Below are 123,336 nucleotides of genomic sequence, written 5' to 3'. Positions count from 1 at the left end.
GGTGACCTGGTGGAGATCCTCAATTTATTCTGGTGCGGGGTAAATCTATTTATCTATCAATCCAACACATTGTCTGATGGTTTATTGTCAGAAAAGCAGAGGCCTTTTTGTTAACAGTTCAACCTCAGTTAAACTCATAATACCAATGAGTATTTCATCTCAGAGGAAAGGATTAAACACATTTTGGCTATTCTCTAGCTTTTAAAGAAGAAATAAATTGTTTACAACTTAATCTTTTCATCTGAGTTATAGTTATAGGCAAGGCAAGGCAACTTTATTTGTATAGCACTTTTCATACACAAGGCAGACTCGAAGTGCTTCACATATAAACATTGTCATACAATAAAATAAAATAATAGATAAGTAAAAGAAAACATATGCAAAGAAATGGGAGAAAGTTAAAAAGGCATTATAGTATTAAAATAGAAAATAAAGGCAAAGTTAAAAAAGCTTTTTAGAAAGTGCAATGTATTTAAGATTTAGCAGAAAGCTATAGCAAACATAAAAGTCGTCAGTCTTGTTTTAAAGGTGCTCAGAGTTGGGGCAAGTCTTAAATCCTCTGGGAGTTTATTCCAGCTATTTGTTGCATAGTAACTAAATCCTGCTTTCCCATGTTCTGTGTTTACTCTGGGGATAATTAACAGATTGGTCTCAGAGGATCTTAGTGGTCTAGAAGGCTTATGTAGTGGAAGCATATCAGTTAAATATTTTGGGCCTAAACCATAATAATAATAATAATACATTTCATTTAGAGGCGCCTTTCAAGACACCCAAGGTCACCTTACAGAGCATATAGTCATCATACATTTTTTAAAAAACAAGACATTGTGGAAAAAAATAAATAAATAAATAAATAAATAAACATAAGCAATAATAAATAAATAAAACAAAACAGTGATCAGTTAGACGTTGTGTGCGAGTTTGAACAGGTGAGTTTTGAGTTGTGACTTGAAGGTTGTAATGGTGTCTGACTGTTTTATGTGTGGGGGGAGGGAGTTCCAGAGCCTGGGTGCTGAACAGCTGAATGACCGGGCACCCATTAAGTGAGTCGTGATGTGGGGATACATAGTAGTCCAGCAGAGGTTGAGCGGAGGGAGCGGGAGGGAGTGTATTCTTGGAGGAGGTCGCAGAGATAACTGGGGGCTAGGTTGTGGAGAGCTTTGTAGGTGAGGAGTAGGGTTTTGTATTGGATACGGTAGTGTACTGGGAGCCAGTGAAGTTGAATGAGGACAGGGGTGATGTGGTCAGATGATTTGGTGCGGGTGATGATCCGGGCGGCTGAGTTCTGAATGATCTGCAGTCTGTTGATGAGTTTGGTGGGCAGTCCGGTGAGGAGGGCGTTGCAGTAGTCTATGCGTGATGTGACAAATGAGTGAACTAGGATTTCAGTGCTGGATTGGGTCAGTGATGGGCGGAGTCTGGCGATGTTGCGGAGGTGGAAGAATGCAGTCCGGGTGATGTTGTGAATATGGGGTGCGAATGAGAGGGTGTTGTCCAGGATGACGCCGAGGCTCTTGATCGCCGAGGCTCCATCGATAATTATGAGTGGAGCTGGGGTGTGTTGTGATTTAGTGAGGGTGGATTTGGATCCGATGAGCAGGGCCTCAGTATTGTTTCCATTGAGTTTCAGGAAGTTCCTGCTGCATGTAGGGATTTATAGGTTATTAACATGATTTTAAAATCAATTCTCTGACCTACAGGAAGCCAATGTAACGATTTCAGAATTGGTGTAATATGATCAAATTATTTGGTCTTTGTTAGAACTCTAGCAGCAGCATTCTGAACATGCTGAAGCTTCCTCAGAGTTAGTTTTGGGAGACCTGTAAGGAGACCATTGCAGTAATCAAGCTTATAGTGATAAAGGCATGTACAAGTTTTTGTAATTCTTCGGTGGACATGAGCCCGCTAAGTCTTGCTGCATTTTTAAGGTGATAATATGCCGATTTTGTAACTGATTTGATGTGACTGTCGAAATGTAAATCTGAATCCATGATAACCAGGGCTGTAATAGAGGGTAAACGCACGTAAACGCCATTTACGCACCTCTGGAATTTAGGAAATAGCGTTTACGCACCTCTAAATAGCGTCTACGCACCTCTAAGTGGCGTTTACGCACCTCAAAGTTCCCTGTGCCTTGTATTCTGCCGTTGGAATAATCGGAAATAAATTTAGTATCATTTTAAAACACCTAAGACAAAGTTTCATATTGTTGAACAAATAAACGCTGTAATCTGAATCATTTTTGATTGATTGATTGATTGATTTCATTTATTTCAGACATATCAAAATACAAATCAAACATCGCAAATAACACCAAACAAAAATAAAAAACATGACACTACAATAAACAATTTTCATCTGCGCTGTAGGCCTATGCTATTATGGTCTGTGACCCTCCAATCAGTGCCTTGCGGCTGCGGCGGCGACACCAATCAGGATCCAGGAAAATATGTAAACAGGAAGTATGTAAACACATGGCCCTACGCGTTGTGGATTATCATGCCTGCCTACCTGTCATTAATTAGCCATGGATATCAGGCGATTTTTGAAAAGACCTTCGAGTGCTCCCACTCCAACAGATGCCCGAAAAAGGCCTCAAGTACAAAGTAAGAGTGAAGATGATCAATTCACATTAGTTGTTTTTGTGATTTATAAATCAATTTTACTTGACAAACTATTAAATGACTACGAGCATTCAGATTGGCCAATGCGTAGTCATGCTATCCGTGTACTGCCCATGTCAAAATGAGCGAAAGTCAGTCAGAGTTTTACTATCCATATCAAACTTCGGTTTTGGCGTATCAACTTCGCTATAGCTCGGTCGCTATGTTAAAGCCTCAATTTGGAGATGCGAGGTTGGCGGTTGCAGCCAGACTCCGCGGCTGAACCGTGGATCGGGCGGATGACGCGACAAAAAAATATATTTTAATTAAATTTGGGCGGTTGGCGGTTAAACCAATACAAATAAAAATATTTAGAAATATAATTATTTTATATATTATAAATATTTTTATTTTATTATTTATTTTCTTTAAAGTTATTTTCCCAGCAAACTGGCCTGTTCCCCTATAGGAACCGTATGGGGAATCCAAGTTGAAACAACTTGCCCAAAGGTTCAGACTCAGACCCCCTGAGATGCAGTCTGCACTTGGTCACAGTGTCGTCCTTGATGTTTATTCAACTGAATGCCCCACCACTCACAAAGTTCAATCCAACACGTATGTGAAGTCCTGGCTGGTGAAGCACAGGGGAGCCATGAACCCCAGAACACGCCCCTGCAAGGCAGGACCTGACGTGGTGGACAAGGAGGCCCTCTGGGCACTACTGTGAAAAGCATGCATACTAAAACACACACATGACACATGCCATAGATAGATAGTTCTTAATCTTTACTGTTGAAATTTTAATAACTTGAATAAACTACAAACACATTCATTGACTGTCATTGATTGATTTAATATGACTTTAATTGATAACATAATGGAATATAAAGCCAGGCTAGCCTGACAGAGTCGCAACACTTTGCGTTGCGTTGCGTTGTGTCGAGGTCGGTCTGATCACAAAATTCATAGTTTACCCACCTCTAATTTGACCACTACAGCCCTGATGATAACCCCTAGATTTCTGGCTTTGATTGAGGTTTTCAGGGACAGAGAGTGAAGGTGTTGGGTTACTTTAAGGCCTTTCCGTTTTAGAACCAAATGCAATTATCTCTGTTTTGTCCTCATTTAGTTGAAGGAAATTTTGGCACATCCATTCTTTCACTTGCTCAATGCACTGGCACAGCAGATCTATGGGCCGATAGTAATTTGGTGATAGCGATACATAGATTTGCGTGTCATCAGCATAGCAATGATGGTCAATATTGTTATTTTGCATGATTTGCCCTAGTGGGAGCATGTAGATGTTGAATAAAGAGGGTCCTAAGATCGAACCTTGTGGGACTCCACATGTCACGTTGGTTGATTCTGATACAAAGTCGCCAATGGAAACAAAGTAGTTCCTATTTTGTAGGTAGGACCTGAACCAATTTAAGACGGTGCCTGAAAGCCCCACCCAGTTTTCTAACCTGTCCAAAAGTAATGTTTGGTCTACAGCAGGGGTCTTCAATTACAATTGAACAAGGTCCAGTTACTAAAAATTCCTTCCAAGAAAGGTCCGAACCTACCACGTCCTAATAGCCTTCTTTTGTCAAATACAATCAACACGGCATATTACCTTATAATTTCAGATGTATTTATTTTCAATTCCCTTACTTTTAACCATGAAAAACTAGTAAGACAAAGTAACGCATTTTAACATTTCAAGTAAACAAAACAGGTACATTAGGCCTCCAATTTAAGTAAACATAAAAAGTGCATAAGGCCTACATGTGAAGTAAGCAGAACAGGAACACTAGGCCTACACTTCAAATAAAGACAAAGTGCATTAGGCCTACATTTCAAGTAAGCAAAACAGGTACACTAGACCTACATTTCAAATAAACACAAAAAGAGCATTAGGCCTTAATTTCAAGTAAGCAAAACAGTGTCTCAAGTGGTGTTAGACCCAACAGGTCCTCAAAGATCTCTTTATTGTCTTGATGAAACAATCGCACACAAACCAAAAGCTGGGCATTATCCGTTATATCTGAAGACTCATCAATGGCTAAGGATGGGGCACTCTGAACAGCCGCATGAAGCTGTGACAGTGCGTCATCTGTAGGGATGGGAATTGATAAGAATTTCACGATTCCGATTCTGCTTATCGATCCGATTCCTTATCGATTCTCTTATCGATTCTCATTGGTTGAGAAAATAAGTATAAATGTGTTTGTTTGTATTAAATCTCTTTAATATCTGATCAGAAGTGCTTCTAGGATTAGGAAATTGTACATTTTCAAATCAATTGGTCTAGACGAAAAAATATATGTGTGCCTTTTTAAGCCCAAATGCCATCATTATGTGCCATAAAACTAAAAACACAGACTGAAAACAGCCAAGTAAGAGCTTGTGCCTTTTGGAATGCTAACAGTGCTCATTTGCATTCAACTTGTAACAAAATTCAACTGACATAAACAAAATGAAGCATTGATTGGACAGAGATTTATTAGATGGGCCTACGTAATAAACGTTGGAACACACAAGACCGGAACCCATAGCAATGCCGGTAAACACACCCCGAGAAGCCCAATCCCTATGAGAGCTCCCCACGCTACAGCCATCAGGAGGCGACAGAGCTGTTGGCCGTGATATTATATATACAATTATAATATAATATATATGTAGCTCCGGGAGTCGCAAAGTGCAACAATCACTGTCTCCTCCATGCCGCAGTTCACCACGGAATGCACTGCACTGGGTTTGACGGCTGAACGCTGATTGGCCGTTACGTTACACATGTGTGTCACTCAGTTATCACGCTGTTGAACGCTGATTGGCTGTCATCACGACAAAAACTTGTCGCCGGTTTTCTCCCGTGAAAAATTTGCCCTCTACGTTCACTTTGTATGGGATCTTATCGCCCCATCGCGTTTGGTGTGAACGCACAATGCGATTCTTCCTCGGCGGCGACATGTTTGCTGCGTTCTGAACCAAATCAAAGCAGCGTGTGTGTGACGTCACGACGCATTTGCCGCGAATGGAACCGATAAGCCGAATCGTTAAGCAGGCTTGCTAATGATTCCAAGGAATCGGTTGACTCGGAACCGGTTCTCCACGGTTTCAACCCATAAAAGACACAACAAAGGTTTTGTACTGCCTTGCGGGAGAATAAACAAGTATTGGTCAGTCCATTCATCTTTAAAATGTCTGTTTTCGGGGTCAACTTTCCTTATTTTCGAGCAAGCCATTTTCTCATTCCAAATCGCTCTTCCGGTAAACAAAAAATTTGATTGGCTATTTTTTGAGTGACGCTATTACGCACATGCCGTCACAGATGGGGGGAGTTCGGTGAGTGTGTAGCAGGGTTAATGCTTCCCACTTGCCATTGCCAGCGAGATCCTTGCGCTGGCTGTGGTAGTGGGAGCCTTGGTTGGAGTGCTAGAGCTCCCCCTAGCGGAATGCGGGGGTTGTATTTTACGTTGCTGCCTCCTCTCCTCAGTCTACGTATAGCCCGGCTGAGAGAGGTAGGTAGTCAGAGCAGTTAAACATGAATCCACACTTTGGCGATGTATTACAGGAGTCTAAATGTACATAATACTGTCTTAATACTTGGTTGCTTGTACATATATATTGTGTTGCTTGGAATCGGTAATTACATTTAAATGGACTTCAGGCTTAGGATCGCTAGCTTGGCTACCATGTGCTTTGGTCGTAGCTACTTAGCTAGCGTGGACTTCGCCAAGAATGTGTACTTCAGCTTGTCTTTCTCTCATGTTAGGCTGCCATTGTGAGGGTTCTCAACAAGCATTTTCCTTGTTAAATATTCCACCAGGTATGTCACCAAACACCCATTCAACTATTCATTTATTTAATGTGATATTTATTTTCATGTAAATGTTCAGTCAACGTATACCCCGGCTGAGAGAGGCTGCCATTGTGAGGGTTCTCAACAAGCATTTTCCTTGTTAAATATTCCACCAGAATAAACGGCTGGCTGCCAATGGTTCCATCGTGGTCTCAATCACACAACGCAACGAGAGAGTACGCAACCGCTACAAGTGCATGTAGCGGTTTATGCTGTACTACAGACTATTCTGCCTTTCAGTTTGTATTTCAGTGAGAAATGATTTTACTAACATAATCATGCTTTGTATAGTGAAATCATCAAAAAATATATATATATTTTTTTATTATTATTTTAAATTGGTCATGGGTCCGGATAGGACCGTCACTTGGTCCGGACCCGGCCTATGTCCATGGAAGACGCTCGTGTTATCAGCTGTTTCTCAATTCCTAGCACGCGTACTACAGACTCGATGACTTGCAAGCACGTACTTGGCAAGTCCGTACTTCAAGCAAAGACTTGCGAGCACGCGAGTACGTACCTGCAATTGGAACAGCAGCGGACTCGATGACGTCACCACCTCTGCTAGTCCGTTAACTGTGCTACGGCCTCATTTAGGCATATACTACTACTGAACAATATAAACAAATGATATAAAACAAAATCCCAGCCTCTTTCATTTTCAAATAGTATGTAAATATTCTGAATGAATAAAAATGGAAAAGATATGCGTGTCCTGTCATGTGTATAAGCTATACACACACGACTTTATATATATGTATTTATATATTATTATTATTATATAAATATATATATAAGTTAAGAGTAACTTAAGCTACAGTTTGCGTCTTCTCCATATTGTCCGCCATCGTACTGCTGCGAGTGCGAAATGCATCCTGGGATTTATAGCGATTGCAAGCACACACGAGCCACCTCCGATGCATGCTCGGTGAAACGGCGAGATCGAGCACGCATCAAGAACACTTCCGGGTTTTACGACAGTACTCGCTTGATGCGTGCTTCGAATTGGAACAGTGCTCGGGCAACGACTGATGACGTTTCACGAGTCCACGAGCACACGAGCACGCACAAGTACGCGAATTGAGAAACGGCCAAACTGCTCAGTGGCGCAGGGTAACATAGTATTGTAGGTAACTGGTACTGTACCCCCCACTCTCAAGCTGGCTGCCATCACTCCCATCCTGAAAAAACCTGGTGCTGACCCAACTGACCTTAACCATTACCGGCCCATCTCCAATCTCCCTTTCATCTCCAAAACACTTGAAAGGGTGGTTGCCGCACAACTACAGTCCCACCTCGACACTAACAATCTCCACGAACCGTTCCAATCTGGCTTCCGTCCAAAACACAGCACTGAAACAGCCCTAGTCAAAATCACCAACGACCTCCTCCTTGCAGCCGACTCTGGTTTACTCACCATTCTCATCCTCCTCGATCTCAGCGCAGCATTCGACACCATCTCCCACCCTCTGCTCCTGGACCGCCTAGCTGGTATTGGGATCACTGGTGCTGCACTCTCCTGGTTTACATGTGTCTCACTGGGTGTCCCCCAGGGGTCAGTCTTGGGTCCACTCCTCTTCACCACTTACCTCCTCCCGCTGGGCACACTCCTCCGTCACCATGGGGTCCATTTTCACTGCTACGCTGACGACACACAGGTCTACATCTCCACCAAACCCACCGCTGCCATCCCCCCCACTTCCCTCATCACGTGCCTGGAAGAGATCCGGAGCTGGTTGAGCAGGAACTTCCTGAAACTCAATGGAAACAAGACGAGGCCCTGCTCATCGGATCCAAATCCACCCTCACTAAATCACAACACATCCCAGCTCCACTCATAATTATCGATGGATTCCCAGTACCCTTCTCCTCCAAAGTCAAGAGCCTCGGCGTCATCCTGGACAACACCCTCTCATTCGCACCCCATATTCACAACATCACCCGGACTGCATTCTTCCACCTCCGCAACATTGCCAGACTCCGCCCATCACTGACCCAATCCAGCACTGAAATCCTAGTTCACTCATTTGTCACATCACGCATAGACTACTGCAACGCCCTCCTCACCGGACTCCCCACCAAACTCATCAACAGACTGCAGATCATTCAGAACTCAGCCGCCCGGATCATCACCCGCACCAAATCATCTGACCACATCACCCCTGTCCTCATTCAACTTCACTGGCTCCCAGTACACTACCGCATCCAATACAAAACCCTACTCCTCACCTACAAAGCTCTCCACAACCTAGCCCCCAGTTATCTCTGCGACCTCCTCCAAGAATACACTCCCTCCCGCTCCCTCCGCTCAACCTCTGCTGGACTACTATGTATCCCCACATCACGACTCACTTCAATGGGTGCCCGGTCATTCAGCTGTTCAGCACCCAGGCTCTGGAACTCCCTCCCCCCACGCATAAAACAGTCAGACACCATTACAACCTTCAAGTCACAACTCAAAACTCACCTGTTCAAACTCGCACACAACGTCTAACTGATCACTGTTTTGATTGTTTTTTAGTTTTGTCCTGTTTTTGTTTTATTTATTTCTTATTGCTTATGTTTATTTATTTATTTATTTATCTTTTTCCACAATGCCTTGTTTTTTTAAAAAATTGTATGATGACTATATGCTCTGTAAGGTGACCTTGGGTGTTTTGAAAGGCGCCTCTAAATTAAATGTATTATTATTATTATAGGGACTCTCTAAATCGACGCCACTTCGACCTGGGCGGGACTTTACGTCCTACGTCACTCGCTATGGGTGTGCATGTGTGCGCATAGCCGTCACTCGCGATGGGTGTGCATGTGAGAAAGGTTTTGGCTTTAGTTTCTATGGGTTGGTAATAACTGTTCTGATGATTTTTCTGATGGAAAAGTGGTCTTTTATTTCCATAATCTTTGTTCAGTGAACGCATAAACCTGTTTGTTAGTTAGCAGTTAAACAAAATGCGATCTCTTTGTTTACAGTTACCAACGACCAACTGATGATTGGGGGTTCGATTCCCTAGTGATGCAAGGTCTTTTCTTTCATTTTGGACTGCACACACATCGCGAGTGACGGATACTCGCACAATGTACACACATCACTGTCTTTACAATTTCTAGGCAACCGAAGTTTAAAGATTGTCAAGTGGTTAACTCTTGAATCGCATGTACTAAGACCTGATGGGTTAGTGGTCAGAGAACAACTCATTAATGCGGGGATAAGGGGTTCGATTCCTTAATGAAGCTAGCTTTTTTCTTTCATATTGGACTGGATGTTTGTATGCCATTTTGCGTAACTTGTAGTTTATGATGAAGAAATGTTACTGGGGTTAAGGTTAGGGTAACGCTAAGGGTAAGACACAAAGTGTTTTTGCAACACAATATTTCTTACAATAACAAAGTCCAAAGTTTTGATGACTCCAGTAGGAAACTTAAGATACCTAGAGAAATGCGTGAGTGCTCACAAAACATCAACAAGTCAGCAGTGTGGTACAGGGTGATCATTTCTGATATACAGTACAAAAGCTGAAACTATTAGCCAGGAGTGGGAAAGACGCAGACGCAGAAAGCAATAAGACGCACCAACACACAGTTGCCTGTTGCAAAATGGTTCAGAGTTTAATAGAAATAGTTAGGGTTAGCTGGTATGGCGTTATCTGGTATGGCTATAGTCTAATGTTAGCTTAGTTCGTGTTGTTTCGTCATGTTAATCGCTAGTAATATTAAGTCATTTGTAGAAATATAGCCTATCATCACAGACTGTAGGAATGTCACCCACCCTCCATCGCGTACGACACTGACGCTCGTAATCTGTAGTGCAAGGGAGTTCGTGCACAGATCCCTGAGACAAACGGCTACGCGCACACATGCAAACCCATAGCGAGTGACGTAGGACGTAAAGTCCCGCCCAGGTCGAAGTGGCGTCGATTTAGAGAGTCCCGGGTAGCGAATTTTTTTTTTGCAGGGTGGTAGCGGGAAGCTCGTGAATATTCATGAGGGAACTGATCCCTGATTGGCTGGGACTTGTTGGCTGGGACTTGGCTCGCTGGGACTTTGTCAGAGGGCTTGTGTGAAAATCACGAACGCAAATGAATTAAACGTTGTTATAAATCCACACGAATAATGTGACACATGATACCCACCTACTACACGGCAACTCTATAGCTACCTTTCTGTAAGTACAAACGTTAGCTCACTCGTCTAAAAGCCCCTGTGAAACTGTTATTTGTCACGGGGGCTACTGTAGTAAATCCTTTTTGTATTTATTATATTTTATAACGTTAAGTATAGCGCATCGGCAAATGAATTAAACGTTGTTATAAATTAACACGAATCATTTTAGCAATAATGTGACACATGATACCCACCTACTATACGGCAACTCTATAGCTACCTTTCTGTAAGTAGGCCTACAAACGTTAGCTCACTCGTCTAAAAGACCCTGTGAAACTGTTATGTGTCACAGCCTGGGCTACTGTAGTAAATCATTTATTTATTATATTTTATAACGTTATGTATAGCGCATCGCAGTGCTTTCGGCAGCTGGTGATTGTTTCCAAGTTTTTTTTTTCTAATTGTTGTCCATCCATGTCTTGATATTTCCATTAAGATTCCATTCTGTTCTGTTTCTAGAAGTAGTGAGCATAATGGCAGGATTTATAAAAGCTTGCAACATTTGCCAGACCCATGTCAACTTTGAGGAGATGGAGCTGCTGTTAGGTGTCGATGGATAAGAATAAACCGTATGATTTCTGATATTTGTTCATAGTGGTTCTGCCACACCCCACAACCAATTACATTATAGAAAGAAGGGCCATACAATCTGTAGGCCTATCCATAGAATATTTTCGCGTAGGGCTAAATTAATTTTAATATTGATTTTCACCTATCAATCCACCTACTACACGGCAACTCTATAGCTACCTTTCTGTAAGTGCCAAAACAAACGTTAGCTCTTAATGCTAACTCGTCTAAAAACAACTACTGTATAACATGTGTCACACTATTGATACAATGATTTGTGTTGATTTATAACAACGTTTCATTTATTTGCGTTCGTGATTTTCACAAGCCCTCTGACAAAGTCCCAGCGAGCCAAGTCCCAGCCAATGAGGGATGAGTTCCCTCATGAATATTCACGAGCTTCCCGCTACCACCCTGCAAAAAATAAACTCGCTCCCGGGTAACATACAGGAGCGATTTGCTTCCGCGTTATGTGGCCAAGACACGTGACCTAGGCCGTTTCTTATGGCAAGCCATCCCCGCCAGAAAACGGCATCATTTAGACGCGTATCACCTTCATTACGCCGTAAAAAACGCCGTAAAATCTAGAAAAACGCCGTATTTTACGCCGTCATGCGCAAAAAAGCGCCGCTTTTTACGCCGCAATTGAGCCTTTCAAGAGCGCGCGTAAAAAGCGCCGTTTTGAACATCAAACCGCGCATAAAATACGGCGCTTTTGTGCACATCACAACGCCGTAAAATACGGCGTTTCTCTAGTATGCTAATAATCTCCGCCCTTCTTTTCTCTCAGCCAAGGCATTTGAAGTGTTTGCGCCCAATCGCTGAACAAGACAAGCAGACCAAATCAGTTCAACACAGATCTCCTCTCATTTGGCGTTAGTTGTAGCGTCATATTCATATAGATAGGCTATATATATTAGTAAATGCAGTTTCAACGTTGTGATAACCGTGGTCCAATCGATAGAGACGCTTGCTATGTAGGGAAGAGGTTGTCGGATCGAATCTATATATTGTCAGATTTGTGCTTTTGTCAGATGGTCACGCTTTTATGATCGCAATGCTTTTTAGTCCGCAAGCCAGACCTCCTGTGTTATAAGTTCCAAATTCAGTGCCTTTTTAGTCAGCCAGCCAGATCATCTAGGTGTCTTGTTACACGCTTTATAAGTTAATTATATTTAAATTATTACAGCCATGGAGCCTTTATTTTCGCGGAGTTATCGTAACATCCTCTCTTGTTCAATCGATATAAATACACAGTGGAAAGGAGTGAGAGGGAGCCATAGAGAGAGACGAACTGGGGAGCCATGCTCTAACAACGTTCAGAGGCTTGTAACAGTCTACTGAGTCTGACACAGTGCTTAAATGGGCTCTGGAGATGCAGGAATGTTGTTGGATTCAACTATTTGTGCATGGAAGCAAAAACAATAACTCCCCATCAAGGCCAACAGCAGAGTAGCCGAAAAGAATAAACTGATATGAATGCTTCAAATATTAAAACCCGATTGATTAGGCCTATGCCGACATAATATCAGTCCTAATCCTGAACGCACCGTGCGTACATTTTTCACGGCATTTTCCCCCAGACAGACAGACAGACAGACAGACAGACAGACAGACAGACAGACAGACACTTTATTTACCCCAAACTAACTTTCATAATCCAGCAGGTTACACAATACAAATAACTCTTACACAAATACAGACAGCCTATACAGTAGGCTAATACAGCGCCCACCTCAGCAAAAGGTAAAATGTAAAAAGAAGATATAAGCTACATTTAAAATACAGATGCTGTAGCCTACATAAAAATACAGATGCCACATGAAATATGAAAATAGGATGCACTGTATAAATATGCAAAACTAGGATATAACTAGGCTATAATGAGAATACTTGGTTAACTTACAATGACTAACTTACAATGACTATCCTCCTAAATTAAATTAGTTAGATGGAAAGATTTTTGTCTATGGAATGATCTTGTCACTTTACTGCCACACATTGTGTGTGTCAGTAAAGTGATGAGGTAGGAGAATCCGTGTATGGTTCGTTCTTTGAATATTCCGATTTATAACAAAATCAGAAAAAACTAATAACAGGATTGTTTTTTGGTTTTTCAGATTTGGTTTTGAAACTGAAAAAGGGCAAAAGGAATAAACAAATAAACGGCATTTGATTTTGTGTGTTGGTTTTTAAAACCCGAAACAGAAAAACAAATAGGGCCTACAAAAATAGATACATTTATATAGGCTACACCAGAAGGCAGAACGCAGCGAAGAAAAAAGAGCCAACCACCTAAACCAGCAATAGACTGTCTAATTATATTTAGCCTTAGTTATGGCCGCACTTGAACCTTATGGTGATTTTATTCCTGAACTATTTGACACTGGAAAGACACGATGCGATCAGTACCGCTCTAAAGCATTCTGGTGCCCCGAAGTACTCCGTTATGATGGTGAGGAGGTTCTGTGTGGAGCACAACCTTCGAAGAAGAAATCTAGTTTCGCCGGCTCCCATGGGAAACAATAAAGCTGCCCATTGTAGAATGCGAGAGACTCGATGGAACGTTTGAAACGTCTTTATATGTATTATTATTATTTATTTTTTAACAACCTCTTGCCTACAGAGCAAGCGTCTCTATCGATTGGGCCACGGCCACGGTGACCACACTGTAGGAACTGGATTTACTAATATATATCGATATGACGCTACAACTAACAACAAATGAGAGGAGAACTCCTCAAAGCAGATCTGTGCTAAACTGATTTGGTCTGCTTGTCTTGTTCAGCGATTGGGCGCAAACACTTCAAATGCATTGGCTGAGAGAAAAGAAGGGCGTAGGTTATTAGCATACTATAGAAACGCCGTATTTTACGGCGTTGTGATGTGCACAAAAGCGCTGTATTTTACGCGCGTTTTGATGTTCAAAACGGCGCTTTTTACGCGCGCTCTTGAAAGGCTCATTTGCGGGCGTAAAAAGCGGCGCTTTTTTGCGCATGACGGCGTAAAATACGCTGTTTTTCTGCATTTTACGGCGTATTTTACGGCGTAATGAAGGTGATACGCGTCTAAATGATGCCGCTTTCTGGCGGGGATGGCTTGCCATAGTTTCTCAATTCCTAGCACGCGTGCTACGGACTCGATGACTTGCAAGCACGTAGGCCTACTTGGCAAGTCTGTACTTCAAGCACAGACTTGCGAGCACGCGAGTACGTACCTGCGATTGGAACAGCAGCGGACTCGATGACGTCACCACCTCTGCTCGTCCGTTAACTGTGCTACGGCCTCATTTAGACATATAGGCTACTACTGAACAATATAAACAAATGATATCAAACAAAATCCCAGCCTCTTTCATTTTCAAATAGTATGTAAATATTCTGAATGAATAAAAATGTACAAGATATGCGTGTCCTGTCATGTGTATAAGCTATACACACACGACTTTATATATATATATATATATATATTTATATATGATCTTATATTATGATATTATATATTATATAAATATATATATAAGTTAAGAGTAACTTAAGCTACAGTTGTGCGTCTTCTCCATATTGTCCGCCATCATACTGCTGCGAGTGCGAAATGCATCCTGGGATTTATAGCGGTTGCAAGTACACACGGGCTGTTTCCCAAAGTGAAGGCTGCAGCCTTGCTAGGACGCGTCCTTGCTAGTCGCGTCCTATGGAGATGAGACTAGAGTGCTAGATCGAGTGCTTCCTAGCGTTTGTAACGTCGGACTTTGGGAACGACTTGGTAGTGTGGAAGCGCTTCCGCTTTTTAATACTGCGTGTCCGCTTGTAAACACATGTGCGCTTATGAATAAAACATGGCAGCAATCAAGCTGATCGATATTTATTTGACTTTTGTCTGTTATGAATGCGGTCATGTCTCCTTCGCATGGAGCCTCTTTGGGGAAGTCACAAAAGCTTTGTTGTGGTTGATCGAATTGTCTTTATTAAAAGGAAAATCCATTCAATTTTTATAAAACTAAGTGAAATTGTCTGAGAACTTAATTCATGCATCACATTTACAGTACGGTTGATTACTATTATGCAGGGGGGAAAAGACAAAGAAAGAGATGATAAACGTGTATTTATTTGGATATATTATTTAACTGATCTGATTCATTCATTCATATATGCCTACAATCTACCAGTGCTTTGAACACATAAGTATATCATATAAAATACAATTAAATACGTTCATTAAAAATTACAAACATTGCAAATGATCGGTTGTGCATTAATTGTACAACATTGGATAGTGGCACTATCCCTTCCACCGGTAAACAAATGTTTGTGCGCCACCCTAACGCCTCGTTTCCACATACGTATGTTTTTCGTGTCCGTGCTTCCGTAAATTTACGGAAGGAGTCGCAAGTGTTTTACGTACGGGCATGAATTTATTTACGGACAAAAGATGTTAGGAGAAATCAGCGGATTGCTTACTCCGGGTAGGAAATGAGTGCCCAAATGAAGGAGTTCAAGTACCTCGGGGTCTTGTTCGCGAGTGAGGGTACTATGGAGCGTGAGATTGGCCGGAGAATCGGAGCAGCGGGGGCAGTATTGCGTTCGCTTTACCGCACCGTTGTGACGAAAAGAGAGCTGAGCCGCAAGGCAAAGCTCTCGATCTACCGGTCGATCTTCGTTCCTATCCTCACCTATGGTCATGAGGGCTGGGTGATGACCGAAAGGACGAGATCGCAGGTACAAGCGGCCGAGATGAGTTTTCTCAGAAGGGTGGCAGGCGTCTCCCTAACTCGGATTAGAGCCGCTGCTCCTTTACTTAGAAAGGAGTCAGCTGAGGTGGTTCGGGTATCTGGTAAGGATGCCCACTGGGCGCCTTCCTTGGGAGGTGTTTCAGGCACGTCCAGTGGGGAGGAGACCTCGGGGAAGACCCAGGACTAGTTGGAGAGATTATATCTCAACACTGGCCTGGGAACGCCTCGGGATCCCCCCGTCAGAGTTGGTCAATGTGGCCCGGGAAAGGGAAGTCTGGGGCCCCCTGCATGAGCTGCTCCCCCCGCGACCCGACCCCGGATAAGCGGATAGGAGACCGGTACTTTGGAACATGAGAGATCGACATATACAGAGATAAAAACAAAACCAACAGGCTTGGAAAGAGATCGCTGAGGAGTTTGGCCTGCAAGGTACTTAGCCTACAAGTATGAAAAACATAAAAACTTTCATACGGTATCTCCGTAAAACGACGGCGAAAGTTAAATTTTTTGAACGTATATTACGGACATACCGGACAGAAATTTTACGGAGGGGAGGAGTCTCGGAGGAAAAACGGACATTACGGAGAATCACATAGGAATGAATGGACTTTCGGTCGGAGACGGTTGGATCGCATACGAGAATGTACGTATGTGGAAACGAGGCGTAAGGCGCACAAAAGCCTCAGTTTGCTGGGCTGACCCTAAAAAAAAACGATTCAACACAAACATAAATAGGTATACATAAATAATGTAATCTTGTGAGCGAGTAAATTTACATTGGTGACAGTGGTGTTTAACACCAGCTACGTCCATGCAAAATATAGCAACGTATCATTAAGTTGCAAAAACGTTTGAAAAGTGGCACAGGTCTTTAGGCTTGATTATTTGCATTAACATGATGAATCTATAAAAAGCAATACGGCACAAAATATTTCTGAAAACTAATATAACTTCACTTCGTTTGAACGTGTAGGGGAGAGCCGGGTCGATTGAAACACTTTTCAGTTAAACGTCTTTTTCAAAGACGACGTTACGTATACAAATAATTTCAACATGTGATCAACAACTCACATGTGTGTTATCTTAGTTTCAAGTGTAATTTAATACATATGTTGGATGATCGAGCTGTTTTTTAACTTTGAAAGTAAGTTGACATCTGTTTCAAATGCCCCGCCTAGTCGGGACGTTTCAAACACACATGCGGGACGAATGAAACAGCATATTTTAAAAAGAAACTATTGAACTTACTCTTGTTTTTATGCAATATACCGGACAACATAGTAGTGTATTCGTCATTGCTAAAATTTCACATAATTCCGCATAATATAAATAGGTTAAAATATATTTTTGGCCCGTGCGTAATTGTGCGTAATTGTCAATATGCACATTTCGATTAAAACTCACCTTTCTTCTTTTGGACGACTAAATTTGCATTAAATTTACTTATTACCCTGTCCTAAGTCATGTTTAAGGATACACAGTTGGACATCCTTTTATTTATTTAAACAAAAACTACCACGTCAACCGGATAACATGACTCCTGTTGCGTTTGAAACAAGTGTTTCAATCGTCCCGACAGCGACTACTGACACTTAAACCTTTTTTACCTCTAAACTTCAAAACTCTGACATCGCACACTTTAACACAGGTTTAAGTACTAATTCATTTGTTGTATAGTCATATTATTATGGCATGAGACAAAAAACACAACTATTTATTACAAAAAAACTACCGCAGGAAGGATTTTAGTTAGCGGTCTCTAAAACAGGTTTGGGGGATAACATTTGAACGGTGGGACGTCATTACATGAAATTTCGTGGGGTTGGTCAGTCTTGCGTGCTGAACGTAGTGACGAAATTTGACGTGAAAGCCTTGCGTGGTTCTCGAGGAAATCGCTGTGTTTCAATCGTCCCGTGTTTCAATCGACCCGGCTCTCCCCTACTGCTCTGCCCCACTGCTCTGCCATTTTCAAGAACCCGCCCAGTGAACGCAGAGGATTATGGGTAGTTTTGGCTCGTCTAGGATGCAGCGATGCATCCTTGAAAAATCTCGGAATTCTCAAAAACAAAGGACGCAAAAATGGCGCGGCTTTCGAGTGTCCTCAACATTGGAACAGTGCTTGTCGGCGTTCTATGACGTAGCGTCCTTAAAAGGGCGGCCGTTGAGCATGCTTCCTTGACATTGGGAAACAGCCACGAGCCACCTCCGATGCATGCTCGGTGAAACGGCGCGATCAAGCACGCATCAAGAACACTTCCGGGTTTTACGACAGTACTCGCTTGATGCGTAGGCTACTTCGAATTGGAACAGTGCTCGGGCAACGACTGATGACGTTTCATGAGTCCACGAGCACACGAGCACGCACAAGTACGCGAATTGAGAAACGGCTCTAGTCCGTGACGTACCGGATGCAGAGATCTTCTTCTTCTTCTAGTTTAGTGGCGGATCATAGTTTTTCCCCATATACTGCCACCTACTGGACTACTACACAGGAGTTTGTGACAAGGACGTTGGCAAATGATACTTTAAATCATAAAAGAAAAAAACAAACTAACGAAACAAAATAAACAAAATAAAACAAACTAACAAAAGAAATGAATAAATAAAAATAAAAAATATATATACTTAAGGTTAAATTCTTCTAATTAGGTTAGTATCTTTTAGCTAATTTATCAGCAATTTCATTGCCATATATTCCATGGTGGGCTGGAATCCAACAGAACTGAATAACTAAACCAAGGCTTATAATATTTAAAAGAAGATGCTTTACCTCTATCACCAAATCTTCACGCATTGAATTATCTGTTATAAAACATAGTATCTACAACCCATCTAAGAGCGGTTATATTGTGGCCATCTCGATTGAGTATACTGATAAAGTCACCCACTCTATATCCATATCCTTTTTCAAATTCTGGAATATATATGCCAATACCACATTGTCACCAACTTAGTATCTACAACCGATCTAAGAGCGGTTATTATTGTGGCCATCTCGATTGAGTATACTGATAAAGTCACCCACTCTATATCCATATCCTTTTTCAAATTCTGGAATGTATATGCCAATACCACATTGACACCATTCTATTATAGCTGATAACCAAGGTACACACTGTAATACTATAATCAAGAGGACATACAGGCAGTTCAAATAAAAAGAGATAGAACTTTATTGATCTGGAAACTTCATAAATATGTAAGATTGCTCCATATAATACCATAGTAACATAGTAAACGTATGTAGGCCTAAAAAATTCAGTTCAATGTTATTCCTTAAGAAACAGATTCTATTTACGATATAACTATTTACGAAAAATGCAATCAATTATTTATATAAAAGTAAATGTTTACATATCGACCAGCAACGAAGTTGGAGTAGCCTACCCAAATAATGAATTGTAATACACCAACATTGTCAACTGTCATACATAGCTAACCATAACCCTGTCATACATAGCTAAACAAGCAAATGAAAATGAAATACCTACCAACGCAACTGAAATGTTAATATTAGACAATTAACAATATTATGAAAATTACGTAGGTCTCCCATAATCATTCAGGTAATCAATACGTCCGTGCCTGTTACAGCTATTTCAATGATATGTGTGTTATATATCCGTGTTCAACGCCATTCATGTTAAGTAAAAGGACAAATCTCAGACTTTGGAATTTAATGGAGTTAATGGAAGTTAATTCGGAATTAAATTTAATTCGGATGTTAATGGAGCCGTGCACTTCAAAATAGGACCATAGCAAGGCGCCGTTTGTTTCAGTACGGCTCCTTTCAGCTGCCCACCCAACATAAACTGCTAATAAAACGCTTGAGGAGGCGTTTTGAAAAGAAAAAACTTACATTTTTTTTGAACAGGGTTGAAATATAATTATGAGCCTTTGATTGATATCCAGACATTTTTTGCGGAGACACAATCCTGTTCCCCACTTGTATTGGAGTGGACGGCGATATCTACTTCTGGGGCACATGAAATGACGGACCCCCTCCTCAAGCGTTTTATTAGCAGTTTACGTTGGGTACGCAGCTGAAAGGAGCCGTACTGAAACAAACGGCTCCATGCTATGGACATATTTTGAAGTGCACGGCTCCATTAACTTCCGAATTAAATTAAATGTGTTGTCTGGAGCCTTGTGCTCCTGGTAGGGTCTCTCATGGCAGAGTGGTCTCAGGTGAGGGGCCAGACTAAGAATGGTTCACAAAACTCCAATGAATAACGAAAAAAGAGGAGATGTGACCCGGCCCGGAGGAAGCCCGGGGCCCCCGTCTGAAGCCAGGCCCAGACGGAGGGCTCGATGGCGAGCGCCTGGTGGCCGGGTTTGCCACGGAGCCCGGTCGGGCACAGCCCGAACAAACTACGTGGCACCCCCCCTCTCTTCATCCCATGGGCCCACCACCTGTGGGAAGAACCGTTGGGGTCGGGTGCGCAGCCACATGGGTGGCAGCGAAGGTCAGGGGTCTCGACGGACCAGACCCGGGCGGCAGAAGCTGGCTCTGGGGACGTGGAACGTCACCTCGCTGTGGGGAAAGGAACCGGAGCTTGTGAGGGAGGTGGAGCGCTATCAGTTAGATCTGGTGGGGCTTACCTCCACGCACAGTCTCAGCTCTGGTACCGTACTCCTGGATAAGGGTTGGACTCTATTCTTCTCCGGAGTTGCCAAGGGCGTGAGGCGCCGGGCGGGTGTGGGGATACTCATAAATCCCCGGCTGAGCGCCGCGGTGTTGGAGTTTACCCCGGTAGACGAGAGGGTCGCCTCCCTGCGCCTAAGGGTTGTAGGGGGGAAAACTCTGACTGTTGTTTGTGCGTATGCACCAAACAGCAGCTCAGAGTACTCAGCCTTCTTGGAGACCCTGAATGGAGTCCTGTATGGGGCTCCAGTAGGGGACTCCGTAGTTCTGCTGGGAGACTTCAACGCCCACGTGGGCAACGATGGAGACACCTGGAGAGGCGTGGTGGGGAGGAACGGCCTCCCTGATCTAAACCCGAGCGGTCGTTTGTTATTGGACTTCTGTGCTAGTCATGGATTATCCATAACAAACACCATGTTCGAACATAAGGGTGCTCATAAGTGTACCTGGTACCAGAGTACCCTAGGCCGAAGATCGATGATCGATTTCGTGATCGTGTCATCTGATCTGAGGCCGCATGTTTTGGACACTCGGGTAAAGAGAGGGGCGGAACTGTCAACCGACCACCATCTGGTTGTGAGTTGGATCAGGGAATGGGGGAAATTTCCGGATAGACCTGGTAAGCCCAAACGAGTAGTGCGGGTGAACTGGGAACGTCTGGAGGAGGCCCCCGCCCTAGGTATCTTCGACTCACACCTCCGGCGGAGCTTTTCTGGCATTCCTGTGGAGGTTGGGGGCATTGAGCCGGAGTGGGCGGTGTTCGAAGCCTCCATTGCTGAAGCTGCGGTGGCTAGCTGTGGCCTCAGGGTCTTAGGCTCCTCAAGGGGCGGTAACCCTCGGACACCGTGGTGGACTACGGTGGTCAGGGAAGCCGTCCGACTGAAGAAGGAGGCCTTCCGGGATATGATATCCTGGAGGACTCCTGACTCGGTTGCAGGGTACCGACAGGCTCGAAGGGCTGCAGCGGCTGCCGTGTCGGTGGCTAAGCAGCGGGTGTGGGAGAAGTTCGGAGAGGCCATGGAGAAGGACTTTCGGTCGGCACCAAAGTGTTTCTGGAAGACTATCCGGCACCTCAGGAGGGGGAAACGGGGAACCATCCAAGCTGTGTACAGTAAGGATGGGACTCTGTTGACCTCAACTGAGGAGGTCGTCGGACGTTGGAAGGAACACTTTGAGGAACTCCTGAATCCGAATAACACGCCCTCTATGTTGGAGGCAGAGCTCGAGGTTGATGGTGTTTCGTCGTCAATTTCCCTGGTGGAGGTCACTGAGGTAGTCAAACATCTCCGCAGTGGCAAAGCCCCAGGGATTGATGAGATCCAGCCAGAAATGCTAAAGGCTCTGGGTGTTGAGGGGCTGTCATGGTTGACACGCCTATTCAACATCGCGTGGGAGTCGGGTACAGTGCCAAAGGAGTGGCAAACCGGGGTGGTGGTTCCCCTGTTCAAAAAGGGGGACCAGAGAGTGTGTGCCAATTACCGGGGTATCACACTTCTCAGCCTCCCTGGTAAAGTCTACTCCAAGGTGCTGCAAAGGAGGGTTCGGCCGATCGTCGAACCTCAGATTGAAGAGGAACAATGCGGTTTTCGCCCCGGACGTGGAACTACGGACCAGCTCTTCACTCTCGCAAGGATCCTGGAGGGGGCCTGGGAGTATTCCCATCCGGTCTACATGTGTTTTGTGGATCTGGAGAAGGCGTATGACCGGGTCCCCCGGGAGAAACTGTGGGAGGTGCTGCGGGAGTATGGGGTAAGGGGGTCTATCCTCAGGGCCATCCAATCTTTGTACTCCCAAAGCGAGAGCTGTGTTCGTGTTCTCGGCAGCCAGTCAGTTTCGTTCTCAGTGGGTGCTGGTCTCCGCCAGGGCTGCGCCTTGTCAACAATCCTGTTTGTGATATACATGGACAGGATATCGAGGCGTAGTCATGGTGGGGAGGGGTTGCAGTTCGGTGGTCTGAGGATCTCGTCACTGCTTTTTGCAGATGATGTGGTCCTCATTGGATCATCGGCCTGTGACCTTCAGCACTCACTTCATCGGCTGGCGGCCGAGTGTGAATCGGCTGGGATGAGGATCAGCACCGCTAAATCTGAGGCCATGACTCTTAGCAGGAAACCGGTGGATTGCTTACTCCGGGTAGGAAATGAGTCCTTAGCCCAAGTGAAGGAGTTCAAGTACCTCGGGGTCTTGTTCGCGAGTGAGGGTACTATGGAGCGTGAGATTGGCCAGAGAATCGGAGCAGCGGGGGCGGTATTGCGTTCGCTTTACCGCACCGTTGTAACGAAAAGAGAGCTGAGCCGCAAGGCAAAGCTCTCGATCTACCGGTCGATCTTCGTTCCTATCCTCACCTATGGTCATGAGGGCTGGGTGATGACCGAAAGGACGAGATCGCGGGTACAAGCGGCCGAGATGAGTTTTCTCAGAAGGGTGGCTGGCGTCTCCCTTAGGGATAGGGTGAGAAGCTCAGCCATCCGTGAGGAACTCGGATTAGAGCCGCTGCTCCTTTACTTAGAAAGGAGTCAGCTGAGGTGGTTCGGGCATCTGGTAAGGATGCCCACTGGGCGCCTTCCTTGGGAGGTGTTTCAGGCACGTCCAGTGGGGAGGAGACCTCGGGGAAGACCCAGGGCTAGGTGGAGAGATTATATCTCAACACTGGCCTGGGAACGCCTCGGGATCCCCCCGTCAGAGCTGGTCAATGTGGCCCGGGAAAGGGAAGTCTGGGGCCCCCTGCTTGAGCTGCTCCCCCCGCGACCCAACCCCGGATAAGCGGATGAGGATGAGGATGAGGATTAAATTAAATTCCGAATTAACTTCCATTAACTCCATTAACTTCCAAAGTCTGAGATTTGTCCTTTACTTGACATGAATGGCGTTGAACACGGATATATAACACACATATCATTGAAATAGCTGGAACAGGCACGCAGGTATTGATTACCTGAATGATTATGGGAGACCTACGTAATTTTCATAATATTGTAAATTGTCTGATATTAACATTTCAGTTGCGTTGGTAGGTATTTCATTTTCATTTGCTTGTTTAGCTATGTATGACAGGGTTATGGTTAGCTATGTATGACAGTTGACAATGTTGGTGTATTACAATTCAATATCTGGGTAGGCTACTCCAACTTCGTTGCTGGTCGATATGTAAACATTTACTTTTATATAAATTATTGATTGCATTCTTCTCACATGTTTCATGTATTCATATGTTTTTTACATGTTGTGACTGTCTGAGTTTGTGATGTGAGTCTATGGTCTTGTATATACATGTTTCATGTATTTATATGTTTTTTACATGTTGTGACTGAGTTTGTGATGTGAGTCTTTGGTCTCGTATTTATATGCATGTTTCATGTATTTATGTTTTTTACATGTTGTGACTGTCTGAGTTTGTGATGTGAGTCTTTGTTCTATTGTGTCTCGTATTCATATACATGTTTTGACTGTCTGAGTTTGTGATGTGAGTCTATGGTCTTGTATATACATGTTTCATGTATTCATATGTTTTTTTTACATGTGACTGTCTGAGTTTGTGATGTGAGTCTTTGGTCTCGTATTTATATGCATGTTTCATGTATTTATGTTTTTTAAATGTTGTGACTGTCTGAGTTTGTGATGTGAGTCTTTGTTCTATGTTCCCACTCTTGGCCTGCACCTTGACGTGGTGAGTGGGCTTTAAACTAAGCCAGGCCTTTTATATTTTTTCGTTTGTTATTCACAGTCTATCTTATTAATGATACAAAGCCTTAATTAAACCCCTTCTCTTCTGTTTGCAGAAAATGGAAACTTCAGAGTATATTTTATCTTAAGTTAGATAATCTTTCTTTGTTTCCTCATCAGATCCCAGTCCATCATGCTCCTCTACTTGTCTGCCGTGCCACCATCATGCCTCATGCATCACCTCTCAGCGCCTACCCAGCTGCATCTTATTCCATTTCGAAAAAGCGAGCATCTCACCAAGCAAAGTTTTGCTAATGCCTGCTCAAGTTATTTAAATACTTCATTCTATGGATATCTGAAAATATTTACAGATGGTTCTAAAGATCCCAAAGGACAATGTGGTATTGGCATATATATTCCAGAATTTGAAAAAGGATATGGATATAGAGTGGGTGACTTTATCAATATACTCAATCGAGATGGCCACAACAATAACCGCTCTTAGATGGGTTGTAGATACTAAGTTTTATAACAAATAATTCAATACGTGAAGATTTGGTGATAGAGGTAAAGCATCTTCTTTTAAATATTATAAGCCTTGGTTTAGTTATTCAGTTCTGTTGGATTCCAGCCCACCATGGAATATATGGCAATGAAATTGCTGATAAATTAGCTAAAAGATACTAACCTAATTAGAAGAATTTAACCTTAAGTATATATATTTTTTATTTTTATTTATTCATTTATTTTGTTAGTTTGTTTTATTTTGTTTATTTTGTTTCGTTAGTTTGGTTTTTTCTTTGAATTTATTTGTATGATTTAAAGTATGATTTGCCAACGTCCTTGTCCTTGTCAACGTCCTTGTCACAAACTCCTGTGTAGTAGTCCAGTAGGTCGCGGTATATGGGGAAAAACTATGATCCGCCACTAAACTAGAAGAAGAAGAAGATCTCTGCATCCGGTACGTAATGGACTAGGTCACGTGTCCTGGCCACATACCGCGGAAGCAAATCGCTCCTGTATGTTACCATGCGCCACTGAGCAGTTTGCATAGGAATGAATGGGCGGCCATTTTCCAGTCCGTGGTCCATCCTTTATTATGTCCATGGTCCGACTGCGTCCTGCAAGACGGGGGCGTGTATTTTGAGGAGGCGTGTCTTGTAAGGAGGGCGTGTATTTAGTCGGCCCTGATTGGTCTGATTCACGACGGCGTCTGGCGTCACACATAGCCTCGTGCAGAGCCATAATCTATTCTATTTGACATTTGCGGATCTCTTCTCTTGTATTTACTTTTTTATTTACTTTAAATGCTTTGTGTAATGACCTTCCCTTTCTCTATAATAAAAAAATGTAGCCTACCCTTATGGCCTGAGTCATGTTTCCCTTACTAAGAATTCCCTATCGTATGCAAAAGTATTGTCTGTAAACAATACAAGTGGAATAGGGGCGAAAATGTACAATTCTAAGGCTTGTATCCTTTAAGTAACTTTACTTTGTACCTCTGTAAAGCCAAGTATATGCATTTGACATCACAGTTATCAGTAAATGCAAATTCGGTTTCTCTTCATTACTCTTTTTGGTCAGCCTGACATTTTCAGAGTAAATTCCAATCAATATTTTTGTGAATATTAAGAGCCAGAATTTAAATGACACCGCCCATGAGCAAAATATTACACTAACTTTTTAACTCCACTGTTACAGTAAATTGACTCCCTCCCGTAGCCTACAAACACCAGGCAATATCTGGACTTACAGAAGTTAACTGAAATATTGAAACCCCATTTTGTGTACCTATGGTGTGGCAGGCTGTGTAGCTGTATGGCAAAGATAACTACGTTTTGTAGGTTTTGACAAAAACGGAACAGCTTCGTAACAGAAGAGTTAACGATGTTGTTGCTCAACAAGACAACTGCTGGAGCTCCAATAAAGTTGCTCACAAATAAACTCCAACATCAGAGTAAGGAAGGACGGGGGAAACTTCAGTGGAAATCCCATTGTCATTGTGACACCGTACTCGACAGTACAAGGAAAAATATTTCGCTATTTTTTACCCGTCTCTGTGCTACATTGGAAAATTACTCCCCGATTTCAGTAGGAAATCACAATCCTACGTATTACGTCATCACGCTGAGATTGGTCAGTCACAATCCTACGTATTCTTACGTCATCACGCTGAGATTGGTCAGTCGTTGTATAGGCGTGTATTTCACACGAGGGGCGTGTCTTTGTACACGGGGCGTGTCTTGGCAGGAGGACGCAGGACGCAGTCGGACCCTGGCTGTTTCCCAAAGTGAAGGCTGCAGCCTTGCTAGGACGCGTCCTTGCTAGTCGCGTCCTATGGAGATGAGACTAGAGTGCTAGATCGAGTGCTTCCTAGCGTTTGTAACGTCGGACTTTGGGAACGACTTGGTAGTGTGGAAGCGCTTCCGCTTCCGCTTTTTAATACTGCGTGTCCGCTTGTAAACACATGTGCGCTTATGAATAAAACATGGCAGCAATCAAGCTGATCGATATTTATTTGACTTTTGTCTGTTATGAATGCGGTCATGTCTCCTTCGCATGGAGCCTCTTTGGGGAAGTCACAAAAGCTTTGTTGTGGTTGATCGAATTGTCTTTATTAAAAGGAAAATCCATTCAATTTTTATAAAACTAAGTGAAATTATCTGAGAACTTAATTCATGCATCACATTTACAGTACGGTTGATTACTATTATGCAGGGAGAAAAAGACAAAGAAAGAGATGATAAACGTGTATTTATTTGGATATATTATTTAACTGATCTGATTCATTCATATATGCCTACAATCTACCAGTGCTTTGAACACATAAGTATATCATATAAAATACAATTAAATACGTTCATTAAAAATTACAAACATTGCAAATGATCGGTTGTGCAGTAATTGTACAACATTGGATAGTGGCACTATCCCTTCCACCGGTAAACAAATGTTTGTGCGCCACCCTAAGGCGCACAAAAGCCTCCGTTTGCTGGGCTGACCCTAAAAAAAAACGATTCAACACAAACATGAACAGGTATACATAAATAATTTAATCTTGTGAGCGAGTAAATTTACATTGGTGACAGTGGTGTTTAACACCAGCTACGTCCATGCGAAATATAGCAACGTATCATTAAGTTGCAAAAACGTTAGAAAAGTGGCACAGGTCTTTAGGCTTGATTATTTGCATTAACATGATGAATCTATAAAAAGCAATACGGCACAAAATATTTCTGAAAACTAATATAACTTCACTTCGTTTGAACGTGTACTGCTCTGCCATTTTCAAGAACCCGCCCAGTGAACGCAGAGGATTGTGGGTAGTTTTGGCTCGTCTAGGATGCAGCGATGCATCCTTGAAAAATCTCGGAATTCTCAAAAACAAAGGACGCAAAAATGGCGCGGCTTTCGAGTGTCCTCAACATTGGAACAGTGCTTGTCGGCGTTCTATGACGTAGCGTCCTTAAAAGGGCGGCCGTTGAGCATGCTTCCTTGACATTGGGAAACAGCCCGTTTCTCAATTCGCGTACTTGTGCGTGCTCGTGTGCTCGTGGACTCGTGAAACGTCATCAGTCGTTGCCCGAGCACTGTTCCAATAGAGTGGCGAAGTCACGCCTCTTCCGGTAGGGCTCATGGGACCTATGAGATCGAAAAATATGAATGGGTGTCAATGGAGAGAAAATAATTATTTTCTGGTCCCAGTCTTTATATGCCCTGGATTACACATATGTTGTTTGTGGATTTAAATGATAATTTTTCATGCAAAGAAAACTAAAAATGTTTGTGAAGAAGTTTGATAATTTTAGGTTTTATGTGAGGCCGCTTTGTGAACTACAGCTCTTCGCTGCTCTCGACGCATATGATATACGTCACCACACCCGCCCTTGGAACTCGGCACAGAGTTTTAGCCCTTTTAAGGACGCTACGTCATAGAACGCCGACAAGCACTGTTCCAATGTTGAGGACACTCGAAAGCCGCGCCATTTTTGCGTCCTTTGTTTTTGAGAATTCCGAGATTTTTCAAGGATGCATCGCTGCATCCTAGACGAGCCAAAACTACCCACAATCCTCTGCGTTCACTGGGCGGGTTCTTGAAAATGGCAGAGCAGTACACGTTCAAACGAAGTGAAGTTATATTAGTTTTCAGAAATATTTTGTGCCGTATTGCTTTTTATAGATTCATCATGTTAATGCAAATAATCAAGCCTAAAGACCTGTGCCACTTTTCAAACGTTTTTGCAACTTAATGATACGTTGCTATATTTTGCATGGACGTAGCTGGTGTTAAACACCACTGTCACCAATGTAAATTTACTCGCTCACAAGATTACATTATTTATGTATACCTATTTATGTTTGTGTTGAATCGTTTTTTTTTAGGGTCAGCCCAGCAAACGGAGGCTTTTGTGCGCCTTAGGGTGGCGCACAAACATTTGTTTACCGGTGGAAGGGATACTGCCACTATCCAATGTTGTACAATTAATGCACAACCGATCATTTGCAATGTTTGTAATTTTTAATGAACGTATTTAATTGTATTTTATATGATATACTTATGTGTTCAAAGCACTGGTAGATTGTAGGCATATATGAATGAATGAAGCAGATCAGTTAAATAATATATCCAAATAAATACACGTTTATCATCTCTTTCTTTGTCTTTTCCCCCCTGCATAATAGTAATCAACCGTACTGTAAATGTGATGCATGAATTAAGTTCTCAGACAATTTCACTTAGTTTTATAAAAATTGAATGGATTTTCCTTTTAATAAAGACAATTCGATCAACCACAACAAAGCTTTTGTGACTTCCCCAAAGAGGCTCCATGCGAAGGAGACATGACCGCATTCATAACAGACAAAAGTCAAATAAATATCGATCAGCTTGATTGCTGCCATGTTTTATTCATAAGCGCACATGTGTTTACAAGCGGACACGCAGTATTAAAAAGCGGAAGCGGAAGCGCTTCCACACTACCAAGTCGTTCCCAAAGTCCGACGTTACAAACGCTAGGAAGCACTCGATCTAGCACTAGTCTCATCTCCATAGGACGCGACTAGCAAGGACGCGTCCTAGCAAGGCTGCAGCCTTCACTTTGGGAAACAGCCAGGGCCTGAGAAACGGCCATCGTTGTTGTTGATTCTGATTGGCTTGCCTGGCTTTATCCTTCTCCCTACACTTCCACCCATAGGTTTTGGCATAGGGGGGGGGGGGGGGGGGGGGGGGGGATATTCGTTTCTATAAATACCCTGCTACGTATAAATGTGGCCTTAGTGAAGTTAATCTGTTAAGGACGCTGGGACACACACACACACACACACACACACACACACACACACACACACACACACACACACACACACACACACACACACACACACACACACACACACACACACACACACACACACACACAAGAAGAGAGAGAGGTAGAAGTGTATCAATATGTCATTGTATTAACATATTAGCTGTCCGTGAATCCTGCTAGTTTGTAAACATGGATAATTCATCAATACATGGACACCGAGTGGCTCGGTAATTAACTTAGAAAAAGTAACACGAGAAATAAAGGAAAACTAAGTAAAGAATGTGTGTGTGTGTGTGTGTGTGTGTGTGAGAGAGGTATCTGGTGTCCTATAGGGTGTCAGGTTGTATTTGTTAAGAGCCAGGACACTGTGTTAACATTTCCCGACCCCTCCCTTGACTACAGCAGAATGTTTTCGCTGGAAACTGACGGCCTGACACAACAGCAGACTCCAGATTGGTGGATGAAATATTAAATATATTTTAATATTCAATGCGTTTGATCTGAAAGTCATTCTAAATGTATATATAATAATAAGAAGTATTAGTAATAATAATATATAATTGAGCAAAGTTGAACAGCCTTGTGCAATGGCGGTTCTACATGGGGGCCTACAGGGGCCAGTGCCCCTGTAGACATGTCCCTGGTCCCCCCTGTGGCCCCCCCATGCTGACCAATAAAACAATTATGATTTTACTAATTTTACGGAACTAATGCGATGCATCATTCTACACCGGTAAATTACAGCGGCGCACCCAAACAACGTGCTGCTGCTGCTCGCTCGGTAAATGAGAGCTCAGCAACTACTCTTGGAGGAAGGAGCCATGATTTCCCCTGTTGCAAGAGTCAAAGCTAAACAAAACGATTTAATTTCGTAAGTGAATTTTTGTTCTTGCACATAACCGGGTTACTGTAGTTCCTCACACTGATGATGAAATTAAGTTTGTAAATGTCTGGTCTCGATATATTTAGAAACGTAATCATATCTATGCAAACTCATCGAAGCAGAAGCGAGTATCCAAATATCAGTGTCCTTGCTAGGTCTAGGCTACACAATGTTGTGATGTTAAACACGTATTTTCATCCGTTTTGGCTGCTGCATTGGGATTACAAATATACATTTGAGTACAGAGTAGTAGGCTATCTGCCTACTAGTTTTTTTTCTTCTAATAGCAGCTATCATTAAATGAGGGAAGAACTGTAGAACAGGGAAGTTTCCTTTGAGCTCTTTAGACTGTGCAAGATTGCTGTAACCCTTCCTGTAAGCTCAGCTTCTTGGGAACACAGTTTCTCCACACTGAAACTGATAAAATAAATGGGAAATGGCACATTGTTTTGCACTTCGGTGTACCCTGGAGTTTTTTTTCACATTGACACGTTGTATCTTGTACCCTTTACTGTATTTTTTATTTGTCATTTTTTATGGCCCTACCTTTCTTGCACGCTTGTACAAAACAAATGATTATATGATTTTGATGATTTAGGATTTTAGGGCATGAGCTCCATTAATTTAAGATAGTTTGAAAGAAAAATACTGACTGTTGAAGTTATAAACTCTTATTCAAATTAAATGTTTGATTTTAAAGTAAAATAAAGTTTATAATCTTAAATATATATTTTTGGCTTTTTTTGAGCCCCTCTGGTTGAACACTGGTCCCTCCTTGGCCCCCCTATTAAAATGTGTCTAGAACCGACACTGGCCTTGTGTTTTGTCGGTCAACAGAGTAAGGGCTGTTTTTATTCAGGAGGCTGTTGTAGTGGTCGTTAGTGCATCGACGCTCGTGTGTACCGCTGGTGGTGGGGGTCGGTAGTTGCTAGGATACAAAGCTTGTACCCGCCGTTACCAGGCTGTTGGTTGCTAGGGGGTCGGAGCCCTCTGCAGCTCGTGCAGCGTGTGTCAGTTCCGTCGGTGAGCTCGTGGTGCTGCGGTCCTCCTCTTAATTCAACGGGAAGCCTCGTCCTGACAGGTAAAACACTCACACAAACAAACACGCACACACGCACACACGCACACATACGCACACACGGCGGGCTCTGCTGTGTTGTGGTGTTATTGAGTGTCGGTGTGTTGAAGTGGAGCTAACACTAGCTACACTGCTAGTGTGGAGCGGCGTGGGTAGCTTAGCATGTAGCATGTCCCAGTGGGGTAAACTATGGTCTTGGACATCTAGCTTTGTGTTTTAAAAGAATGTACCTGGTGTAACGATGCAACATTGAGGGATATATGAAGGACTCTGACTAAAGAAGTGACTATTGCGCTGTGTTGAGATTCTGGAAGATTCGTTAATCTGTTTGTTGTCATGGACACCGAGGAGTTGAGGATAACCTTTCATCTCTGATATCATAGCTCATCATACCCTCCGTCCAGACCCTTTATCCCGTCAGAGCACCCACACCAATACACTCCCTACTGATTGCGGTTTGTACATTGTTATTACCTTGACATACTTTAGTGTTTCATATGTTTGTAAATTAATGTATGTAATGTAAACCAATTGCTCAAATTGATCGACCATGGATCAAAGTAATTTAAATGTAAATCTGGTTTACCTGACAGGCCAGCGAACAATATCTGACAGCCCATTGGTGGGTATCTGATGAGGCTGGCAGCTCAGAAGATTCCGGTCGGCTCTCCGGTTGCGTACTGTGGAGCTTCTGAGCCACTGCACATCACTGGGTCTCCCTACGGGTGGTCCTGTGTTCAACCCCCCTAGACTCCAGAACCCGGGCCCCCGGCGCATCCAATGACGAGAGCCCCTACCCAAGCCAGCCCATCTGCAATCTCTATCTACAGACCATAGTTTAGCCACTGAAACTAGCAGTCCTGCGAGCCGTCGCCTCCTAGCTGCCGCTAGCAGCTAACTACTGCTAGCAGCATGCTGTGGGATACTTCCAGAGTTGCAGGAAGAAGCTACAGCGTATGTTTAGCGCTAGATATCCGGAGCTGACCACACCGGGGACCCCCTCACTGACCGTGCAATCGCTGACCATCGGATCGCTGACAACCAATCTCTTGACGGTGGAGTGCGCAGGTGAGATGGATTGATTTCTGGGAGAAGCCCTTCGTATATCCTACTGCAAAGACATTGGCCTGCTCTCTCACTTGTCCCTCTTCAGATCCCCAGGTCATTAAGAACAGCCCCTAGACGCATCATGCCCACCAACCAGTCTTCTCCCTGGGGCAGTGGGAGGCTGCGGACCCCCTCAAAGCCAGACTCCCCTACCACCATGACCACTGCTGCTAAGGTGCCTCCCCCAACACACTGTCCCAGGAAGTTGTCACTCATGCATTCTGGGAGTAAAAACGGGCCCAGTGGGGACAGGATTAACAATAATGCCGCGTTTCCACTGCAGGGTGCGGTACGGTTCGGTTCGCCTCAGTCCGGTAGGGGGGGGGGGCGGTATAGCCCAGGGGCCTGTACCACGAAGCTCGCTTAGAGGGGTTAGCGAGGTATTTTGAGCTCAAAGCCTGGGTTAGTTGTACCACGAAAGTCGATCTCTTTTAGCGTCGCTGTATCACTATGGTGACTTATGCTCGCAACAAAACTGGTCGGGAGCAGTTTTTCGGCTTAGTCTAGCCGGAGATCGGCTACTTAAATCGGCGTGCGCAGCTTCCTAGCCCCTCCTCTGACAATGGCGTCACCATTTGTGGGTGTTCCCGTGGACCTCGGCGCACTTCTCGCACAGGCGTCTCTCCGGAGACAGAGGGTTTTACGGGACAGAACCGATCCCTTGGCATTGTCTGACGATATTCAGATTTCAGACTTTATTGTCATTGTGCAAACAACGAAATTGGGGTTCTTTCAGGGCTCCAGACTAACTTTTTCCTTGGGTGCACTGGTGCGCCTACATTTTTCATTTGGGTGCACCAGCACGTATTTATGGTGCACCCAAGTTATGAGTTGTTGAGAGGGGGGGGGGGCGTTGGACCGTGCCTGCCGCTGAGTTGTTGAGGGGGGGGGAGAGAGTGGTGGGAGACTGGTGGGAGAGAGTGGTCTCTCTAAGTTAAGAAGTATTTTAACGTTCAGCCTGCAAATGTACTAGTAGTAGCCTACTCATTTACAGTTATCTCGGACGCGTGCGGACACTACGATACGCGAACACGTCATTAATAAACACCCATGTCCCATCGCTTCGCAACCGGACACGTTTACCGGACTACTTGCGAACAAAGACGTGAATCAGGCAATAAATCCACTTTCCTTGACAGCGGTCAAGTTCGGTGTGCATAAAAGTACCAACGGAGCTCAGTGGACCAATTGCGAACTACTGCAGCTGCTCTAAGTTAAACCCCAATCTGTTCGGAATAAGTGTATACGTGTCGATTAAAACAGACTACACCACCTCTTCTATTCGGCATAGAATTCTATGCCGAACAGATAATTGTATTCCGAATGAGGCGTAGGCTATATGATTATCTTCTATTCCGCATAGAAATCTATGCAGATCAGATGTGTCCATGTAAACGCGGCTAGTAAGTGCACTGCTTCTTTGTGTAGCATTGACTTGACATACGGTCCAACAAGGAAGATCAAATAACGAATACCCTCTGATGAGAATCTGTATCTCTCATAGAGAATATCGTCAGACAATGCCAAGGGATCGGTTCTGTCCCGAAAAACCCTCTGTCTCCGGAGAGACGCCTGTACGATAAGTGCGCCGTGGTCCAGGGGAACACCCACAAATGGTGACGCCATTATCGGAGGAGGGGCTAGAAAGCTGCGCACGCCGATATAAGTAGCCGATCTCCGGGTAGACTAATGCTGCGTTCGAGTATTCTCTGCGAACCGACTCGGATCTCGGATCTGACGCCACGCCCACACTTCAAGCGTTTTATTATTTCGCTCGGTCGTTGGAGGAAAACATGGACGGCACTAGGGCTGAGACGACGCGTCGACGTTATCTATGACGTCGACGCATAAATTACGTCAACGCGAAAAATGCGCGTCGATTAAAAAAAAAAAGAAAAAAAAAGAAAAAGAAAAAAAAAGTGGCTCCTCAGACTTTCATAAGTGCAAGGCGCCACCCACTCGTTCCTCTAAAGTATGGGAATTCTTTAATGTGAAAGGAAACGATTCCGTGATATGTCGTCTTTGCAAAATGGAGATGACTTTCCATTCTAGCACCATGGCAATTCACCAGCACCTGAAGAGGCGCCACCCGGTAGCAGCTGCAGATGACCGAGCACCGTTGAATTCTAAGAATGCATTACTTTGCACTTTTATTTTGGAATTTAAAGGCAATAAACATGTATTGAAATGTTAAGGAATTCATATTGTTTTCATTCAGATATGTAAATCAACATGTATAAATTGCTATTAGTCAATTAATGGGGAGATAATCGAGAATCGAATCGAATCGAAATCGAATCGGACTCAAAAAATGAATCGTTAGATGAATCGATGCATCTAAAAAATAATCACTAGATTAATCGTTTAAAAAATAATCGTTTATCCCAGCCCTAGAGGCCACCCGGAAAGCTGTTGTCGCGGTAGCATTGGCAGAGGACCAGGCGCTCCAAAATAAGTAGGCTATAGGCCATAGGCAGAGATACGGACGCAGTAAGGTATTGCAGTAATTCGAGTGATTGAAATTGCCATTTAAACCACCAAAGTGGTCCAAGCACAATGAAAACAGTTCATACTTCAAGTCACAATGGGCGCAGCCATCTTGAATTCTGTCTCGCAATTTTGCTCGGTCACCACTGAGTTCAACCGAGATGGCGAGTTCGACGTCCGAGGAAAAGGGGCGTGTTTGTGCGTGTCGCTAGGCAACGTCCTCGGACCTCCGAGACGGATGGATATTAAAACGCAGCATAAGCTGAAAAGCTGCTCCCGACCAGGTTTGGTTGCGAGCGTAAGTCACAATGGTGATCCAGCGACGCTTAAAGAGATCGACTTTCGTGGTACAGCTAACCCAGGCTTTCAGCTCAACATACCTCGCTAACCTTCTAATCGAGCTTCGTAGTACAGGCCCCTGGATTGGGCTTTGCGGGTTTGTTTACCGGCGTTGCTATGGTTACCGGTCTTGCGTGTTCCAACGGTTTATTAGGTATCTAATAAATCGCTGTCTAATCAATACTTCATTCACTGCCTCTTCCGTGGTCATTACAATATTATGAATAGACTGCTCTGTAAAAAAAAATATATAAAAATTATACCAGATACATTTTCAGTCGCACCGGTGCGCCCAAATAAAATATTTGGGCGCCCAAATAAAATATTTGGTCGCACTACCCCGAATTCTAGGCACATGTGTGTCCAAATTAGGCGCACTCTGGAGCCCTGGGTTCTTCATGAGAGATACAGATTCTCATCAGAGGGTGTTCGTTATTTGATCGTCCTTTTGGACCTTATGTAGACAATGCTTACTGTTGCGCATTGTGTCTCCGTGACAGAGTGATAGAGTGGAGGTAGCGCGTCAGTCTTGAATTTCTGCGCGACTCCCAAGTGACGCGAATTTAAGTGAAGCTTAAAAAGTCCCAGTTCTCATGCATATGGAATACTTATTCACTAAAGCTTATGGAATTATATTTTTGTGCTTATTTCGAACTTGAACCCATATTTTCAAGGCCTTGCTGGCACCACATCTATGGGGGTAAAATGCATGATGATAGACCGGCGAATTTGAACCCCGGTCGCTGGCGTTCGGGTCTTATACTAATCCACTATGCTACAGCCGCTACCTCTCAGCGGTTGAAAACATGCGATACATTTCTTACATAGGGTGTATTTAAAGTGAATTCCCTAAATGATAGAATAAGGCAGGCCAGACTTTGCTTATGCATTTTTAAATCATCATCATTCTATTTGGATTAATGGCGAACAATTCTGCATTTGGCATAGTTATTTTATAGACAATATGCAGAATCTTTTCACTTATACGCATATAAACTGCTTGATCTATCGAAAAGGTGAGAAAAATGACGCAAAAAACGCCCCTTTCAAGTGAACGCGCACTGAACCTAGAGCGGAAAACCTGGTTCATCTAATTGAATCTAAAGTGAGCTTCGTGGTACCATTTAACTCTGATTGTGAGTTGCGGCTCTGTCGAGCCAGGTTTTCCCAAGAAAGCCTAGGTATGTTCAGCGAGGTTTGTGGTATACCCCCCAGCTCAGTTCTGAGGTCGCGTTTTCACTGCCGACAGTACCCAAATGGTAGGCCGGATGATGATCGCCGCGGCAGCTACGTAAACATCGGAAAAGTTTTATGTTTTTGTCGCGTTTTACATGTCGCGTTTTACGCAACATCTTCATTGTAAAGAATAATACCTCGAGGCTACTGTCCTCACTTCGCCCGGAAGTGACGATTCTGTCGACCAATCAACGGAAGGGGTGTGTAGCTCGAATTTTCCGGCACCCTTTCAGGAGTCTCAGTACCCCAACGGATGAGTACTGAAGACGAGGGAAAAACGACTACGGCTCAGTCCGAGTCACGCCCACTTTTGGCAGTGGAAACGCAATCCGTACCGCACCTTTGTGAACCGTACCGCACCCTGCAGTGGAAACGCGCCATAATACTCCACAGGCCCCTGCCACTATGTCCCAATGCCAGGAAGAGACCCCCCATTTAGTACTGCCTAGGGTCACAAAGCCCCAGGGAACTGAGAAAATCAGGTGTAGTGGTCACCTGACTGGGCCCTGGGTCTTTTGTCCTAGTTAGAATAATGTTCTGTCTCTTTATATACTTATCGTACTCATTTAGCAACCTCATATCAGTCCCTCCAGAAAAATGCAGCGTTTGTTTGTGATTCATGCGGCCAAAAATCCTTGATTATGCGGCACGTTTTCTTAAAAAATGCGATGAAATATTCAGCATATTTATGCAATTTTATGCGATGAAATTGCGGGAACTCACTCACTACCTTAATGTAAAGAGTCATTTCTTATTACTTTCTATGATAAACAAGCATACTACATCACAGAAAGTGCTGGGAATATTTTCCGCCTGACTTCCGTTGACTTCCGCCTGTGGTCCAACATGCTTTGCAAACTGCTTTGCACGGTCTTTTGCACTTATCTTTGTTGGCAAATGAGACCGCTTCATCTTGCCTTCGTCGCGGGGTTTGCGATGATGTTCACGTTGCGTAATTACGTCACTCCATAACGTTCCCATGGCAACAGGGGGAAATCGCTGCTTTTTTCGTGGAAATTGGCCATTTATGCGGTAAAAGTGTGGCATATTTGAAAAAATGCCGCCCCCTGCATGAATATGCAGACTTAGGCTGATTATGCGTTGAATTATGCGATCGCATAATCGCGTTTTTCTGGAGGGACTGTCATATATATCCTAACCCCATGCTGAGGCTGGAAGTTTATGTAGTCTACTTTGTGCCACTCAATGTACCATTATACACCATGCTAAATACCTACATTAATTTATAGACTACCATAGTATACCTACACAATAAGTTTTTGGTCTGTCCCCGCCTTGATTTCTCTCCTTGTTGGTCTCCTTGTTGGTCTGTCCTCTCCTTGTGTCCTCTCGTTGTTGGTCTGTCCTCTCCTTTGGTCCTCTCCTGGTTGGTCTGTCCTCTCCTTGTTGGTCTGTCCTCTCCTTGTGTGCCAAAATAAGACGATGACAAATACATAGGCGTCGGGGACGCTGGGGACGCGTCCCCACCAGATTTCGTCAAGATTAATTTTGTACCCACCACCTGTAAAAAATAATAACCTACCGGGTAGTTTAATTATTATGGATTATTACACGGGTCTTCTCAATGCCGTGGAATTCTCAGTTTACTTGTATGGGCTCTTCACAACTTCCGGCGGTGTGTTATATTTGATAATTCACCGTTGCTAAGTATAATTGACTGCTGTCAAGGAAAACAAAGAACTTTTTGCCTCTAATGACGTCTTTGGTATCACTCCTCAAGTAGTCCGGTAAATTTTCAACCCCAGCGTCTTCAGTTGCTAGGCGACGTCAACGTCTTTGGCAGACTATTTCTCTTCTGATCAACACTATGAATGCTGGTAACAAATAAATTGTAAAAAGACACACCATGTGAAGTTATTTTTTTTTTTTTTCAAGTGGTCGGCTGTTTTAACTTGTAATTGATAGTCGGTGGAGTCAGTCTCTTGACACAAAGTGACTTTTGGTCATTCTTGCTTCACTTGAATTCTGGAATAATTGTGGGGGGGGGGAGTGCATGAGTTTTGGTTAGAATGCCTGATGTAGGCTAGATTGGATGAAATGCGTGTTGTGAATTGAGAACAGCCAGCCCATGATGTGATACAGCGTTCTGTGCAACAAATATTTTTTTCTTTTTCAATCTTGACGAGTGTGTAGCCACACGTTCGGCCCTTCTGAACTTAAACGTGCAGTTAATTTCCATTCCTAGCCCTTCTTGTTTATGTTGTTAGCTTAGCCATGTCATGTCACGTTGTCAACATTGGATACATGGAGCAGAACTGGGTCATATGTCCGATGCTTTTTTGGAAACGTTTTCTTCATAAAACGTGCCAGACAGATTTTGTATACATTTTATTCCTTAGTAATTAGCTACATGGGTATGCCGTCTTTCAGAACCTTTCATTACCGGCACTAAAGAGAGAAAAAAGAGTGCTTCCTCATTGTAGCCAGCACTTCTGAAAATGCACTTCCGAATGCGTCTCTGTCCCCAAATAAGAAAATGATACAAAGACAAAGTCAAAATGACAGAAATGGTGAAAACAATTGGGGGAGGGGGGAGGGTTTGGGAGGGGCGGGGGTTTAGGGTGTGATGGAGGCCAAAGCTCTTGGGAAAAAGCTGTGTGTCCAGGGTGTGTTTCAGGCATGCAAATGACGGGCGATCGGTGCGCGAGTAATCTAATTGAGTACTCTTCCAATCCTTATAACACCGTTACCGTTACTTCCAAAAAAGTCGGCGCGTTACTACAATTGAAGCTGTTTTTTCATCAGACCAACTAGATTTCGCTCTCTCTCTTTACTGTTCATCCTTGGTTAGTCGGCACGAGACAATCGCATTAGTGATAACAATTGGCTGAGGTAGAGTATTATGTCACGGTGAGCCAATCAGAGGTAGAGTTGGGCGGGTGTTTACACAAAGTCGAAACTTAAGCACGGACACACAACGACACAAGTGAGTCAACAAGAAACAGGAATGGCGAGCCCAAGTAATCCAAAAACAGCCTTCTTTAAATGGAAGTGGATTGAATTACTTTTCCCTCAAAGCAATTAAATGAAAGGGTGAAATCGTGAAATGCACATTATGCGCTGGACAAAGTGCCTCTCCACGTCGGTGTCAAGTAATTCAAACATCTTTCAACATTGCATGCTTCCGTGCATGAACATTGACATGTATTTTGAGTTCCATTAAAGAGGGGTGGAGTGGGGGTCCAAATTATTTGATCATTTGATCACAATGTACTTGAAGTAACACAATAGTCACTTTCCACAGTAACTAGTTAAGTCTGGTTTATACTACTCCGTAAAGTGCTGTAGCCTACGTAGACACGGAGAGCCCTCTCCGTCATCTGAGACCCTCTCCGTAGATCTCTCCGTAGATCTACGTGTGTATCCCATATTTTTTAACTATCCCTCGACGCAACGAAGACGGCGGAGACGGAAAGGGCTGTGATTGGTCCAACACATTTTTTTTTTCCCAAATCACTTTTTCCGGTTGCGTATAGACCTCTGAAGAATGAGTCCCGCCTCCGAGGCTCTTGGTTCCATCGATCAAATGTCTATGGGAAATACCATGGGGTTTTTGAATGATCGTACATAACAAACTCTGTAGGTGGTGAAGAAGTAAAAGCTGCTCACGTTTTGCACCACACACTTTTTCCATCTAGATTCCACTTGGGTTTTGGATTGTTGGTGCCGTTAAAGTAGTAAACAATTATAAATGCTCCTCTAACAGCACCGACAATTTACGAATCCTACTATGGTCACGCGAAGACCCACCATACTCTGTCTGTGATTGGCCGGGATACATGCAACTCAACTGGACGCTTTAGACCTCTACGGTACCCTCGCTGTGAGCATTCGAGAGCGTCACAAAATAAACCTAACCCCTCACCCCTAACTAGGGTTGAGCACCGAAACTCGGTTCCAGTAGGGAACCGGTTCCGACGTAAACGGTTGTAACGAGATCGAATAAGAACGCACATTTCGGTTCCTCATAACGGTGCCTGGCGTTTTTTAACGCCCCCTGCCCCGCCCCCATGGTGTTGCGGCGTCAACTTGCGTTAGTGCTGGGCGCTATACCGGTTCACACTGAATAACGGTGTGTATTTTCGTTAGGATATGATTTTTTTATATACCGCCATACCGGTGTGTTTGATTACACAACGTTCGGAACGCAGCGCTGCGCGACACTGTTTCAGACGGGACCCTTTTCAATGTTGCGCTAAACACGCATGGTACGACTACGACTTTCTTTATAGGTCCATGACTGCGAGGCGTGGTATTTCAGGCCAACTGGTAAAAGAGTGTGTCACGGGTTTCAAACGTATAAACCATAAAGCCTATGGGCGCCTAGAGACTCGGGACGGACTTGTCAACGCGCTGCGGCATCGCTTACTTGATGTTGTTTTGATTGAAGATCGTCAGGTTGTAGTGGGTGAATGTGAATGAAAAGTGTGTGTGGGTGTGAATGTAATTTTAAAGTAACAAACAAACAAACTCAAAGCCGATGCATGCATCCAAAACTTTCTGTTCAAAACCAAATAAACAAATCAAAAACAGAGTCGTTATTCGCTTCAAATACTTTTTCTTTTCAAAACTTGGGAATTAATACAGCGCGGTACCGAGTGGTTGAAAACAATGTTGGCGTCTCCTCCTGTGGCTGCCTTGCGCACCCGAGTTATATTACTTAATATGACTTTGGCAGTAATGTTGCGCCATGATGCGTGCTTGCCTGGTTTCAGCGAGTAATTAATATTATTAGTAATTATTTTTTTTACAGATATTTATCAGTAATATAATAATTGTTGTTATAAATTAAATTACTTATATTAATTATTAGAAATAATTAATATAAGTAATTTAATGCCAACCGTAAATCTTGCATATCAAGTAGGCTAGCAAACATCGTTGCCATTCAACTCAGTGTCCGCTGACTTTCTGCTTAATGTGAAACCCATAACAAGTCGTGCATGTATGCAAGTGTGTGCGGTTTCGTTTTTTTAAGTGCCGGTTCGAGAACCGTTTTAGCACCGGAACCGTTTGAAAAGTACAGAGTAGGCACCGGTATAGGATAAAACCCAAACGATACCCAACCCTACCCCTAACCCTAACCATAGCATCTAATATCAAGCCAGTAAAAGTGCGGTAGTCGAATCCATAGAAGGTAGAATCAAAGATGGGGGTGATGTGTGTGACGGACCAATCAGTAATTGAGGCTGGCGTGTCTTTTCAGGTTATTGGCGTGGACATAGTAGGATTCGCAATTTCGCTTCCCGGTTTGACTTTAAACCTTATTTACTTTGTACCTTAAGGACCAATAAAACACCAAATAAGATTTGAAAAGCTTTTGAAGTTTATTTACAACACTATTGACATGGTTAGTAATCATTATGTAAGATCGATCAGGCGGCGAATTGCAATGCGTATCCAACATCCTGACGGAGAATTTCGATGGCTCGAGGGGTCTCTGTAGTAACGGAGTTGGAGTAGTATACTTTGGCCTACTTTTATAATTTATAACTGAGTAACTAGTTAGTTACTTTTTGGGAGAAGTAACTAATAACTAACTAATTGCTTTTTTTTTAAAGTAATTTGCCACACTGCTACTAACCATGTAAAAAGTGTTCTAATTAAAGTTTTAAACCTTTTTAAATCTTATCTCCGTCCATCTCTGTTCCATCGACGGATGGTTAAAAGATATTGGATGCGCACGTAGCGCTACGGAGAGGGCTCTCCGTGTCTACGTACAGCACTTTACAGAGTAATACAAATCTGCCTTCATGCTGACCAATTAAAGACCTTATCGCTGTCACGCTGATATGAGTTGTCTTTAGGGCTGCAACAACAAATCGATAAAAATCGATTACTAAATGCGTTGGCAACGAATTTGGTCGTCGATTCGTTGTGTCGCGCGATTAATAAGTTACTCATAGGCGCAGCACTGTTTACAGCCAGCTGCCGACAGGTTGGTTCATGGTTCATGCACGCCCACAGCGAGCTTTATGCTACGTTTACACGATGACGGTCTGAACAGAAGACGTTGCGTCTTCACTTTTTATTCCGCGTTTAGACGAGCGTTTTCGGGAGGAAATCTGCGTGCATACGGTGACGCAAAAGTGTGTGGAATTCGATTGGGTATGCATGCCAGGCTGCTAGGTGGTGCTGTGATAGACTATCACACAACACCGCCATGTCTGAGCGCATGCGTAGAATCTTCCTTCTCTTATCCGTGCCGCAAATAACAAAAAGATCCTTCTCTGTTCAGTAATACTATCGGTAAATATCCTGTACATTTCGTGGAAATACTCCTGTATGCTTGTTAGAGCTGCCAGAGCAGCTTGAAGGTCCGACGCATGGAAATAATCTGACATGTTTGTTTATTTCCTTGTACTGGCACATGTATGTGACGTAAACGCGTACGCGACGTGAGCAGATCTGAGCAGTGTTTTGCGTCTTGGCAGTTTAGACGGAAACGCTACGGCGATGGGTTTTCAACTTTTCCACTCTGCAGGGTGGTTTCAGATTTATGCGTTTTCATGCCCCAAAAACGCCGTCACCGTCTAAACGAAAGGCACTTCCGATGAAATATTTTGTCGTTTTCACCCGCAAGCGTCCTCGTGTAAACGGGGCCTTAGTGTGATCGACAACAGCTTGTATTTTGGTCATATCTTAAAACTGGACTGTAGGCCTACATAAAAGTGTTGTACCTTCACTGTCTTTGGGTTAAAAAAACTCCTTCAACTCAGTATCCGTCTAGTCCAACCGAAAACTCTGTCAGCTGCTGCTGCTGCAGACGTTGTGCCGACGGGCTCGGAGTCGGCACCGCGTGCATCAACAGTCATTCAAAGCAGCGGTAGTAATCACACAACCGGACGGTGTAGAAAGTCCCGTCAGTTAAAAATAGTAATGCCGTTTTTAAATCCATGTTAAAATCGGCAGGATATAGAGCTAGTTAGCTTAAAAAAAAAAAACGGACCAATTGTCACAAACAGTGTCAAATGTGATGTGTTCAGGTCGGCTCAGTAATATGATTGATGCGTTCAAATGCAACAGAAAAAAAAATAATAATAATTGAGATTTTGGTGAAAACTTGTTTTCCCAGTAATATAAAATAGATAGTAACGATAGAATTATGACCTGTTTAATGTCCTATCTTGAACTATCATCATCTTATCAGCAATTAAAGCAATATAACAAGTTCTATTTCAAGGAGTCTCAAATGGTATCAATAGGTTTGACCGGTTAACCATGGACATCCCTTATATACATATAAAAGTATATCATACATTGTATGTTTTTTTTTGTGTTATCCCAGTTATGTTTTTTTTAATTTTTTATTATTTAATATTACTTTTAATAGTTCCGGGACGTTGGAGCAATAACCTGGTGTTTTTACACTTCAGTCTGCACTGTGAATTTGAAGTAATGTTCAGTTTTTGAATAAAGATGCGGCAATTCCAAATGTTTCTTTTTTTTATCAGATTCATGGATTAATCGAAAAAATAATCGACAGATTAACTGATTATTAAAATAATCGTTAGTTGCAGCCCTAGTTGTCTTAGAATGCTTTTTTTCGTGAGGACCTTTCCATCACTGCCCGTGACCTGCTATGCGTGGTAATTTCTTCTACTAAATATCATTTCCTATTTATTGAAGCATATAGCACAGGCCTTCTCATGTTAATAGGATATTACTCCATAAAAAATTTTTAAACACACTTTTTTTGTCATACATGTGTTTGCATCCCTGGTGTTTTATCTGTGGATATTGACCTTGCCTTCCTTTTCAGGCGGTCACCACACACGGAGTCCAGGTCTTGGAGCTCAGCTCCTCAGAGCTTTTTTAGGGATGCATCGATTCTGAAATTCTGGGTGGATACCGATACGATGTTTAAAATAACAATTTGGCCGATAGCCGATGCCGATACCGATGTTTTTTTTTTATTTATTCCCCCTTTTGTGCCAGGGAAACTAACCCTAACCCCCCACGCACGCACGCAGACACGCACCTCTTATACACACACACATGATGACACAGGGAGAGGCTTTTATGATTTGTATGAAATCAATCTGTTTATTTCAACAACTGCGCCATCAACATTCAACATCAAAATGATTTCAACGTGGGCTTAGGCAGATAGGCCTACATGCGCCGAAAGCAGTTTGGGCCTAAAAAAATAATGACGTTTGGTTCCTGTTGATTGTCAGTTGAGGTCATTTTATTTTTTTATTTTATTTTTTCCAGAGGCAGCGAAAGATAGGTAGGTTGTTTTAATTTAAAAGCGAGAAAATTCGCTCATCCTTGTATAGAATGAAGAGATGCTGTACCAAAACGTAATTATAGTTTGCATCAAAAAAATAAACTTTTTTTTAAAGCTCATGAAATAATTTGGGTCGCACATAAATTGACAGGGTCGGTCGGAAACCGGAACCAACCAATTTTTTTTTTTAGGCCTTGCTATTTATTTGACTGAACACAGCCTGCATGACGGTGAACTAGACACGTCTTTAGCATATGGAAACTGGCCAAAAAAAAAAATAGTGTCTTTTTACAATTTATTTGTTACCAGCATTCGAAGTGTTGATCAGCTGAAAAATAGTCTGCCAAAGACGTTGACATCGCTTAGCAACCGAGGACGCTTGCGGCATGATACAACAGAAAAAAAAAAGCCGCCCCCACGCACGTGTGGTTTGTTTACAAATAAAAGCGAAATAAAAATTCGGCCGTGTGGGAGTATTTCACTATCTCGGAGAAAGATCAGCGATATGCAGTTTCTAAGACATGTTCCAGTGACATTTCAAGAGGGGGCGGAGGAAGCATTAAACATGTAAACATCGGCCACTGCCATCGCTGAATGTCCTCTTATTTTCCAATAGGCCGATGGCAGTCAACAACGCGAATATCGGCCGTTACCGATGTTCGTCCGATACATCGGTGCATCCTTAATCTTTTTTGATGACCTAACCACCCTGGCCAAGTCTCTCATGCTGTCTGCTTTGTAGCCTGCATACCACACACTGCAGCCCTGGCAGAGGATGCTCTCAATTGTGCTCCTTTTAAAGTTTATGAGCAGATGTGTGTATAAACCAGCCTGTTTGAGCTTCCGTAGTAAGAAGAGCCTCTTCTTGGCCCCCTTTACAAGATTGGAGATGTTAGTAGCCCATTTTAGGTCCTTGGTGATGTGTGTCCCTAGGAATTTAACAGTCCACCCTCTCCACTTCTTCCCCATTGATGGTAAGTGGGGTCTGCGTGATCCTCTTGGACCTCCTAAGTCCACAATGATCTTGTTTGTTTTGGTGGTTTTCATTACAGAAAAAATACTAACTTATCCTAACTTAAGTTAGGGACTCAAAGATAGGAGAAATCCCAACTTCCTATTACAGAAGCAGTCCCTAACCTGTTGGCCGTTTCATATCTTATCTTTGGCCTCCTATCTTTTCTTAATTTAGGTAATCCTAACTGTTCTGTCAATCAGATGTTTCGTTTGGCAATCGTCAGGTTATGTCTGCTTCTGCATTCAGAATGTGCATGAGATTGATAGTACGAGTTAATTTTTACATTAACAGAGATCTTTGTTAATAACGGCAAGCTAGTAGCAGTACTACGGTCATGGCTGGTATTGGTACTGAGAACAAGAAAAGACAGGGGATAATAAACAGGGGATAATAAACAAAGACATTATCCGCGATTCCGCAAGGTATTTCTGGACAACGGCGAAAGCTTAGTTTTTTGATGGAAATGTCACACAAAAGTTGGCCGTCCTTCTTGGACGTTCTACAGGGTTGATCTTTGCTCATTGTGCGCGTTCTTTTTGGATTTATTAGGAGGCTACACTATGTCGGGCTGCTATGAAGTCACAATGCTAACGTAGCTGCCGCGGCTATCGTGATCCGGTTTAACCTTTAATAGGTCCATGGGTTTAACCCCCCCCCCCCCCCCCCCCCACCATAAGGGTACTGTGGGCAGTGGAAACGCGAGCCGTAACTGAGCTGCGCCGACCCACACCTTCACTACTCCACCAAGCCACACCGAACCAACCCGCACCCTCCGGTGGAAATGGTCAAATTCTGTGTACTTTGCAGTTTCATAGGGCCTAAAAAAAAAAAAAGTTTGGTTCCTGTTGGTTGTCAGTTGAGGTCATGGGTAGGTAGGGAATTTATTTTATTTTTTCCAGCGGCAGCGAATGATAGGTAGGTTGTTTTCATTTAAAAACGAGAAAATTCGCTCATCCTTGTACAGAATGAAGAGGTGCTGTACCAAAACGTGATTATAGTTTGCATAAAAAAAAAAAAAAATATATATATATATTTTTTTTTTTAAAGCTCATAAAATAATTTGGGTCGCACATAAATTGACAGGGTCGGTCGGAAACCGGAACCAAACCACATTTTTTTTTAGGCCTAAATAAGACATGCTGAATTTCAGTTTTATAACTGATTGTCTTATTTTGTTTACAAGTTACGGATGGAGTCTGGAGGTAATGTGGGGTACTTATTGTTTACTGTTAAATCTTAGATTACACAGTTCAGGCTGTTGCTGCTAGCTCAGGGGAGAGACTGTATGACACTAGTGCCACGTTTCCACTGCAGGGTGCGGTACGGTTCGGTTCGCAAAGGTGCGGTACGGTTTGCGTTTCCACCGCCAAAAATGGGCGTGACCCGGACTGTACTCATTTTGCCCTCGTCTTCAGTACTCCTCCGTTGGGGTACTGAGACGCCTGAAAGGGTCCTGGAAAATTCGAGCTACACACCCCCTCCGTTGATTGGTCGACAGAATGGTCACTTCTGGGCGACGTGTGGATAAAAACAAACAAACAGTAGCCTCCAGTAGCTTGCATTCGGAAGTTGATTAACTGCCACAGGCCTTGACATTAACGGTTGCCCGCTTGCCCGGGGCAACTAAAAGTAATATTTGGGCAAGTTGAGATTGAATTCTGGTTGCCCGAAGGGGCAAGTGAATTTTGGGTGGATGTTAATATAAAGGCTATTTATTCAAGTATTTTTATAAACTGCAGAACAACCTTTTGTTCCGCAAAATAACACAAAATAGAACTATTTGCAATTGATCAGCGCGCTGTCTTCTCCTCTCGGAAAGCGAGTTAACAGACACGCATTGCTTCAGCGCGAATATAGCCCCGCCTTCTGTCACTTACTCGCAGTGCGGTCTCTGGCAGTGATTCAAAAGTGTTAGCTAAAGGTTAGCCAACACAGCTAGCATCTCAAGTGCAGCGCCTCCGCGAACGGTTTAGGTAGAAGGAAAATAGAGTAGTGATGGTGGAGTGCGGTTTGGAAGTACTTTGGATTTATGCAAATTACCAAGGAAAGTCATATGCAAGAACACGGTTTTGTGTTTCATAACTGCACATGCACAGCAATAGCGATCTTTTTCACGAAATTGAACCCTCACAAACTATATATTACATGAAACCTGAGCCTCCACTTACTCCAACAGTCCAAACCATATCATTCTGTGACTAAAACTCGCAAATAAGAACTTAAGACGAAACGTCCCCTTTTCTTTTAAAAACCAAATATGAAGTTTTACCTTTGTGATTTTTGTCCACAAATTTGATTCTGATCGAAAACCATCATTAACAGATAATCCAGTGTCTGGGACAAATTTTGCAACTAAACATGGTGTTTTCAATCAATGAATAAGAGAAGGTTTCTTAGGAAATAGGTAAATTGCCTTCAATCAGAAAACATATTCTTCAGCGCACTCTAGTGGCCATATGTGTATTTGCGAGTGTTTGGCTTGGTGCATTCGATTATATTTGCCCTGAACTTTAAATAGAGGTGTCAAGTGTCAAAATTGTAAGATATCTAACTTTATTTGTGTCTAATAGTAAGACAGCGCTCCCAACTGATAACGACCAAATGATAATTATTTCAGGTGGAAATGTTATCTTCCACTTATGCTGTGTTCCATGGCTTTATTCACTTTAACCAAGTATTATCCCCATTGAATATTTCACTTGCACAACAATCTTTCATTTGGCACAAAGATGACATTATCGCCCTTTCAGTTGTGGCGATATACTCTATTTACTTTGGGTATGTTCTTTACTGAAAAAAGTAAAAAAAATGGTATAGAATATATATATATATTTTTTATTATTCTTTTTTTTTCCAGGTATAGTGTCGAAGTTAGAAAATCCAGTATCGTGACTGACAACACTACTAGAAACGCGATTGTGATTATTCAGTTAGAGCTACAAGAAACGTGAAAGTTAAAAAAGACATAACTTTGCTAATACCTCTGACATTTAGTTAAGTTCATTTGCATAAAATCATGCAGATCTACATATAACTTGGCGATAGCTTTAATAGGTTGCAACGGTGGACTGAAATCACTTCATGGCACGATGTGGCCGTTCGATAAATAAGTAAACAAAGAGAAGTTTGTTATTTTTTAAACAACATGTGTGGAAGCTAACATTCAGCTTCAGTCTGAGCTAGGATGAGTTTTCTGAGCCCCCAAAAACCAGGCCGGGTGCCTGTCAAAAAGAGGCCCGTTCACGATTCTGATTCTAATTTGGGCAAGTGAACATCACATTCGGGCAAGTTGAACCTGACTTGCCCGATGGGTAAGTGCTTTTGAAACCTTAGTGTAATCCCCTGTGCCATATGAAAAGCATAAAGGCCAGGAACTGTTGCTGGACGACTTCTATGGTAGCTCTTGGTTTAATGTGTCGCATTCAACTTTTCCATTGTTTTTATTGAGCAGGCTACACTGTGTCGCGCTGCTATGATGTCACGATGTTTACGTAGCTGCCGCGGTGATCGACATCCGGCCTACCATAAAGGGTACTGTCGGCGGTGGAAACGCGACCTCGGAACTGAGCTGGGCTATACCGGACTGAGGCAAACCGAACCGTACCGCACCCTGCAGTGGAAACGCGGCATAGGTGGTACAACCTGAGACAATAAAAAAAGAATTGCTTTCTGCATTTTTGTTTTTTCTTTTCCCTGCATTGTACAGAACTCGTACCGAACCGTGATGTCTGAACCGAGGTATGACGCAAACTGACTTCAGTGTACCGTAACACCCCTAGTGTATGGCCACCTAACTTAGGGATCCTAACTTAAGAAATTCCTAACTTAGGATAGTTCTGTAATGGCTAAATTGGTACGATAATATACGATTTATTCCTAAATTAAGTAAGGAAACCTCCTTCTGTAATACCAAACCCCCTAAATGCCTTTCTATCTCAAGATAGGATAGGATTTCAGAGTTAGGAAGTTTCTGTAATGAGGCCCCAGGTTGTTATCCAAACACGACTCTGCCATGTATTGGACCCCCTGCCTATAATGGCACTCATTGTCATTAATGAGCCCCACCACAGTGGTGTCATCAGCAAATTTGATTATGGTGTTTGATGAATGGATGGGTACGCAGTCATGGGTGAGGAGGGTGTAGAGGGCTGGGCTGAGAACACCCCTGGGGCGCACCAGTGTTCAAGGTAATAGTTGAGGATGTCAGATCCCCTACTCTGACATTCTGCGGTCTGTTTGAAAGAAAGTCCAGCATCCATGAGCAGGGTGAGGTGGGGAGACCAAGATGAATGAGTTTGAGGACCAGTTAATGCGGGACTATGGTGTTAAAGGCAGAGCTGAAGTCCACAAAGGGCAACCTTACATATGTGTTCGGGTACTCAAGGTGGGACATGGCTGTGTGAAATGCGATGGAGACGGCGTCCTCTGTGAATCTATTTGCTTTATAGGCATACTGGTGACTGAGTGACGAGAGGTGGGGCTATGTTCGAGCTGCAGCGATGCGTGTCTGCATGTTATCTCGCTGTCCGAGAGAAGCAAAGAGTGTGCTGATCAATTGCAAATATATCTGTTTTGTGTGATTTGGCGGAAAAAAAGGTTGCTCTGCAGTTTTTAAAAACACTTTGATTCCTCTCCTTGTTGGTCTCTCCTGATGTCTCTCCTGACTCCTTGTAAGTCTCTCCTATCCTTGTTGATCTGTCCTCTCCTTGCGTCCTCTCCATGTCGGTCTGTGCTCTCCTTGTGTCCTACCCTTGTTGGTTTCTCCTCCCCATGTTGGTCTGTACTCTCCTTGTTGATCTCTCCTCTCCTTGTGTCCTCTCCTTGTTGGTATGTCCTCTCCTTTTTTCCTCTCCTTGTTGGTCTCTCCTCTAGTTGTGTCCTCTCCTTGTTGGTCTGTCATCTCCTTGTTTCCTCTCCTTGTGTCCTCTCCTTGTTGGTCTGTCCTCTCCTTGTTCCCTCCCCTTGTTGGTTTGCCTTCTCCTTGATTCCTCTCCTTGTGTCCTCTCCTAGTTGGTCTGTCCTCTCCTTGTTCCCTCCCCTTGTTGGTCTGCCTTCTCCTTGATTCCTCTCTTTGTGTCCGCTCCTTGTTGGTCTGTCCTCTTCTTGTTTCCTCTCCTTGTTGCTCTGTCCTTTCTTGTGGATGACCTTGTGTGTTCTCACCTGTCACCACCAGAGGGCCCTCTCCCCAGAGGAGGACATGGAGACCAGCAGTGCCTTCCACCCCGACAACCAAAAGCACACGGCAACAACAAAAAGGCCCACCAAGCAGTCAACAGCGCATAATGGATATGCACCAGCAGAGTACCAGAGTCACCAAGTACCTTCTGCTACCCAATGTAGCGCTCCAAAAACTGAAGCAGCTACCTGCCACTCCCTGCCAAAGCCCTGGCCCTCGGCCTCCGGGGAAGGCTGCTCCCTCCAGTCTGGGTGGGGGAGCACTATATTGTCTTCTGAGTCCTCTGCCTACTCCACAGCCAACGAGGTCAAGACAAAAGGTAAGGAACACTACCCAACAAGCCGTGACACCTTTCTGCTGTTTTTGAAGGGTTAGTTCAGGATTTGGGCTGTTTTGCCTGTCTTGATCCTTCCAAGCAGTGTGCAAATTACCCGTCAATATTCGGGGTGTTCTCCATCCCCCGATTGTTGCGCAATACCGATGTTAATTTTCTCAATATGTAGTAGGCCTATAGCATTGGACCACTACCAACCACAAGGCCTACATAACCATGCAGTATGCCAAAGCCAGAAAGGACACGCGCACACACTCATCGTATGCACAACAATCAGTTCTATCATCACAATTCAGTCACTGCAAAAAAAAATAGCCTCTTACCATAAGTTAAATATACCCAAAGTGTGTACGTGATACACTCTGGTTTCGCTTTCGCTTGCTAGACGTTTTTAGTATGACTTCTCAACATTACGTCTTCTGTTTGGGGCATATGGCTAATTTTCATACGTGCACAGTAGGTGTGTAATGGTACACGTATTTGTACCAATCCGTCACGGTACAGGCTAGACCCCGAAGCCGCCGCCAGCCAATAATTGTAAAAGCCAAAATAAGCCGCCATCTGATAAACTTTGGCTGAGCCAGCTAGAATTATTTGCATCAAGCAATAATTCTATCGCATAGTAGGGCTTTGACTCCGAATGTGAATGAAGTATTGATTAGACAGCGATTTATTAGAAACCTAATAAACCGTTGGATCACGTAAGACCGGTAACCATAGCAACGCCAGTAAATAAACCTTGCGAAGCCCAATCCAGGTCTTACTGAAGGCATTTAATGGTCAAAATATTATTAATACATTTTTGAATATATTTGAATATTAATATTAATAAACAAACAAACTTTGAATATGATTTTTGGGCAAAAGTCCTAGCCCTATCACATAGAGACATACACACGAAAAATTCAGACATTTGTAGCCATGGAATTTTGGCGGCTGCAGCAGCCATTTAGGTTTTGGCTGAGCCGGCTAGCCAGCCAATAACTTCATCAGCCAGCCATTATTCTCAAAACAAATGGCTTCGGGGACCAGTACAGGCACTTCGGTGTGGTTACAGAGGTGTACCGCGGTTCGTAAATGTGGCGTACATAGCGTTAATATGGCGAATGTAAAGGCTTGTTTTGCGATGTGGAATTTAAAACTTGAAGTCGGAGATCCACCCGGACCGTTTAGCCAAAGTATACTTCTCCGACTCCGTAATCCGCTCAGCAGCTCTCCGTCGGGATGTCAGATACGCAATGCAATTCGCTGCCCGATCCATTTTATATGTTGATCACAAACGATGTAAGCAGTGTTGTAAATAAACTTCCAAAGCTTTTCTAATCGTATTTGGTGTTTTATTGGTCCTTGAGGAGAGGGTTTCCGACAGGCTCTCCGGCTTTGGAGAGGGCTCTCCATAGCCCTCTCCATAGCACTTTAACATGCACATTTGAAAAGGCACCATCCGGGTATTTCTATCACGGTTAGTGTGAAAAAAAAAAAAACGAGCTTTGCAAACCCAGCTATAACACTATTTCAACAACCCCTGTTTGGGAATTCAGAAATGCAAATGCCATAACCAAGTTTATTGGTGTTTTCATTGCTGCTTATCTACGGGTTGAGAAACAAGCAGGTTTTTTTTTTATTTCCCCCTTAACTATTAACCGTACCGTACCGTGACTTCAAAACCGTGGTACGTACCGAACCGTGACTTTTGTGTATCGTGACACCCCTAGTGCATAGAACTGGATGGCTCCGCTTGGCAAAAAATAAAACATATTCGTTTATAGATGTTTTTAATTCTGAATACTGGACGTAGCGAGCTTAAAAACATTTAAGTGACCATAAGTGACAATAAAATATTTAGGTATTTTTTGATAACACGTAAAAGAAACATAGTCTGATACCGCTAATTCAAACGTTAGTGCATAACTCAACATTGTTCAATTACGTATAACGCGTAAAGCTCACTTTTTCAGTTCATTCCCCGTCCACGAATCCCTCGAATTCTTCTTCTTCAGTGTCCGAATTGAACAGTTGGGCGAGTACGGCATCCAACATGCCCGGCTCCCTCTCGTCATTATCCGAGTCAGTGTCGCTGCTGTTGCCTGGCAGTTCAGTGATTATTCCTGCCTTCGTGAAAGCTTGGACCACAGTTGAGACTGTTATATGAGCCCAGGCATCCACGATCCATTGGCAGATAGTGGCGTAAGTCGCCCGGCGCTCTCTCCCCGTCTTGGTGAACGTGTGTTCGCCTTCTAAGGCCCCGTCCACACAAAGCCGATTTTTTTGGTGAAACCGCATAAGTCTTGTCCGTTCGGCCGACCGTCCAGACGGAGCCGGCGAATGCCGTTGCCATTGCCATCGCCGTTGCCATCGTTGCCATGGACATGCCATCAGCGATGGCTGTCAGGCATCGCCGATGGACGATGGCATCGCCGATGGACCAACCCTATAATAATCAGTGATGTTGATAGGTTTTCAATGTAGTGAGTCCCCGGGTCCCACAGGTGGCGAGTTGGGTGGGTCCCTGAGAAATTCAATGGGTCCCGACTCCCCAGTTTAAAAAATGTGTTTCTTTTTTATTATTATTCTATTTCTTAAATTAAATTAATAGTGTTAAACTCCTTGATGGTGGTATGATATGGTTAGAGCTGGAGTACTCAACCGTTCATGTTTAACACTAGAAACGCCGGGCCATTTTTACTTACTCCTAGCGCCGCAAGAGGGGTCAAATGACCCCTAAGTCATTTTAATGAGAGGCTGTGCATTTGCACATAATGATCACTAGGTGGCGCCAATGAGCTATTACCTCGCGAGCGCCACATTTGTGTGTGTGTGTGTGTGTGTGTCACAAGGGTCACAAGCCTAGTCCTCACGATTTTGTCATAAACAGGGATTAAAGTGAAAAAAAATCTTCTGACTGAAATTTTATTCGCGCTACAGCCAAGTCACGTGCAGTGTGTGAAACATGTTCCAGGTTAGGTTACTTGACACCTGCATATCACACAAAAACACGCACCTGGTTGTTGAATTTTTTTGCACCATGAACCGTAAGGCTTGCCATCGTTCCCCGTTTCCGTCAGCCATGCCCATCTCCATTTATTTTTTTGTGTTTTATCAATATCCGATACATCAGAGCCGTCAATCATTATAAGGGAGTTCATACAACACTAACACAACAAAGAGACGTAAGATGTGGCGCGAAAATGGTGTGTATATATATACATTTGTATATAATATATTTAATATATATTTAATATATAATCGGGATATACATTAAAATGCTTGTGTTTTCAGTCAATTTTAACGGTAGACCTTTTAAATACTCACTATATAATTTGACAATTTTACCGGCGTTGACGTATGACGACATAATACACGCGTGTATTATGTCCATGTTTGAAACTGCATACTACCGTACTGCCGACTACATACTGCGCAGTATGTAGGCCTACTGTATACTGCATACTGAATGTGGGATTCAGTATGCAGTATACAGCAGACCGACTGCACCGCAGTATACAGTATGCAAGTTTCCCAGAATGCATTTCGCGGCAGCGGTAGCGGTAAAGCTGCTAAAAGCTGTTTTAATTCTCGCTTCAGTGCTGTTAATACATCACTTTCTTAAGTTTTAATATTTTTTTATGCGAGAAAGTACCTATTTAGATCCTTAATATGCGATTAGTTTATCCAAATGACGCCTGTTTGTAAATTTGTCCCGACGTTATCGGAGATGTGAAAAAAAACTCGGATCTACATTGATCTCACAAGTGGCCTCTGTGAACTCCAAATGACGGAAATCCGTCGTAGCGACGGAGAACTTTAATCCATGCATAAATGTACATATATTCAATCAGAAGGATTGCAAAAAAATCCTGTTTGATTTGCTCATTCGACACAAATGAGCACAGCATCGAGCAGTGGAAACGTGGGTTTATTTACTATGAAGTTCGTATTTTTAATTGTTGAAATGAAATCAGCGGTGACGAGCTAGTTGTTTTGGTAGCGGCTAAATTAGCATGTCGCGATACTTTGTACAGGGGATCACGTCTGCGCCGAGTAGATGCGCAGAGGGTTGAAACAGCGCTTGTCCGATCTGCTCACAAGAAGGTTTCTTTGGCCAGTACTGTGATTAAACACGAGTTGTTTCATGTTCACAATGTATCGTTTTTCATGGGGAAAATGAGATGCGTCCCCGGGACGCATGGATAGTGAGTTTAGTGCGTCCTTTCAGATTTTAATGCGTCAGGGACGCAGGACGCGTACCTAGCAACATCACTGAATAATACTAACATTTACAATAGGTTTCCTACGGATTTCGTAGGACCCCTAAGAATAATGCATTTTACTTGCAGTGAGCAGATCATATGAAGTCCCATTGTTATGCTGAGTTATGATTATATTATTATGTATATTATTATATATTACTGTGGAAAGTAACTATTGCGTTACTTTCAAGTAAATTTTCAAATACTCATGTGTCAAATAATTTGGACACCATCTCCACCACTCTTTAATCTGAACTCAAAATACGTGTGCATGTTCGTGTGCATGCAACGTTGAAAGATGTTTGAATTACTTGACACCGCCGGGTTCCAGGCTGTGACCAAATTAGTGGTGTACGGTATAGAACGTTCACCGGTGTGAATTTGCACTACGGTATGGATTTTGACGTTACCGTGAGATCGGTGTGACCGGTAGACATTGTTGTGTATAACGCGTTATAAACTAAGTAACACGTTAATACAGTAACGTAACTACTTTTTCATTTAAAAAGTAAAGTGACGCGCAACTACTGAAAATATGGTAACGCAACGTAGTTCCTTTTTCAATTCGGCGCAACGTTACTTTACTAGGGACAGATTTGACAGCGATACTGCCTTCTCAGGCAGAACCAGCGTCTGTCTAGTACGTTGTGGAATGAGAGCTTGTGAAGGGACTATTGCGCAAGCACGCAGGCGCTTGCTGCCCACCTGCATGCTTGCTCAATAGTCCCTTAACATTGACTCGTTCTTCCGACCTGCGGTTAGTGTGTGCTAGTGCCAGTCAGAGTCCTGCACGGGTCTTATTTTGCAAACCCGCACCCGCCCGTACCCACAATACTTAAAGGTCCCTTGACATGCCACCAGGTGTGAGTTTGATTTGCCTTTCAAGCCGTTTTGAAAATTTGCCCCTTATGACATCACAAGTGGGCACAAGTATCCACCTAGATGTGTGCTGGAAATATCATTCTACCAGCCTACCCAGTGGACTGTAGCAAACGTTGCTCATCTATCCGTCACACATCTAGGTGGACACGCCCACTTATGATGTCATAAGGGGCCGATTTTCCAAAACAGCTTGTAACAGCTAATAACACTGGTCGCAAGTCATGGGACCTTTTTAAAACTGCATCTGACCCTTGTTCCTACAGTAGCGCAAATTATGTTCCGCACCCGACCCGCTATAAATTGAAACCGACGCTCGACCCGTACCCGAAGGAAAGTTAGACACATTAGATGGAATGCCGGGGAATAACACTATCTGGTGTTTGGCGTGGTGCTTTAGATTGCTGTGCAACAAAGCACACTGTTGACGGGTTTTAGTTGACGGGTTTTAGTTGACTCTTCTGCTCCTGATAAACATATCCAGAAAAGTCTCCCGCGCAATCACAAAACCCGCCATTGACCCGAGCTGTTAAGGCGTCCGACCCGAACCGCACCCATGTCCGACATAGTACATTATTTTTCACTCGTTTCATCCAATTTATGCAGGTCACCTTCATAATTTATTAGTAGTACAGTGAAAATTAGTAGAAATGTTGGCATGTTGATTTACGGTGTGAGCCCCCTAAAATTTCTGGTTGTGCCCCTCAAATTTCAGTTGGGGGCCACAGTGCTCCTAGTCTGGAGCCCTGCACTGACGTGGAGCAGCACTTTTGTCCAGGGTATAATATGTATTTCACGATTACACGCGTTCCAATAATTTCTTGGAGGGAAAAGTAATGGCTATACTTCCATTTAAAGAAGGCTATTTTAAATTATTTTGGATAAGCATTCCTGCTTCTCGTTGACTCACCTGTCGTTTTGTGTCCGACTGCGTGCTTTTGAACGTGTAAACAACACCTCTGATTGGCTTACCGTGAGATATTACTCAGATGTTACCTCAGCCAATCGTCATCATGAGAGAGAGAGATGTTATTTATAACACCGTTATTCCCATCCCTGAACAAGAGTGAAGCTCTTGCAAAACTGAACATTGGCATATTTTTTCTATAATTTTTCGGGAGTTACAGGGAGAGGCTCAAAGATCAACCAGTTGATTGCGATCGACGGGTTGGCGAAAACTGCTGTAGAGAGACAGGAAGTGATGTTACATCATCAGGATGGTGAAACAGCTGGTGTTTCTTCACCAGGGATGTCAATCACTCATGTCTAAACTAATGTGCCAGTCCTCCACTCACTGGCCAGCATTCCGTAAGCTGACCCTGTTAACTCATTACTTAGTAGCCGTTAAGAAGACTTAACAATTGAAGTAGTCCTGGAAAGTTATGGGACCACTCTGGCGTTCCCATCTGCTGGTTCACTGACACGGTGGACTGTTCATTTAGGGACCTCTCACCTAGTCTTTGGGCTAGTCTGGCTGACCCCAGATGGTACCAAGTCTTTAGCACCTCCAAAGACCTCACCTGCGTATTCAAGAGCTCCTCGCTTAAAGCTCACCTATTCTCTTGCTAGAACCTGCTTCCTGTCCTGCTGGAGCCGCCGTGGGGGCTGTGGCCAATCAGATCTCTGCCATCCATCTGACCAAGCTGACCATGCCCTCCTTATCTGCATCTTTCTCCCCACACCCCCCCCTCAAGGGGGAGGAGGAGTATGACGGAGGCGTGAAGCTCTCTGGGTGAGTCAACTCATTAATCTGATTTAGAACTGGTTTAGATTATGAACTTTACAATTGATCTACTAGGTTACCTTTTAAACTGGTTTAGTTGGTAACTTGAACATCTAGTTCAGTTGGAGACATGAAGTGTGTGTGTGTGTGTGTAGAAATGAGTGTTTTGCTAAGCAGATGGAAGGTGAAGAGGAAGAGTTTCCTGATGAGGTGGAGAAAGGATGCGATGATGACGGTAAACACACAGCATTCAACATACATGAATAAACTACAGTGTTGCATGTAGGGCAGGGGTCGGCAACTAAGTTTGGCCTCGGGCCATTTTTTGACGGTGGCTGGAAAAAGGCTAGTTCAAGAAATGTATTAAAGATGAACTGAACTGAAATAATCAACATCGATAACGTGTTAGTTATGACCATGATAAAAAAAATTACACTAAAGAAATTATTTAAAAAATCAATACATAGCTTTTTTTAGCACCAAAAGAAAATGAGTCTTTTAGTATTAGAGCGCCGATGACGTCACTGGCATGGTAGGACTAGGTCGTTGCTGCAGACACACAAACGTCTTCTACACTCCACGGCGGAAAATAGTGATTTTAATATGGCTGGTTACGCGTTTGAGCCTGTGAGGGACATGCCTGTACTGTCCGACTGCCACCCGGTGGAGAGGGATAAATTTCAGGCTCCAGCTCCACCTTCGGCGCAGTTTACACTTAAAGGGGAACTATGCAACTTTGGCTTAATTTACCTTAATATAACAGGTTAAGAGTCATTGTGATGGTTCAACACTTTATGGGTCGATTGGTCGCTGTTTCGACTCCCCCTAGCGCAACTTGGCGGAAAAAGGGAATATGCAAGTTTCAGGGGTCGCCAGCAGAAACGGGTCTCGCGAAGCACCGAATTGCATTATGGCTGTTCTGCCCCCGCTTCTTTGAGTGTGTGGCGCGAAATAGCCTGGTACATCAGCTCGGCAGATAGCTAACAGTTCTCCCTCATAAAGAATGAAGCAGCTTCTTTCCTTTCCAAACTTTACTTAGGAAGCACTGTAAAACTGGACAGATACAAAATACATCTTTCAGTATCTCATACAGACGTTCAAGAACAATATTCATAGATTGTCTGTTTAAAACGTTTCATAACAAACATTAACACATGCGTTAGCTTAGGGCTAACGTCTATTGGAAATAACATTAAGATGCTCGCGATTAGCATAAAGGATCAAAATATACATTCTGAACGAATTTAATTCCATGTCAAGATAGCTGTATGACATCTACTTACAGGCAAACGTGTTTTCTGGCCAACCAATACAAAAGAGAAAAATACTTGACTGTTGTTTCACCATGCATCGTCGAACTACGGCAAGACTACTAGTACAAAAACATTGCGTTAAAAGTTGACCACTAGGGGTCTCCCTTTCACCAAATAAACATCAGAACAGCACAATGGCACTACAGAGCCACAAACACGGAACCGGCTCGATATAAACACAAGTAGCGATGGAATTGTTACATTCATCATGGATCAGCCGACTAAAAGAGACAGAGAAACCCAATGTCGGAGAAACAGAAGAAGAGAAAAGGGAGACTGACCGACAGAGTGCCCAGACACGAGTAAACGTTGGGCGAGCTTCTCAGGAATAGCGTGAACTGAAAGAAAAAGAAGACGGCAATTCAGATGCCGACTTGTCATGGCCGTATTGCTCTTGAAATTGTAAGTTCCCTGTGGTGAACTTGGTGCTCTTTGTATTGTGGCTGCTTGATGTTGATAGTCTCTGTAAAATCGTGTTTGCTCGACCGTTATGTTGTGAGCCCTGTATGTTTGTAGCTTGCTTGCTTGCTGGGCGGTTAACGTACTCACTACCACTACCAAACACGTTTGTTTTCATGGTTGTTTTGCTGTTCGTCTGTCTACTCCCCCAGACACAGGCTAAATCCCAGAATCCAGGTTCTTGTTTATTTAGATCACTAGACAGCTATTCGAATGTACTCCGATTTTTCTAAGAGTGTATAGCCTATATCATATGATATGTCCGGCTGGCCATATAATTTAGTACCCTGCACGAGAGCTGCTAGTTAGCAAATATTCGTCAGTAACAGAACTGTTGCGACACGTGAACCTCTATTATAGCGTTAGCCATGTTATACCTTTGGTGTAGTTCCCCACTTGTTTGTAAAAAGATTGCTTTGTATCTTTTCGTAGTTTCAAGCATTGGCAAACAGCATTGTTATGAGGCTTGATGACCCAAGACAGCTCGGCCTGCCTGCCCCGGTACAGCCACCACCCACATCCGAACTTGTGCGGGTACTAGTGTCACGAGGAAATCCAGAGAACCCTCAAGAAGATGTTACGCAATAGCCGTTAGGCAATAAAAAAAAAAACGGTCAATTGCATTTCTTTCAATATCTAAAATAAATACTTTTCTTGCCAAAGTGTGTAGTATTGAACAAATGAAAGAAAGGTGGTGCAAACATCTGTTATTTAAAAAAATTGAAACATTTTATAACCATATACAATAATATTTATTTACAATGTTTATTTGCAAGCACTTACCCGCGAATAAAAATGTGTCCCTAATCTTCCAGACACAGCATCTGCCTATGACAACTCTTCTGCGGGGACTAGCGACAGCATACCGTCTCGATCTCTGAATCGATTTCCCTGTAAATCCGTACACAAGTGACGTACTTGAGCAGATACATAAATGTACGATTGCTGCGCAAATTGTTCATGCTATCGTTATGTATTATGTTGGCCAACACTCTTACACTGATCGTTCTGTTCAATAACCAAAAAAAACCAAAACACTAATATAGGATATAACATCTCCCCGTCAACTAAGAAAAAGGATGGGTTTATTATTGTAACATACACCCTTTCAAAATGTATAACCTTGTCTACTCTTTATGAACATCTACCTTGGACATGGCTCCACACATTCGCCGGCCTCTTTGAAAAAAAATGCACATGGCTAGCGTAGAAGTGGATGGGGAAGGGTGGTCAACGAGTTGTTGCGACAGTGTTGTAAAATATCTCCTCCGAAGCTGTAGGGGGAGCTCAATGCGAGCACAAACCAAGAAAACGGCGAAGAAGTGGCCAAAGTTGAATAGTTCCCCTTTAAAAAAAGAAATTAAAAAATATACACGAGCATGTGGTTGTTGGCTAGATCTATAGAAATGATGGTTACGTTACATCTGAAATGTTCAAAGCTACTAGGGCTGGGCGATATGGACCATAACTCAGATCGTGATATTTTTTGTTTGAATGGCGATATACGATATAACGATATTTAGAAAAAAACGGGGAAAGTGTGTAGTTTTATAGAAAAAAACTATAGTGTAAATTAAATGAATCTGAAGTCCAGATTAAACCGTGACATGAAGGAAATAGGGCTTGTTGCCCTTTACGGACTCCTGGACTCCCGCCGGGCCCCCACTGGTCACCTGGAGCAGAGCTCCCGGACTCCTGCCCGGGCTGCGGAGCCCGCGATGCAGGGCCTCGGCTGCGGAGCCTCGGCTGCGGAGCCTCGGCTGCGGAGCCCCGGCTGCGGACCCTCGGCTGCGGAGCCTCGGCTGCGGAGCCCCGGCTGCGGAGTCTCGGCTGCGGAGCCCCGGCTGAGGTGCCTCCGCGGCAGAGCCCCGGCTGAGGTGCCTCGGCGGCAGAGCCCCCGAGAGAGACAATCCCGGGCAGCAATCCCTTTCCCCTCCATTTCGCGGTTCAATCTGGACTACAGGGAGTCAAAGCCAAAGTTCTTTTCCCCCAATTTCTTCTCCACCTTGGCAGAGATGACCACCACTATGAGTATTTACTTGTTGTGGAAGTACCAGAGACATAATATCAAAGAAAAGTAATTTTGCCTGTTATTGTTGATTCAGATGTTAGATTATGGCATGTGTCGGAGCAGAGGGTTTATTTTTTTCGAAATAAAGGGACGTCGGACTTGTGGGCTGTAGGACCAATGGGAATTTTTCGGGTTATTGAGAGGTCGCAACAATGGAGCGTCAAAGAAATTGGCAGTCCCCCGCAAGGCAAGATCAAAAAAAATATATAATATACCGGTATGGCGATATTGTCTCAACTACATATCTCTTTCTAAAATATACCGGTGACTCTTACTACCGGTATATCGCCCAGCCGTAGTAGCTACAAAATAACTACTTTGTTGCAGCAGTGTTACGGGTCGATATGTCCTTTTGGGCCTGAATTTTTGATTGGGTATCAGACTTAAGGGTATGGCTGAACCGAGGCGTTTGAAAGGGCGATGTTTACAGCTGTGTCATCTCTGACACGCACTTAAAACAAGTGTTTCTGGCTAAGGGTGAAAGCTGTTCTGTGGCAATATACAGATTGGAAATAATGTGTTTTCTGTTTGATTTAAGCCTCTTCGAGTAGAAGCCCAAAATGAAATGATTAACCACACAATTTGCATAATGAGACCTCTTTAACATATCGATTATACACTATATAGCATGAATGGACAGGGCAGACGGGTAGTCAGTATGACAGGTAGTCAGGGTAACCAGTCAGATGAGGGCAGACAGGTCGTCAGGCTAACCAGTAGGATAAGGAGAGATGGGTAGCCAGGGTAACCAGTAGGATGAGGGAAGACAGGTAGTCAGGGTAACCAGTAGGATGAGGGCAGACGGGTAGTCAGGTTAACCAGTAGGTTGAGGGGAGTCAGGTAGTCAGGATAACGAGTAGGATGAGGGGAGACAGGTAATCAGGGTAACCAGTAGGATGAGGGCAGGTAGTCAGGGTAACCAGTAGGATGAGGGGAAACAGGTAGTCAGGGTTACCATTAGGATGAGGGCAGACGGGTAGTCAGGGTAACCAGTATGATGAGGGGAGACCGGTATTCAGGCTAATCAGTACGAGGGGAAGAGAAGCAGACGGGTAGTCAGGGGAACCAGTAGTGTGAGGGGAGACAGGTAGTCAGGGTAACCACTAGGATGAGGGCAGACAGGTAGCTAGTGTAACAAATAGAATGAAGGGAGCAGAAGGAGAGATGAGGTAACATTGTTTTGTGTTTTTACTTTTAGAAAGTTCTGACTGTTCTTCTATCATCTGTGTTCCCTATGCTGCTGCTGCTCTCGATCCTCTGTACAGGTGAGACACACATAGCGTACACAATGTGCATGTGTAACTACCTATGTAAGTATACATGCACACAACCACAGGCACATACACTTCCTCACGCACAGTGTAATACACATAGTCAGGGGGGTGTCATAAATATTTGGCCTATTAAGCCCTTTGAGACTGTAATGGTAATTAAGGGCTATTTTAATTGAATTGCGCTAGCAAGTGTTTTGCGCTATCAGCAGTCTGTAGTGCTAGCAGCAGTGTGTCTAGCGCTAACAGCAGTCTGTAGTGCTAGCAGCAGTGTGTCTAGCGCTAACAGCAGTCTGTAGTGCTAGCAGCAGTGTGTCTAGCGTTAACAGTGGTCTGTTGCACTAGCAGCATTGTCCAGCGCTAGCAGCAGTGTGTTATGCTAGCAGCAGTGTCCTGCGCTAGCAGCAGTTTCCAGTGTTAACAGCACTGTGTAGCGCTAGCAGGCGTGTGTTGTGCCAGCAGCAGTGTGTAGTGCTAGGGAGATCTTTCTTGCCCTTTTCGGGGCTTGGCTTCGGGGGGTGTCATAAATATTTGACCTGTTAAGCCCTTTGAGACTAATGGTGATTAAGGGCTATACATATTGTTTTTGCACTAGCAGCAGTCTGTAGTGCTTGCAGCAGTGTGCCTAGCACTAGCAGCAGTGAGTAGTGCTAGCAGCAGTGTGTCTAGCATTAGCAGCAGTCTGTTGCATTAGCAGCAGTCTGTTGCATTAGCAGCAGTCTGTTGCATTAGCAGCAGTCTGTTGCATTAGCAGCAGTCTGTTGCACTAGCAGCAGTGTGTTTTGTTAGCAGCAGTGTCCAGTGCTAGCAGCAGTGTCCAATGTTAGCAGCAGTCTGTTGCATTAGCAGCAATCTGTTGCATTAGCAGCAGTCTGTTGCACTAGCAGCAGTGTGTTTTGTTAGCAGCAGTGTCCAGTGCTAGCAGCAGTGTCCAATGTTAACAGCACTGTGTAGCGCTAGCAGCCGTGTGTTGAGCTAGCAGCAGTGTGTTGCACTAGCAGCAGTGTGTAGTGCAAGCAGCACTTTGTAACGCTAGCAGTACTGTGTAGCGCTTGCACCAGTGTATTGTGCTAGCAAAACTGTGTAGCACAAGCAATTTGTAGCGCTAGCAGCACTTTGTAGCGCTAACAGCAGTGTATTGTGCTAGCAGCACTGTATAGTGCTAGCAGCAGTGTGTAGCACTGTCTGTAGCGCTAGCAGCACTGTGTAGTGCTAGCAGTAGTGTGTAGCACTAGCAGTATAGTGTATTGTCAATAGGTCTGTGAATTCCAGCAGAGAGTGGTGGAAAGCTCTACTCTATTGTATGTCATATTGTTGTTGTGTGAGCTAAAGGCCTTGCTCCACAGTGCATTCTCCAAACAACACTGGATAGGATCTCTATTGTGCTGCTAGCGCATGCCCTTGCTCCCCCCTTGCTGGCTTTATGAAGCACACAGCCGAGGGTTAGCTCATCACGGCTCTGAACCCTAGTGCTGCCACCATCTGAGAGGATTAGAAGAAACCATCCTGTCATCTGTTGTTCTTCAGCCATCCGTCCGATATGACTGTCATGTGAGTTGGTTCCTTCAACACTGGGATAACACATTGTGCTCGGTTTGTTAGAGTGAGGAATATTCATTGGAACAGGAGATGTAAGACGCTAGTGTATCATAAACAATCCTGGGACTGTTTATGATTGTTAATATTTACGTTGTTTTCCACTTCTTCCATGGTTTATGTTCTGACATGTTGAATATGGATTAATCGTTGTTGACTATTTATCGTCCAGCTTCCTCCTGATCTCCTCCGGATGTGTTTTCAATTTTGGAAAATATACCATAAAGCTCTAACTACTAGCTCTACCTATTAGCAGCAGTAGTAGTCAAGGCAATAGACTTCTTTTTCTTTTTCTTTATGCCGATCAGTCATCGTGCCATTTCATTGAAGCTTTGCTGAACAAACGGCTATTCTGTTTGGATGATCATTTGAAAGACACAGTACCTTCAAAGTTGTGTTCCTTTATTGGAGCTTAAGTGGACCCTGTTTTACAGGAGAGCTCTCACAGCGGCCCCTCCGTATAGCCGAACCAGACCTCACCAGTACTCCGTACCAGACCTCCCAGCTAGACCTCCCCACCAGACTTCCACTCTAGACCTCCCCACCCAACCTCCTCAGTAGACCTCCAGACCTCCCCACTAGACCTCTCCCAGTCGACCTACCCACCAGACCTTCCAAATGCCCCAAACCTTAGTGCACATGCAGGGCCATCCGTACCATCCAGCTTATAATCACAAGACATGAAGGAGTCTTAGGAGGTGTGCCCATTCTACGGCCTGGCCCCCCGGTCTTGTGAGAGGGGGGTTCATTACATTGAAGCTCTCCTGTCACCCGGACAAAGAGGGGACCCAAGAGACACTGACATCCTCCACATATCACTTCATCATAATATCATAGCTTTTTGAAGCTTATTCAAATAAAGTTTGTTTTAACCCATTGAACCCTTACAGCTGCTAAATGGGAACCAATGATGGCGTAGACTTAATGTTGACAACACAGCAGCCCTGTTCTCAACGGAAGGTTACATTTTTTTGGGAGGCGCACGTCCGGCTCTTGCGGTGGACGCAAGGAGAGGCCGCAAGGACGTGGGGGGGGGGTCTGTAACGCCCTTGCGTTGCGTGAACGTGGAACCATAAAGAGCCCTTAAGGGTGTTTTTAATTCCTATGCTCTTCCTATAACTCGTCTTCTTAGCGTGGAGGACTCTGTGGGTGTGGAGGTGAGGTCGGCCCTGGTCCCCAGCCTGTTCCCCTTCTGCCCCCCCACGCTGTACTTCAGCAGGGCCAACGAGAGAGGTCAGAGTTCACCCCAAGCCTTCTGTTACAACTGTAGTGTGTGTGTGTGTGTGTGTGTGTGTGTGTGTGTGTGTGTGTGTGTGTGTGTGTGTGTGTGTGTGTGTGTGTGTGTGTGTGTGTGTGTGTGTGTGTGTGTGTGTGTGTGTGTGTGTTTGCGTGTGTATGTAGTACTGAGATGTGTCTCTGTCCTCCCCTAGTGGACATGGTCAGGACCAGAGGCTAGTGGTGTGTGTGTGTGTGTGTGTTTGCATGTGAATGTAGTATTGAGATGTGTCTCTGTCTCCCCCTAGTGGACATAGTCAGGTTCAGAGGAGGGGGAGGGCAGGTGTTTGTGTGTGTGTATGTAGTACTGAGATGTGTCACTGTCTCCCCCTAGTGGAGATGCTTCCTCAGGAAAAGAGGAGGCTTCTGAAGTGGAAGATGAGCTCGGTGACTCCAAACGTGGTCCGACACATCATCGCCAGGTCCCACTTCAAGACCACAAAAAGTACGGCCACACACTTTTAGGGGGGGTTGACTGCATGGCCCATGAGCTACAGCTGGGCTCAAACCGGCCATCAAGTGCCCAGACAGCTGCTCTATACAAAGCATGTTTATTATGTAATGATTGATCAATCCATTTAATAGTTAATGAAAGCAATGTAGAATGCCTTCTCTGCAAAAGATCTGGTGCTGTATTGTAAAATTATCTTAAAAATATGCTCAATAGTTCAACATGTATAGAATTGTTACATAATGAATAGATGAACACAAGTTAAAAGAAAAGTTGAAATGTCTAGTGTGTAGAATTTAAGAGCAACTAGCGGTGAGGTTGCAGATTGCACCAAACTTAATATTATAATTAATTAACGGTGTCCGTACGAGCCTGGATTGTGTGAGTTGTCCTGTACTGGTCTGTATTGTGTGAGGGGTCCTGCACTGACCTGTATTGTGTGAGGGGTCCTGCACTGACCTGTATTGTGTGAGGGGTCCTGTACTGGCCTTTATTGTGTGAGGTGTCCTGTACTGGCATGGATTGTGTGAGGTGTCCTGTACTGCCCTCTATTGTGTGAGGTGTCCCGCAAAAAAAGGATTGTTTGAGAAATGCTGCTGGCATCTTATCAGTTAACAACTGGTCAATTCAAGTATCAAAATGTGTATGTATTTTTAAGTTATTCACTGACAGAATGACACAAATAATATTTATAATAATAAGTTATTTATTATTGAATAAATTATTATTTAGTTATTTTTTGTAATATTATTAGTAGGGCTGTCAAATAAACGCGTTCATTTTGATTAATTAATCACAGAAAACATAACGCGGTAAAAAAATTCACGCAGATTAATCGCGCTTCTATGGTACCCTTTGACCCGGTGCGTAATTTGCATTGAAACAAAATGGAGGCAAACGAGAAGACGCTGCTCGGCCCCGTGAACGAAAAGTTCAAGTTTAAACTCCCAGACGGAACTGTAGATAATAATAATAATAATAATAAATGAAATTTATATAGCGCTTAATATGGTACTCTAAGACGCTTTACATATTGCCCTATCAAAACTATGTAAAACAGACTAGGAATAAAAGAAAAACAGGTTAAACATGAAGAATAAGGTGGGAGTTAGGTGGGGAAGGCTAGTGTGAAAAGGTATGTTTTGAGGGCAGATTTGAAAGAAGAGAGGGTTGGAGAGACTTTGATGTGGGAGGGGAGTGAATTCCAAAGGGTGGGGGCAGCAACTGAGAAGGCCCGATCACCCCAAGTCCGTCGCTCAGTCCGTGGAACTTGTAGCAGGTTGGCAGAATTGGACCTGAGGGATCGGGAGGGGGCGTGGTGATGGAGGAGGTCGGTTTAATTGATTAAACCGGATGTCGGATTCTGTGTTTAATTGGAAGCCAATGGAGTTCACGGAGGACAGGTGTGATGTGTTAGATAGGAACACCGTTATCTGCAAACTCTGTAGTAAGGAATTTTCCTATCACCGGAGTTCATCAACCCTTAAATAAGTGTAAATGGACTGCATTTATATAGCGCTTTTCTAACCATTGGCCACCCAAAGCGCTTTACAATATTGCCTCACATTCACCATTCACGCACACATTCACACACCAACGGCGGAGTCAACCATGCAAGGCGACAGCCAGCTCGTCGGGAGCAGTTAGGGTTAGGTGCCATGCTCAAGGACACCTTGACACTCAGCTAGGAGGAGCCGGGGATCGAACCAACAACCTTCAGGTTACCAGCCAACCCGCTCTACCTCCTGAGCTACTGCCGCCCTTAAATATCACCTCAACGCAAAATATTTGGTAGCAAGCTCGCAGGTACGAGCTGCCACAGCCCCTGATGCTGGTGCTAGCAGGCAGCCTCGTCAAGCCACACTCGACTGAGATGCATTGAATCTTGAGTGAGATGCAAATGTTATTAATTTGATCTTAAAATGCACCGTATGTTAAAGGTTGGGTATGGGATTTGCGAAACGCCAGCAGATTTTGAAAATACACAACTCAAATGGTCCTACACCCTCTCCTTCAACGCTGACTCTGACTCCACCCATTCCAAGTACCTGGACGCGCAATCATGCACGAGCGCGAACACAGATGCGCGAGAGCGAGCCAGGCTAGCGTAGGTTTTCGTTAAACAACATTGCAACATTAAAAAAACAACATGGGGATGGTGGCGTCTTGTCTGCCATGGAAATTGTCTTCTACTGCTAGGTCCAAATGTGGATTAACTAGTTCCAGTAGCTACCGCAGGATAACAACAAACAGGAGCTTGCTCTGGGTCACGAGCTCTGGGTCACGAGCTCTGGGTCACGAGCTCTGGGTCAAGAGCTCTGGGTCACGAGTACTGCACGAAGGGGTCGCGCGCGGGGGAGGGGGAGTGCAGTACGACCGTTTGATTGACGTACTTACTGTCCAATGCAATTCGGTGGCTCTGGAAATCATTGGCTGGAGTTTTTCGAGCCCTGCCCGTTCCACAGATGATTGACTTGTTTAATTTTCATGTCAGTACTTCTAACTCAGTGGCTGTAAGTGGGTTATGATAAGGATTTCAAGTAATTCTGCAAAAATGGCCAAAAAAGCGAATTCCATACCCAACCTTTAATGAAAGACATGTTTTAAAGGTCCCATGACATGCTATTTTATGGATGCATTAAAGGCCCACTATGCAGGATCGGCCATTTCTTCGCTGTTTTCTTGGTTTGCGCACGCAATTCTCTCTACACAGCGCCCCCTACAGCTTCGTAGTAGATATTTTACAACACTGTCGTAACAACTAGTTGACAACCCTTCCCCATGCACTTCTACGCTAGCCATGTGCATTTGTTTTCAAAGAAGCCGGCGAATGCGTGGAGCCATGTCCGAAGTAGATGTTCATAAAGTGTTGACAAGGTTATACATTTTTAAAATGGTGTATTTGTATTGCAATAAACATAAATCCATCCTTTTTTATAGTTCACGGGGAGAATTTATATCCTAGATTATAATTGTTTTATCTTTGGTTGAACAGAACTATCAGTATAAGAATGTCAACATAATACATAACGATAGATAGCACCGACTGTCGTCTCTTGGGTCCCTTATCAGTCGATTGATCCATGATGAATGCAACAATTGCCTCGCAACTGGCTGTTTATATCTAGCCGGTGCCATGTTTGGGGGTGTGTCTGTGCTGTAAAGCATTTTCGAAACTAATAATTAATATATCTTTAGGCTTAGTTTACACTATGGCAGTGGTTTTGAATCTTTTTGGGACTAACCCTAAGAAAAACAAAGAATATCAAACCAAAACCTCAAGGTACACAAACGTCATGGTTCATGGTGCAGTTTGAACAATGTAACACACTAGAAAATGCTTTTCCTGCAGAAAATGCGGTGAGTGCTGTAGTATAAAGTGAGGTTGAAAATATGTTTTAATCAACCCACATAGATGTAAAAACAAAGGGATTTGAACAGAGTTCAAAAGTCTAAATGGAGTAAACGATGTAAAAATGCACACCATTTAAAAAAATAATAATAATAATGTAAATGGTTGGAAACAAATAAAGTGGCAGCTGAATGAAAAGCGCAAAGCATTGCTAAAAATGCAGAAATGTAAAAGGAATTGAATTGAAGAATCTCAAAGTTCAAATGTATTGCACTGCACTGCTGAAAAACCCGGAAGCTGAAATTTAAAACTGAATTAAATTATCTGAAGAGGCAAAGTGCTGAAATACATTGTTACAAAAGCTGGAAGATGGTAGTAGCAGTGGTACTAGCTGTAGTAGTAGTAGTAGCTGAAGTAATAGTGGGACTAGCTGCATAAATGATATAAGGTATGGCATTGATTGATGTTTGTAGAAAGTTTTTTTTAAAACAGCCGAAAATTGTATGTACTCGCCTAATGCTAATTTTTCCAGCCTATCGTGATTAAAAGTATTCCAATTGTGCGGGAAAAATCGCCCAATCTGGCAACGCTGCCTGAACGTCATAAAAAGTATTAAATTAAATAAAACTTTCTTCATAAATGAATCGAAGGCCTGTGCTTTAAATGAGGCCATCTCTGTTTGATCATTATTTGACTGTCGGCTTTATTTTATGGGAAATATGGGGTGGATTTCTTTAATAACGTAATAATACTAATTAGGTGAGTTCTACATGCAGCGCTCAACTATTGTTCATAAGTTTTATTCTTTCTTCTTCTTTATTATTCTCTCCACATTTTGGGACTTATCTCCTTCCTCTATTTTTCACCTAGGGACTCCATTCCAATTTTAAAATGTTCAGATTAGCTTGGAATCGCTCACTTCTTTTCAGATTTCTTTTAATATTTGATACTTTTTAAGATATTCTACTTTTAAAATACTATTATTTACAATGGAAGTCAATGGGAGGACGGCGGAGCCGTTCACCCATTCTCTGTCACCTACTTCTTCAGCCTTCGTAATTTGGTCAATTGTTTATCGTTAACCTTTGTTTTAAAGGTTTAAAAAATCAAGACGCTTGTATCTTCAATAATCTGAAAACAGAATTTCGAATACCTTTATCCTTTTTTCATAATCACAGTTTAAGTTCCATATCGGCTTCGTTTTCAGTTGATCTCATTGATTTACGCTGAGGTAAGAGCCCGAAGACGTGCAGGCATTGGTGCCAGATTTGGCAGTTTTACCCGCTCAATTAAACCTTTAGAACTAACAACCTGGATCCGCATTGGGTGATAAACTGAGAAACGGAACACTTGACTTGGTTTTAGCACATCAAATGATATTTGCACAGGGGTAACACACACACCACGCACAAAATCAGTGTTAAGACCAACTAAACAAAGTTCAGGCACACACACAACATAAAACGTGTGCAACTAAATATAGCGCAAAACATTACTCTGTGAACAAAATAACAATCTTTCCACTCTTTTGAGACAACCCTTGGTTATTTCTCCTGACTTAATCCACATCGGTGTTCTCACGCTAGACAGTCGCTCGGCGCTCCTCTGGAGTCCATCCATTGGGCTTCAGAGAGAGCGTCTCTGTCAGAATGTTCTTGACCCTAAAGGCCAATTTCCACCGGAATCGGCACGGAAGCGCCACGGCAGCGAAGCGGCTGTGTTCCGTACTGCAATCCCCACTGGAAGCGGCACGGACACGTTCCGACAGATGGCTCAAGACGTGAATAATTATAATAAGTATTCATACAATATTATTCACGAGTTATATTGAAACCATATATATTATAATATACATTATAATATATATATATACATAGGCCTACCTTATAGTCAACCATACACATGACATAACCCATTAAATACGGTAGACCTATGATTTCTAGATGTCATGGCAACGTCCACTCGCGACACTGGACTTGCGAGGCATCGACGCAGACTTTCATTTCTTCTTTGCCACTGATTAGCTATTGATACCATACCATAGATAGACTGTATAATATATAAATACCCTGTGAATTGCATAGGGATCGATGTGAGCTCATGAATATTCATGCGCAAAGGCAAACTGATTGGCTGTAGTCGTGTTCTGAGACACGGCAGCGAACCGGCAACTTTCAGAAATAGAAGAGACAAGTATCGTAAACGAAGTGCCGGTTTGGGGACGGTTCCGTGCCGTGCCGGTGCCGTATCCAGTGGAATAGCCTACGTTCACTTGAATGGTTTCTATTATTTTCGGCGAGCGATTCGCTGCCGTGCCGCTTCCGTGCCGATTCCAGTGGAAATTGGCCTTAACTCTCTCAGGTACTGGAGACGGTCCTGCATGCGCTCATGCAGTCATTTTCCATTCACTTAAATTTTTTAAGTGCCAGCGGTGCCTTAATTTTATACAGAATCAACACATTGTCCTTTCAAGCGGCCCACTCTGCTCCTTATGCACTGCTGCATCAGCGCAACTTCAGCAGTCTTATTTAATGCAGTGAAACATGAACCACCAAAACTGATTTAGCTTTAAAATGTATTTTTCTTGGGGAAATAAGTTTCTAGCTCCATGATGTAAGAAATGTCTTGCTTTAGCCAAAGCCAGGGCCTCGCTCGCTTGAAATGTTACACCAAGCTCAAAGGTTAAATATTTACCGTGGTGTGAAGCCTAAGAAGAAGTTAGGCTGAGCGCTGCCTAGCATCACTTTCCTAATTACATTATAACATAGCAAAAAAGGTTCTTGCCATTATTGGTTTGTTTGAATAGTGCTGAGCCGTGATTGGTATGTTGTTGACCGTAGGAAGCCATGATTGGCTCGGATGTTGGGGACATCACATGAAATCTCCTCTTTTCAAGACCATCGAGGCGCATCAGAAGGTAAGACCCTTATTGTCTGGACATGTTGTTCTCACTGCAGGGTGTGTCTGGACATGTTGTCCTCACTGCAGTCTGTCTGAATTCAGAATGTTGTTCTCACTGCAGTGTGTATCTGTACACAGGATGTTGACTTCACTGCAGTATGTGTCTGTATTCAGGATGTTTTCCTCACTGCAGTGTGTCTGTATCAGGATGTTGTCCTCACTTCAGTTTGTCTGAATACAGGATGTTTTCATCATTGGAGTGTGTCTCTGTATAAAAAATTTGTTCCTCATTGCAGTGTGTGTCTGTTTACAGGATGATGTCCTCACTGCATCTGTATGAAGGGTGTGTTCCTCACGGCAGTCTGTGTCTGTCTAAAGGTTCCTCACAATGTGCGTTGTGTTGTGTTCCAGCTGAACCACTTCCCCGGCTCCTTCCAAATAGGGAGGAAGGACCGTCTGTGGAGGAACCTCTCTAAGATGCGAGCTCGCTTCGGGAAGCAGGAGTTCAGCTTCTTCCCTCGCTCCTTCATCCTGCCGCAGGACATCAGGCTGCTGCGGAGGGCCTGGGAGGATGCAGGGGCGCGGCAGAAGTGGATCATCAAACCTGTACGTCCAGCACTAACTCCAATATTTTAGACCTGCAATCATTAACCTGTTCGTCCAACACCAACTCTCCAATATATTAGACCTGTAATCATTAACCGGTTCATCCAACACTACCGTTTAGTGTTGGCCCTCTACTATTCACCATTTACATGCTCCCCCTTGGTCAAATCATCCGTCATCATGGTCTCAGTTTCCACTGCTACGCTGATGATACCCAACTATACATCAGCACCAAACCCTCAACTCAGTTTCCACCGGCCCCACTCATCAACTGTCTGCAAGACCTAAAAATCTGGATGACCTCTAATCTACTCAAATTGAACAGCAATAAAACAGAGCTCATGGTCGTGGCCCCCAAGTCACTGCTCAGGAAGGTTGGGGATCTTCTGCTGGAAGTGGATGGCTGTGTCACACTAAATTTGTACCGGGGGCGAAATTTGTACCGGGCGCGTCATCATTACGTAATCCATTACAAACCTGCCCTGCAACAGATGATCGCGTCGTCCGTTGCCGGGAAGGTTTCAAGAAACATTCGCGCTCTGCAACAGATGATCGCGTCGTCCGTTGCCGGGAAGGTTTCAAGAAACATTCGCGCTCATGTTGCCAAAGACGAAATAACATAATACAGTTAACGGATCGCTAGATAATGTAATGTTTTGTTGGGTTCCTTATAAACACACGATGTATCTTGGAACAGACATCAACATGCAGCGCGCCAATCCAACTGCGCATGCTCCGTGTGACGGTCTAATAACTGATGTTGATATCATTACAGATAACACTTGTTTTTACTTTATATTTGTATTGTATTTAATTGTTTAATCAAATTTAGCAAGTAAACTGAGTTTAAAAGCAGGTCAAGGACGAAATAGCACAATACAGATAACGGATCGCTAGATAGAAGGTTCGCGAATGTTCACGTCATTCGACGCGATCGTCCGTTGCCAGGCAACGGACGAAGCGATCATCTGTTGCCAGGCAGATTTGGAGTGGATTACGTATGGATGACGCGCCCGGTACAAATTTCGCCCCCGGTACAAATTTAGTGTGACAGCTGCCCTATCACCCCATCCCCCGTAGTCCGCAACCTGGGTGTCATCCTTGACCCCACCCTGTCATTTCAGCCTCATATCAACAACACCACAAAATCTGCATTCTTCCATCTGAGAAACATTGCAAGACTCGGACCCTCACTCTCAGACTCAGTCACTGAAACACTCATCCACTGCTTCATCTTCACCCGTCTGGACTATTGTAATTCCATCCTCACAGGTCTCCCCTCCAAAACCTTGGACCGACTGCAATATGTTCAGAACTCAGCTGCCAGGGTTTTAACTGGCACTAAGCCCTGGCAGCACATCACCACCATCCTGATGCAACTCCACTGGTTACCTGTTAAGTCCCGAATCAAGTTTAAAATCCTCCTACTCACCTACAAGTCCCTGCAGGCTCTGGCCCCCCGTTACCTCTCTGACCTCCTCCATCCCTACACCCCCCTGCGGTCCCTCAGGTCCTCTGCTAAGGACCAGCTGGAAACCCCCCGCACCAGACTCGAGACCTTTGGGGACAGGGCCTTCTGCACCTCTGCCCCCACTCTGTGGAATCTGCTCCCCCTCCATATCCGCTGTGCCACTTCAGTGGAGTCCTTCAAAAAGCTCCTGAAGGCACACCTCTTCTTAGAGGCCTATGGCCTTTAACCTGCCCCCCCCCCCCCCCTGTGTACACCTCATGTAAAGCGACCTTAGGTACCTTGAAAGGCGCTATATAAATTTAATTTATTATTATTATTACCTCTCCGATATATTATACCTGTAATCATTAACCTGTTCGTCCAACACTACCTCTCCAATATATTAGACCTGTAATCATTAGGAGTGCAACGGATCACAAAACTCCCGGTTCGGATCGTGTCACGCTTTTTGAGTCACGGATCGGATCATTTTCGGATCAACGACAACAATAAAGATTACACGACAAATGTGACTTTAATAAAATCTTCAAATTTGTAAAAACAAAATAAAGTGAAAAATTAGGTAATAATCCTGCTTCCTGTAAGCATGGTCTATAATTAAAAAAATTGCAATCTGAGCCATTATTCCTTCTTCTTTTAACATGGATAGTAAATAATCCCTAACCCTGGAATTACAATTCAGGATGTCTGCATTGCCTGGGGAGTGTTTAGAGTCTACACTCGCCCAAGGCACCGCAGACATCCTCGTCTTCTTTTTTTTTTTCATCAAGTATGGTAGCGAAATACAGTTTCTGTCGTGTTTTATTTGGCATTTTGTAAATCCATTGATTTCGGTTGGAAGACTCATTGCTCATTGCAAGGGGGATTGGTTGTAGTCTTTTCGCTCGGTTCTAGCCCTACTGTTGATACGGAGAACCGAGCGAAAAGACTACAACCAAACATAAACATGTCTGGTTCCAGTTTACGTTTCAATGGGATTTACGGAACGCCAAATAAAACACAACAGAAGCTGTATTTCGCTACGATACTTGATGTTGTCGTTAATACCGGAATTGTCCTCTAAACATGCGCTGAGGGCGTGAAAGCAAAACTTTTTTTTTTTATCAGCCGATCCGCGGATCACTTCCAACGGTTCACACCCGTGAACCGTTGCACCACTAGTAATCAATAACCTGTACGTCCATCACTACCTCTCCAATATATTCTGTAACCTAAAAATGCAGCATCAACCTTTATTTGAGCATGCAAGTTAATGACCTCATATATCGTTACAGCTGTAGGTTCTAATCAATATACCTCCCAGTCCATCAATTAATCTGTGTGTCCATTATATTGTAGAATGAATGGTAATTCTCTCTTTTTATTTTTTTCCCAGCCTGCCTCTGCCAGGGGAACAGGTATCCAGGTCATCTATAAGTGGTGTCAGATGCCAAAGAAGAGGCCCCTACTGGTCCAGAAGTCAGTATGACCCACACAACATGACTATCGGCACTATAGAAGGATAACACTAAAACACAACATCATCACTAGGACAACAGACAATCTCTAAAGAGGAACCAATAGGCCCAGTCTCTGGCACCAGAAATTTGCAAAGTTGCAACATTTCAAAATGCTAAATCTCAATTGGCTCTATATTGCAAAGTTGGTGTCAAATGATGTTGGCTTCTCAAGGCCTCCAACTTTGCCGCTCTTACTATGATAGTCCACAAAGACTGCTTTCCACATCTCCTCCAAGGCTTATTGCCCGATTTAAACCAATCAAACTCTAATATATTCCCAATCTCCCAAAGAATAAACGTTGTCATAATAGTTCTGATACCCTCCAACCATATGATCTCTAGGGACTCGTATGTAATGTCTCCGAAACAGTTAATCCTATTCACACCAAATTAATAGCGCATTTCCACCGGAGGCTGCGGTTCGGTTCAGTTGGCAAAGGTGCGGCACGCGTCTGTTTCCACCGCCAAAAGTGGCCGTGATCCGGACTGACCCGTACTCATCTCGCAGTACTCCTCCGTTGGGGTACTGAGATGCCTGAAAGGGTGCCGGCAAGTTCACGCGACACAAGCCGTCAGTTGTTTGGTCGACAGAATCTAACACACTTAGTTGTCAAAAATATACTGATCTCAGGGCTCACTGGGTAGAGTGTGTACCATATAGGCTCAGTCCTGATCACAGCGACCTGAGTTCGAATCCTGCCCGCGGTCCTTTGCTGCATTTCCTCCCCTTTATCTCCCATACCTTCCTCTCTACCTCACTCTACAATAAAGCATAAAAAATGCAAAAATAAATAATAATAAAAAATAATATACCGATCTCCCCACCCAGTGACTAGTCTGGGTAACACTTTCCTTGAAGGCAGAAGCCACTAGAGACCCAATGTGGTTTGAGAAACGCTAACAACACCAAAAGCACTTCCTTCTTTGAATTCTGCACCTCATTTTAACTGTACAATGATAACAATGAGTCAACTTCATCCTTCATGGACCCAATTATTTGCCATTTCAACCAAACTGTGTGATGCCAGAGTAAATGAAAGACCAATTATGGTGTAAACGCCTACTTCTAAAGCCGGTCCTAACCTCCCACTGTTGACCCGTGTCCGTCAGTAGCTCTATGAGCAGAGCACACGCCCGCAAGACAGAAGGTCCTTGGGTTGAAACCCCCCCATGTACCCACGATGGTCTACCATTTGGTCTGCTACTTACATCAGGGCATTTAGCAGACGCTTCTATCCAGAGTGATTTAACGGACATTTGTGCTGACTGCCTGCAGGTACCTCCACAAGCCCTACCTCATCAGCGGGAACAAGTTTGACCTGAGGATCTACGTCTACGTCACCTCCTACGACCCGCTGCGCATCTACATCTTCTCGGATGGCCTTGTCCGCTTCGCCAGCTGCAAGTAGGATAACCCCATCCTCCTCACCCCACCCTTTACCTCCTAGACCAACCCGACTCCATACTTTCCCCTACGACTAACCTCACCTTCCTAACCCCATCCTCTATCCTCCTAGACCAACCAGATTCAGATTCAGATTTTATTTGTCACATACACAATACATTGCAGTGAAATGTTCACAGTCGGCTCCATGCTAAATAGACACATAACAAACATAACAAAACAGTCAATACATTCAAGATGGGTTATTCCACATAGGAAAAAAGGGGGTTACTTACATAAATATATAAGTGCAGTTGCTCAAAAGGGCTTAATCAGTGCCATTGAGATACCTGACAGCTTGGGGTTAGAAACTCTTCCTGAGGACGCACTCACACTAGGCAAGCTTGCATGTTCCATGCTGGAGGAAGATTCAGCACGATTCCCCCCCTCCCCACTCCCCCCGCTGGCCCGTGGTCACACTGCTCCCAAAGGCCGTGGCCTGGGCACGATTGCTCCTTCATACATACGTCATCACGTCGTAATACGATAAATACGTCATCACCAAGCGTCCTTGCCGCCATAACAACAATGGAGAACAACATCTTGAATGCTGTCGTCGGCCCAAATTTCAAGTAATCACTCGACTTCACTATCGCACCAACGTAAACCCACTCGTGAACCGCTTGCCGCCATTGTTTAAAATGATTGTTGTTGGGAAGAAGGGCATGGACCTATAAAGACAGAAGGGTCACGCAAGGACTACGTCATCCAGCTCACGTTGCGTATCCTCGTGTCATCTCATCAGCATCTGTACTTTGGCCACGGCACACCTCTCCCAAGTATGCCGTGGCCAAGGGACTGTTCCGTGCTGGAATACGGATGGCGTGGTCACACTAGCCAAACGTTATAGACTTTAGTATGCAAATGAGCTCGGGCACGGGGCCGCGGCCCTAGTGTGAGTGGCCCCTGAGTCTCTCAGTCTTTGCTGCCAGTGAGCGGTGTCTGTCCCTGAGCGTAGCAGAGAGAATAGTCCGTAGCCTGGATGGCTAGGGTCTTTCAGTATGCTGGTGGTCCTGCCCTTGCAACGCTTGATATAAATGTCTCCTAGATTAGGGAGTTGCCCCCCATATGGTACGCTGAGCTGAACGCACCACTCTCTGCAGAGCCTTACGGTCCTGCATGGTGGTGTTCCAATACCAAGCGGTGACCAGCCAATTGAATCTGTGCATTCCCGGCGCATGCTGCCTGGCTCACAGACAGTGAGACAGTGAGCGATCATGCGAGAGATGACGGAGAGAAGTGCGAAAATTACAGAGAAAGAAGTCAGATAAGAGTGAGTAAGGTAGATAAGACAGCGGGAGAAGAGTGAGAAAGACAGTGGGAGAAGAGTGAGTAATACAGCGGGAGAAGAGTGAGTAATACAGCAGGAGAAGAGTGAGTAATGCAGCGGGAGAAGAGTGAGTAATACAGCAGGAGAAGAGTGAGTAATACAGCGAGACAGAAAAGAGACAGACAGAGTGAGCCGGAGACAGAAAAATAACTACACATGGCGCTCTCTAAGAAGAGAAAAGTGGACATCGAAAACAGCTTTCAACCCAGAAAGGACAGACTGATTGTCATGTTCATTCTTCCCACTGGAAAAACAAAAACACTCATAAAAAGTGCCAATGTGAAACGCCAATATGAGCCAAAGCACAACGTTTTTCACCAAACATACCCACTCAAGTCTGAACTGCGGTCACAGAAAATATGTCTCAGAGCCGAATATGAACAATCCACCCGGATCCTGACCCATTCATTCACTGCCCAACAACGTGCTAATGAATGTTCCCTCAGAGTCACTTGGATTTTGGAACACAAAAAGCCATTTACTGATGCAGGGGTGGTCAAGGAGTGCATGAGTGCAGCGGCTGAAACCTTACTTGAGGGGAAACAGAAAGAAGAGCTTTATAACTAAATAAAGCAAATACCCATGTCAGCATCATCAACCACAAAGAAAAGTTAAATGTTAACCCAGGATGTGCTAGCCAAGCTGGATGAAGCCATTCATAAGGTACCATGTGTAGGCTTAGCTCTAGATCAGGGATGGGCAACTTTCATGATAAAGAGGGCCACATTTTTCATCATAACCATCGGAGGGCCACATGACTGCACACTTCAACTAAACGTGAGCTGAGAGAAGCTACACAATTTTGAATTTGGTAGATATGATTTCCTGTATTCTGGTGCATTTTGGGGATGGCCACTACCTAAAAAATCATCCAGAATCATAACCTATGTACGGTATGTTAATTGAACCAACATACATTCATTTCATGTTTTCCATGCTCAAACAGCCACATGAATGGTCAGTATTTTTATCAGTGCAAAGGGCTCACATACATCATCATTCAATGAAGTCAAAAAACTGAAAAACAGTGGCCCAACATTAAGTGCAACAACTCAATGAACTCAAACCCAACCAGCAGTTGTAGTAGTTGTAGTGGCGACTTAAGTGGATATCTTTAATGACTGATATCGCTTCTAAGCAAACTAGACGCATGGGTTTGCCTTCGAATTCTATGAATTCTTCTCATCTTTCTTGACCGAGTTTTCTGTAACTCGATCAATTATTATTATTATTATTATTATTATTTTTTTATTATTATTATTTTTTTTATTATGTGCGGGCCTGACTGAGTGAGGATGCGGGCCGCACTGAGTGAGGATGCGGGTCGCACTGAGTGAGGATGCGGGTCGCACTGAGTGAGGATGCGGGCCGCACTGAGTGAGGATGCGGGTCGCACTGAGTGAGGATGCGGGCCGCACTGAGTGAGGATGCGGGCCGCACTGAGTGAGGATGCGGGCCGCACTGAGTGAGGATGCGGGCCGCACTGAGTGAGGATGCGGGCCGCACTGAGTGAGGATGCGGGCCGCACTGAGTGAGGATGCGGGCCGCATGCCCATTGCCCATCCCTGCTCTAGATGAGTCCACTGATGTTTCTGACAATGCTCAGCTGTTAATTTATGTAAGGTTCTTCAACCAAGAAAAGAAAGAGTTCTGTGAAGATGTGTTAGGTGTAACTCCCCTTAAGACCCGTACAAGAGGAGAGGACATCTACCTGGCCTTTAAGGAGATGTTAACAAAGCGAGGATTAGAGCCAAACAAGTCGTTTCAATAACCACAGATGGAGCCCATGCAATGATAGGGAGAGAGAAAGGAGCTGTGGCAAGAATGACAGAGGACAATCCTCATCTCTTACCACTGTATAATGCATCAATCTGTCCTGTGCTCCACCCTGTCAAATGAGCATGCTGAAATTATGAACACAATGATGAAGATGATACATTTTCTCAGGGCATCCTCTTCCTATCAGCATTGCTTGCTTAGGGAATTCCTCAGAGCATTTGATGCAAACGCTGATGATCTGTTGCTGCACAACAACGTGAGATGGCTTAGCAAAGGCAGGGTGTTAGAGCGCTTTTGGTCCATCAGAATGGAAGTAGCAGCTTTCTTGGAAGAGCTGAGAAGTCGGAAGGCAACAGAGTTTTCTCTTTTTAAAAGATGAGAAAAGGATGGTTAATGTGGCCTTTTTGGTTGATATCACTTCACACCCTAATGAACTTAATTTGAAGCTACAGGGCAAGGACAATACAATTTGTGAACTGATGACAGCTGTCCGCTCCTTTCAGAGGAAACTCGAGGTGTTCGAGGAACACCTGCAGCGAGAATGTGCACTCTTCCCAGCAGTGCAGGAACAGGTTCAGGGACAGAGAGATGTGTCTTCTTTTGGTGACTTAGTCGATAAGCTGATTGTAAAACTCCAAACGTTTTTACAGCTTCCGCTTTGGACAGCAGCTCACCTTTTTCATTCAGAACCCATTTCTAATCACAGATGTCAGTGGGTTCTCAAAATAAGTCACACAACCCTTCAAATGGGAAAATGCTGGGCCTCTCCAGATGCAACTGGTTGATCTCCAAGCAGATGTGGCGCTGAAAGAGCAGTTTGGAATAACTGACACCGCCACTTTCTGTCTCCAAATGGTCTCTGAGACAACTTTCCCGGGTCTGAGGAAAGTAGCCCTGTACACATAGACCATGTTTGGCTCCACATACAGCTGCGAGGCAGTTTTCTCTGCAATGAACATAATTAAAAGTAAATATCGATCCAGGCTCACCAATGAGCACCTGCACATGTGCATGAGAATGGCCCTGACATCATTCTAGCCTAGATTTAAACTCCTGGCAGGACAAGCTAGAGCTCAGTTCTCTAACTGAACAACATAAAGTGGGGGAGTTGGATAAAAGAGGGAAAGAAAGAGAAGCTAAAACTGTTCAATTGTTGAGATATGTTTTTGAAATTGGTTGAGAATGTTAAAACATTCACAAAGAAAAAGGGGAAACTCGAGCTGCTGCTATGCTTTTATTTTATTTTTCAAAGATGAAGAATATATTTTATATTTTATTAAGATTATTATTATATTTATTTTCACCATTTTGATTTTAAATGCAGCCCTTTTCCTTTGAAGTAATTAGTTTCAGTTGAGTCAGTTGAACCTACTTAAATAATACATATCTTCAGTTATGTATTATTATCTGTATAATTGTATAAAAGTGACAATGAATATTGTCTAAATGTTTTTGAATTGTTCTTCCTATATTGATCTGACAGTCAGTTGTTGATAACATGCAGACATTGATACAACTACTAGGCTACTTCAATATATATCACACTGAATCATAACGCAAGTTAGACATTATGATGTTCCGGACCTTTGCTTGAGGACATTTTCTCTAACTGGACCTATTTGAATTTTAGTTGAATAACCCTGCCCTAGACCACCTAACCCCACCCTTTATCCTCTTAGACCACCCTATTAACCCCACCTTACTAACCCCCAACTCCCTACCCTCCCACCCTCTACCCAACACCCTCCCACCATCCCTCTACCCCAGCCCTTCCGCCATCCGACAATGACCTCCCCCAATCATCCCTCCAGCTGGCCCTAACAAGGTGTGTGTGTGTGTGTGTGTGTGTGTGTGTGTGTGTGTGTGTGTGTGTGTGTGTGTGTGTGTGTGTGTGTGTGTGTGTGTGTGTGTGTGTGTGTGTGTGTGTGTGTGTGTGTGTGTAGGTACTCCTCCTCCATGAGGAGTCTGGGTAATAAGTTCATGCACCTGACCAACTACAGTGTGAACAAGAAGAACACTGAGTACCAGACCAACAGCGACAACAAGGCCTGCAAGGGACACAAATGGTGATCTATGTCTAGATATTAACACATCTAACATATGAATGTCTACATTGCTGTGAAGGCTTGGTAAAGTATATCTATACACGTATCTATGAGATGAGGAGCCCCTCAGATTAGTGGTCAGATGGGCCACTTTCTGTCACACCACGCTGCTTATTAACAATGAAAATAGGACACGCACTCCCTGGTCATGAACCCTCTCTTCAGTTTACCGTTCTATTTAGCTGATCTAGATTGAGTGTCAGGGCATTGCCTAACGAGTAGCGCTTGCATTTAATTTTTCCTACTTCGACTATATCAATATAAATGCTTTGTATATCTACCGAACTCTGAAGGGAGGCAGTGTATCTAAACTATATATCTATACTATATATGTATACTATATCAATGTAAGAGATAATGTTTAGAACGGCAGTATTGTCAGTATTGGGATAATAAGGGCGAACCGGAGGGGTCTTGATTACACTGGGGTGGATAAGTTACCAGACTACTTGTGGAGTGCTACGAAAGACGTGATTCAGAGGCAAAAAAATCTACTTTCCTTGACAGCGGTCAATTATGCTAAGCAACGGTCAATTTTGCAAACCTACGGTATTAAGAAGATCTCTCTTTCTCTCTTTCTCTCTAGGGCTCTACAGGCGCTGTGGCAGTACCTTGGTGCTAAAGGGATCAACACTACTCTGATCTGGGACAAGATCAAAGACATGGTCATCAAGACCATTATTGCGTGAGTCCGACACCTGTCTCCGCCCCCTCCCTTGGTCTCCTCCCCTAGCCTCCTCTACTAGTCTCTTCCCCCTCCGCTAGTCTCCTCCACTAGTATCCTCCACCATTTTCCTCCGCTAGTCTCCTCCCCTAGTCTTCTCCACTAGTGTCCTCCACTAGTCTCCTCTACTAGTTTCGTTCCCCTCTGCTATTCTCCTCCCCTCTACTAGTCTCCTTTCCCTCTGCTAGTCTCCTCCCCTCTACTCGTCTCCTCCCCTCTACTAGTCTCCTTCCCCTCTACTAGTCTCCTTCCCCCCTACTAGTCTCCTTCCCCTCTACTAGTCTCCTTCCCCTCTACTAGTCTCCTTCCCCTCTACTAGTCTCCTTCCCCTCTACTAGTCTCCTTCCCCTCTGCTAGTCTCCTCCCCTCTGCTCGTCTCTTCACCCTCTACTAGTTTCCTCCCTTCTACTAGTCTCTAAATGTGTGTGTGTGTTTGCAGGTCAGACCCCTACATCAACAGTCTGCTGAAGATGCACGTGCGCTCCCCATACAGCTGTCACGAGCTGTTTGGGTTTGACATCATGCTGGACGACAAGCTGAAACCCTGGGTGTTGGAGGTCAACATCTCTCCCAGGTGTGTGTGTATAGATATGTATCTATATCTATATATCTACATCAGGGATGGGCAACTTTCATGATAAAGAGGGCCACATTTTTCATCATAACCATCGGCGGGCCACATGACTGCACACTTCAACTAAACGTGAGCTGAGAGAAGCTACACAATTTTGAATTTGGTAGATATGATTTCCTGTATTCTGGTGCATTTTGGGGATGGCCACTGCCTAAAAAATCATCCAGAATCATAACCTATGTACGGTATGTTAATTGAACCAACATACATTCATTTCATGTTTTCCATGCTCAAACAGCCACATTAATGGTCAGTATTTTTATCAGTGCAAAGGGCTCACATACATCATCATTCAATGAAGTCAAAAAACTGAAAAACAGTGGCCCAACATTAAGTGCAACATGCGGCCCGCGGGCCGCCAGTTGCCCATCCCTGATCTACATCTATAGATATATATATCTGTATGGATATTTATCCATAGATGACAGTGCATCCCGCAATGTCTTGCGATATTCATATCCCAGCCCTCCACCCTTCCGACTGTTTTAATGGCCCCGCCGTCGACAAAAACTCTCCCAGGAAAGATGTTCTGTCTATAGACTGTAGAAATTGCGATAAAAGAAGTGAAGAGACAATTTCTCAGGTCTACAACACAATGGCAGGTTGTTCATTTGATCATATAAAAAACGTAAGTCACGTGATCTTAAAGAGACAGTGTCCCTATAATACAGAATGAAACATGTCAATAACACTGTATGGTGAATTATGTCTATAGAGTCTACCACAAGACCACACTGTGTTGCTAAAATGTAATTTTACTCTACTCCTTGAGCCTCCCGTAATGCCTTACACTATGTTGCTCAAACTTCAAACTGTCATTGTGTTATAACAGCCAATAGCACGCCAAGTGGAAAAGCCAGCTTGGTGATTGGCTCCTGCAAAAACGTATCGGAAGCAGAAAGAAATGTATTGCTCTTTTCCAGACCCTTCTGCAGGGCGAACTGAAATCGCAGGCAGAATGGGCGGGCTACCCATGCTAGGCTGCGCACGGAGTCTAGACCTCTTTAGAATAATTTGTAGACTCCTTAAGAATAATTTCACGTCTGCGTGTAGGCTACAAACGCGATTAACGATTTACAATTTCAAAAATGCCAACATATTCTTTATTTTGATGACCACTTGTTATTTTAACCTGAAAAAAGCCTTCTAAGGACAGTTCCTCTGCGTCTCTCGTTGATCGCACCATCTTTCAACGTCTTTGTTTAATGCGACTGCATCATCTCTCATATGATCAGCAGCTCGCGGTTTCACTTTCTCTCCAGTTAGAACTACTCATGATGATATCGCTGCGTTGTCTCTGTGGAGACAGCGCAGCAACACCTCCACCCCCCCCGCCCCCCACACCCCCCCCCCCCGGAACCGCGGAGCCGTCGCATTTACAACAGAATGAAAGCCAATAAACCGATAATGTGTGTAGGGTCCGGGGGGGTAAATTGGGGTGCTAGCAACCTAATTGCAAACCTAAGTTAGGCTACTTTTTAGCGTGATGCTGATGCTGTTGCGGCTCTCAGCTTTGCCAGAGCGTCCACAGTTGCTAGGGAAACCACCTGATGTCGCAGCCCGTCTCGTCGCAAGGAGTCGCGAGTTGAAAGTCGTTGCGAGGCGAATCTTTGGTCTGAACTTGGCTTTACATAATAGCACTGTTTGCGGCAGTATTGTTTGCGGCGCCGGAGGGGGTAGATATAAAGACCGAACGAGAAACTGACGTAGCTGTGCTTTCCTCCTTCTTCTTAATTGAAGGAGCAGGCAGAGAAAAGCTCTCTCCTGCTGAGCGTTCATTAAAATCAAATGCATAAAAATATCGCCGCCGGTCCAGATGTGTCAGGTGTGCGTGAGAGACATACGAACGTACGCTTTTCACTTTTGTAAATGCGATACAGTACATTCGGATCGCATGATAGGAATAGATCTATTCCAATTAGAAATCTAATCTGAGAAGTGTCATGTAAACACGGCTACTGTGCGGCATGCCAGAATACCTACTGAATTCAAGCTTGTTACCTTCTGTATGTATTTTAAAGTTTTGAGTATCCCTCCATAGCGTAATGTAGGCCCTTTTCGTTTGATCCTGGAAGAAACCTCTCCAAAACCTGCTTTGATATACTGTCAGCTGACATTATTCCATATGTTTTTGTTATCGAGTCTGGTTTGTTTTTTCCAAGTTCGTCATGGTAACGACGGGGGCCGTGACTACTAGGTCTATTTTCAATCGCGGGGCCCGTGAGATCTAAATATTTCTTTCAAGCTCGGATGAGCTGTTATAAAGTCAGGCACGGGCCAATGCTGCTGCATTTGCTACATTCTGAAATTGCGGCACTCGGACGTCAATTTGCTTCTAGCCGTCAGAGGCTTCATCCCCCCCCTTGGCTCTCTGGCACCCCCCAGGGGGGAACCACTGGTGTAGGCCAGGTCACTAGAAGAGATGTTTAATCTCAATGAAGTATCCTTCTGGTAAAAAAATAAATAAAATAAACATATTAAACTCTCACGTGAAGTAGACAATTTTCAGTCCGCAATTTTGCCCTAAAATCCCCCCTTATCCCTCTCCCCCACACAAGCCTGTGCTTTATTTCACTATAGTTAGGTAGGTTGCTGCGTTTGCTGTTGTTACACTTAGTTTATTTCACTAAGGCGCTTCTGTAAATGAACTCAATTTTCAGTTGTTTGTTATTATTATTTTCTAGGGCTGGCCCGAATTATTCGAATATTCGAATACTCGTTCGGAAAATTAGTTTTCGAAGCTTAAATCAGTATTCGGAGCTTCGTTGTTTTTTTTCCACGTACGCAACGTTACCAGAGCGAGGGAGGCAAACTATAAGCGTCAGCGACACCAAGCAGAGAAGCGAGAGAGGTGGAGGAAGAATAGATATCTTGTTTCCCTTTACTTTATAACACAACAATAGCAACATTAGAGGAAAAGTAATACTTAGCGAAATGCTAACCTTAGCTTAGTTGTTTGTTTACGTTCGCTGTACAGCGCTGCGCCAATCAACTGTGACTGGCTTTCTGCAGAGCGTGAGAGTCTTGGGAATACCCGGTCAATATAATGGATATAATATGGACGCATAAGACAATCAATATTTGGTATTTGTTCTGGATTTATTGTACAAATTCCCTGAAAAGATTCACATTCCAGGATGAATTCAAAAAGCTCCCGTAAGGGCTGAGATGGCAGAGGACAGCTGATTTGGAACGGAACAACAGCTGTTCGCTTTCACGGGGAAAAACTAAGGAACTTCAACCTACTTAGGCCTACTAATTAACGTTCAATAGCTATTAAATCTTCAATAAAATATGCAGATACTGTCAAAATCGGTTCCAGGGAGTATAGGGATTATTAATGTTGTTTTTGATGGTGTGTTTTTCTGGAACGAGTATTTGAATATTCGCTCGGAAAAACCAACGAGTATTCGAAGCCTAAAAAATGACATTCGGGCCAGCCCTATTATTAATTTCAACCAACATTTAAAATTTCAATGCACTTTGATCCCAGAATAACAGTGAAAGCTATTGAATAATTGATTTGCATGCATAGTATACTACACTTTCCATTGAATAATTACCCCTGTAACGCATTAATTTAGTTATTTATAATTTAATCAAATGATCACACACTAGCTGCTTTCAGACACATGTCTAAATCCTGATATTCTCCTGATGGGCCGTATGTGTAAACAACATATTCTGACATTTGTACCCTGAAAATCTCCTGAATAATACTACCCCTGAGGTAGTATTTTCTCCATAGGAAAAGTAAATTACCTTATATGTGAATTAGGAGAAGATAAGTCGATTTCTCACACCACTTGAGTGGCCGTGTTTATGACGCTTCTGCTGGTCATTTAATGGCCCCCTAAATGATAATCTGCCTGTTACCTTTTATTCGCTGATGGTTAAAAAATATTTAAATGTTGGCACTGCTTTTAAGAGTCATTCGTGGTGAATACTAAAAGAGTTCACAGCTGCACGCGTATAGAAAATGTTTTTCTTATTATCATTGACAACAGTCAGCTGAACATTATAGGGTCCTGTCCTTCCACTCCATTTTCTCAGTTAAACACGGAAATCAACTACATTTGTCCAAGCGTTTGTTACATGTGAAAAAATACGCTCTCTTTCTCCGGTAATGTCGTTCGCGACGCCTTTCTTCTTCGTCGTTTCTTCTATTTGTCTTTCATAAGCCAATCTTTCATCGATCAATGCTTCGGATTTTGTGGATGCTACGGAATATATGATGCATAATTTTAGCAACATTTAAGATGATCTTGATGAGTTCTCCAATCTGCCTAAATTTTGTTTGTGGTCAAACCAAAACAAACTACAGCGACAGTGGCCACACTTATCCCGCCTCTTGCAAACTTAGACCCTACATCGTATCCCGCCTAATCCAAGCCCAACCCCCAAACCCCCCCCGTTGATTCTACTGATGTCTAAACAACATTGATGTCCGCATATAAAGCATCAAGTATGAATTATCCTCAGGGTCGAATCTCCTGATATACAAATGTGGCAAAAATGCAGAGGACAGGTGTGAAAACGTCTTATAAGTAGAAAATTTGTATGCTTGCTTTATAACATAAGGAGGAAATTATTATGCTTGCTTCATTACCCAATAGGTGAACCAAATGTTATACGTTGTAACATTATAGGCAAAATGTTATTGTATTATGCACTCAGAAATTTGTTACATTATCGAATGGGGTTTCCACATAGCTATGGGTTTAATAACAACCAGAGGTTGAACGCACACGCAACACGTGCCCGGAAACTCTAGTCTCAAAACGGCAGAGCTACAGTTGACCATGAACACATCAACCGTTCATTGATCTGGGTTAGAGGACTAACCAACCTGCCTCTACCGGGAGAGCCTAGTCCTGTGGACTTATCATCCCCATGGTAGTTAAACTAGTCCTGTTGCGTAATCATTCCCATGGTAGTTAAACTAGTCCCTTGGTCTAATCATCCCCATGGTAGTTAAACTAGTCCTGTTGCATAATCATCCCCATGGTAGTTAAACTAGTCCTATGGTCTTCTTCCCCATGGTAGTTAAACTAGTCCTGTGGTCTTATCATCCCCATGGTGGTTAAACTATTCCTGTGGTCCCGTGTATGTCGTGAGTATTTAGTAGATCTGTGTGTATTAACTTGTGTTCCGATGTGTTTAGCCTCCACTCCAACACAGCTCTTGATGTGACCATAAAAGGTCAGATGATCAGAGACGTGCTGAACCTAGCTGGCTTCCTGCTGCCTTCCAGAGAGCAGGTTGCGGCCTGCAGCCAGAGCGCCTCCAGCTCCTCCAGCAGGTAGGGAGAAGGTACTGCACCTCACACACAGATTAACCTCCCATTAGGATATAAATCACATTAACATCACATCAACCATCAGATTATCAACACCTTAACATCTCATTCACCGTCAGATTAACCTTCACATAACATTACATTAACATCATATTAAAGTAATATTGCCACTAGAGGCAAAAATATTGCTCAATGTTACTCAATCAAAACAATAACAAAATACGTTGTTTGAGGACGTCCTGAAGTACCGGGGATCCTGGGAGTTGTCTTCAGCATCATTGCCAGTGAAAATATATATATATGTTTTGTCATTTTTTTCTAACGAAATCGCTGCAAGTAAAATAACGTTGACATTAACCTGCTTACTTACAACCAGTTGAGTCTACTACTCAAACAGCAGTAGATGAGGTTATGTGGGGAATACAGTGGTGGAATGGCCCAGTGCTCAAAACAATCATTCTAATAATAACTTTTAGCACGTTCAATTCAAATTAGGGCTGGGCGATATGACGATATATATTGTGTGATGATATAAAAATGTCTATCGTTTCATATTATCCTCTCGTTTATATCGTCTTGTCGCAAATCACACTCTTTACGGTAATATTTTACATCATTTGGACGACGCTTTACATTCTTCCACACGGCACAGGAACGCAACACAAACAAACATGGAGGAGAGTGAACGTGACAATTCTGAATAGGAGAAGGACTCCCACGACCAGCCAAGACAAAGTGAGCTCGTACCTAAAAGAGGGGCTATGAAATAGGCCTTTCCATGTGGTCACTTTATATAAACTACCGTAATTTTCGGACTATAAGACGCGCCTTTTTTTTCTTTTTTTCGATTCTGCGGCTTATATAACGGTGCGGCAGAGGACATCTGATTTGGAACGGAACAACAGCTGTTCGCTTTCGCGGGTAAAAACTAAGGAACTTCAACCTACTTAGGCCTACTAATTAACCTTCAAAAGCTATTAAATCTTCAACAAAATATGCAGATACAAAATTGTTTCCAGGGAGTATATAGGGATTATTAAGGTTGTCTTGATGGTGTTTTTTTCTGGAACGAGTATTTGAATATTCGCTCTGAGTATTCGAAGCCTGAAGAATGGCATTTGGGCAAGCCCTAATGGTAAATAAACATTAAAACACCTGTGGTTTACAGTCCAGTGCGGCTTATATATTTACACATCATTCAATTTAGCTGCTGCGGCACTCCGGTGCGCCTTATAGTGCGGAAAATACGGTATTTATTCATTGAATTTACAGAAAATGTGCTATATCGTGATACATATCGTTATCGGGATATGATATTTTGGTCATATCGCCCAGCCCTAATTCAAATACATTTTATTTGTATAGCCCTAATCACCATTACAGTCTCAAAGGGCTTAACAGGCCAAATATGCATGACCGCACATATATTTTATGAGCCCCCCCTGACCCAAGTCCCACCAAGGGCAAGAAAAAACTCCCTTAAAGATCCCATCGCATGAAAATTTCACTTTCTGAGGATTTCTAACATTAATATGAGTTCCCCTAGCCTAAATATACTCCCCTAGTAGCTAGAAATTGTGTTGGGTGTAAAACGAGCGCTAGGCATTCTTCTCCGCCTTTGAAAAAACGAAGCTCAGACGTGCCGTTTTGGAATTTCCCTTTATGTCGTCATAAGGGGAGATGCCAACCTCCCCTTCCTGTGCCTTGCCAGCCCAGAGAATTTGGCCCGACAATGAGGTGTGTGTGTGTGTGTGTGTGTGTGTGTGTGTGTGTGTGTGTGTGTGTGTGTGTGTGTGTGTGTGTGTGTGTGTGTGTGTGTGTGTGTGTGTGTGTGTGTGTGTGTGTGTGTGTGTGTGTGTGTGAGATTACCCGCACTGTAACACAAGTGTTGTACACTTCTTTGTTATTTGGATAACCATTCTGCTGTTGTTGGTGTTATGGTGAATAACTCATCGGTTCTTTGACGTCTCTGGTATTTCCATAAGACTGTAGTTGGGGTTAACTCAGTCATGGTTGAGAAGGAATTGGGGGGAAAGGAACTTTGGCTTTGACTCCCTGAAGTATATGAACTACAACATGGAGGAGAAAGGGATTGTTGCCTGCGATTTTCTCCCTCCGGAGCCCCGCTGGCCATCGCGAGGCACCACTGCTGCAAAGCACCACCACCCGGCAGCGTGCAGCGGTCAGCCAGCAGGCGTCAGCCGGCAGTGGGCAGCACGCGGTTCAAGTGTTGCACACTTCTTTGTTATTTTGATAACCGTTCTGCTGTTGGTGTTATGGCGCATAACACGTCAGACTCTCTTCTCTGGTATTTTTACAACAAGACTCGTAGTGGGGGTTAGCCATGGTTGAGAAGGAATTAGGGGAAAGGAACTTTGGCTTTGACTCCCTGAAGTACATGACCCACGACATGGAGGAAAAAGGGATTGTTGCCCGCTATTTTCTCCAACTACGGCTCCGCTTCCCGCTGCCCGCTGTTGAGGGACCACCGCCTCGGTGCTGCCCGCTGCCGGAGGCGCTGGTGCCCTAAGCGCTGCCCGGTGCCCAGGCAGTGGTCCCTCGGCAGCGAGGCTCAGGCGGGAGTCAATCGCGGTCAACAATCGCAGGCAACAATCCCTTTCTTCTCCATGTAGTGGTTCAGTCTACTACAGATTGATGTGGACGTGGAAGAACCAGAGACGTCGGAGAACCCGACGCAGTCGTTTGAGATTCATAATATCATCCGGAGGCGCACACAGCTTTTGGCCGTGATAATATATATTATATGATATAGATATCTATGTATAATATGATATTATTTAGATATAGAGCTCCAGGACTCCCGCTGGAGCACCCGAAGTGTTCTGGAATATTTTCAGAACACGGCCAAAGGCTGTGTGCACCTCGCCATTGCGATACATCCACTGTAAACAGAGCGCATGGTACCGTGGACGCAAGCTGCTCAGGGCCACACCCACACCCTCCTCCTTGACCCGCCTTTCTCCTCCTCATTTGCATTAAAGCTACAGACACAGAAACGTCGCTTTTGGGGAAAGCTCAATGTGCGACTGACTCGTAGTGGCTGTGTCTTCAAATACTGTGTTAGAGGCCCACTAATATCTATATGAAAGCATCCATAAAGTAGCATGCCATGGGACCTTTAATCAGCAAGGAAAAAATCTTGGGAAGAAATGCAGAGTGGGGGATCCCTCCTTCCAGGGATGGCATGGCAGGGAGTGCAGTGGGAACCGTGATTGACATACATACATACATACAGGCAAAACCTATTCAATTTTTGTTGAGTTGAGTTTATTTCGTAAGTAAAAACACACAAAAAAAAAATGATAATAATTCCACAATTCATATTCACAGTGACATTCATCTCTCACTTTTATACTTGTTAAGCATCTTCTTTTTCAGTATTCTTTTTACCGTGTTACACATCTAAATTTCTTCATCCAAGGCATTCCACATGTTTACTCCTTTTACCGATATGCATCTTTGTTTTACATTTGTTCTTATCTTTATCTTTGTAAACATGCACATTCCCCTTAGTTCATACTTGCTCTGTCTAATCTGAAACAATTTCTGGATACAGTCTGGAACTATCCTGTTTTTAACTTTATACATTATTTGCATTGTTTTGAACTCCACTTAGTCTCTAAATTTAAGTGCGTTTGAGTTTATAAATAATGTATTGGCTGGTTCAATATATTCTGTTCTGTTAATGATTCTGATTGCCCTCTTTTGTAAAATACAAATAGGGTTTGTAACGGTTTTGTACGTGTTTCCCCATATTTCCACACAGTATGTCATGTAATATTAAGGAACAGTACAACATGTGTAATGACTTTGCATTGAGTACATCTTTTATTTTTAGTATTGCGGATACTTTTATTTTCACTTGTTTTAAATGTGGTTTCTAGCATAATTTGTGGTCTATGATCACTCCTAAGAATGTGTTTTTAATAGACTCTTTCTATTTCAACATTGTCTATCATGATTTTTATTTCATGTTAGATTTTTTTGTTTCCAAATATAATGAACTTAGTTTTCTTTAAAGGTTGGGTATGGAATTCTCTTTTTTGGCAATTTTTGCAAAATGACTTGAAATCCTTTGAAAACCCACTTACTGCCACTGAGTTAGAAGTACTGACATGAAAATTAAACAAGTCAATCATCTGTGGAACGGGCAGGGCTCGAAAAACTCCAGCCAATGATTTCCAGACCCACCGAGTGGCATTGGACAGTAAGTACGTCAATCAAACGGTCGGACTGCACTCCCCCGCTCCCCGCGAGTGACCCCTTCGTGCACGTACTCAAAGCTCGTGACCCAAAGCAAGCTTCTGTTTGTTGTTATCCTGTGGTAGCTACTGGAGCTAGCTAACTAGCTAATGTCTCGCTCTCGCGCATCTGTGTTCGCGCTTGTGCATGATTGCACGTCCATGTACTTGGAATGGGTGGAGTCAGAGTCAGTGTTGAAGGAGAGAGGGTAGGACCATTTGTGTGTTTTCAAATTCTGCTGGCGTTTCGCAAATCCCATACCCAACCTTTAAGTTTAGAGAAAACTTATTGATATCAAACCATTGTTTTAGGATTTTCAGTTGTTTCTCCACTGTATCCAAAAGCTGCCTCAGATCCCCACCAGAACAAAATAAATTTGTATCATCAGCAAACACATATTTCAACAATTTAAACACATTACAAATTTCATATTTATATACAGTAAGAATAGTTTGTGTCCGAGTACTGAACCTTGTGGAACCTGTGGCGACCTGGCCCCAGGAATGTCTCTCTCTTACGCCGAAATCAACACACGCCAAGTCGTTCAAAGCCCGGTAGGGCGTTTATTGTGGTGCGCGCCGTGTCGGCGTGCGTCGTCCTGGCGTGTGGGTCCTCTCGTGGCCACTGGGGAAAGTCCGTTATATCCACGAGTCCGCCCGTCCGTAACGGGTCCTGGAGGTAATCCGCTCCGCTTGGTCTCCCGGTCTCCTTCCCTGGGAGAGCAACAAACAGCCTTTTAAAGGGTACCTGATCTTCTGCCACAGGTGTTCTCCATTGCCTTGATTGCGGTTACGCAAGGGCTGCTCTTTGGCTCCGGCTGGTGGATATCGGCGGTATACGCCATCCACCACCTCTCCCTCTGGCCGCCTGGCGTGAGGGTTTTGGGTCGGGTTCCCACACTCCTCCCCCGCTGGTTGAAGCCTCGGGTCGTCTCTGAGTGCCCAGAGACAGGCGTCTCGGTGGGAAAGAGCGTCAACGTTGCCGTGTTCCCTGCCCGGCCTGTAGTCTACCTGAAACCTGTTGTCCTGGAGGGCCAGGAACCACCTCGTTACCCGTGCGTTGGAGTCCTTCGCGCTGGCCATCCACTTGAGTGGCGCATGGTCGGTGACGAGCGTGAACTCCAGGCCCAGGAGATAGTACCTCAGCTTATCCAGTGCCCACTTGATGGCCAGGGCCTCTTTCTCCACAGTCCAGTAATTCTTCTCGTTGGGGAGGAGCTTTCTGTTGATGTAAGTCACGGGGTGTTCATCTCCCACCTGGTCCCCGAATGCTCTCTCGGCCGCCTCCTCAAGTCTCAGGCAGCACTTGGCAGGGTTGGCTGTGAGTCCGGCCCTCCTCAACTCTCCCAGGACCGCCCGCAACTGTCGGAGATGGACATCCCAGCTGGCGCTGTTAATGATGATGTCGTCGATATAGGCTGCTGCGTACGCTTGGTGTGGTCGAAGGAGCTGGTCCATCATCCTCTGGAAGGTGGCGGGTGCGCCGTGGACGTTGAACGGGAGGACCGTGTATTGGTATAACCCCCCTGGGGTCGCAAACGCCATTTTCTCCCGGGCAGTTCGGTTCAGCGGCACCTGCCAGTACCCCTTGGTGAGGTCCAGGGTGGTGAGGTAATGGGCGGGCCCGAGTCGCTCTATCAGGTCGTCGACCCTGGGCATGGGGTAGGCGTCAAAGTCCGAGACCTCATTGAGTCTCCGGAAATCGTTACAAAACCTAAAGGTTCCGTGGGGTTTGGGGACGAGGACAATGGGGCTGGACCAGGCTCTGCACGACTCCTCGATGAGCTGGAGCATCCTGGCGACTTCCTCCCCGATAGCGTTTCTACGGGCCTCCGGGACTCGGTAGGGGGGTACGCGCACCGTGACGCCTGGCGCCGTCTTGATTTCATGTTGGGCCATCGTGGTCCTCCCGGGAATCTCAGAGAAGTTGTCCTGGTGTTGCAGGACGACTTCCTCAAGGTCTTGTTTCTGGGCTGGGCTGAGGTCATCTCCCATGGGAACTACTGGTGGGTCGCGTCGGGCGTCCAGGACCAGGGTTGCCGTGCCAGTGGGTCCGCTCCAGTTCGCCACTGTTTCAGGAGGTTGACGTGGTAAAGCTGGGTGGGCTTGCGTCTCCCAGGTTGCCGCACCCTGTAGTTCACCTCCCCAACCCGGTCGACCACCTTGTAGGGCCCCTGCCACTTTTGCTAAGAACTTGCACTCCGCCGTCGTTATGAGTCCCAGAACCAGGTCGCCGGGCCGGAATATGCGCAGCTGGGCTCCCTGGTTGTAGACCCGGACTTGGGCTAGCTAGGCCTGTCTGAGATGGTTCCTGTCGATGGGCCAGACCTTTGCCATGCGGTCCCTCACCTGCTCCCCGTGGTCCACCATAGTGCGATGGGGGGGATGGCCGACTCTCCCACGCTTCCTTGGCGAGGTCAAGGAGTCCCCTTGGTCTTCTCCCGTATAACAGCTCGAAGGGGGAGAAACCCGTGGAGGCTTGGGGCACTTCCCGGACTGCGAACAGGACATGGGGCAGGAGCTGGTCCCAGTTCTTCCCGTCCGTGTCCATGGCTTTCTTAAGCATCTGTTTCAGGGTTTTATTAAACCGCTCCACGAGCCCGTCCGTCTGGGGGTGGTACACCGACGTCCGGAGCTGTTTCATCTGGAGGAGGCTAAGCAGTTCCTTCATCACCCGTGACATAAAACAAGACATCTGTGAGCACCTCCCTGGCTATCCCCGCCCGACTGAACAGGAGCATCAGCTCTTTGGCGACCGCCTTGGCCGTGGCGGCGCGGACTGCTAGGGCTTCCGGATACCTGGTAGCGTAGTCCACTAGCACTAGAATATACCTGTGTCCCCGGCTGGTCATTGGGAGAGGCCCGACAATGTCTAGAGCTAACCGATCGAACGGTACTTCGATTATGGGCATGGGGATTAACGGGGTTCCGGACCGAGGGTCTCGGGGCAGTACGCTGGCAGTCGGGGCAGGCCTGACAGTATTGGACCACGTCTTTTTTCACCCCGGGCCAATAAAAGCGGTCTAAAATTCTATCTCTGGTCTTGGTCCATGCCCAGGTGAGCTCCCCATAGATGGGAGTGGGCCATGAACAGTACTTTGCTAATATAGGGTCGGGGTACCACTAGTTGTTCGGTCACCGTTCCCCCGCGCTCTCCTACCCGGTACAGCAGCCACCCCCTTGTGCTGAAGTGAGGGTGTGGCAGGCAACTCACTCGCTTGGCCGTCGTGGGCGAGGACGTGACTCCAGGCGTGCTTCAAGGCGTCATCCTGCAGCTGGGCACTGGCAAACTATCCGGGTCGATCCGGTCCTTCCCTCCCTGTCGGAAGGAAATCCGAGAACTCAGTGAGAGACGAGGTCTCGGCTTCTCCTGGTGGGCCGGTCGGTTCGGTGGCCGTCAGGGTGTCCGGAGTGTCCGGGGGGGGTTCCGTGGGTTCCACTCGGGAGGTTCCCCCTGTCGAGTGGCCTGGGGTGCCCGGTGGGGTGGGGCCATCTCCCTCGGGTCCGTCGTCCTCAGTGGACGATTCCGCTGGGGCTGAGTGGGCCACCCTAGCACCGTAGGCGGGTCTGCCGGTTCGACCGTGTCGTCGTGGCGGGCCCCGCAGAGGTCGGCAGCCCGATAGTCTGTAGAATATGGGGCAGTCCCTCCCAATTAATAGGGGCACGGGGACATCCCTCGGGGGGTCCGCACTACTACGAGGCAGGTCTCATATGTGCGTGTGTCCCTGTGCACACACGCGACCTCTATGGGTTCCCCTCGCCGCCCTCCATCTAGGTCTGGGCGCAGGAGGGCCACCACACTGCCGGTGTCCAGGAGGGCCTGCGTATCCTGACTCCCTACCCACACTGGGAGGGTTGGGACCCGGGCTTCTGGTGCGCCCAACATGTGGTCAGGAGACACGGCCCTGACCGTCCCTGGTCGGCGAAGGCCGACGGCATGGATACGTCCCGGTTCCCGGGACACTGTCGGGCTAGGTGTCCAGTACGACCGCAACCGAAGCACCTTCTGTCCTCTCAGGGCTCCTGGGAGATGGACGGCGGTCCCGGTGGGGGCATTCGGGGCGCGGGACTTGGTCCTCGCCGATCTCGGTGGGCCGCGAGGGGTTCCGGATGCTCAGACTCAATTGTTGGGCCACCTGCCAGTTTTCCAGTTGCCGGACGAGCTCATCTATCGTGTCTATCGTGTCGGGGTGGATGTTGGCGAGGGTTCTCCGGGCTTCGGCAGGGAGTTGACGGATGGTATTGTCTATCAGTACCCTGTCCAGGAGGCTGGGTCCCTCCCCGTCCGCGAGCCATCTGCGGATCAGCCTCCGGTGTTGGGAGATTTGCGTCCGCACGGCGCCCCGGCAGTCAAATCGCCATTCGTGGAAGCGTTGGGCCCTGGCGGCGAGGCTATGTCCATAGTAGGCCAATATCGCTTGTCTCAGGGCCGGGTACTGGCTGGCGCGCTCCGGCACCAGATCTTGGCTGGCCTGCTGTGCGGGTCCGGTGAGGAAGGGGGACAGGATGTGGGCCCACTGGTCCTCCGGCCAGCTCTCTTGACGTGCTGTCCTCTCAAAGACCTCCAAGTAGGCCTCCACGTCGTCGTCCGGACCGAGCTTGGTGAGGCGGCTGGTCGGGGCGGAGGTCGGGGCCTCACCCACTGCCTGTTGTGTGAGGCGTAGTACCGCCTCCCGGAGGAGGACGTGGCTCTCTGCGGTGTCCCTCTGCGTGGCGGCGGCCAGGTCTTGGTCCCGCTGTTGACGCTGGGCGGCGGCCCCATCCGGATTCTGCATGGGCGGGCGGGTTGGTAAGCGTGAGTGTTCTGTAGCGTGGTCGGATTGCCTGCATTCTCCACCATACGTGGCGACCTGGCCCCAGGAATGTCTCTCTCTCACGCCGAAATCAACACACGCCAAGTTGTTCAAAGCCCGGTAGGGCGTTTATTCATTAAATAAAGGGGAAACACCTGCGGGGTCGGTGCCCAACGCGGGAAAACCAAAAATCATACGTGTGACTCCGTGAGCCACGGTGGTGTCCAGGGGAATTGTCTCTCCGGCAGGGCCGGTCCGTCCCTGGAGGGGGAGGTCACTCCCGTCGGTGAGGCTGTTCTTGTGGTGCGCGCCGTGTCGGCATGCGTCGTCCTGGCGTGCGGGTCCTCTCGTGGCCACTGGGGAAAGTCTGTTATCTCCACGAGTCCGCCCGTCCGTAACGGGTCCTGGAGGTAATCCGCTCCTCTTGGTCTCCCGGTCTCCTTCCCTGGGAGAGCAACAAACAGCCTTTTAAAGGGTACCTGATCTTCTGCCGCAGGTGTTCTCCATTGCCTTGATTGCGGTTACGCAAGGGCTGCTCTTTGGCTCCGGCTGGTGGATATCGGCGGTATACGCCATACACCACCTCTCCCTCTGGCCGCCTGGCGTGAGGGGTTGGGGTCGGGTTGCCACAAACCCCATGTGTTACTTTCATTAAATCAGATTTGTCGTTTAGTGTACGTACTGCTCTCTATTGTAGAGATAGTTACCAAGCCATTTGTGTGCTACTCCTCTAATGCAATCATTTTCAAGTTTTCTCATCAGTATTGTATGATCTATTGTGTCAAAGGATTTTTTTAGGTCTATAAATACTCCTACTGTGAATTTCTTATTTTCGATTGCTGTTGATATTTCCTCTACTAATTCCATGACTGCCATTGTGATGGATCGGTTTGATCTGAAGCCGTATTGATGGTCCCTCAGTAAGTTGTGCGTGTCTATGAAGTTGACCAGTCTTGGAGCAAAAGGTTTTTCTACGATTTTTGAAAACTGTGGAAGAAGAGAGATTGGTCTGTAGTTTGAAAAGGGGTGCATGTCTCCATTTTTATAGATGGGTATGATCTTTGCTATTTTCATGTTGTTCGGAAATATTGCTGTTTGGAATGATTGGTTACGTAAATGGGTTAACGGTTTAGCTATAATTTCTATAAGAGTTTTTACTGGTGTCATATCCATATCATTACAATCAGAAGATTTTTTATTTTTAAAGTCATCAACTCCTTTTCCTCAATTCTCTTCAGAAAGATGGTTTTGGCATGAGTGTTGCTAGATTATAGCCGACATTCACAAAATAATTAAATTCATTGACAATCACTTTAGAGTTGGTGATGGTTTTTTCCTTATGTGTTTTAAATCGGTTTGGGTATTTTGATTTGGCTGTACCCTTTTTAATTATGCTGTTAAGTATTTTCCATGTACCTTGTATATTGCTTTTTTGCTGATTCAATAATTTATCATATTCTTTCTTGTTGCATCTCATTGTAGTTGTTAATTTATTTCTGTATTTTTTTATTTATTTTCCGCTTCCTTTGTTCTATATTTTCTGTAATTTTTTTATAATATATTTTTCTTTTTACAGGCGTTTTCTAGTCCTCTTGTGATCCATGGCTTTTCTTCATATGCTTCCTTTGAGTTTGTATCGGGACGTGATAATCATACAGGGTAGTGAGAGTGGACAGGCATTCATCATAAGCTTTGTTTGGATCATTATTTGAATGTACGTTATTCCAGCTTTGTTCATTTAGAGCCTCTATAAGAGCCCTAATAGCCTTTGCTGTTCTTAAAGCGGGTCACTTTGTGGGTATCAATATTTTTATGGGACTTGTTCTCAAAGAAGTCTTGTACTATTGTAAAAATTGGAAGGTGGTCACTGATTTCATTAATAAGCAGTCCACTTACAACTCTGTGTACCATGTTGTTGCTGAAAATATTATCTATTAATGTTGCACTACCGCTTGTTATTCTTGTTGCTTTTATGATGGTAGGAATTAGACATAGACTGTACATTATGTCCATAAATTCTCTATTTTGTTTTCATTTGGGTTCAGTAGATCTATGTTGAAATCCCCACATACGAAGACCATATTTCTGTCATTAATTTTATCATACATTTCGATCATTTTTTCATTGAATATATTTGGGCAGGATCCTGTTGCTCTATAAATACAACTTAACAATATGTTCTTAGCCTTTTCAGCATCTATTTCTATGGTTATACATTCCATGATATTTCGCAACCCCTCCTCCCGTTTTTTTTTTTTCTATTGATGGTAAATAGTCTGTATCCCTCTAATTCCACATTTCTCCCCTTCTCATCATTAAGCAAGGTTTCAGATACAGCAATTACACTAAACATGTCCTATTGATTCAGGTAGTCCTTGATTTTTGTAAAACGGTTATAGACTTCTGCTGTTGAAGTGTACTGATGACGATGTTCCCTCCTTAATAACAATACTTTTAAATTGATCTTCTGTATAATACTCAGTTATTGTTGTAGAGACGGTTCTCAGGATCAAATTTCATTTTCCATTTCGTGTGATTTATGTTATTTGCAGTCAAAGGTTTTCAAGTTCAGCGCTTCAAATTTAACATGTTTATTGAGGCTGCTGCCCGTATGTTCCAATGGTCCTGTTTCTCCAAAGTCATCATCATGTATGTCTATAAATGGTAGGGAGTAATCCATATCTGGTCCTCTCATGTCATTCATTGTCTGTTCATCAGTATTTGTCAAGGTCTTTGCACTCCTTTACCATGATAACTTTAGCTTCTTTGGGAGATGCATTCATCTTTATCCACACTTTACAGTTCATTGTCCACATAGCTTGTATCTTATTTTGTTTTTTTTAGGATACGTGCCTGCCTTGCAGTATCCGCATTTTTCTTTGTTAGGTGGTCATTTAGGAACACATTTGTCCCCCGCAGCTTCCTGGCCTGGCTCAGTAGTTCGGCTTTGGCTTTTCTGTTAACAAAGCGTATTATGATGATCGGTTTGGTGTTGTTGTCTTTCCGAGGAAGTGTGTGACACCTGTCACTCGGGCATAGGTTTGATGCTTTGTCACTAGTCCACTTATTATCAAGTCATTCATTCTTGAATATTGCTCCAAGTCATCGACTCGTCGCTCCAGTTTATTCATTTTTATATCCTTCTCCTTTATTATTACCTTGAGCTGCCGCACTTCCTCCATTAGTCCAAGTAGTTGTGTTTGTTGTTTTGCCACAAGCTAAGAGATTTCCTTAAATCCTCCATCTCGTCCACGTTCTGCTGGTTTTTCTTTGGTTGCATGATATTCAGCGACGAAGACTCCCGGAGCTTGTCATCCAACTCGTCCACGTATTCAGCACTAACACAACACGAACGGTCAGGTTGTGACAAGTGCATCGACACCCGTAATCCATGCAAGGCCCAATTGATGATGGGGTGCTGCTGGCTGGTTAACCATGTTTTCCATGGTTAACCATGCATCCAAGCATCCAGTCACATGCGTCCAAGCAACAGTGATTATTTATATTTATGTATTTCATTGTAGAGTTTCATTGTAGAGATCTGAGAACGGCCTCTCCTCTCAGTACACTCTCTACCATGCGTCCAAGCATCCAGTCACAGTTACTGCAACACGCTAGGACAGACAGAATAGGGAATTAAAGGGAAAAAGTACATCGTGGAAATGTATACTGCTTCTAATTTAGTAACTGCATTAACAAAAGCACGAACAAACACACAGCGGTCATCATATCGCATCTGTATCGTTTTCGCACCCCTATGTTTCAAACGCAAGGCTGTAGAGGTGCGTTTTAAGCTTTGCTTTGAATAGCTGCACAGAGTCAGCTTCCCTGACCGTAGGTGGCAGACTTTTCCATAGGAAGGGGGCTCGATAGGCAAACTGTCCAGCCGATTTCTTTTTAACCTTTGGTAGTGAAAGAAGGCCAGCTCCCGAAAACTGGAGGGGCCGTGAAGGACTATAAGGAATGATGAGGTCCTTCAGGTCATCCATGCAAGGCTTTATAGGTTAGCAGTAGCACCTTAAAATCCAATCTGGAAGTTATTGGTTGCCAGTGCAAAGAGGCGAGAATAGGAGTGATGTGATCAAACTTTCTCGTGCTAGTCAATTGCTGCAGCATTCTGTACAAGCTGTAGACTTCTCGTGTTAGTTAGGTAGACCCGAGAACAATGAATTACAATAATCCAGTCTTGATGATATAAATGCGTGAATCTGTGACTCTGCATCTGCTGCAGATAACATGGGTCGGATTTTTGCAATGTTTCTCAGTTGAACGTTGAACGTTGTAACTTCATAACGTTAGCGCACACAATACAGTGTTCCCCTTAGAAGTAGATGAACGGAAGCTGGCTAGAGGTTAGAAGTGATAACAGCGATGTGCACGGGGAATTAAAGCCTGGTATGAGTCCTGTCTCTAGCACTGTATATACCAGGTGTATCTGCCAGGAGACAGTGCTACGTTCTATTGAACCATCGTTTGGTCAAAAAGTATCCTTCACTAAACAATGGCCAACCTAAAAGGAAATTCAACAGGAGGTTAAACTGACTCACATAGACTTCGATTTTTACCAGGTTAAACTGACTTAACATTAACTGTACATTTTACAGGTTAAACTGACTTTACATAGACTATATCATATGATTAAACTGACTTACATAGACTGTTTATACTACAGGTTAAACTGTATTAACGTAACTGTATATAATACATTTTCAACTGACTTAACACTATATAATACAGGTTAAACTGACTTGACATAGACTATAATACAGGTTAAGCTGACTTAACATAGACTTTATATTATACAGGTTAAACTGACTTGACATAGACTGTATACTGTATATCAGGCTATCTTGATATCAGGCTAAAGCTTCAATCAACCAATTTGCAATGTTTAAATCGGTGCATTGACCAATCCTTGGTCATTTTTAATCATATCAGGCGCCCAGCTATCTAAGTAGTTGCATCTGTTAATCCAAACGGATCTGATTCGTATCGGTGAATCGTTATTACCTCTAGTTTCCAACAATGTAAACATACGGAAAGTCAGTTTATGTTAGTTCAGTTTAACCTGTAGTATATACAGTCTAAGTTAAGTCAGTTTAACTTGTATTATGCAGTCTGTTAGGTCAGTTTAACCTGTAGTATATACAGTCTAATTTAGGTCACTGACTTAATTACAATTACAATTAGGGCATTTAGCAGACGCTTTTATCCAAAGCGACCTACATCGGTTAATACACACATTGACACATCGACGGCAGAGTCCACCATGCAAGGCGACGGCCAGCTCGTCAGGAGCAGTTAGGGTTAAGTGTCTTGCTCAGGGACACACTCAACACTCAGCTAGGAGGAGCTGGGGATCGAACTAGCAACCTTTCGGTTACAGATAGACCACCGACTTAAGATAGACTATGTTATACAGGTTAAACTGATTTAAGATAAACTGTATGAAATACAGGTTAAACTGACCTAACATAGACTTTATATAATACAGATTAAACTGACTTAACTTAGACTGTATATACTACAGGTTAAACTGACCTAACATATACTGTATATAACAGGTTAAACTGACTTTCTGTTTGTGTACATTGTTGGAAACTAAGGGTGTACCGATTCACTGATACGAATCGGATCTGATTGGATTAACACAGATGCGACTACATCGATACGTGGGCCCTTATTTAAAATGACCAAGAATCGGTCAATGCACCGATTTAAACATTGTGAATTGGTTGATTGAGCTTTTGCCTGATATCAAGATAGCATTGTCAACTAATTTCTGAAAAATGGAATTTGAGGAAGTGGGCGGATCCGTGTGTGTGTGTGTGTTTGTGTATGTTTCCGTGAGCACCGCCGCGTCTCGCGAGCAGGGAACAACCGGAGTTGTGAGTGAGCGTAAGCAAGCCATATTAAAAATAGAACAATAAAACATGTCGGAAAATGGTGAAACGATTTTCAATGCACCAGCGAATCTGAAATCAAACATGTGGAAGTCATTTGGGTTTTATAAGAAGGAGGGGAATATTGACAAAAGCCTCGCTATTTGTAAATTGTGTAGGACAGCGATTAAGTCTTTCAATAAACAAATAAATAGACATGTAGTTCTAAATTGATAAATTTATCTTCAATTTTTTTCCCCATGCCATTAAAAAAAAAAATATATAAAAAGATTCCATGGGCCTTTTACAATATATCTATTTGAAAGTAGGCAATGGTTCTTTTATAGAAGGCTTATCTGAATAATAGAAAGATTAATGCGTTCACATTAAACAAATGTTAACTGCATCTATTGGATTAAAACAAATCGCACCGGCTCGTTAGAACGTTGAATCGCATCGAATCGTTCCATATTAAATTGTATCGTCCCTGAATCGTATCGTAGCGCATGTATCTAGATGTGTATCGGATCGTCCTTCAAAGGAGAGATGCACACCCCTGGTGGAAACTACAGCAGCCTTTTTTCAGACCAAGTTAGGAGCTACTAAAGGAGGACTGGTGGAGGTCTAGAGTAGAGTGTAGAGTAGAGTAGAGCGTAGAGTGTACCAGTGTTGTTTTCGTCAGGCAAGACGAAAACGAAAATGACGTCGTCAGACCCCTTTTTTCCATGACGAAAATGAGACTAAGACGAACGTCACCAAAGCCATATAAAGACTAAAATGTGACGAAAAATTTAGACATTTTCGTCAGACGAGAACTAGACGAGACTAAATTGTTAGTGAGTGGACGAACAAAGTTTCAAAACATGCTTTTTTCCCGCCAACTATAATATGCGTGCAATGTCAATCAAGAGCTCAGGCATCAGAAATGGAGCCAGCTGCTTGTCCTAACAGTCACGCCCCCATCACACACTAAAAGCCTCGCTCGCGCGCAGCTGCGCCTGCACGCACACGGCAGTGCCGTGTGCGTAGTTTTCGTCGGACTAAAACTAGACTAAAACCTTTTGAGTTTTCGTCAGACTAAAACTAGACTAAAACTTTCAAAGATAGAAATGACTAAAATGGGACTAAAACTAAGAAGCATTTCGTCAAAAAGACTAAGACTAAAACTAAATCTAAAATGCCTGCCAAAAACAACACTGGAGTGTACTGAAAGGAGAGGCCGTTCTCAGATCTCTACAATGAAACTCTACAATGAAATACATAAATATAAATAATCACTGTATGTAAAACACTATTGTTCTTGGACGGCGTCGTTCTCTTCAATGGATAAATAGCAAATGACCCAGACAAGTACATTAGCTACTTGTTGAAGTATCACATCGTGATAAGCTAGATGGCTAGTGAAGTATGGATAGTGTGGATAGTGTGTTTGCGTGTTTCCCCGGATGATAGAAAACTTAGGTCGACAACTCAACAAACTAAATAACATAGATCTAGTAATTTGTCGATATTTGAATGTGAAATGTTACATTAGGCCTTTACCTGTCCCATCAACCTCCACATTAACATGTAACCACAGGGTAACATGACATTGGCATTCCATTCATCAGAATCACATTGGATTAGATTTCCTTCTAATGAATGTGAGAGCAAATTACTGAGGTATAAACTTCTGTTTTTTAGTGTATGTGGTGGCAGCAGCAGGCAAAGCAGGACGCAGCTCTCTACTGACGAGAAAGTGAAGAGGGCCTTCTTCATCTCACAGACTCAACAGGTACGCTCACACACACACCTTACGCCCGAGGACCTGTACCTACACACACCTTACACCTGAGGTCTTGTACCTACACACACCTTAGACGTGAGGACCTGTACCTACACGCACCTGAGGACCTGTACCTACACACACCTTACACCTGAGGACATGTACCTACACACACCTTACACCTGAGGACCTGTTCCCTGGAAGTACACACACCTTACCCCTGAGGTCCTGTTCCTACACACACCTTACCCCTGATGACCTGTACCTACATACGCCTTACACCTGAGGACCTGTACCTACACACACCATACACCTGAGGACCTGTACCCTGGATGTACACACACCTTACAGCATACACCCGAGGACCTGTACCCTGGATGTTGTGGTAACCCGGTGCTTGATGGTGCGGGTTCCAGGTAAGAATGACACGTGTAGTCAGGGTTTCAAGCCGTACTTGGCATTTATTATAATAAACCGGGGTATACAGGGTCCACATGCATAGGACTTAGGGTCTCCGTGAGCCTCTAGTTCGTTGTCGCCCCTTGGGCTTCCTTGCTCTCCTGCGCTCCCGGTGCCTTCTGTCTGTCCTCGTGGCCCTTTTAAGATAGCCTCCGCTCCTCCCGGCAGGTGTCCCCCAATCACGCTGATTGGGGAGAGAGAAGGGGTGCTCTCTGTCGCCAGTCAGTGGGTGGCGGCGGTATATGCCGTCGACTACCGCACCTCGGACCCGCCCGGGCCGAGGTTCAAGGGGCGGGATGCCACAATGTCCACACAGGACGTTTGTTTACTGTTAGTTTGTATAATAGTTGGTTGTGCATTAGGACCGGTACTCAGTGTTTATTAAAGTGTTTTGTGCATTAGGACCTGTACTCAGTATTTATGATAGTGTGTTGTGCGTTAGGACCTGTACTCTGATCAGTGTGTATAATAGTGTGTTGTGCGTTGTTGTGCTTTAGGACCTGTACTCCAGCGTGCTGGATGTGCTCACCCCGGAGGACGTGTGTGTGCTGGCTCAGAGCGAGGACGAGCTTGGGCGTCGGGGGGACTTTGAGAGGATCTTCCCCTCCTCCTCCTCCTCTCACTACCTGCGCTTCTTCGAGTGTCGCCGCTACCTCAACATCCTGCTGAGCCAATGGGAGCACAGATATGCCAGCAACAGGAACACAGGTACTCTACTGCGCCACGCTGTTGCTATAGTAAGGTGTTTGCCCCCTCTTATCGATGACGTAAGTATGCGACGAGATGCCCTCTCTGTGATGACAGCTCTCCGTGGCTACGGAGGATTGCATTTCTCCAAGCACGGAGAAATGCAGTGGGCCAAGCGCGATTAAAAATTGCCTTTGTGATCCCTGTCTCTATTGTTTTGTGTGATTTGACCGGCAGTTTGTCTGCTTATAGGTCGGAATGAAGCGGCCACCGATTATTGACAGGATGGGTACTTTATTCTACCGGACTCTTTCGCTTCTTCACTAGACGCACACGCTACCGCTCGCTCTCCTCGCTCGCTGACGTCACTCACATACACACATACGCACACTGCCATTCTCGCGCACACACATAGGCCTACGTTACTCGTAACACACTGCCTCGTTATTGCGACGTTCGTGTTAGACGTTCATGGTTTTTCCCATCTATTGAAAGTTAGGATATTAAACATGTTGCATTCTATACGGCCTAATTATTTAAGCTACATTGTCTAATAAGAAGCGCTAATAGGATATTTGACTAAACCAACCAAACTAGTTGAGGGTTTTTGCCTACCTGCATGCATCCTCCAACTGCAATCTTTGGTTCTGTATTTATTAATTTAGCTATACTTTAATAGTATTCTTTCTGTTCAAATCTGTTCAGTGTTCCAAATTATTTGTTATTAAATGTTACATTAAGTTAATTGTTATATTGTTTAAATAAAATGCTTTTTAAATTAAAAAAAATCGTGGGATGTATCGAACCGTGGGTCAAAAATCGTGAGTTTGTGTATCGTTACAGCCCTAGTAGACAGGTAATATAGCTTACGTGGAAATGTACCTAGGGATGTCACTCCATGCCAGTCCATAGAGACCATTCCTAAGAGCCTGGGCCCCCTCATCCCCAATATAGTCCAGAAAGGGGTCCCATATGCCAAAGAAATGAAATGGCTTTTCCTTGAGCCAGAAGCTTTTAGCCTCTAATAGGATGAATTCCATAACACTCTGAATCCAATGAGTGACCGTAGGGACAGAGTCTGAGATCCATTGGAGAAGAATACACCTCCTTGCATTAAAAATAAGTAGCTGGAGCAGCTTCAGTGAGGAGGGGCAAAGAATCAGCGCTGCCGATTGTATTCCAAGGATTCAAAAAATAGGTTCCTTACAAATATCAACCCAGAAATCATTTATGAGAGGGCATGCAAAAATACGGTCTAAATATTAACCTTGAATGTTTCACATTTACTACAGTATTTTGACCACAAAGGATTAATCTTGTTACGTTTCACTGGGGTAATTTGTAGCCTTTTTATAACCCTAAACTGCATCTCCCAGGCTTTGTTGGTAAGTAAGCTTTAAAAGCTCGACCAAATGTTGTCCCACTCCTCATCTGGGATTTTCACACCTAAATCAGCGAGAGACGTGGCATGAACCATGCAGTCCCCGCTCGGGACAGACAAAGCTCTATAGAATCTGATGACAAGTTTTCTTGCGTCTTGGACTCGAATAGCCTTCTCCACAGCTGAGAGGGTGCATTTTAATGGCAGATGTTAAGAAGCTGCGGAATTGCAAATATGTGAAAGAATTATTCTGAGGGAGACGATACTTTTCTTTGAGCTGATCAAAAGACAACAGAGTGCGATCCATAACTAAGTCCCCCATTGTCCTTATTCCACTGTCAGACCACAAAGAAAAGGCATGGTCCACCAAACCAGGGGAAAATCTTGATTTAAGTGAATAGGCGGGAGGAAAGAGATGAAGCCTTCTTGGTTTGCTAATTTTCTTGGCAGTCTCCAGACTCTAAGAGTGCTCTGTAGAATACAGTTGCCCTTAACATTATGACTAACCCATTTTTTCTAGGCGTATCAAGCATTACGGAGAGGAATAGGGGCCATTTGGGCAGCCGCAAAAGTGAGGCAGGTAGATTTAGGGTCGTCTTTAAACCATTGCCATAAATAACTGCAGAGGCATGCAATTTAGTATCGTTTAATATCTATTGTTTAATATAACACCAAGACCACCTTCATTGAAAGGGAACTTCAGTATGGTAAGTCTCAGCCTAGCCCGCTTTTTGCGCCAAAGAAAGGAAGATGGAGAGCTGTTTATAACAGAGATAAGCGAGCTGGGATCATTTTGAAGGGGTACAAAATAAATCCTTGGAGTATGGTCATCTTAAAAAGGTTTACTCCAAGAGAGACAGTGGCTGAGTGGTACAGCGCGCCAGGTCCTCTTTAATTCTGTGAATCAGGGGAACAAAGTATGCTTTATACAGGCAATTGATAGATGGGGTGATATGTATACCCAGCCCTGTCCCGTAACCCATTTCTTGTGGCACGTAAGGGCAAGTGCATTTTTTAGGGTTTGTTCATATAAAGGCTATTTATGTAAGAGTTTCTAAATGCTGCAGAACAACCACTTTCCTCCGCAAAATCACACAAAATAGATATATTTGCTATTGATCAGCAAGCTGTCTTCTCTTCTCTCGGACAGCGAGTTAACAGACTCACAGCGCTGCAGCGCGAACATAGCCTCCTGTCACTCACTCGCAGTTCGGTCTCTGGCAGTGATTCGGCACTAGTCTCGATGCTCTGTGTGACGGTGTTAGCTAAAGGTTAGCCAACACAGCTAGAATCACAAGTGCAGCGCCGCCGTCGCCGGTTTAGATAGAGAAGGTAGACGGAGTAGTGATGGAGGAGTGCGGTTTGGAAGTACTTTAGATTAAAGCAAATTACCAAGGAAAGTCAAAAGAATCATTTAAAGTCATATGCAAATGAAAGAACAGGGTTTTGGGTTTCATCACTGTGCACATGCACAGCAATAGCGGACTTTTTCATGAAATTGCAAACTATATATTAAATGAAAGCTGAGCCTCCACTGATTCCGACAATCTAAACCATATCATTCTGGGACTAAAACTCGCAAATAACAACTTAAGAAGAAACTTCCCCCTTTCTTTTAACAACCAAAAATGAAATTTTACCTTTGTGATTTATGTCCACAAAGTTGAATCTGATCTCATTAAACCACGATAAACAGATAATCCAGCAGCCAAATTTTGCAACTAAACATGGTGTTTACAATAAATTATTAAGAGAAGGTTGCTTAGGAAAAAGGTAAATTACCCTCAATCAGAACATTGAATATTTCCCTTGCACAACAATCTTTCTATTGGCACCGAGATGTAATATTATAGCCCAAGCAGTTTTGGAGGTATACTCTATTTACTTTGGTTACGTTCTTTTCTGAAAAAACGTATCTCCTGGTATCGAAAATGGTGTAGAATATCATTTTTTTTCCAGGTATAGTATCGAAGTTAGAAAATCCAGTATTGATTTTGATTTGATTTGATTCAACTTTATTGTCACTAGCAGATATAGCAGTATAGATACAAAACTAATGAAATGCAGTTGACATCCAACCAGAAGTGCAAAAGAAGCATTTAAATACCAAAATGTTAGCCGTTTAAAAAGTGCAGTGCTAGACAGTGCAGTTCAGTATCGTGACAACAGTACCATAAACGCGATTGTGATCATTAAGTTAGATTTACAAGAAACGTGAAAGTTAAAAAATACATTGTGGCAACCCGTCTCTGGCACAGCGCCCCTGGAGGCCAAGGGGGCAGGTTGTGGAGGCGGTGTACCACAGATTTCCGACAGATGGCGCCAGTAAGAACATCGGTGCCAATCATTGAAATGCGGAGCACCTGAGGAGCAGGTGGGAAGCATGCTTTAAAAAGCATGCTTCCACACACATTGGGCTCTCCTGGTTCGCGTGTGCGGAGAGACCAGTCTCGTGGGTGATGGGATTCCACCCGGAGGAAAAAGACTGTTGATTCCTCCAAAGCTGAGTTTTTTTGGTTTGCTTTGTTAGATTTATCATTTATGAATGAATAAAGCCATTTTGGCTTTAACTAAGCTCCAGTTGGTGTGCTTATTGGAAGGAGGCGGGTCACTCACCAAGCCGGGTTGCCACATATGGTGGAGCATGCAGGCAGCTCGACCAATCTACGGACCATTTTTTAAGTGAACGCCGACTTCCAAATGGAGGCAATCCGACCACGCAACTGTTTTTCCTTTTCAATGGATGAACGAACCCCAACGCAGAGCCTCGACCGAGCCACAGGTTTTTCAGGGGACGCCAGAACACCGATGCAGAGCCCCAACAGAGCTGCAGCTGCCACCCAGAGAGAAACTGAACTCCTCCTCCTCCGAGAGGCGGTCCAACGGCTCGAGCAGGGGCCCACGTTCAACGAGTTGAACAAGCAGATCCAGGAAAGCCCCGAGGAGAAGTGCACCCTGAACAGGGAGATCCAGGACCTCAAGGACATGCTGGAGGTTAAGGAGCGGAAGGTCAATGACCTACAGAACGGGATGGAGAACCTGCAGGAACAGCTTCGGGACAAGGAGAAGCAGATGGGCAGCCTGAAAGGGAGGATCAAGTCGCTGCAGGCGGACACCTCCAACACGGACAGCGCCCTCACCAGGTTGGTGGAATCCCTCGCTGAGAAGGAGCATATTATCCAGCGGCTGAAGGAACAAAGGTTCCAGGATGACCAGAGGAAAGGTGAGGAGCTGGTGGCCAGCAGGACTATGCTGGAGAAGATGAGGGTGGAGCACAAGATGGCCCTGGAGGAGACTGCCGCCGGAAACGAGGCCTAAAGCATGGACTGGTCCCGGGAGAGGGAGGCACTGAAGGCCCAGCTGTCGGGTTTGATGAAGGAACTGGAAGAGAATCGGCAGGTCGCCCAACAGCTGAGCTTCAACGTCGGACCCCAGCCCCAGCCAATTGAGACTCGTCAGGACAGACGGGGAACAGCGCCACCTGGACGGGCAGCCCAGCCGAGGCGACGCGTCCTAGAGGTGGAGAGGAGGGATCGCATCCGTCAGTTCAAAGAGAGGGAGGAACGGGAGCACCTGATCCGCAAGAGGAACTGGCTGGAGGTGGAGAAGCGGCGTCTGGACGCCGACTGCATGGAGCTGCAGTTCCTGGAGCGTGAGCGGCAGCGCATCCGGTTTGAGCGCCGGCGTGAGCGGTACGGGATCCAGCGGGGGCGGGACAAGCTGCGCCGGCAGCAGGAGCAGCTACGCTTCGGGCAGGACTACCGGTCCGGCAAGAGGTCCTACAGGTTCCAGGGGGGACACTGGCCGGGGCAACGCCAACACCCTATCCAGCCTCGACGCGGGTTGCTGGTCAGTCAGAGGTGCACCGGGCCTTCATCAAAGGGTGGAGGAGTGTGGCAACCCGTCTCTGGCACAGCGCCCCTGGAGGCCAAGGGGGCAGGTTGTGGAGGCGGTGTACCACAGATTTCCGACAGATGGCGCCAGTAAGATCATCGTGCCAATCATTGAAATGCGGAGCACCTGAGGAGCAGGTGGGAAGCATGCTTTAAAAAGCATGCTTCCACACACATTGGGCTCTCCTGGTTCGCGTGTGCGGAGAGACCAGTCTCGTGGGTGATGGGATTCCACCCGGAGGAAAAAGTTTTTTGGTTTGCGTTGTTAGATTTATCATTTATGAATGAATAAAAGTGCCATTTTGGCTTTAAGTAAGCTCCAGTTGGTGTGCTTATTGGAAGGAGGCGGGTCACTCACCAAGCCGGGTTGCCACAACATATCTTTGCTACTACCTTGGACATTTAGTTATTTACATTTGCATAAAATCCAGATGAAAGCATGCAGGTCTACATATAACTGGGCGATAGCTTTAATAGGTTGCAACGGTGGACTGAAATCACTTCATGGCACGATGTGACCATTTGGTAAATAAGTAAACAAAGAAGAAGTTTGTTATTTTTTATACACTTACATATGTGGAAGCTAACATTCAGCTTCAGTCTGAGCTAGGATGAGTTTTCTGAGTTTCCCAAAATTAGGCCAGGTGCCTGGCAAAAAGAGGCCCGTTCACAATTCTGATATTAATTTGGGCAAGTGAACATTATGTTCGGGCAAGTCGAACATGACCCGTACTTGCCTGATGGGCAAGTGCTTTTGAAACCTTAGTGTCAACCCCTGTATAATGACAGGTGTGTTGCTATAGTATGTTGTGTTGCTATGGTGATGTGTTGCTAAAGTAAAGTTTGTTGCAATAGTAACGTGTGTTTCTGTATAGCAATAGTTTGTTGCTATAGTAATCCGTGTCTCCTCCCACCAGGCGTCTCTCTGCTGAGGTCTCTCTGTCAGAAGAGTGTCCACCTGGGAACCAGCGACCCCACCCACATGGTGAGCAACAAAAAATTGATAAGGAATCAGTCTGATCAATCTCTACATCACTAACTGTGTGTGTGTGTGTGTGTGTGTGTGTGTGTGTGTGTGTGTGTGTGTGTGTGTGTGTGTGTGTGTGTGTGTGTGTGTGTGTGTGTGTGTGTGTGTGTGTGTGTGTGTGTGTGTAGTGGTCCAAATGTAGTTATGTTTCTAGGTTTGAAACCAAGAGAGCCGATCTCAGCTGTTCCAGGTAAAGTCCCCAGCCCTTCACAATAAGTCACTCACACGTCTCATCAGCCCTTCACAATAAGTCACCAACACGTCTCATCAGCCCTTCACAATAAGTCACCCAAACGAGTCTTAAAAGTATTGAAATGTATTCAATTAAATTTCCCCAAATTACAGCCTTAAAAGTATTCAATTTCATCATCAAAGTCTTGGTTTTTTTTCCTGGAGGTCTTAAATGTCAATAATCTCTGCAGTATCAATACGCAAATACCAGCTGCGTTTTCTGCGAATTTCCTTCCTAATGGCATCATCTCTCTATGTTCTCCTGTAATCAAACTCACACTAATGGTTGGGATCGAAACCCGGTTCTCTCTTTCCGGTTCCACTTTTTTCAAAACCCGAAAATCATTAACGTTTGGGCTTATCGGTACCACTATCGAGTCCCGTCGTTCATTTATTAATTTTTTTGTCCCGTAGAGCCTGTAACGTAATGTTGCAGGGTGTCCGCGGAGGTCTTAAAAGTCTTAAAAAGTCTTAAATTCATTTTTCTAAATTTAAGGCCTTAAAAAGTCTTAAATTCGTCTAAAATGTCATATGCTGGTCTTAAATTTATAACTCGGAGGTCTTAAATTTGTCGGGGCAGGGTAATTACATTTTTATTTTTCTCGCGGGACTTTTCGGGAAGGAGATGTACGAGGGGCTACTTTCTTGCAAGCTGCATATATAAACGGATGTCTGCGCGCTTGCTAGCTAGTCTGCAACAATGGGTAAATGCAAGTTCAACGTCAGTTGGCTGGAAGACGTCCGTTTCCGAGGTTGGCTATAGCGTCCGTTGCCAACCCAGAACAGGCCAGATGCATTCCGTGCAAAAGTAGCCTACATTCAAGCTCGGCACCATGGGGATTAAGGCTGTCGTCAGCCATATGCAGAGCCAAAAACATAAAACCTCTGCCAGGAACCACACACAGACCCCAGCCATTTCTACGTTTTGCATCTCTGCCCCGGCGCCACCGCCGCAGACGGTCCGCGCTGCTAGCACTGACCTGAGGGTAGCATTTGGTGCGACACCAACACTGAAAGCGGAGGTGTTGTGGATTCTAAACACAGTGGTCAAGCACCAGTCCTACAACTCGAATGAGGGGATAGGAGATCTCTTCGGTTTGATGTTCCCTGACTCTCAAATCGCGAGCACCTTTACTGCTGGAAGGGACAAAACGGCGTATATAACTCGCTTCGGACCAGCGCCTTTCATCCGAAACGAGCGAATCTGCAGCGTCAACAAGGCTGATTTTGTTTTGATATTTGAGACGTTGAACCACGCCACTAAAAGCAAGCAACTTGACGTGCACGTCCGATATTGGGTCGGAGATCGAGTGCATTCCCGGTACTTGGGCTCGCAATTCATGGGGCCCCACATATATGGGGGTAAAAGGGATGATGATACATAATATTTTGTAGACAATATGCAGAATCTTTTCACTTACGAATTAACACGGTTGGCTATTTTTGCCAGCACGCCACCCTAGCCATATTATGGGCAACCGTGTTCCCCTTGGCTGTGATTTGAACTTTGAATTCCTCGTAGGAGTTCATAATAATACATTGCTCGCCTTTGATGAAATACAACGCTCTTGCGCGATTTATTTTGCATAAGGGTGATTCAAATGACGCGAGAAACACCCCTTTTATGTGAACGTGCATTGAACCTAAAGCGGAAAACCTGGTTCAACTAATTGAATCTAAAGTGAGCGTCGTGGTACCATTTAACTGTGATTGCGAGTTGCGGCTCCGTCGAGCCAGGTTTTCCCAAGAAAGCCTGGGTATGTTCAACGAGGTTCGTGGTATACCCCCCAGGTCTTACTGAAGGCATTTATTTAATGGTGAAAATATTATTAATAAGTGGCGTAAATATCGACAGTGCAACCGGTGCAGCTGCCCGGGGGCCCAGACGCTGTCACCCCCCTCTCAACAACTTACAACTTGGGTGCACCATAAATACGTGCTGGTGCACCCAAATTAAAAATGTAGGCGCACCAGTGCACCCAAGGAAAAAGTTAGTCCGGAGCCCTGGAGTATCACTTTATGTTCAATAAACAGACAGAAAGTAAAATTGAATGAGTCTCATTGAGTGACACACATGCTATGCTTGGGTTGTAATACAGCGGGATCGCCCCCGCCATCGCGGGTTTAAGGTCTTAAATTTCATTCAAGGTGGTATTAAAAAGGTCTTAAAAAGTCTTAAATTTGACTTGCTGAAACCTGCAGATACCCTGTGTTGTGTCCCTCAAGTCGCGTCACGGCATTTAAATCAAATAAATCCAATCACTGCAGCGTGTCCACCAATGTTTTTGAAGGGAATTGTAAGCAAACAGGTATTACAAGTAAAACAAGTGAAGTCTGGCAGTTTACTTTTCTCGTGAGGATGGCTGAACGTGCAAAAAGGGCAAAAATAATTTATTGTAAAGGGGGGAACACAACCTCAATGGCCAAGCACATTAGCATTGTGCATCAAATAAAGACCAAATGCAGTACCTTCGACTGTCTCCGAGTTGAAAAGACTGTCTCCTCAGGGACGCAGGAAGTGGGGTGCTCCGGGTGCTGCAGCACCCCCCCTAGTGGACAACAGACGCAACTACAACACTTGAACTCAGGCAATGCCGCGGTTTTTTTTTTTTTTTTTCGTCATCCGATTACACACAGCACTACGTTGTGCATACCCCCCCCCCCCCCCCCCCCCGCTCAACAATTCAGCAGTCAGCACCCCCCACTTCATATGACTTCCTGCGTCCCTCCTCCTTCTCCTGTCGCACCACAGACGGGCCCGTCTTAAACATCCACTCAAACTACGAGCGGTAATCGCACACACAGACATTGTCGCTAGCCCCGTCAGTCAACAATAGTAATCCAATTGTGAAATCGGTGTTGTAATCAGCAGCATGCAAGCTAGTTATCTCAAAAAGTTAATAAAGTTTCAGATGTGCTGCATGATGATGTGTTGAGGTTGGCTCAGTAAAACGACTGTTATCATGATGCGTTCAAATGTAACATAAAGAAACGGTAAATTTAGTTTTTGGTGACAAACATGAGTAATACTGTATTACTCATGTTTCTGTAGTACTAATACAGTTGTATAGTGCTCTAATCATTTTAGTTTACATAACTAAAACTAATGATGTCAATATTTATTAAGAATTACGTATTTAATTTAAAATGCAATTATTTATTTCCTAAATATTTTCCTCATCACTAAAAATGCTTCGTATTTCCGCCAATTAATAGAAAAGTATCGATAGTGGTATCGATAAAGACTCGGATCGTTAAGGAGTATCGAAAATGGTATCGATATCAATAAATATTAATGATCCCCATCCCTAGTCATGGTAGGATCAGATCGTGGTCTAAACCGATAAGAGAAAGAGCTCGGTCGGTCCTTTGCCTCTGATTGGTTCTGGTCCTGTTCACTGCTTGTGTTATATTTTTTAAATTGCGAACGACCTAAGCGCCAGGGTAACTGAAACGGATAAAGAAAATAAACGCGACAAAATAACGTGGAAAATTAAGCGAGGTAAAAATATAGTATGTTTTTTCATAAAAAAAAACAAAGCCTACTGTTCCAATCTGCCCTACTACTCAGAGTAGTTATTTAGAGAGTCTGAATGACCCGCACAAGCCCTTTTTATTTGGAAATGTTTTATTTTGCCAAATTTCTTAGTTTAAAATTTTCAGAAATTTTCAGCTCAGCGAAAAACTTGAAACACTTTATTTTTATTTTTATATATAATTGTGCTTCAAATAAAGACAAGCGTTTCTCTACACCTCATGCTGCGTTCCAGGGACACTTTTTAGGAGAGACGCCGAGATCGTTTAATGGCCTGTGGCATGTGCCACCGCGACCACTGACATACCATGGCATATGCCGTTCTGGAACGGTAACTGCCGTTCTGAAACGGTAACTACCGTTCTGAAACGGTAACTGCCGTCGCGACCACTGACATACCATGGCATATGCCGTTCTGGAACGGTAACTGCCGTTCTGAAACGGTAACTACCGTTCTGAAACGGTAACTGCCGTCGCGACCACTGACATACCATGGCATATGCCGTTCTGGAACGGTAACTGCCGTTCTGAAACGGTAACTACCGTTCTGAAACGGTAACTGCCGTTCAGGTGGAACGGTAACTGCAGTTCCCAACAATGGTATGTGACACCAGCATAACTCCTCCGTATAATTTCAAGACAGGTATTGCCATAAATGTAAAGGTATATATATTTGGTATTTATTGACACAATATCACAACATAACGCCGTAAATAAAGGGATTTACACGTTTCTCTCGTCCGTGCTGTTGTTATGATATTTCCGATCTGTTTGTTGTTGCTTTTGTAATGACAGATGCTTTTGAAAACAGCCGGACTTGCTCCGGTGACGGTAGTTATAGCCTAGCCTTCTAGGTGGCCATAGAGCTATAGTCTATTGCTTTGTTCCAATATCCATACTATCCGCAGTCATTATACTTTATTTTAGTATGACTTCTTTTAGTAGGCCTACGTAGTGTGTTGCAATTAAGATCAGGGCGAAAGGAAGTGTAGTGAAAGGACTCGGATGGTATACTCAAACGGTCAAACCGATGAGTGTGGATTGATGTACACCTTTCGTGCTCCACGGCAGCGATCTAATAGCTACGTAGCTGAAGAGGCGGAGCCAGGCTGAGCCAACGTCGGCGCATTTTCTTTAATAGGTCCATGCATTTTCCACGTATCCTGCATTAATGGAGTCATTTTGTTGTTTTAATAGCTTTATAACTACTATGTGTAAAGAGTTCACCGTTCAAAGCGAGATGTTTATTGCGGTTGCGATCGTAGTTTCCGGTTAGTGCACCAGAGCCAGGTCCCTATAGGGGTGGCACTGTAGGCTATGGCTAGACAGTCATCCATTTTTCCACTCGTGTTTTATCAAGATGTTCTAGTAGCGTAGCCTATAATAAAGCCTATACTGTATGACTGCTTCAGCTCATAACTATTCAATAGGCCAAATATTAAGTTTTGCATTTGTTGTTATTGGTGTTTAACCAAATAATTTAAGCAGGCCTATAGGTTCCTATCATTTAACCCTGATCCAGTGTCATAAACCTTTCTATATCGACATGATCCAGTGGTATCATGGCATACAGGCCAAAAGTTTTTCCGCTGGCAAGCCAATTATGTTAATCGGAAGTTCCATTTCCTACTGGAACCACCGTTTTTCCGCTGGCATGCCACTCATGTAAAATGGTATTACCAGTTTCTACTGGCACCTACCGTTTTTCCGCTGGCATGCCACTCATGGAAAATGGTAATTACCAGTTTCTACTGGCACCTACCGTTTTTCCGATGGCATGCCACTCATGGAAAATGGTAATTACCAGTTTCTACTGGCACCTACCGTTTTTCCGATGGCATGCCACTCATGGAAAATGGTAATTACCAGTTTCTACTGGCACCTACCGTTTTTCCGATGGCATGCCACTCATGGAAAATGGTAATTACCAGTTTCTACTGGCACCTACCGTTTGCCAGTAGATATTCCTTTCCTGTGTTATTTGCCCGTTCATACACACATACCACTCATGATTCACAGCTACTCAATCATTCTTATAAAAACGGTAGGTGCCAGTAGAAACTGGTAATTACCATTTTCCATGAGTGGCATGCCATCGGAAAAACGGTAGGTGCCAGTAGAAACTGGTAATTACCATTTTCCATGAGTGGCATGCCATCGGAAAAACGGTAGGTGCCAGTAGAAACTGGTAATTACCATTTTCCATGAGTGGCATGCCATCGGAAAAACGGTAGGTGCCAGTAGAAACTGGTAATTACCATTTTCCATGAGTGGCATGCCATCGGAAAAACGGTAGGTGCCAGTAGAAACTGGTAATTACCATTTTCCATGAGTGGCATGCCATCGGAAAAACGGTAGGTGCCAGTAGAAACTGGTAATTACCATTTTCCATGAGTGGCATGCCAGCGGAAAAACGGTAGGTGCCAGTAGAAACTGGTAATTACCATTTTCCATGAGTGGCATGCCAGCGGAAAAACGGTAGGTGCCAGTAGAAACTGGTAATACCATTTTACATGAGTGGCATGCCAGCGGAAAAACGGTGGTTCCAGTAGGAAATGGAACTTCCGATTAACATAATTGGCTTGCCAGCGGAAAAACTTTTGGCCTGTATGCCATGATACCACTGGATCATGTCGATATAGAAAGGTTTATGACACTGGATCAGGGTTAAATGATAGGAACCTATAGGCCTGCTTAAATTATTTGGTGAAACACCAATAACAACAAATGCAAAACTTAATATTTGGCCTATTGAATAGTTATGAGCTGAAGCAGTCATACAGTATAGGCTTTATTATAGGCTACGCTACTAGAACATCTTGATAAAACACGAGTGGAAAAATGGATGACTGTCTAGCCATAGCCTACAGTGCCACCCCTATAGGGACCTGGCTCTGGTGCACTAACCGGAAACTACGATCGCAACCGCAATAAACATCTCGCTTTGAACGGTGAACTCTTTACACATAGTAGTTATAAGGCTATTAAAACAACAAAATGACTCCATTAATGCAGGATACGTGGAAAATGCATGGACCTATTAAAGAAAATGCGTGTGAGAAACGTGTAAATCCCTTTATTTACGGCGTTATGTTGTGATATTGTGTCAATAAATACCAAATATATATACCTTTACATTTATGGCAATACCTGTCTTGAAATTATACGGAGGAGTTATGCTGGTGTCACATACCATTGTTGGGAACTGCAGTTACCGTTCCACCTGAACGGCAGTTACCATTTCAGAACGGTAGTTACCGTTCCAGAAAGGCATATGCCATGGCATTACCGTTTCAGAACGGTAGTTACCGTTTCAGAACGGTAGTTACCGTTTCAGAACGGCAGTTACCGTTCCAGAACGGCATATGCCATGGTATGTCAGTGGTCGCGACGGCAGTTACCGTTTCAGAACGGCAGTTACCGTTCCAGAACGGCATGTGCCATGGTATGTCAGTGGTCGCGACGGCAGTTACCGTTTCAGAACGGCAGTTACCGTTCCAGAACGGCATGCCATGGTATGTCAGTGGTCGCGGTGGCACATGCCACAGGCCAATAAACGATCTCGGCCCTACTGCTTTTTAGCCCGTAAGTTACGAGCTGGAACTGGGAGTGAATCAGTCTGGTACGAGTTCACGGGTAGTGAGTTGCGGGTTTGTCAATGGGTGAATTGCCTTCAATCAGAACACATGTTCTTTAGCGCCATCTAGTAGTCATATATGTATTTCTTTCAACAATTTGATAGTTGGGTTTGATTGTTGGGTAACGGTAAGGCTTAGGCTGTTTGGGTCTTGGCCTTACAGAGGCAAGCTGTCATGTTGTCATGATCGTTCAAACACTTTATTTGAGGTTTAATCTTGTGTTTGATATATTCTGCCAAAATGGATGTGATGTAGGTATTCAATTTAATTTGAAGTGGTATTAAAAAGGTCTTAAAAAGTCTTACATTTAGCTTTGACAATCCTGGGGACTCATCAGCCCTTCAGAATAAGTCACCCACACGTCTCATCAGCCCTTCACGAAAAGTCACCCACACGTCTCGGCAGCCCTTCACAATAAAAGTTATTTCTCCGCAGCGTGGCCATCAGCTGGCAGCGCCGCATCCACTCTGAGGACGAGGAGGACCAAGAGGATGGTGCTGATGAAGATGTTCTGGACAGAGAGGTCCACTCCATCTCCTCCAGCTTCCTCCAGATCAACTCTCCCACCTCCCCTAGCCCTGGCTCCACCCCCACCCCCACCCTCAGCCCTGTCCCGTAACCCACAGCCACGCAGCTAGTTAACGACCCCAACTATGAACCCTACCAAGACAACACCCACATCACTTAGCCTCTAACCATTACCCCTACCAAAACACCATCCACATTGCTTAGCCTTTAACTCTTACCCCTACCAAAACACCACTCATATCACTTAGCCTCTAACCCTTACCCCTACCAAAACACCACCCACATCACTTAGCCTCTAACCCCCACACCTACCAAAACACCACCTACATCCTTAGCCCCGCCTACACCCATCTCTTGCTCCATTGTCGTCACTAGGGCATCAGAGCTGAGACCCGGTCCTGGTCCAGGACGGTCTTGGTCCAGGACTCTTTAAATCAGAACCAGTCTGGACATAAAGCATTCATGCTGCCTCCATGTTTGGACCAACAAGTGACACTCAGCCTGTTGGCTCATCTGTGGATATTCTTAATATTCTAATAAAATGTTCTAATAAAATGCTTTAGTGTGAACCTTGGTTTTGTTAATGTGGTTTATATTAAATCTGGGTTATGTTAATCTGGGTTTCATTTAATGTGGATTATTGATAATTTGTGTTTACTGTTCAGTGTTTCCCCCAGAAAATGTCTTAGTCAAGGTGGTCAAGGAGCGGGGGGGGGGGGGTCTCAGTTTCAATTACATTGAAAAAGCTTTATGGCACGACCATTGTTGTAACAGTTACTGATGCATTATTGATCTTTATTTTTTACACCTGATGGAAGTATGTTTTCTTTCCATACGAGAGTTTTCTACTTTGTTAATGCATAATAATTAAAAAATCTTTATAAAAAAATATATAATAATATTTTTTTAATATACATTGGTAGCCAAGGCGGGGCCCTATTGTTAAGGCGGCCGCCTTAACTACAAAGTACTGGGGGAAACACTGCTGTTAATCTGGGTTTCAAATGAATGTGGAATTATGTTAGTTTATTTTATTTGTATTGTAGTTAATGCGTGTTTATAGTTGACCTGGGGTTATAGTTAATCTGGAGTTATAGATAATCTGCGATAAAAGGGCTTGTTAAACTGTAATGATGGGGTCTAGCTAGAGACCAGCCCACACCCCACCTAATGAAGCTCTAGGGAGGAGAACCAGGCCTCAAAAGAAAGACATGGGGTGGGGTGGGTGTGTGTAACTTTCTCTCATAACAGACGATATGAGACTCGTTGAAGCGGTGTTATCCCTGTGGTTATCATGGGAGTGTATCAGAAGAGGACATTGGACTCCATGAAGATCTACACGACCAGCGAGGTACCAGCTCTTAGAAGGCCGTGAACATCAGGC

General features: G+C 44.2%; 1 protein-coding gene across 7 annotated transcripts; it reads left to right on the top strand.

Moving 5' to 3' along the window:
- Window positions 1–31,247: 31,247 nt before the first annotated feature.
- Window positions 31,248–122,521, top strand: ttll4 (tubulin tyrosine ligase-like family, member 4). Of its 7 annotated transcripts, none has more exons than XM_060074668.1 (23): window positions 31,249–31,494; window positions 31,875–31,946; window positions 32,085–32,559; window positions 32,653–32,773; window positions 51,103–51,424; window positions 58,138–58,300; window positions 58,447–58,526; window positions 63,333–63,399; window positions 66,134–66,234; window positions 66,611–66,721; window positions 72,920–72,996; window positions 73,392–73,586; window positions 76,433–76,515; window positions 77,833–77,961; window positions 83,053–83,175; window positions 83,801–83,899; window positions 84,378–84,512; window positions 89,737–89,874; window positions 106,492–106,582; window positions 107,530–107,740; window positions 113,911–113,978; window positions 114,149–114,210; window positions 121,860–122,521. In XM_060074668.1, the coding sequence occupies exons 4-23, from the start codon at window positions 32,681–32,683 to the stop codon at window positions 122,041–122,043; spliced, it is 2,532 nt and encodes an 843-aa protein (XP_059930651.1). In that variant the 5' UTR covers window positions 31,249–31,494; window positions 31,875–31,946; window positions 32,085–32,559; window positions 32,653–32,680; the 3' UTR covers window positions 122,044–122,521. The 7 variants fall into 7 exon arrangements, with proteins under 7 accessions (XP_059930655.1, XP_059930651.1, XP_059930654.1 ...); XM_060074667.1 differs by having other exon boundaries at window positions 31,250–31,494; window positions 32,645–32,773; XM_060074669.1 differs by lacking the exon at window positions 31,875–31,946 and having other exon boundaries at window positions 31,250–31,494; window positions 32,645–32,773.
- The last annotated feature ends 815 nt before the right edge of the window (window positions 122,522–123,336 follow it).

Source organism: Gadus macrocephalus, chromosome 16 (genome assembly GCF_031168955.1).
Source record: "Gadus macrocephalus chromosome 16, ASM3116895v1".
Taxonomy (NCBI): domain Eukaryota; kingdom Metazoa; phylum Chordata; class Actinopteri; order Gadiformes; family Gadidae; genus Gadus; species Gadus macrocephalus.
This window is presented reverse-complemented; position numbering and strand designations above follow the sequence as displayed.

Excerpts from the sequence above, each read along its gene's own strand:
- ttll4 (XM_060074668.1), top strand. The coding sequence starts at position 32,681 with ATGCCCACCAACCAGTCTTCTCCCTGGGGCAGTGGGAGGCTGCGGACC. Across the intron at positions 32,774-51,102 it reads CCATGACCACTGCTGCTAAG|AGGGCCCTCTCCCCAGAGGA; the intron begins GTGCCTCCCCCA and ends TGTCACCACCAG. Across the intron at positions 83,900-84,377 it reads GTCATCAAGACCATTATTGC|GTCAGACCCCTACATCAACA; the intron begins GTGAGTCCGACA and ends GTGTGTTTGCAG.